Source organism: Narcine bancroftii, chromosome 2 (assembly GCF_036971445.1).
Source record: "Narcine bancroftii isolate sNarBan1 chromosome 2, sNarBan1.hap1, whole genome shotgun sequence".
Lineage (NCBI taxonomy): Eukaryota > Metazoa > Chordata > Chondrichthyes > Torpediniformes > Narcinidae > Narcine > Narcine bancroftii.
The window spans coordinates 50,988,139-51,132,317 of NC_091470.1; the positions used below are offsets into that span (position 1 = coordinate 50,988,139).

Below are 144,179 nucleotides of genomic sequence, written 5' to 3' on the forward strand. Positions count from 1 at the left end.
CACTGACAAAAGACAAAGGAGGAAAAACCCAACACCCAACCCCAACCAACCAATTTTCACTTGCAGCCACTGCAACCGTGCCTGCCTATCCCGCATCGGACTTGTCAGTCACCATTGAGCCTGCAGCAGACGTGGACATACCCCTCCATAAATCTTCATCCGCGAAGCCAAGCCAAAGAAAGAATAATAGTAGATATGTCAAAGTTGAGGTTTGGTACTTTTAATGTTTGAGGATTAAACAGTCCGATTAAGCATAAGTGAGTCTTGGCGTATATTAAGAAAATGAAAATTGATATTGCTTTTTTACAAAAAACACATTTGAATGTGAAGGAAAGCATGAAATTAAAGAGGGACTGGGTTGGGCATGTATATTCTTCTTCATTTAATTCTAGAGCTAAAGGTGTAACAATTTTGATACATAAAAATTTATCTTTTGAATTACAATCAATGGAGGAAAAGGCAGGATGTATTCTTAAATTGAATTGTAAGATTTTTAGTGAATTTTGGACTTTACTTAATATTTATGCCCCAAATGTAGATGATGAAACATTTATTTCCGATGCACTTTTATATCTGGGTCAGGCTAATGATAATGTTTTAGTTGGTGGTGATTTTAATTGTGTTTTGGAACCTTTATTAGATAAGTCCCCGAAGAAAGTTAAGAAATCTAAAATGGCAGTTCAGGTTCAAGCGTTGATGAAAGATCTTAATTTAGTGGATATTTGGAGACGTCTTAATCTGACAGAGAAGGATTTCTCCTTTTATTCAACTTGACATGAATCGTTTTCAAGGATTGACTTTTTTTTTAGTATCGGCACATTTACATGAGAAAATACAATAAGTGGAATATAAAAGTAGGGTGTTTTCGGATCATTCTTTGTTATACTTTACATATGCAACCTCTGAGAAAATTCAAATTGGAGGTTTAATATAATGTTGTTAAAAATATGGAATTTATTGATTTTTTGAAAAAACAAATTAATTTTTTTTGAAAGAAAATTCTAATTCTGTTCAAAGTAAGTTTGTATTATGGGATGCTATGAAAGCCCATTTGAGAGGACAAATAATTAGTTATACTTCTAAAATAAAAAAGAATCGATTAAATTAGAGTCTTGAATTAGAGAAACAGATTGATGAGTTAGAAAAGGAATTTCAGAAAGATGCTACAGAAAATCAGAAAACAGAATTATCTAGGTTGAAATTGGAATATAATACTTCACAATTTTATCAATTTGAATGTGTGATTAATAGGACTAAACAACGGTATTACAAATGGGGAGAGAAAACACAAGGTATTGGCATGGCGATTAAAGAAAGAACAGATTTCGAGGACTATTAATGCTGTTAGATGGAATTCTCTTATTACTTATAAACCTCGTGAGATTAATGATGAATTTTATTCATTTTATAAAAAGTTATATATATCTGAAGGAAAAGAAGAAACTGGATCGATTGATCTTTTTTTATCACTGTTGAATTTACCGATATTAGAGGATGCAGATATACAGGAGTTAGAAGAACCATTTACTGATTCGGAAATTAAAATGGCTATGCTGGAAATGCCGAACGGTAAATCGCCTGGTGATGATGGATTTTCGGTTGAATTTTATAAAATTTTTAATGATGATTTATCTACAGTGTTTGGGAAAGTATTATGTCAAGTTGGAGAACATTATGAATTACCTGAGTCTTGTTCTAGTGCTTTAATTACAGTAATTCCTAAAAAAGATAGAGATCCTTTGAAAGTATCTTCATATCAACCAATTTCATTGTTAAATGTAGATTATAAAATAATAGCTAAAATATTAGCAAAGAGATTGGCTAAATTTTTACCCAAGTTGATTCATATTGATCAAACAGGTTTTATAAAGAATAGATATGCTTCAGATAACATTTTGCGCATGATTAGTTTGATTAATAGATTTCGACAATCTTCAAATCACCCGATGGTGATATCCTTCGATGCAGAAAAAGCATTTGATAGAGTTGAATGGATTTTTTTGTTTAAAGTTTTGGAGAAATTTACGTTTGTCCTTTTTTTATTGGTTGGATTAGGGCTATATATAGTAAACCAATAGCTAGAGAATTGACAAATGGTTTGATTTCGGAATCCTTTAAGTTAACTCGATCAACTCATCAAAGTTGTCCTTTATCACCAGCTTTGTTTGCGTTAGTGATTGAACCTTTAGCACAGCTGATAAGACAAAATACACAGATACAAGGTATGAAAATTTTAGATGAGAAGTATAAAATTAATTTATTTGCTGATGATGTATTGGTGTATTTAATAAACCCAGCTCAGTCACTTTTGCACTTGAAAGAATGTTTAATACAATATGGATGTCTTTCTGGATATAAAGTTAATTGGGAAAAAAGTGAAATATTACCGGTAAGTGAAGGAGATTATTCAGTTTATAAGAATATTATTAATTTGAAGTGGACTGATTGAATTAAATATCTGGTTCATAATATTAATTATGAATCTTTATATAATTAAATTATGCTCTGTTAATGAAAAAAATTAAAACTGATTTGATTAAATGGAAAGATTTACCTATTAATTTAATGGGTAGGATAAATACAATTAAGATGAATATCTTTCCACGTATACGATATTTGTTTCAATCTATTCCGTATTTACTTGATAAATTTTTTTTCGAGATTTGAATAAAATGGTTAGGGAGTTTTTATGGAGGGGTAAATTTTCAAGAGTAGCTTTGAATAAATTAACTTGGAAATACTACCACATTTTCAAAATTATTATGAAGCAGCCCAACTTAAATTTATTAGTTAATTGATGGATTTTGTACGGCCTCCTAGTTGGGCTAAAATTGAGATGGCAAGTATTTCTGAATTTGAAATACATCAATTTTTGTTTAGATGGAATATAAATTTGTTACAACAATATAATGTGCCTATATTAAAACATTTAATGAAGTTATGGATAAAGAAAAATAAAATGACAGGCTCTAGGGGTAAATTATTGGCTTTGACTCCGTTGTATAATAATCAACTTATTTCTTTTTCAATACATAATCAAAGTTTATTGCATTGGAGATTTAAAGGTGTGAAAAATTTGGGAGATTGTTTTAAAGAGGGTAAGTTTTTATCTTTTAATCAGATGAGGGAAGGTTTTGGTATTGATAAGAACTCTTTATTTCTTTATTATCAAATTCGATCTTTGGTAAAATGTATGTATGGTAGAGATATGATTTTACCTAAAATGACTAAATTTGAGACTTTTCTTATGAAGGTACCAGAGAAGGGTTATATTTCATCTATGTATCAAATATTACAGGATGGTATGGATAAAAAGGGTTGGGATAGATCTAAAATTAAATGACAAGTGGATATTGGTTTTATTTTTTCTGAAGATGATTGGTTAGATATCTGTTATGATATCAATCTAGTGTAACTAGATTGATAAATGCACGTTATGCAATGATTAATTACAATTTTTTACATCAATTATATTTGACACCTGAAAAATTTAAAAAATATGGTTTTCTTGAATCAGATTTGTGTTTTAGATGTGGTGATATGGTTGGAACTTTTTTTCATGCTGTTTGGTTATGTATACATATACAATCTTTTTGGAAGAAAATTCAATCTTTTTTAGAATACCTGTATAAGATTAAAATAGTTTTAGATTCAACAGTATTTTTATTGGGTAGTTTGCAACCTCTGAAAGGTTTGGGATTAGATAAGTTTCAGCTTGCTTTTGTATATTTAGCTTTATCCGTAGCGAAAAAATGTATTGCTAGTATGTGGAAAGATACAAATATGATTGATATTAATAGATGGCATAATGAGATGAAATATTGTTTAATAATGGAAAAAATTACGTATGTTTCATGTGATAATTATAATTTTTTTATTAATAAGTGGTTGTTATACTCAGAATATTTACATTTCAATTTATATTGATTAGATTTTAATATGCATATTTAACTTTTTTGTTAATATTCTTTCTTTTTTCTTTCTTTATGGCTCTCCTTGGAGTTTATGTTTAATTGCTGCATGTGTCATATATTATTTGTTTTTTGAACGAATAAATAAAGTTTAAAAAAAAAACAATGCTGTGACCCAGGGTTTCTGGAAAAGGGGTGTGGTGTTGGGGTCTTTATACAGGGTCAAGAGGGAGGAGCCATGGGTGCAGCCATAGGATGGGACAAAGCCAGATTAAAGCATGTACAGCAGTTCACCACATAAGTATAATATTTTTAGACCAGTTTTTGCATGTACTGCATCTCTGTCATCCCTCCAGCTAATATTTTGTCTCGTCACCTGCCTGTCATCCTTGCTGCACACTACCTTCACTCTACTGCTGATCCCCCTTCTTCAGCCCAAGCACTCCAGTTCCCACCCCCCTGCCAAATTAGTTTAAGCCCTCCCAAACTTCTGTATGAAACCTGCCCAACAGGTTATTGGTCCCCTTTGGGTTCAGGTGTAACCCATCCTTTTGGTATAAGGCACACCTTCCTTAAAAGAGATCCCAATAATCCAAGAATTTGAAGACCTGCCACCCGCACCATTTTCTCAGCCACACATTTATCAGCTTGATCTTGCTATTTTTGCCCACACTAGCATGAGACACAGGCAGTAATCCTGAGATTACCACCCTGGAGGTCCCGCTTCTTAGCTTCTTCCCCAATTCCCTGCATTCGTTTTTCAGGATCTCTTGAATTATCTTACCTATGCCATTGGTACCAATGTGTTCCAAGACTTCTGGTGGTTTGCCCTCTTCCCTCAGAATGTTTTGGACCTGATTTGAGACATTCTGTACCCTGGCACCAGGAAGGCAATCTAGGTGTCTTTATTGGGCTCACAGAATCTCTTGCCTGTTCTCCTCACAATGGAATCTCCTATCACTTCGCCCTCTCCGGTACAGACCTGGCCCCTATGGACATTCGCTGTCAGATCATCCTCCCCAATACTATCCAGAATGATAAACCAGTTGCTGAGAGGGATGGCCATTCTCTATGTATTCCCTGTGGCTCCAATCTATCACTTCCTCACTCTCCATAATGACCCCGTAGGTCATCAAGCTGCAGCTCTAGTTCATTAACTCGGTCACTTAGGAGTTGCACCTGGCACAGATATGGGCATCGGGAAGGCTTGGAGTTTCCCACGGACCCCACATCTGATATTCGATTCAAAGCACTAACCCAAGAGTCAAAATATCTAATCTATTAATACTATTATGTTGACAAATATACTCACCCACTATAACCCTCACCTCTTTCTCATTCTCGACAAAACCTGCTGAGCCAAAGTCTTACCACTCTGACTCAGACCACTCCGCTAAATGATTCCTCACTTTTATGAGGTTTATAAAGGGTCACCTGCTCACTCCTCCACCAATCACTGTGAAGGTGAACTGCAGAGCAGTCTCAAAAGGATGAATGGCCTACCTCTGCTCCTAATTTCAATATTTCTGTGTTGTCCCCCAGAGATGAAGCAAGACAAGGCAGACCCATGAGGGGGCTGAGAAGCAAAGGCTGAATTTGGGCAAGCAAAAGGGGAACAAGGCCAAATCCCATGGGGATGAATTAAAGGCAAATTTAACTGTTGAGAAATTTGAAAGTAATTTCAGGATTGAAGAGGAAGATGATTTGGAAATCAGGGCCATTGTCTGTAATTTCAAAGTTTATCAACTAAGTTTCATGACTGGGACATGGCATTTTGTTGCGGTGCCATCTGGCGTGCATACAGCAGCATCCTATGAAAGATGAGCACATAAATTTGAATCCTGTTCATGTCATTACTGCAGAAAAAAATGTTTCTGCATAGTACATTAGAATTGGTCAGCGATGTTTGTTAGATTGCAGTCTTTCAATCCCATTTCAAAAAGAATAGATGATAATATCTACGTACTTAAAAGTGTGCAAAACAGTTGTTAATGGAAATTCCTTTTGAAAACATTGTAATTTCTGGCTCTGCCCTAAAGTGCATTTCTTTCTCCTCTATACAGAGAAGATCAAAAGCAGATTGCATTACCAGTTTCAGAACATCTCTGTAAAAGCTTCAATTGCAATGTTGAGCTTCCAAATTATTCACTATTTCTCAACCTTAGTATTGCATTTCTCTGCTCTTTGACTCCTGCATTGTCCCAATGACTCTTGTCTCTTAGCTAGGCACTTAACAGAAACTGTCCATTTTGGACCATAAACCAGGAGCAGAATTAGGCCATTCAGCCCATCATTTATTCCACCATTTAATCATGGCTGAGGTTAATGGTGGGCAGTGAATCATTGGAATTTTCAACCTTGAGGGTTCTGGAGGCTGGACCATTAAGGATATTTTAAGTGTAAGTGAATACATTTGTGGGCTGAAATCAAGGAGGGATACAAACTCAAGGTTGAAAATATATAAACTGGCTTTGCTGGTTGGAAACCCAGTAAACATTGGAAACACTGGGGTGACAAAGCAAACCAGTTTGGAAATGCAGAGCAGAGTTTTGAATGAGTTGAAGTTTATTAAGTGTGTGTGGCAGCTCACCACAAGGCAGGCAAACCGGCCCCGCTTGTAAGCCACGAGGCAGGGCAGCCGGCCAAAATGGCGCTGTCAGGGGTTTCCCTTCCTTCCAGCTCGGGGCTCAGAAACCTGCGCTTGGGGACCACGTGATGCCCAGGTGACATCAGCGCCCTCCAGCACGGTTCTCAGCCAGGTCCGGGCTGGGAGTATAAGGGCAGCCCAGCAGCCTGCAATAAACTAGTCTGCTCACTGAGCTCAATAGACAATAGACAATAGACAATAGGAGCTGGAGTAGGCCATTTGGCCCATCGGGCCAGCACCGCCATTTTAGATCATGGCTGATCATTACCATCAGTACCCCTTTCTAGCCTTATCCCCATAACCCTTAACTCCGTTACCCACAAGAGTCTTATCTAACTCTCTTTTGAACATAGTCAGCGAATCCGCCTCTACCACCCTCTGTGGCAGAGCATTCCACAGATTCACACTTCTCTGGGTAAAAAAATGCTTTCTCATCTCCGTCCTAAAGGGCCTACCCTGTATTCTTAAACTATGCCCTCTAGTCCTCATCTCCCCCATCATTGGGAATAAGTAATCAGACTTCACCTTGTCTATCCCCCTGATGATTTTGTATACCTCAATCATGTCCCCCCTCATCCTTCTAAACTCCAATGGATACAAGTCCAGTTTTTCTAGCCTTGCTGCATATGACAACCCTGCCATCCCTGGAACTAACCTTGTAAATCTGCGCTGCACACCCTCTATAGCTAGTATGTCCTTCCTCAAGTTTGGAGACCAGAACTGGACGCAATACTCCAGGTGGGGTCTCACCAGGGCCCTGTATAACTGCAGAAGGGCGTCTCTGTTCCTATACTCCAATCCCCTCTTTATGAAAGCCAACATTCCATTTGCCTTCTTCACAGCTTTCTGAACCTGCATGCTAGTGACCGGTGAACAAGTACACCCAGATCCATTTGCACTTCCCCACTCCCTAGCTTGTCTCCATTTAAATAATACTCAGCTTTCCTATTTCTTCCCCCAAAATGAATAACCTCACATTTGTTCACATTGAAATTCATCTTCCATTTAGCCGCCCACTCCTCCAGCCTGTCCAAATCCCTCTGCATTTTCCTTACATCCTCCTCACACCCCACACCGCCACCCAGTTTAGTGTCATCTGCAAATTTGCTCATGTTATTTATAATCCCCTCATCCAAATCATTAACATAAATTACAAACAACTGAGGACCCAACACCGATCCCTGAGGCACTCCACTCGTCACATCCTGCCATTCTGAAAAAGACCCATTTACTCCAACCCTTTGTTTCCTATCTCTTAACCAATTTCCTATCCATGTCAGCACCTTACCTCCAATACCATGCTCCCTGATCTTGCCCACTAGACTCCCGTGCGGTACCTTATCAAAGGCCTTCTGGAAGTCCAAATACACCACATCCACTGGCTCTCCCGAGTCCACCCTCTTTGTCACATCCTCAAAAAATTCCAGAAGGTTAGTCAAGCATGACTTACCCTTAAGGAATCCATGCTGACTAGCCCTTATACTATTATTACTGACTAAGTGTTCTGCTATTTCTCCTTTTATGATGGACTCCAATATCTTCCCCACCACTGAAGTCAGGCTAACCGGTCTATAATTTCCCGTTTTCTCCCTCCCTCCTTTCTTAAAAAGCGGCACCACATCAGCCACTCTCCAATCCTCAGGGACCTCCCCGGAATCTATGGAACTTTGGAAAATGTCGACCAGTGCCTCCACAATTTCCATAGCCACCTCTTTAAGCACCCTAGGATGCAGCCCATCAGGCCCTGGGGATTTATCAGCCCTCAGTCCCAACAATTTACTCATAACCTCCTGCTTCTGGATCCGGATATCCATTAGATCCCCTACCTCCCCAGTAAAGTTCCCCAAGTCTCTTGGTACCGCATGACCACTACCCCCTAACTGACTATAACCTATATCCACCTTGGTGAAGACAGTTGCAAAGTATTTGTTAAATTCCTCTGCCATCTCCTTGTTTCCGGTAATAATTTCACCCTTGCCCATTTTCAAAGGGCCAATTTTAGACCGAACCAATTTCTTCCTCTTCACATACTTAAAAAAGCTTTTGCTATCCTCCGCAATATTATCTGCTAATTTCCTCTCATACTTCATTTTCCCGTCTCTTATGGCTTTCTTAGTTACCCTCTGATGCTCTTTGAAGGTTTCCCAATCCTCTAACTTCCCACTCCGCTTCGCTATCTTATAATTACTCCCTTTGGACTTGATAATGCACTTGATTTCCTTAGTTAGCCAGGGCTGCCATTTGCATCTCTTAGAGCCTTTCCTCCACTTTGGAATAAATTTGTCCTGAATCCTGTGAAAAATGTCCATAAAAACCCATCTGGTTGCTTGTGTTATTGCAGTAGCAGTGTAGCCGCTGCTACAATTGGTGATCCCGACATTCGGCACAAGGTGGGGAAGGACAATGTGGTTGCCGATGCACTCTCGCGATGGGCCATCTGTGCGCTGACACCTGGCCTCGACTTTGACCAGCTCGCCTGGGACCAGGAAGCTGATGAGGAGACGAGGGCCTTTAAGACCGCCATCACTGGCTTGCGGTTCCGAGACCTCCTGACTCCGAGCGGCGAAGGCACCATCCTGTGCGATATCTCCTTGAGCACCCCGCAGCCAGTGGTTCCGCAGCAGTGGCGCAGGCAAGTCTTCCGTCACATCCACGACCTTTCACATCCGTCCATCACGTCCACGGTCCAGATGGTGGCAGAACGGTTCGTATGGCATGGGCTGCAGAAGCAGATCGCGGGCTGGGCCAGAATATGCACCCATTGCCAGATGTCCAAGATGCACAGGCACACCAGGGCACCTGTACAGGAGTTCGAGCACATCCGGGAATGGTTCAGCCAAATTTATGTGGACATCGTCAGGCCCTTACCCATTTCCTGGGGCAACCGTTACCTGTTTACGGTGGTGGACCGCACCACACGCATGCCCGAGGCGATTCCGATCCCAGACGCCTCCACCGACTCCTGCTCCTGAGCCCTGTTGCATGGTTGGGTCGCCCGGTTCGGCGTCCCGGCTCACCTCACCAGTGATCGGGGTGCCCAGTTCACATCTGCACTCTGGGCATAGCTTGCCAATGGGTTGGGGATCGACTACACCACACCATGGCCTACCACCCGCAGACCCATGGACTGGTCGATCGTCTGCACCACCACCTTAAGTCGGCACTCATGGCCCGCCTCACCGGTCCCGAGTGGAAGGACGAACTGCCTTGGGTGCTCCTGGGCATCTGCTCCACTCCCAAGGAAGATCTGCAGGTGTCATCAGCTGAGCTGGTCTACGGTGCGCTGCTGGCCCTACCTGGTGAGTTTGTCAACGCACCTCACAATCCCCAGCAGTCGCCGCATGAATTACTTCCTCACCTCAAGGCACGCTTGGTCTCCTTCAAACCTCCACCACCGCCCAGGCATGGCACCTGCCCAACTCACGTTCCTGGCGAGCTGCTTTCCGCGGAGTTTGTTTTCGTTCGGCGGGGCCTGACTGCGGCACCTCCACAGTGATCGTATGAGGGGCCGTACAGGGTTATACACAGTTCTGGCTCGACGTTCACATTGGACTTGGGCGGCAGGCATGAACAGTTTACCATGGACAGACTGAAGCTAGTGCACCTCGATCCCACTGAGCTCGTGGTCGTTGCCCAGCCCAAGATGCGAGGCTGCCCGACAAAAAAGGACATTGGCACCGGTTCTGGGGGCGGCTGTGTGGTGGCTCATCACAAGGCAGGCAAACTGGCCCTGCTTGTAAGCCACACGGTGGGGCAGCTGGCCAAAATAGCGCTGTCGGGGGTTTCCCTTCCTTCCAGCTCGGGGCTCAGAAACCCGTGCTTGGGGACCACGTGACACCCGGGTGACGTCGACGCCCTCCAGCATGGTTCTCAGCCAGGTCTGGGCTGGGAGTATAAGTGCAGCCCAGCAACCTGCAATAAACTAGTCTGTTCACTGTGCTCAACCCATCTGGTTGCATGTGTTATTGCAGGAGCAGTGTAGCTGCCGCTACATTTGCATGATGAAAACCATTGGAGAGGTTACCAGCCAGAACTTGGAGAGTATCAACAGTATGTGATTTGAGGCAATACTCCAATCCAGATAAGTGTGGTAATGGAGGGTATGGTGATGATGTTCATCTCTGGGTTTAACTAGATGCCAGGTTTCATCATAGAACCATAGAACACTACAACACAGAAAACAGGCCATTTGGCCCTTCTCATCTGTGCTGAAACATTCTTCTAATCCCACTGACCTGCACTCATTCCATAACCCTCCAGACATCTCCCATCCACATATCTATCTAATTTACTTTTAAAACCTAAAAGTGAGCCTGCATTTACCATGTCAGATGGCAGCTCGTTCCACACTCCCACCATCCTCAGAGTGAAGAAGTTCCCCCACATGTTCCCTATAAACCTTTCCCTTTCACCCGAAAGCCATGTCCTCTTGTATTTATCTCTCCTAATCTAAGTGGAAAGAGCCTACTCATGTTTACTCAGTCTATACCTCTCATAATTTTGTAAACTTCTATCAAATCTCCCCTCATTCTTCTATGTTCCAAGAAATAAAGTCCAAACTTGTTTAATCTTTCCCTGTAACTCAACTCCTGAAGACCCGGCAACATCCTAGTAAATCTTCTCTACACTCTTTCAATCTTACTGATATCCTTCCTGTAGTTTGACGACCAGAACTGCACACCATACTCCAAATTTGGCCTCACCAATGCCTCATACAACCTCACTATAACATCCCAATTCCTGAACTCATTACTTTGATTTATGATGGCCAAGGTACCAAAAGCTTTCTTCACAACCTTTCTATCTGTGACGCCACTTTCAGGGAATTGTGTATCTGTATTTCCTGATCCCTTAGTTCCTCTGTGCCCTATCATTTACTGTGTATGTCCTACCTTGATTTGTCCTTCCAAAATGCAACACCTCATTAAATTCTCATCTGCCATTTTCAGTTCCACTTTTTCAGTTGGTCCAGATCCTACTGCTCCATTCTCTGACAATAAAGCAGAAAAATGTAGTCAAGGTCTCAGGAACAGAGTTTGTGTCTGGAATCAAAAACCATGGTCTTCCTAACATTTCAGTCCTCATATTTCTGCTCATTTAATGCTAGATATTGGTGAAGTAGCATGGTAACATGGTGACAGTGAAAGGGATGAGAGAGATGATGGTCAATTGGAACTGGGCATTAATATCGTGTATGTGGAGCCCAATCTCGGTAATCCATTTTGGCTTTTTCTGACCTCCATGAAAATGGATGCAGCCAGTCTAGCAGAAACTACACAGTGTCACTCCAAACAATGGAATAAAAAATAACATATAATACTGACAGGCATGTGCTTATGGCATGAGGAAGGCTGGTGCTACAAATATAGGTCATATTTTCTTCTTTCATTTTTTCCATGTTGTTTTCATGGCAGTTCATTGCACTGTGACAGTGAATTATCTTAATTTTGTGTTACATTGCCTACTGTGCCACAGCAGAGGACAATTGAAAGTCAAACACATTGGTCTGAGACTGGAGTCGCATCAAACCAGACCAAGTGAGGATACAAAATTTCCTTCCCTAAAGTACATAATTGAAACAGCTGAGTTTTTGAATGATTTGGCAGCTTTGTGTCAGCTTTTGCTGAAGCTAACTTTCTATTTCTATGAGTTTATTTCTAGATGTTCTGGAGCAGAGGCACCTAGGTGTGTTTGAACCTATGTTGAGGGAAAGATTAGCCAGGCTAATGGGATCCTTGACTTTACAAATGGAGGTTTAAACTACGGGAGTAAAGAGTTTATGGGAAAACTCACTAGTTCGATCATTTCTGGAGCACAAATCCAAATCTGCTCACTGTATTTTCGGAAGAATGTGGCTGGAATCAAGGAAAAGGATAAAGAAAGAGTGTTCAAAAAACATCTTCTAAAGTAGTTCCAGAGATGGAAGACTTCAGCTTTGAGATTAACTTGGAGAAGCTGGGCTTGTTCTTTATTAAGGAAGCAGGTGAGTGGAGATTTGGAAGTGATTATAAGATCATGGCTGGATAGAGATAGCAAAAAGAGAAAAGATACAGAATTAAAGTGATGAGCAAAAGATACAAGATAAATGTGAAGAAAACCTGAAGAAAAGTAGTTCTGACCTGGAATCTTTCTTTTCTTGAGGAGAGAAAATAAATTGCAGGGCTCCAGGGAATGACCTGGAGAATGGGGTTGAATGGATTGCTTTACAAAGAGCCTATGTGGACCAGAAGGGGTGAATTTTTTCCCTCTCTATTGCAATGATTGTATCACTTTGATGCAGTTAAAATGTAACTCATAGTTCAAAATGGTCTAAAAGACAAATCAAATATTGTAGTCCCTCAATAAGCCAGCAATATTCCTTTTGTATTTATTCATGAATGGTTTTCTGATTCTAATTGAGATTTAAAAGCCAGCTGGAGAATAGATGAAGGATTTATAAAGACAATTAACTATCATTTTGATTTAGCATTATTGCAATAGCTGTAACATAAACAGTCTATAAAAAAAACAAGGTACTAAATGAAACAGTTTAACTACAATTAGCTCATTCTTCTCTTCCAAATGCTACTTGTCAGGCAGCTTCTAAAGAATAGTTCCTGAATGGCAGGTTTATTTTGAGTCTACGCTACATAGTTTAACTTTAAATAATGTGGAATTATGAATTAAAACATTTAATGGATCTGAAATTTTGTGGAGTGGAAATGTAACTAAATAATCCACATTTGTTCAAGATACCCAAGGGAATTTTAAAAATTTTCCACTAGGTCAGATGTTTACTGATTTCTCCACAGATGACAGAGATTCTTGGCTGAGTTTTAGATATGCATTAAGCTTTTGTAATCCTGCTTCAGGCAGTAGCAGTAAAGTTAAACAATCACTGATTGACTTTTATTAGCTCTGATTTTTCAGCCAGATAGGCTCAGGCATGCAGCTTGACAGACAGGCTTTTGTCACATGTCCAAGTTGCAGTCTTTGTAAAGGCAAACATGGCAAGGAATATAGTGATCCTGTTGGGCGTTTTCTTGTATTTTCATATTTGTTGTCTTTTAATGGCAACCAGCTAACTTGAAAGATCCTGACTGGATAAAAGATGTCCATTTGCATGAGTGTTTAAATTTATATTGGACTTTTTTTCAAAAATTGAAGAAATGATTTGGACGTGCAACATTACAAATAGAACATTCAAAGCAAATCCAACCATCAGAGTCATTCAAGGAACATATTTAAGTATGTCCTTTGTAACTTTTCTACAGTTTTGGTGTTGTTCATGCTGCATAAGGATTGAAAATAATTGTTGATAGACCAAATTCAAACACCATTATTCCTTCAGTGCTGGTCAAGAAGCTACAAACTCTAGGACTCTGTACCCGCCTCTGCAACTGGATCCTTGACTTTCTCATCGGGAGACCACAGTTAGTGTGAATTGGAAACAAAGTCTCCTCCTTTCTGATTATTAGCACAGGTGCACTCCAAGGATGCGTGCTTAGCCCACTGCTCGACTCAAGACTGTGTGGCCAAGCATAATTGCAATGCTATCTACCAGTTTGCCGATGACACTACAGTTGTCAGCAGAATAATAAATGGCAATGAGAAAGCATACAGTAGAGAGATAGATCAGCTCATTGAATGGTGTAACAACAACCTTGTGCTCAATGTTAACAAAACCAAGGAGATGATAGTGGAATTCAGAAGGAAGTCAGGGGAACATGACCCAGTGTTCATCAAGGACTCAGTAGTGGAGAGGGTCAAGAACTTCAAATCCCTGGGAGTTAATATCTCTGAGGATCTGTCCTGGAGCTTCCCTGTTGAAGGCTCACCAGTGGCTATGCTTTGTAAGGTGTCTGAGGAGGTTCGGTATGTCACTGAAGACTGTCGTAAACTTCTACAGGAGTACCATGGAGTGCATTCTAGCTGGTTGCATCACTGCTGCCAATTCTCAGGACAAGAATAAACTCCCAACAGGTTGTTAACTCGGCCTGCAACATCACAGGCACAAGACTTCACTCCATGGAGGACATCTACATGAGGTGGTGTCCCGCTGCCATCAGATTCCTGAATAATCAAAGAACCAAAGACACGGCCTTACTTTTTCTGCACTACTATTTTTAATTTTTTTATTTATAGTAATGTGGTAAGATGGTATAATATGAATGTTTGCTCTGTGATGCTGCCAAAAAACACCGAAATTCATGACTTGTTCACGACAATAAATTCTGGATCAGAAATTTGGCTGATTCTGGAAAAACTTCACTGTTAACTCGTATCCCCAATGTATGTAGTAACTGAAATTGGCATAAATTGTTGCTGGACATCAATACCGTTTGCCATAAACTGGCTTACGGAATGTCTACATATATATTTAAATGCTTTTGTGACTTAATCATGAAATTGTGAATTTTATGCAAGAATTGTTGAATGTAAAATTTGACTGTGCCTGGTGGCAAATTATTTCAGATATGCAACGTGTGATGTTCTTATGGTCTGATTCCATTTTGTTGAGGCAGGTCACCCTTATTCTGCAAGGTAGATAGGAAAATTAATGACATTGTTAGCAATGACTGGTGTGATGTATTCATTTAACTGTGTGCATTGCTAACGGGGGCTTAGGCAGTGAGGAGCCAAAGAGGTTAGAAGTCTTCCAAACATCTTTAGATTCAAGGGTGGTCGCCTAGGTTTGGAAAATTGCAAATCATACATCTTGCTGAAAAAGGGTGTAGCTATAAATTAAATTGCTGTAAACTAATCAGTTTATGCTTGATAGTAGAGCAAGTTCAAGAAAAAAAATCTTGGACAGAATAGGCAGTCATGATCAAGTGTTAAAAGCAGAAAGACAGCATGAATTTGTTGATAAAGTATTATGGAGAGTTGATGAGGGAAATGCAGTTAATATATGGATTCTCAAACATCTTTTGATAGAATAAGAGATTCTCGCAGCATGGAAAGAAAATTGAATAGAAAACAGTTGTAGTGAAAGGTTCTTTTTCAGTCTGGAATGAAGTATACAGTGGAGGTAATCAAACAGTTGGATATATTAACCATTGATTTTGTTGAGGTAAATGATTTGGTCTTGGGTGTACAGGAAAGAATTTGATGTGTAAACAGGCTGATATGTGGGAGTTGAAATTTAATGCTGAAAAATGCAAGTTATTAAATGTTGGTAGGGAACAATGAAAAGAGGTAGCATATCTTTTTCTTTGGCTTGGCTTCGCAGATGAAGATTTATGGAGGGGTAATGTCCACGTCAGCTGCAGGCTCGTTTGTGGCTGACAAGTCCGATGCGGGACAGGCAGACACGGTTGCAGCGGTTGCAAAGGAAAATTGGTTGGTTGGGGTTGGGTGTTGGGTTTTTCCTCCTTTGTCTTTTGTCAGTGAGGTGGGCTCTGCGGTCTTCTTCAAAGGAGGTTGCTGCCCGCCGAACTGTGAAGCGCCAAGATGCACGGTTTGAGGTGATATCAGCCCACTGGCGGTGGTCAATGTGGCAGGCACCAAGAGATTTCTTTAGACAGTCCTTGTACCTCTTCTTTGGTGCACCTCTGTCTCGGTGGCCAGTGGAGAGCTCGCCATATAATACGATCTTGGAAAGGCGATATACACTCATGTAAAAGTAAGGTTTTTTTGACCACATTTTAACATTAAATTTATGGAGTTGACTATTACATGGATACTACTTTTGGATGCGACATGTACCTACATCATTCAAGGCATTGGGAATTCTGATGGATGGGTGGCTGGGGCCTAGCTGAGAGTCTGTGGTGGAGGCTTCGGGAGGCCTGATGAGCAAGCAGCCGGTGCCTTGGTGAGATTCTGCAGTCAAGATAGGAGTTCTGATGGGCAGCAGGATGGGGCCAAAAATAGGGGGGTTGACTTTTACACAACATCAACTTTTACATGTGTATGTATATATGTTACAAGTTAGAGGCACAATTTTAAAATTGGCATCAGAACAGAGAAATCACATGACTTTCAACAATGATTCACTGAAAGCAGCAGAATTAGTGGTTATAAAGAACAATGGTGAGCAGAAAGTGGTTAGTAACTTTATGAAAATTATGGGACTGAATTCAAGAGCAAGGAAGTCATGATGAACTTCCATACAACTCTGGTTTGGCCAGAACTGAAATATGGTAAATGATTGAATTTGTGTCATTATATATTTTACAATGTACATATGTACCAAAATTCTTGCTGCAGCTGAACAGGTACTGTGTGAAAAGAAAACACAACAAAATCAACTATAATTATACCTATTTGAATGAGAAAGAAATGATGAATATTTAAAAAAAAACAACAAAAATACATTAGGCCAAAATACTGGCAAACATTCTTTTGAAAAGATGTAAATACTTTGGAGAGGGAGCAGAAGACAGTTATGAAAACAATTCCAGGGATAAAGGATATGTTTTAAGTGGATAAATTGGAGAAGCTATGGTTGTTCTTTTTCGAACAGAAGAGATTACAAGGGATGCTGATTGGGGTATGTAAAATCGCAGAGTACAGACAGAGTTGACAGGGAGCTGGCGGGGAGGGGTCAAAAACCAAGTTAAATCGAATGAAATTGATTGGTGGGTGTAACTTATAATACCTTCTGGGATATGCCATTTTACAGGGAATGAAAGTAAAATTTGAGAGTTTGTTAGAACATAATGTTTTATAAGAATTGTTTTCAGTGTGGGGTTTAAGTGCACATCAGCAGCTTGGTGTTGAAAGGTTTGGGTTTCAGCCAGAGACAGGAAAATGATCCAAAAATGGATGAAACACACAAGAAGCAGGGGAGAAAGCAGGAAATGGACATCATTTAGGCTGATTATTCCAAAAATAAGGTGACATTTCAAATGAAAACTACTACGTTGTGTTTGTGAAGTGGAAGATGCAGGACAGGAGATCTTCCTGTGGATTTGCTCCTTGACATCACAACTGGAATTTATCAATTAGGCCTTAATGGCTGGGTCTATTCTGTTGACCAAGAGCTGGCTATATTCACAGGCATATTTTAAATTAGGGGTGCCAGAAGTGTCGGAGGAGATTTTGATGCCAGATATTTTTATTTTGTTTCACTTTGATCTTTTTTATATTGATTGCAACATAATTTGCAGTTTTTTATTTGCATCCCTTTTCATAAAAATGAAGAACTTTTGTTAAAGACGTGGCATCAATGTGAGACACAAGTAAGAACTGTAAAGGATGGCAAGTCAGCCCCAATGCAAAGCTGTGATAGCCATTAAAGAGATAAACACTAAAGCTGGAATGAGGCATTAATTCTTGCAGGTTGTGTAAATGTGTATGCTTTACCCCAGGTTAAAACATTAAACCATATTTTGAAATATTCAAGTGAGAAACATAAAATACACACATAAAATTTAACTTTCTGGGCTGAATAGTTTGCCAGGTTGAAAACAAACATTGGTATGTTGTTGCATGCACCATTTTTGGAAACCTTCCAGGATCTGAGAGTTGAAGCCGAGGCCAAGTGTATTGCTTATCCTGACTTGCCCTTGTGAGGGTGGTGGTGAGCTGCTGTCTCACACTGCTGCAGTCATTTGGCGGAGGTACTCCTTCAATGCTGTTAGAATCCACCATTTAGATCCCAAGAAGATGAAGGGATAATGACATCCAAGTCAGAATGATGTGCTTGGTTGGGTGGGGGGGTGGGGGGGAGAAAGAGGGAGCCTGCACCTGCTACCCTTGTCCTTCTTGTGTAGTTAGCTCCTTTCTAGATTAGAAAATCATCTGTTATTCCTCTGTATTCCCTCCTCATCTCAGATGTGAGAGGTGAAGTTGGGCGGCACAGATAGCATTGTAGTGCAACGCTGTTACAGCGCCAGCGACCCAGGTTTGTATCCCGTGCTGTCAGTAAGGAGTTTGTGCATTCTCCCCATGCCTGCATGGATTTCCTCTGGAAGCTCCGGTTTCCTCCCACCATTTGAAATGTACCAGGGGTTGTAGGTTAACTGGGCTGCATGGCCTCATGGGCTGAAATGGCCTGTTACTGTGCTGCATGTCTATATTAAAAATCAAAATTTTAAAAATTGTGAATTTGAGACAAATTCCTGTTTTTCAGAAATTCTTCAGAGGTACCATCTATTTCCAGGCATTGCTGATTTTTCAAATGACCATTATAGCTTCATATTGCTCAGGGGAGGTGAGGCTAGATTGTGCTGCGTTGTGGAGTCAAGGACAGGCATGTCAAGAACACAGCTTACAGAAGAAGACAGCCACAAACTGGGTCACTAATCTTTTGGCTGACTTAGATAATTTACAAGCAGAAACAAGAAATGATTAATTGAAATGGCGCAGAAATTTCAAGCCAATGCCACACCCACTAAGAAAGGAAAATGTCAGCAATGATTTGAGCAATGCTCATCCTTGTGCTGAGATCAACTTGGATTGAGAAATGACCTGACCTTTCTTGGCCAAGGATCAGGAATGAAATGCCATAAAGAATTAAAAATGATCATTGAATTATATACCGTATATATTTTTTAGACATACAGCATGGTTACAGGCCCTTTCTGCCCATGAGCCCTTGCCACCCAATTACACCTAATTGACCTATAACTCCAGTATGTTTTGAAGGGTGGGAGGAAACCAGAGCACCCAAAGGAAGCCCACACAGACATGGGAGAAGGTGCAAACAGTGCCAGATTCAAACCCTGGCTGTCGCTATAACAGCATTGCGCAAAACACTACACTAACTGAGCTGCCCCAATTTTTGCATGTTGATTGGGATATTCTGGGTGTTGAAAGTATTCCTTGATTACATGTCATCTGTTTGTTTTCCCATATTTATCTGAAATCCCTCAGCTTTTATGATGTTGAATCAGTACTTCATAATTAAAGATTCCGGCAGAAAAATCAGGTGTTGATAATGTTAAAACAAATATCAATTGCCTTATGATATAAAGTGTTATCTACACGTGAAATCTCATGATCATTACATTTGTGGAAGTGGCAGTAATTGTAAAGTGTGTGTTTGACTTGTATTCCAGTATTGTCTTTGATAGGTTAAATGACCCATTTTTAAGTTTGAGACAGTATGTCCTGATGGTGATGACAGAGTAAGTCTGGTGATGCAGATATAAGTTGGTACATAATTTGATATCCAGACAAAGGGTTTGAATCGATTCTGGAATGTAGGAGAGGGTCTTACAAACAAATCAATACACGTATCAATCAAATTCACAGTTGGTGCAACTTCTGATAGGGTTCATAAAGCTGGTGTAAGTGACCTTGACTGTGGGTTATATTTGACTTTTAGATGCAGAACCCCATGGAATCATAGAACATTAAAGCACAGAAAAAAGGCTTTTGCCTCTTCTAGTCTGCGCCAAACTATTATTCCGCCTCGTCCTCACTGACCTGAACTCATTCTATATCCCTCCATACATGTACCTGTCCAAATTTTTCTTAAATGTTAAAATTGAGCCTGCATTTGAAGTATCTGTACATTGTAATTATGCATGTAATAATAAACCCTCATGCTCATATAGTCAGCCCCTATGGTACTGGAGAAGCCAAGATATTAGATCCTCATTGCTATCCAGCTACCACTGCTGAAATCTTGTGCAAGACCATGCAGATATGTCAATGGCATTTCCTGACAAAGCTTGAACAAGAATTTTGTTTTATTTATTCACATTGAAGCTGTAGCAAGGCCAATGTTTGTTGCCCAACCATTGACTTTGATAGATCTGAATGTGCAGAGGTGAGTATAAACAGACTTTTATTCTCGGATATATTTATCACCAAGGAATAAAGAAGAACTTCTCTTCCTGTGGGAAATAAGTTGCTTTTCCCATCATCCCACAATACAAATGAGGCAATAAGTTTCAAAGCCTACCAGGGTTCATCCTTTGATTCACTTCACCTAAGTTCCCCCGCAAAATTTCCTCTCTGATAGCTGCCTCCACAATGCACTCAGTATTATTTTTTTGTTTTAGCTGGGTAACCTGGCCTTTTCAAGGCCTGCACCACATCACAGTTGACAGCAGGATTCTATTAGTCCGCACTTGCACTATTTTATTAATGATAGGTCCTGCTATTCACTGCTGAAGGTCTTTCCCATAGACTTAGAATCAAAACTGTCAATTGTCTTTAATATTTTATCTTCTCCCATTCCAGCTACATGGTGTGCCCATTTGATGTGTCTACTACACACTGTAGTTGAAAATGGGATTCTTTTGTCCCACTCGTGCACCATCTCGTTAGTAATGCAGTCCTGCTATTTGCCACTCAAGATCCTTCACGGGTCCTTATTATCAAAGCTGTCAATCTTTAATATTTCAGTCAGAGTCCAATTCCCACGAATAGTGGCACCGTCATGGAAAAATCACAATATGTTGCCTTCAGTAATACAGAATAAACAACCATTGTTCAATCCAATTTGAGTGTCAAGTAATAACATCTCCCATCTGCACAAAGGGACAAATAAAAAAAATTAATTATAAAAAAAACCCTGCCTTTTCCTTTTTAAGAATTTTGTTCCCTCAGTAAGGTTTTGTTTGTAATTGTTGCTGTGCAGTTTATGTCATTTACATACTCCAATTCTTTCAGTTTCATGTCTGGGCTCAGTTTAAAGTTTAACATATAAAGTTTAACATGCCAGCAAATTTGGAGCTTGCCAAACATCAAGGGTTTGGAATGATGCTGCACAGTTTCTCGATTTTTAAAAAATCCAGACTATGGCTCAAGTGGCCAAACCAGTGCAAAAGGTCAAGGTAATCTGCATGTGCATGAAACACAAAGCCACATACCTACAGGTTTTTTTCCTACATGAATATAACACATTGCTGTTAATTGTTGGTTCACGTAGAAACTTAATTTTTAAAGCATCTAGTAAATTTGATTTTTTTTCCCCATGCTTCAGAAACTATTGAATGATTTTTGCCATTTAGTGGTTTAAATTGAGTTGTTCACAAACAAAGGATATATATATAGTAAATTACCAGGTTACCACTAATAAATGAGAAGGAAAAATAATCAGTATCATTCAAATTTACAACCAGATGAAGTTAATTGAAGATTTTAAAGTAGTGTTTTGAAAAATTGAATTTCTTATTTGTTAAGATTTTGGGTGCACTTTTGAACATTATTTTCAGATCAACCCTTTATTCAAAAATTTTGAACTATAAATGAGTATTTTTGCTCAATCAGTTCCAACAGTGTAAAGAAATTATTATATAGAAGTTGGATTCCAGTTCTTCCATCAAATAATGATCAAGTTTCTGAGTTGTAATTCTGCTTATATCTTTTTATATAAAGGAATTTGATGCCATATTATATGGTGTTCTGCAACTCAGAGGCCACAGTGTTCATGGACCACAGCAAGTAGTGTTCGGATCAATGTCTTATGCATTTATGACTGTCCAAAGTCATGTGGCTTTTGACCTGTTCCTTTGCGTGGAAGAATCTTGACCTTCAGTTTCCAAAGAGGAGTCCAAGATCAAGAACTTGCTGTCAGGGAATTGCAAACATATAGCCAATCTATGTTGATAAAACAGCTACAGAGAAGGGAATCTGGGGAGTAACAAAAATTGAAACAATATGTAGCCCTTAGCTAGAGTTCAAAGGTAGAATAGTGACAGATTATAAAGCACAAATAAGGATTGTAGATGGACAATTGAAATGCTAACATTTCCCCTACTGACAGATGTGAGAAACATTCAAAAATTCAACTTTTTATGACATAATAACCACAGAAAATGTCCTCGATTTCAATATGAAATATGAACATTTAGGAATTCAAGAAAAGTTGAACCATGCATGTTCAAATAAATGTGTAAAGTTGCCTCGTTCATGTGTCTGTATTTGTTTGTCAATTGGGAGAGGGGTTTGAGGAGAGAGAGGTTTCCCAATAATGTCACTGTATAAGTTGTATGTTTTGTAAGATTAATTATTAATTAACATATTCAATTTAAATTTAGTGTACAACATGTTAACAGGGCCTTCCAGCCCACGTCCATATTGCCCAAGTATACCAATTAACCTCCAAAACTCGTACATTTTTGAAGGGTGGAAGGGAATTGGAGCATCCAGAGGAACCCATGCAGACGCTGGGAGAACATACAAACTTCTTATAGAGAGTGACAAATTTGAATCCAGATTGTTGGCAATGTAATTGTGTTGCCCACAAACTTCTACTTTTTGAGCTATTGTAATCATTTTAAAGTCACAGTCCTCTCCATTTTAAAGTGCAAAATGCATATATTTCTCTTCTCTGCAACATTTGTTTCCAGCAAGCAATGTTTGCTCATCAGTTAATTCATGATCACTAGCTACCTCTGTTATGGCAATTTGATATCTGAGGCACAGGGTAATTAATGCATGCTGTGGCCACTGAGTGCAGGAAATGCTTCTCTGCATAAATGTGAGCTTTTAGATCTTTCTGATTGGATTATTTTTGAAATGAATATGTGTAGTAATAACAAATCAACGACATAGTTGTTATTTTCTAGAAAAATAAAGAAATAGGATTTGAAGATTCTTGTCTCTTTCAAGGCCTTGCCATGATACTAGCTCAGATATGAAAGAATGTATGAAATAAGGATACTGCTTAACATCAAAATGATCCTACTGTGTAACATCTACTTGTTCAGTTCAGTGCAGTACAAATACAATTTGTTCAAAACTTCAGCATGAGAAAGTAAAAAAAAATCACACTTGGATCAAGGACACATTTCAATACAGCTGACTCCGCTCTCATTTGAACACCTGTTATTACCAAAGGAAACTGGGGATACTATTTAAAAATGAACTTCTTTGTAATACGCATAACTCATTTGTAAGTTTAATTTTGGTTACAGATTTGTCACGCACATAAAGGCGAATTTAAATGCAACTGACTCTCCCCATATAAACACCTGTTTTTTAAAAAAAACAGCAAAATGTTATTTTAAAGTAATAGTTATTGAAATAAACATATTTCCATGTTCAATTCATGGTAAGAGTTTATGCTGCGGTTCTTACACAACAATAGCAAATATACATCAATTATCTGGTATTACATTGAAGTACCATGATTTAGCAAAGGCAGAAATTGACGGAACATGATAATTTGTCCAGTGATACTTGACCATTTTTTTCTGAAAATATTTATTTCATCAAATAGTTTATCTGCTTGTCTTTCAGCTCAAAAGCTTCAACCCTGATTTACCTTTCCTCAGGCATCTGTTGGAAGGAGTCAATGTCTGGAATTTCAGTGTGCATATTTTTACATCTGGGTTAGCTGACTAGTGAGAAATCAACATGTGACTCTGTAACTGCACTGCAGAATGAAACCCAAATTAACTTCAGCACCTTGGGGAGATATCAGAGGGTCTTCAGCATTACATGCTGTACTGACAAGTACCACTTAAGCCAGCCTATGCTTCCCAAACAAGTATTTAATCTCCTCATTAAAGATATATGATGCTAGAAATCGATGTCTGCATCAACCATTCTATTGCTGGTTAGAAGTTTTATTCTGGTTTAACTATTGCACCTTCTCAAATACTAGAGATTTTATTTGGGATGGGGATCTGTGGCATATCTGGAATGTAGTTTAAACTTGGAGAAATCACTCAAAAGATGTTTTCATTGATATAAGGTCTCTTGAAATAGTATCTTTATAAATGTTAATGTTTGTATTTTTAAAAATTATTGCTGGAGTTGTCATTAGAACATAAATTTCATGTAAATATTTTCATGTCTTATAAATGGAAGATAATACAAGATGATTTTAATATTAATGTGGGCAGATCATCAATATTCTTCATTGGCTTTTCATATAACTTCACATTTTGTGATTTTATTTCGTATTATTTTGAATTAAGTTAACTGCATATTTTCTTGAGCAATATTTTGTCACAGTGTTTTTTTCTAAATTCTTTTTAATCACTATGGAGACACCTCATTCCTGGGACATTATTTTCCATCTTGAGTCCCTGTACTGTCTTGATGAATTTACACAGTACATCACCTTTGGTTATTGCCCCAGGCATGAAACAACTTCTAAATTAGTACAGGGCCACGTTTACCTTATGGACATCTTGTAGAATGGGAAATTCTGAAAACTGAACAGCCCTGACTTTAGTACCGAGTCCCACCAGTTGGAGCTTGTTAAGATTTGCAGGAAGAGATGGTTTGCTGAACTGCAATATTATCTTTCTTCGGAAATGTGATTGGCATTGAGGGGTCGAGGGAAATTCTGAGCACTATAAATGAAGACTTCTCCTGGAACATAATGTACAAGTGGTCATTAGGAAAGGATGTATGAATTTCCATAAGGGAATTGAAAGTGCCAATGAGCAAGAATAACTTTACTTTTGAGGTGCCCTTTGCCCTTTCAAAAGTAGCGTGTATTTGCTGAGCATACTTTGTTTTCCGTCCTCGAACTTGATGGTAACTTGAATTATATTCCCTGAATAATATTCTCATGGGATGTATACTAAATATGGAGATGTATTGCAGGTTCCTAAACAGCTGTTGCTCTTGAATATCTTGGGTACTGTTCATGTGAGTCCGTCAGCAGATCCCCATCTGGAGAATACCACAACAAGGTCTGATCTGGTCCTTGTCTGCTTCCACAAGTCTGCATTTTCAAGCACTGGGGAGTGATTTGAATCCTTGGGCAATCTCCTTTAGCCAAGAGAGCCATACCACATGTAGAACCCCCACAAACACCAATAAAATGGAAGGCAGCAAACTTTGGGTGTCAGAAATTAAACCCAAAGGCCTAATGGATTCAAGTTGCTCAACAAAATAAAGTGCTGCATTGTCTAAACAAATTAGTTTGAGGCATTACTGATTTTCTTGAGTGCAATTTTTATAGCTGGAGAATTGCTTTTTTGATATTTAGCTTGCATGAATCATTTTGTATCCCTGAACAGGATACATAAAAGGAGTCGTAAAATGTTCAGAGCGTTCTCTCACCTACAGTTTCTATTTATTGTCACTTGCCAGTTGATCAGATATCCAGTAGTTAGAATAAAATACTTGAGGTTGTTTCAAGACTTCTATTGAAATTAAGATTATTAGAAAAAGAAATGCAACAAAATGATTTGATGGTCCAAAACTACTTCAATTTTCAAGCTGGGAGTTTCTCAATATTGACTATTTCCTTTGACTGAAATGATAGGTTTTACCATGTGTGTTCCCTGCTCAAATCAGACTGGAAGCTGACAGTAAAATAACATCTATAAAAACTCATGATGTTATTATGCTTTTTTTTTACATCAACCATTGTTACTCTGGAGATGCATGTTGCCCATCTCTTTCTCTCTTGCCACCCCCCCCCCCCCCCCAACAACTGTTCATGTTCATCTAAGACTCAATGCTTTATCTCTCTATTCTAAAGATATCCTTATGCTGTCAAGACCTCCTCACTGATGATCATTGTCTGATGTAAGTTGATGAGGTTGAAGTCTTGCCATAAGCACCATCATACTCTGTCCAGTGCTCTGAGCAGGTCCACATATTGGAGCACAATGTAACTTTTGGAGGAAGCCCTTGGAACTTTTGGAGGAAGCCCTTGGGTAAGAATTTTAAAAAAAAGCTTGAGAAGAGAACTTACCAGATTTTGCAATGGAAAATTTTCAATTGAAGCTTTGCAATTCAATATTGTATTCAATGTGAAGCAAAAGCAGTAGGAGACCACATTTAGTTTTCTGCTTTTAATTGCATGTGTTTTTACGTCAATTAAAATATGGTCAATGACATCAAGTCAAATGCATTTTGACAATCATTAGAATTAAAACCCCTGGCTTTTGTCTTGTAGTGGATGCGACTACCCCACTTGCTCTCAGGTTTGTATCCAGTTGCCTTGACGATTGTGGAACCCTCATCAATATGCATTTACAAAGTGCCCAGGTGTTTTGTAGGAGTATTTGCTACTGGCTAGAATGTGGATGTCCAGCAGAAAGTATACAATAAGGCCATACTCCATTTGAAAAATATTCTTGTCCTATATGCAGCTGTTATTAGGCAAGTCAACAATTGATGTGGACCAGGTAATTAAAGTTCAGAACCATCATATTCCAAGAAGGAGGAATAATGGGGATGACAAGTTAAGAGAGCTTTGGATGACAAGAGAGGTCATGAATCTAAAAGTAAAAACACAATGCTGGAGAAACTCAGCTGGTCAAACATATAGCAAAGATAAAGATATATAATCAATGTTATGGGCCTGAACACTTCAGCAAGGCGTGGAAAAATATCAGCAGGTGTCTAAACCAAAAGGTATCATGAATCTAGTTAAAATGAAGCATAGCTTAAGATTAATAAGTTAATATTGGACAGACCTTGGATGAATACAAGGAGTGTAGGAAAGAGTTCATTGGGAAGGTAAAAAAGGAATAAATGGTGTTGGATCTTTTGAAGACCATTAAGATGAATCAGTTCCCAGGGCCTGATGGGATATATTATGGGTTTTCGAAAGAGGCAAGTGAAGAAATTGCTGAGACATTGACAGAGATCTTTGTATCCTCATTAGCAAACATCAAGGTCCCAGAGGACTGGAGAGTATACCTTCTTTCAAAAAGGAAAGCAGGACAATCCAGGAAATTATAGACTAGAGAGCATCTCTTAAGGATACCATTGGACAGAATATTTAGGGATAGAATTTACGTACATTATATATGGCTGGTCATATTAGGGAGAAAGCAGGGCTTTATGCGAAGCAGGCTATGTCTTACAAATATGATCTTTTTTTTAAGATGTTTGACCAAGGGCAGATTAGTGGATGTTACCAGGAAAATATGGACATAAACACAACTTGGTGCAATGAGAGTTATTCATTATTTATACCTACCTCTTCCTGTCAGATAAAGTAAGGAAGGTGAGCAAGAGACAGCAGGTTAAACATACTCTGATATTGTGGCTGGCCCTGTACTTCCAGTCCATTATCCCAATTACCTCCATATGTTCTTATTCCATTGGATGCCTGAAAATGTATGCATCTCTGCCCTGAATGTGTTCATCAGCCTTCTAGGTGGAGAATTCTAAAAGTTTGCAACCCTTGGTTTCAAGAAGTTTCTCTACATCTCCATCGTTTCTATCAGATTAGTAACATGACAAAGTGCCCCTTGTAGAAAAAAAAGTTTCCTTTAGCTGCTGATAGCTACAAGTTGTACAGCTTTCTATTGCAATTTTCCATCTCATTCTTACACTGTCCTGGCTGTCTGTACATCCTGCATGCTTATGAAGTCCAATACAATCTTAAGGAAGAACACTTTATCTTCCCATCTTGGTACGCTGCAGCCTTCAACAGTTAAGATAGAATTCTTCAACTTTTATTTAGTGCCTCTTTCTTTCTCTATGAGAACTATTTAGTTCTGTGTGTTATCTTTTTGGCTCATACATTTTTTTTCTATTTGATACGCACTGTTGATGACTCCAAAGACTGAGTGAGGAATGCACATTAGATTTCAGCTGGCCCAACTCCATGTGCTCGAAGGAATGAAAGGGGGCAGGGAGGTCGACCTTTATGGCCAGGTCACAGAGGCAGGGGTTACAGGCGGTTGAGTCATCTGTGGGCAGGCCAGCCCCTTATACACAGACCATCAACAGTATAGACATATGACCACACTATTTCTGATGGGCTGGTCATGTCCACAGCTGTACCGCAAGTAACAGGTACCACAGACAAAGACACTCAATCTGATTTTACCTGCTAGCTATCTGCCATATAAAGTCTTCTTGCAATCACCTTACCAGAAATTATTGTTTTGCTCTAACCCTCCTTCCCCCATGTCGTCTGCTTCCTAAAGCAATTTTTTTCTGTCTTTTTCTTTCACAGCCCTGACTCTGAATCTTAAAATATTTCACAGTTCAGGTGCAGTCTGAACTGTTGAGTGTTCCCAGCAATTTATGTTTTATTTCAGATTTCTAGCATGTACAGTTTTTTTAAAATCCTGCTTATGGTGCCTAACTGAAAGCCAGCTATCTCCTAATGGAGCTGTGGGAACTGAATGCAGACTTTGTTACATTCCTGCCATGATTTCCTTCGGGCCAGTAACGAGATGAACAGGCAGCGTTAAAATTGAGTTTTCTTTGTTGGTTGAGAAATAAGAGGAATAGTGAAAGTGGTGAAAGGCCCTCAGTTGGAGGTTATGATTCACGGTAAAAAATCAAGCAACTGGAACAATATATTCAGAGTTTCATGGCATTATAGAGTTTAATATACCTAATCTACACTCCTCTTCAAACTCTAGATATAACTGACTGGTACATTTGCTCTCATGTCAATTGATTTATTGAACATGCAAGTGTGTGCTAGGGTAACACAGCAGTGGGACACCAGCAATAGCTTTGGTTAACTTTCCAATGAAATTTTCTTTAGCAACACTGTTCCAGCACCAGTGACCATGGTTCGAATCTGGCACTTTCTGTAAGGAGTTTGTATGTTTTCCCCGTGTCTGAATGGGTTTCATTCGGGTGCTCTGGTTTCCTCCCACCTTTCAAAATGTACCAGGGGCTATAGATCATTTGGATATAATTAGGTGACAAGGGCTAAAAGGGACTGCTACCATGCTGTATGTCTAAATTTAAATTTAAATGTGGTTCTGCAAGTTTTCTGCCTGATCATTATTTTCTGTGACTGCCAGTATACTTGACTGGGTCTGGAGAATAAACCATGGTAGAGATTAAATATATATATATTTTTTTAAACTTTATTTATTCGTTCAAAATACAGATAATAAGTAACATATATAACAATAAACAAAGCATGAACGTTATATTTTATATATATAAAAAAAGAAAGGAAAAAAAAGAAAAAAAAGAAACCCCTTCCCCCCTTTCAGCCAACTCTCCTAAGGAGAGCCATAAAGAGAAGAGAAAAAATAAGAAAGAAAAGTAAAGCATATATATTAAAATCTAGTCAATGTAAATCAAAATGTAAATATTCTGAATATAACAACCACTTATTAATAAAAAAACTATAGTTAACACGTGAAACATATGTAATTTTTTCCATTATTAAGCAATATTTCATCTCATTATGCCATCTATTAATATCAATCATATTTGTATCTTTCCACGTACTAGCAATACATTTTTTCGCTACAGATAGTGCTAAATATACAAAAGCAAATTGAAATTTATCTAGTCCCAGACCTTTCAGAGGTTGCAAGCTACCCAATAAAAATACTGTCGGATCTAAAGATATATTAATCTTATACAGGTATTCCAGAAACAATTGTATTTTCTTCCAAAGAGATTGTATATATATACATGACCAAACTGCATGAAAAAAAATTCCAACAGCATTACCACATCTAAAACACAAATCTGATTCCTAAAGACCATATTTTTTCAATTTTTCAAGTGTTAAATATAATTGATGTAAAAAATTATAATTAATCATCGCATAACGTGCATTTATCAGTCTAGTTACACTATCATAACAAATATCTGACCAATCAGACTTGGAAAAAATAAAACCAATATCGACTTCCCATTTACTTTTAAATTTATCCCAACCCTTTAAATCCATACCATCCTGTAATATTTGATACATAACTAAAATATAACCCTTCTCTAGTACCCTTATAAGAAAATTCTCAAATTTAGTCATTTCAGGTAAAATCATATCTCTACCGAACACGTTTTACCAAAGATAGAACTTGATAAAAATACGCTTACAGTTCATCGAACTGTTTAAACCCCGAATATTAAAAGTAGCAAACTTCAACTTTGACATATCCACTAATATTACTAAAAACTAATAATATCAATATAGACTCAGATCAACGTAAATAGGCCCTCCAATAGGAGAAAAATAAACCACAAATTAAAGTCTAAATAAAATGAAAATAAAAAAAAGATAAAAGGAAAAAGAATCCCCCCCCCCAAAAAAACTACCAAAAGGTAGTAATCCCTAAACAAAAACTGGGCGTGGATCACCCACCAGTGGCTAATGACTAGTTGAACATAGAGCAAATCTCTCCCTCCCCAGCCAAACAAAGAATAACAACAAGATATCATAATGACATAAAAAGAAAGTAAAAATAAAAAAGTTCTTCTATTCATCCAAGAGATTCCAGACTCGGCGACCCCATTTCAAGGGAACTTAGTCTTTTTCCATTCCCATTTTTCCCATTTCTGCCATTTCTTCCATTTCCAGAACAACCAGATTTTTCTTTAGGAGACAATGGTGGGCTACGTCTTTGTCCTCTTGCATCTGGCAACGAATCAGCAAAACTCATTGCTTCACACTCATTCTCAAAAAACCGAGATTGAAAGTCTCCACAAAACACCTTCAACACTGCCGGATAGCGAAAAGTAGACTTATAACCTTTATGCCACAAAACTTCTTTAACTGGATTAAATCGACGTTGACGCTGAATAACCTCTTGACTTAAATCAGGATAGAAAAAAACTCTACTATTCGTTGTCTCGCATTTTGCACTGCTAGACGAAGTATAGTTTCTCTGTCCAAATAATTCAAACATCGAATTATCACGGGTCTCGGTGGTTGACCAGACAGAGATCTTCTTCTTAAGGCTCTATGAGCTCTTTCCAATACCAGACCTCCAGAGAAAAATTCCTGCCCCAGTATTTGTGGAATCCATTCGGTAAAAAAACGAAGAGGATCTTGTTCTTCCAAACCTTCTGGCAAACCAACAATCTTCACATTATTCCTTCTACTTTGATTCTCCAAATAATCTACTTTCCTCTTTAACTCCCTCTCACGTTTTCGCAATTCTTTAATGGATTTTTCCACCTCCAACATTTTTTCTGTATTAGAAGCCATTTGTTGTTTTTTCACAAGATGCTTCCACACGTATTTTAACTGTATTGAGGTCTAAACTGAGCCTTTGAATAATTTCATTTAGCAGAAGCTGAATGATAAGGCTTAGCTATTTACATTGTAATTCAGAAAAGCTCAGTCCTGCTTTCTCTTGCGTAGTGGCAGAACCAGGTAACTGCATCTCAACAACAGGCAGTTTAACAGTTTTACTGTGGGTCTGGACTCCCAGCAATGGCACCCCGACTTTCTCAGGGGGCCGACACTGTTCTCCCCCCGCAACCCGTTTTTGTTTCAAAATCTCACAGAAAAGATCAAAATATTCAGATTGGAGTATTTCCTGGGGCATTTCAAGCAATGAAGTTGTCTTCTTGTGTGCCCCCTCCGTTAAAGTCGGCAGGCTGCCAGGATTGGGATCCACATCGGGGGCACACGCACCTTCCTCCTGAGAATGGGTAATTCCAGCGATGTCCTTCTCCTGATGAGTAGTAATCATTTTTTCAGCTCCCACAGGCAATCTCTGTGTTTTAGGCTTAAAAGAAGGCAAACCTGAAGTTGTCGCAGGCTGTTTAGGCCCTAAATCTTCAACACTCTAAAAATGTAGTTTCTTCTGTACTTGAGGTTTAATCTTTTTACCATTAATGGCCATAACAATTCTTTGATATTTTAAACTAAGTTTTAAAAAAATTTAAACCTGAAAACAAAGAGTTAAAAATGGGTTCTTAAAAGTCTGGTCAGAGAGGTCGAGATTACACGTCTAGACTCTACGCCATCTTGCCACGCCCCCATTAAAAAAATTTTTATGATGCATATTCTCATGGTCTGGAATTTGAAGCTTGATGGGCTGATGGAGTAAGTTTATTGTTTCTGCTAATGGGGAATGGCAAGTATAGGACCATTAGAACACTAGAGCACAGAGATAGGCCCTGTGTCCTGTCCAGTCCATGTCAAACTATTTTACAACTGGCCCCTTCAACCTGCACTCAGACCATAGCCCACTATTTCCCTTACCATCCATGTACCATGTACCTATCCAAATTTCTCTTAAATGTTGAAATCACTTCTGCTGGCAGTCCATTCCATACTCTCACAATGCTCGGAGTGAAAATCCCCCTAATGTCCCCCTCAAATATTTCACCTTCCACCCTTAACCCATGTCCTCTCATTCTTGTATCATCTACCCTCAGTGGAAAAGGTTTGCTTGCATTTACCCTGTCTATACTCCTCACCATTTTATATACCTCTATCAAATCTCTTCTCATTCTCCGCTGCTCCAGGAATTAAAGTCCTACCCTGTTTAACCTTTCGCTGTAACTCAGTTTCTCAAATCCCATCCTTTTCTGCACTCTTTCAATCATTGATCTTTCCTATGAGTAAATGCCCAAATGGCACACAATACTCCAGATATGGCCTCACTAATGTCTCATACAACATTAACATAGCATCCCAGTATTCATTAATTTGATTTATGAAGGCCAATGTGCTAAAAGTTCTCTTTATAGCCCTATCTTCTACTGCACTTTACATGTCCTAGCATTTACCATGCAAGTCTAACCATTGTCCTTTAAAAGTGCAACACCTCGCACTTGTCTGCATTAACTTCCACCTTCCATTTTGCAACCACTTTTTCAGCTGGTACAGATCCCACTGCAAGCTTTGAAAGTCTTTCTTACAGTCCATTACCAATGTTATATTTCTGTCATCAATAAGTCTGATGATCCAGTTTACCATATAATCATCCGGATTGTTGACAAACAACAATGGAGGTTGAGGTATACTTGAGGTTCAGAACATTTTTGGGTCACGGGGAAGAGTCAGGAAATGGGACTAATTGAGGATTCTTTCAAAGAGCTTTTGCAGTCATAATTGATGGAATTACTGCCTCCTGTGCCATGCAATTCTATTATTCGTTCCAAGGTGGGTATTTAGTGCCTCTTTGTACCTGAGGTATGTGTGACAGCTTCAGGACCTGCAAATTAAAAGTAATAAGAAACATAAAGAAAGAATGGAAAACCAAAGACCACCCAGGGTAAATGGCCTCCATTGCAAAATTGTAGATTCCAGGAATAGACAATAAATCTGTTTTATGTCCTGTCTCTCAAATAAGCAAAGATCTGAGATAAAAAGTAATTTAAATGAGCATGTTAAAACTCCAAATTGTAAAGGAGAAAGAAAAATCAGCCAGGAAAAGAGGTTCAGTGAACAAATGAGCATGGAACACTGCAGGTAGAGTGAAAAGTAAAATCTAATGGAGTGCATTCAATATTAGCCATTCAATGTCAGAACTTGTGCAGTTGACTGGACATGTTTAATTTCATGCAAATATGTTTTTGTTTCTGGTGTACATTTAGCATAATTGTGGAAAATCTGGACTCCATACAATTGATATACTGGACTTGCTTGGATAAATATTTCAGATCTGATTTCAGAGTTACAAAATAAGTTGAGATAATTAATTGCAACTTATAATTTCTGTGTTGGGGCTGGGAAGGAGTGTGGCTTATTTTAAAGTTTTACAATTACTGTAAGCGGATTACTATCGAACTATAATGGAATTGCTTTAATTATCAGTCTGAAGTACAAGTGATAAAATTACATTTTTTGAGAAAATGGAGATTAAAATATTCTGTTAACCAAAATTATGAAATATTAAGCTATTCATCACCCCGCTTAATAACTTCTGTTGCATATCGATCATTTTGTGAGTGCAATGTACGTACAGCAGAGCACACTTTGTTCAAATTGTTATTTTCTCGATAATTTGACAAAAAAAACAATTGATTATCTCAAAAAGTGCACTGTGCTGAAAAATATGATGTTTTAATTACTTAATCTTCTGCAGTAAAACCACTGTCCGTCATAATGGAAATAATCTCTTGATAGATGATAGAAAGAGCAAGATTTGTGTGGCAGAAGCAGATTAAAATTCTTCCTAACAATTGGATATTGTTGAAGTGTAGCTGGGTAGATAAACATAGCAGGCAACAGGATGTCTCAAACAACAATAACTACTCAATGAAACTGCTCTTGGTTGCGGAAGGAGAACTGGCCAAGAAATCTAGAATACTTTTCTACTTCTGTTACTGTGAGATGGGGTTTATCGTGCCACAGAATCACTGGGATAGGGAAGCATCTCAGTCAGTGGATACTTCCTTTGTATGGTAGCACTCACAATTAAGGGCAGATTGAGGCTTTAATTTTCATGAATAAATTATTCATTCAGTTTAAAATTCAAAAAATATTTTGGCTAAAAATTGTACAAATGCGCATCCAACCTGGCTCCTCGATTGTACACAAAACTGATTGAGCAGGTGTCTGAGGTACATATTCACTTACTGAGACAACTGAGAATATGAGTGCCATGTGAGATTGATCTAGAATATTAACAGAGATGCAAAAATTGCTCTCTGTGCTCCCAATGCTAAGAGTGAACCAGTAAGGGTTACCATTTCAGATTTTGCAACCATGTGCTTTCTGAAAATGTGAAACCAATGGTATGCAGAGAGAAAATTATGCCTAGCTGTGATGCTTCCATTGGTGAAATTGGTTGCCAAGGCTCCTGTGTAACTTCATCATAGTACAGACCTGTTGTGGGAGAAATTGATTGGAAAAATGATGTAAATATCTGAGCTAGTAAAGTTAGACTTCCCTGCTTATCCTTACTAAGTGTGTGAATATGCTCAGTAATTCTCTTCCAACTATCAAATACATTTTCTCCATTCTTTTTCTTTGTGAGTCTATTGAACACTTTACTATCATGCTGTGCAACTAGATCTCCATGAACAATGATCTTCATTGGAATATAAGAAGTTCAGACCAGCTATTCTTTGTAAGTTATTCTCTTGTGCCTCTCCCTACAAAGGGTTCTTGGGTGTCTCTGATAACATGGCAGAACTTTCATAAAGTTGCATGTCAATTTTTATTGCTTATTTGTTTTTCATTTACTGTGAAGTTTGACACTTCCTCCCATCACCAACTATATTTTTGTGAACAGAAGTGAAAATTTAATAGCATATTAGCTTACTATACAAACTTTGAATCTGAATAGCAAATTGAAATAATTTTGAGGAATTGATTAAGTATTTCTAAGCTCAACAATTTTTCCATTTACATTTTTTGTGTATAATTCATGAGCACTAAATATATTTTATTTTTGCACTTTTAAAAAATATTGCATTTAAAGAGAAGGAATCATGTATGCTGTAACATCTTGTTAATATCAATTTAAAAATTATACCTCATTTTGTATCAAGAATACTCACACCAAAATGTAATTGTGTGGATTATAGGGCTCCGTTTATGAGTATATTGTGTCCCTACTGCATTATCGGATGCACTGGTACAATTTTACATCCTATACTCACTTGAATCCCTTTGTACATTCAGCAAATCTAAGTGAATTTAATGTCATGGGGGAATTGTGAAGGTTATATTACCCGGATCAACTGAAAATAAATGCACTAGTGAGACCTGATCAGCAAGTTTTAAAATTTATATTAGAAAAATATAGATGACAAAATGCAATTTGTGTAACATGAGTGTTTAATTCAATCCTGAATCTAGAAGTACTTCTGCAGTTGTGAACTACGTGTACTTAAATGGCACTTAAATATTATGCGTTTATGTTTTAATTCTCTTTACTGAAGTTAGGGAAGAAAATGTTTCTGCGCATAGGACTGATATGATTTTGATGAATCACTTTGACACTGAATAAAATTAAAATCTGAATTTAACCATAACTGAAATATGACCTTTTTAAATGAATTAGGCTGTTATTAGGATAATTTGACTTTCTCCACTTAAATAAGTCTTGGTTGCTGAGTGTTCAACAGTGTTTCAACAATAATTACACCGCAAAGAGTGCTTGACTATTGAATAGAAAGCTCTCAGATTTTAAATTGCCAATCAAGATGAGCTTCTTATAAGATTCTGCTATTGAATATAAGATAATAATATTATTATTGAATATTTTACTTTAAAAGGTTGAAATAATGAGATTAAGCTCAGTTGTGAATATGAAAGGATATTATTTCATTGCTGTTGAAATATCTCAATTGCCATCTAGACCTAGTTACTCTCTGTACTCCAATGGAGACTTATGGGTAAAATATGGCATATTTCAAGTGGAGATGAAAGGAGAATTACTAACCACCTTTGACAAAAGAGACGATTCATCCCATTAGATTCATGCAGATTCCCTGTAAAGAATTTCATCAATTACAATTCCTATTTTAGTTCCTTGCAACATATTCTCCTATCAATTCCTCCCTGTTTCTCTTTCCATCTACCCACTCATGATAATTAACAGTCACCAATTAACCTACCAAGATGCCCTTGAGATGGAGGAGAAGATCAGAGTCACTGCAGGAAATCGCAATGTCACATGCAAACTCCTCACAGATGAAACTTAGATCTCCAGGTCAAATTTGGTTCATAAAGCTATGAGGCAATAGCATACTGAAACTGTAAGTGAATATTATGATTGTTAAGCCTTCTGTGTTGGGAATTTTCTGGCGAATAGCTGATCATTTTGTAGATGACTCTAAATTCTTTTTTCAAAACTTTATTTAAAAGATAGAAAAAACATAACATACAGTTTAATAATAATCAAAAAATGATTTTACAAAGATATATACAAAAAAACAAAAAAAAAAAATTAAAAAAATCCAAAAAACCCCACCCCACCCTCCCACCCCTTCAGCCAGCTCCCTTAAGGGGAGCAAAAAATATAGATTATATATATAAAAAAAGAATATTATAAATGTTAATAACATTTCAAAGTATATCTAAATGCATATATTTCAAATACAGAGACCACTTACTAACAAAAGAAGAATAATTATCATGTAAATTATAGGTAATTTTCTCCATGACAATACGTACTTTCAATTCATTGTGCCAGCGTAATATATAATCTTTCCAGTATTAGCAACATATTTACGCGCTACTGATAACACCAAACGTACAAAAGCAATTTGAATTTTATCCAACCCCATTCCCCTTAATGAATACAAATTACCCAACAAAATAATTGTTGGATCTAATGGTAATATAAAATTATATAATTTTTCCAAACCTACTTTAATTCCTTTAGAAGTCCAAACGGCATGTAAAAAAGTTTCAATACATGAGCCACATCTAAAACAAGAATCCGAATTACTAAACCCATATTTTTTTAGCTTTTCCGGGGTCAAATATTAATTGATGTAAAAAATTATAATTAACCATTCCTTATCTTACATTAGTCAATTTAATTATATTATCCTGACACATAGTTGCCCAATCATCTTCAGGAAAAGTAAATACTAAATCACTCTCCCATTTAAGTTTAGATTTCTCCCAATCCAATTTACAGGTATATCAAATCTTTCTCTCAATTGATTAAAAGAAAGAAATTGCCCTTCTTCATAACATAACATAACATAACAATTACAGCACGGAAACAGGCCATTAGGCCCTTCTAGTCTGCACCGAACCAAACACCCCTTTCTAGTCCCACCTCCCTGCACAATGCCCATAACCCTCCATCTTCTTCTCATCCATATACCTGTCCAACCTTTTCTTAAATAATACAATTGACTCTGCCGCCACTATTTCTCCCGGAAGCTCATTCCACACGGCTACCACTCTCTGAGTAAAGAAGTTCCCCCTCATGTTACCTCTAAACCTCTGCCCCTTAATTCTTAACTCATGTCCTCTTGTTTTAATCTTTCTTCCTCTTAACGGAAATAGTCTATCCACATCCACTCTGTCTATCCCTTTCATAATCTTAAATACTTCTATCAAATCCCCTCTCAACCTTCTATGCTCCAAAGAATAAAGACCTAATCTGTCCAATCTCTCCCTATACTCTAGATGCTTAAACCCAGGTAACATTCTGGTAAACCTTCTCTGCACTCTCTCCACTCTGTTTATATCCTTCCTATAATTAGGCGACCAGAACAGCACACAGAACTCCAAATTAGGCCGCACCAACGTCTTATACAATCTCAACATCACCTCCCAACTCCTATATTCCATGCAATGATTGATAAAGGCCAGCATACTAAAAGCCTTCTTCACCACCCTATTCACGTGAGTTTCTACCTTCAGGGAACGATGTACCATTACTCCTAAATCTTTCTGCTCTTCTGTATTCCTCAATGCTCTCCCATTTACCACGTATGTCCTATTCTGATTCTTCTTACCAAAATGAAGCACCTCACTCTTATCAGCATTAAATTCCATCTGCCATTTTTCAGCCCACTTTTCTAAGCAGCCCAAATCCCTCTGCAATCCTTGAAAACCTTCTTCATTATCCACTATTCCACCTATCTTAGTATCGTCTGCATATTTACTAATCCAATTCACCACCCCATCATCTAGATCATTAATGTATATAGCGAACAACAATGGGCCCAATACAGATCCTTGAGGCACACCACTGGTCACCGGGCTCCAACCTGACAGACAATTATCCACTACCACTCTCTGGCCTCTCCCTTTCCGCCAATGTTCAATCCATTTGACTATCTTAAAATTTATACCTAAAGACTGCACCTTCCTAACTAACCTTCTATGTGGTACCTTATCGAAGACCTTACTGAAGTCCATATAGACAACATCCACTGCGCTACCCTCATCCACATTCCTAGTCACCTCTTCAAAAAATTCAATCAGATTGGTCAAACATGACCTTCCTCCCACAAATCCATGTTGAGTGCTCCTGATCAGATCCTGTCTATCCAGATGTTTATGTACTATCTCTAAGAATTTTCTCCATTAATTTACCTACCACAGACGTCAAACTTACAGGCCGATAGTTGCCAGGCTTCCTCCTTGAACCCTGCAGTGTCTTTATACCTTTAGAGTCCCAAATCTTTAAATGATTATTAAACATTGAGAAAGGAGTAAGCTGATTATTATACAATGGAGTTAGAATTGATAGTTTATCTTTTGACTCTAACACCCTATTTTTTTTAATCCAAATCTTTAATAAATGTTTCAAGATTGGCATATCATATTCCTGTAATAAAATCAAATTCCAATGAAATATAAATTCATGTATCTCAACCCTAGAAATACATGCCATCTCCACTTTAGCCCAGCTAGGAGGGTGATCTAGATCCATCAATCTACTAACAAACTTCAACTGGCCGCTTCATAATAATTTTGAAAATTTGTTAACTGTAGTCCACCCAATGCATACTTCCATGTAAGTCTATGCAACTCCACTTGAGCTAATTTACCTTTCCATAAAAACTCTCACACTGCTTTATTCAAATCTTGAAAAAAACCGTTTGGAAGTAAACAAGGTATTGACTGAAATAAATATTGAATTTGAGGAAAAATATTCATTTTAATACAATTAACCCAACCAATCAAAGTTACTGGAAGATCTTTCCACTTAATCAAATCTGCTTTAATCCATCTTAATATAGGCACATAATTTAATTGATATTAAATTGATATCAGCTGTTAATTCCTGGATGGTCTGCTCATTGACAGCATGTTGGGGGTCTGCCAACTGAACTGAGACCGTTGGGGCAGGGGCTGGGATAGGGTGACATGGTATGTGGTGGATGATTGTGGGGAGTGGATGTACTGGTTGGTTGGCTGGAGTCTCACACACGTGCCAGGTCCCGGATAAACACAGTGTCCTTGTGCCCATCCAGGTATGCCACATTGGCATATTGGGGGTTGGTGTGGAGAAGGTGGATCCTCTCAACCAGTAGTTCGGACATATAGCTTCTCGCATGCTTCTAGAGCAGAACTGGCCCTGGGGACTTCAACCAGGATGGCAGTGTGGCCCCTAATGCGGGCTTCCTGGGGAAGGGAAACAACATTTCATGTGGAGTGGCATTGGTGGCAGTGAACAGGAGGGTTCTGATTGTGTGGAATGGTTTGGGGAGGACCTCTTGCCAGTGGGAGACAGGCAGGCCTTTTGCCCTCAGGGCTAGGAGGACAGCCTTCTGGACAATGGCATTCTCCCTTTCCACCTGGCCATTCGCTCGAGGGTTGTAGCTGGTGTGGTCCTGCTTGTAGTGATACCTCTGGCCAGCAGATATTGGTGCAACTCATTGCTCATGATGGACAACCCCCAGTCACTATGAATATAGCATGGGTATTCGAACAGGATGAAGAGATTGTGCAAGGCTTTAATGATGGTGGCAGTGGTCATGTTCGGGCAGGGAATGGTAAATGGGAAATGTGAGTACTCATCAATGATGTTGAGGAAGTACATGTTGTGGTTCAAAGAGGGCAGGGGCCCCTTAAAATCCATGCTCAGACACTTAAAAGTGCTACCTGTCTGGCTGGTAAAAGTGTGGCTTGCACTCTGCACAGACCTGGCAGTTTCTGGTCATTGTCCTGATGTCCTCAACTGAATAAGGGAGGTTGTAGGCTTTAATGAAATGGAAGAACCTGGTGACCCCAGGGCCCTTAGGCTGCGGGTAAATGGGAGTTCCAACAGGAGGTGAATGTGATTGGGATCAGGGCTAATGACTCCATTCTCCATGATGTAGCCAAGTATAGCCAGGCATGATATGTGGAATACATATTTATTTTTGTTGTAGGTGAGGTTAAGGCTTTGGCTGTCTAGAGGAATTTCCAGAGGTTGGTATCATGGTCCTGTAGATCGTGGCCGCAGATGGTGACATTGTTGAGATGGGGAATGAGGCCAGCAGCCCATGCTCATCCACCATTCCGTCCATCTTCCTCTGGAAAATGGAGACTCCCAAAGGCAATCCCCGGAAAGTGGTAGAGGCGGCCATCCGTCTTGAAGATGGTGTACTGGTGGTCCACCAGATGGATAGGGAGCTGTTGGTATGCCAACCTTAAGTCAATTGTGGAAAATACCTAATATTGGGCAATTTAGTTTACCTTGTCGACTATGCTGGGGAGGGGCTATGTGTCCAGTTGTTTGAACCTGTTAATAGTCTGGCTGTAGTCAATGTTTTTTCCACCCTTAACCACCACTACTTGAGCTCTACAGGGGCTGGTACTGGGTTTGATGATCCCCTTGGTCAGGAGGCCTCTCACCTCGAACTTGATAAAGGCCCTATTCCCAGCCTGCTCTTGGTGGCAACAGGTTTACAATCAGGGATGAGGTTGGCGAACAGAGATGGGGGGGGGATCCGGAAGGTGGATAGCACACAGGTTGCGCGTGGTGGGTGGGTTGCTGGTTCGACACATTCGAAGAAAAGGTTCAAAGATTTTGATTGAAAGAGCACATAGGGCTCTTCAACCAAAACCTAGACTGAATTAGGGATCTGGGTCTATATTGATTAGATTTCTCAACTATCAAGATAGAGAGAAGATACTTGGACTGGCAATGCAAAGAGCTAGAGAACATGGACCTTTGAACTATGAGGGTGACAAGATCTTCTTTTATCCAGATATGAGTCAAGCTCTTTTGAAGATAAGGAAAGAGTTTAACCCAGTTAAGAAGACTTTATATAATAAAGGTTATAGATTTGTGCTTTGTTATCCAGCTACTTTGAAAGTATTCATTCTAGATTAACAGAGTCTTTTCTTCACCAGTTATATCCAAGATAAAGATTATGTTAAAGCTCTACATTTAAAGCACGGCAATCAGAGGACTTGTTGAAATGACTTGTCAATGAATGGGGAGAGGAATCTCTTTTTTTGCTGGTCTTGGTGTTTTGATGAAAATAATTTTTTTCCCATAAGTTGGGGGTTGGATGTGTCATCTACGTGTGTTTTTGTGTATATTACAGGGTGGTAATACTGACCTATCTGGCATTTAGGAGGTGAGGGATTTATTTTTAATTTTTTTGTTATCTTAGTTTTAAATAAAATTACCGTTATAAGATTGCAGATAACACCAGACCCTAATTTGACTTATGGGAATTCTTCCTGGACAGGAATAAGAGATACTTATTTATTGGAATGTATAGATTAAATTGATGGGTAAAACAGTTAAGACATTAAGTTTTAATATTAATGAGATTAATGGCCCCATAAAAAGGAAGAAGGTTTTATCATATATTAAGAAATTAGGAGTGGATATTGCCTTTTTACAAGAGACCCATTTGATGAACAGTGAACATTTAAAATTCAAAAGAGACTGGGTAGGTCAAGTAGTCTTTTCCACATTTAATTCTAAAGCTAGGGGAGTGGCAATTTTAATTTAAAACATCTACCAGTTAAAATTCATGACATAATCACAGACCCAACAGGAAGATACCTTATAGTCAATTGTCAAATATTTTCTGAAGAATGAACCTTATTGAATATCTATGCACCAAATTTGGATGAGAAGAAATTTATTCAAGATACTTCTCTAAATTTAGTGAATGTGCATGGTCATATTCTGGTAGGTAGTGATTTTAATTTTTATTTAGAACCTGTATTGGATAAATCTTCAAAAAATATAATGAAGTCAAAGGCAGCTAAAACATTGTTGTCTCTGATGAAAGATTTTAATTTAATTGATATATGGTGAACAGGGATTATTCTTTTTACTCTAGTAGGTTTGACACATATATTCTAGAATTGAATTTTTTTTCTGCTTTCGACCCTTAATCAATTAAGAGTGATTGGTGTGGTCTATAAATCTAGATTAATATCTGACCATTCTCCTCTTTTGATTGAGTTAGAGTTCATAGAAAGACAACCCTTAGTTTACAGATAGAGGTTGAATTATTTATTATTAAAAAGGCCAGATTTTTTGTTTAAATGACAACAAATTCAATTGTTTTGTGATATTAATTTACATTCAACTGAAGATATGTTTGTTATATGGGTTGCATTGAAAGCTTATTTAAGGGGACAAATTATCAGTTATTCCTCAAAACTTAAAAAAGAATACGAGGTATTTGATGCAATCAATCTCAAAAACCACACCAATCTCAAAAAGCTCTCTCAGCTAATGTGTGTGAGAGACACTGAAAGCAGCTGAACAGTGCAAGCCAGGAAATGCTGGTTGGAAACAGAAAGTTTCAGAGCAGTGGATGGCTGGAAGTGCTATCTGTCTGATGTTTCTCTTGGAATACGTAGAACAGAAAGGAACTATGTGATAGCCTGAAAGAAAGAGGTTACCATCTGGGGAACCTTGATGGGGTAAGTTTCGTCAGTGAGACATTGAGATGGCTAAGGGTGGTAGCTCAGTTGTGGAAATCCTGGAACAACAAATCTCTCTCTGCAAACCCTACAAGAACCTTCCTGAGTTGTAAACATTTATCTTTCGAGCACCAAAACCTGGTGAACTTTATACATGTTAAATTCTGTGCTCTAAGAATTGTGTGCATCCAGAGAACTTGGAAGAAGAAGTGAGATTGAACTGTGAACCAAAGAACTTTTCTTAAATTTACACACACATTACATACATATGTGCTTAGATTTAGAAGGGGGTTAATTTGGGTTAGTTAAGTGGAGAGATAAATTAAAGTTTGATTCTATTTTCATGTTTAAAGTTGATTTAAATTGCTGCTGGGTTCTGGTGTCCTTTGGGCTCATAACAATATCACCATAGAACAAGATGAATGGCAAAATTTGTGTAAAAGTTTTGACAAATACTATTAATGTACAAAATAAATTACTCCACTATAATTTTTTTACATCAATTGTATATTACTCCTCAGAAATTAAATAGATGGAAACTGAATTTATTAGATCAATGTTTTAGATATGGAACAGAAATTGGAACTTGCTAAAATTCTATGTAGTCTTGTACAAAGGTTAATGCTTTTTGGGTTTCTATTCACAAACTTTTGCAACAGATAATGAGGGTGTATTTTCCTCTAAATCCTGAATTATTCTTGTTAGGTAATTTTGAAAGTGTCACCCCTGAATTGTCATTGTCAGATTCTGAATTGAAATTTGTTAAATTCGGTTTAGTAATAGCAAGGAAATGTGTTGTTGTAATATGGAAATCTGATATCTCACTAACTTTAGAGGGGTGGCATGCTGAGATTCAAAGTTGTATTTCATTAGAGAAATTTAATTTGAGGAACAAATATTCTTTATTTTTCAAAATTTGGGATGTGCAAAGAGTCTTTGAATGAGTCTCTGATTATATTTGTGGTTTAGGAGTCTGACACAAATGACTGTGCAGCTTGGCACAATTCAAATACTATCTACAAATTTGCCAATAACACCCAAGGTTGTTGGCAGACTCACAGAAATCAATGAAGTGTACAGGAGGGAGATAGATCAGCTAGTTGAATGTCACAGCAACAACCTGGCATTCAACATTAGCAAAACAATGGAGATGATTGTAGACTTTAGGAGGAAATCAGGAGAACACAAACCAGTCTTAATCGAGGGGTCTGCAGCGGATAGCTTCAAGAACTTCAAATTCCCAGGTGTCAACATCTCCAAGGATCTGTCCTGGAGCCTCCATGTTGATGCAATCATGAAGGCTATACTTTGTGAGGAGTTTGAGGAGATTTGGTATGTCACAAAGACTCAAAAATCTCTACTAGTCTACTGTGGAGAGCATTCTGTCTGTTGCATCAGTTACAGAGGTGCTAACACTCAGGACAAGAAAAATCTCTAGAGGGTTTTTAAATTTGCCTGCAAAATCATGGCACTACTCCATTGAGGACACCTTCAAATATTTGGAGGTACAGGGATTGATAGGGAGTAATCCGCATGGTTTTGTCAGGGGTAGATCATGCTTGACAAACCTGATTGAGTTTTTCGAGGGGGTTACAAAAAAGGTTGATGAAGGGAAAGCTGTGGATGTTGTCTATTTAGACTTTAGTAAAGCTTTTGACAAAGTTCCCCACAGGAGGTTAGGAAAAAAGGTGGAGGCATTAGGTATAAATAAGGAGGTAGTGAAATGGATTCAGCAATGGTTGAATGGGAGGTGTCAGAGAGTAGTAGTAGAAAATTGTTTGTCCAATTGGAGGCCGGTGACTAGTGGAGTTCCTCAGGGATCGGTCCTGGGTCCACTATTGTTTGTTGTATATATTAACGATCTGGAAGTAGGGGTGGAGAATTGGATAAGCAAGTTTGCGGATGGTACAAAGATTGGTGGTGTTGTGGACAGTGAGGAAGATTACCGTAGATTAAAAGGTGATTTAGGAAGGCTGGAGGTGTGGGCTGAGAAATGGTTGATGGAATTTAATACAGATAAGTGTGAGGTGTTACATTTTGGAAAGGCAAATCTAAATAGGTCATATGCATTAAATGGTAGGCTATTGAGATGTGCAGAACAACAAAGGGATTTAGGAGTGATGGTAAATAGTACCCTCAAGGCTGATACTCAGGTAGATGGTGTGGTGAAGAAGGCATTTGGAATGTTGGCCTTCATAAATCGGAGTATTGAATTCATGAGTAGGGAGGTTATGATGAAATTGTACAAGGCATTGGTGAGGCCAAATTTGGAGTACTGTGTACAGTTTTGATCACCAAATTATAGGAAAGATATAAACAAAATAGAGAGAGTGCAGAGAAGGTTCACGAGAATGTTGACAGGATTTCAAGGTTTGAGTTACAGGGAAAGGTTGTGCAGACTAGGGCTTTTTTCTCTGGAATATAGAAGATTGAGGGGGGACTTGATAGAGGTGTTTAAGATTTTAAAAGGGACAGACAGAGTAAATGTGGATAGGCTTTTTCAATTAAGAGTGGGGGAGATTCAAACTAGAGGGCATGGTTTAAGATTGAAGGGGAAAAATTATAAGGGGAACATGAGGGGAAATTTTTTTATGCAAAGGATGGTAGGGATGTGGAATGAGCTTCTGACAGATATGGTCGAGGCAGAATCATTGGTTACATTTAAAGAAAGACTGGATAGTTACATGGAGAGGAGAGGACTGGAGGGCTATGGACTGGGTGCTGGTCAGTGGGACTAGGAGGGTGGGGATTTGTTACGGCATGGACTAGTAGGGCCGAACTGGCCTGTTCTGTGCTGTAAGTGGTTATATGGTTATATGGTTAATAGGTAGTGTCTTAAGAAAGCAGTCTTGATTCTCAAAGATCCTCATCACTCAGGCAATGCCCTCATCCCCCTGCTACCTTAAGAGCCTGAAGACGAGCACTTGGCAGCACAAGGACAGCTTGATTCCCTCTGCCATCAGATTCCTTAATAAATAATGAACCAAAGACACTGCCTTACTTTTTCTTTTTCTTACACCATTTTTATTTATTTTGTAAGGTGGCTTATAAAGAGAAAAGTTAAAGAATTTCATGTATGTTCCATTCTAAATAATGGAACATTCACTTTTACCTTTACCTTTAAATGTTTACACTGTGATGCTGCCACAAAATAACAAATTTTGTGACTTGCATAACAATAAATTCTGAATCTGATTTTGATGGTATAGGGTAGCAGTCCTAAACATCAAAGTCAATTAGAGATTAAGGACTCTAACTTTTCACACTCTGAAACATCAAATTGATCCCGTGATGCAGACAAAAACATCAAGAATAACTGGTGATGTGTACATGCACACTCACTGCTGAATGGGCAGAGTGGACAGTTTTAGAAAAGTGAACAAGAAGCATCCATTCTGGACAGAATACCTGACGAGTATTGCTGGAAAGTGTATTCATGGATATCTTCAACATCTCACCCTAATAGGACATGGTATACACCTGTTTAAAGCAGCTTCATTTGGACCAGTGCCAAAGAAGAGTATGGTAACCTGCCTAAATGACTATTGTAAGGTAAAACATCATGAGATGGGAATGTGTAGGGAGTTACCCTGTACAGGGCAGTAACAAGAAGGGGAGGTGTCCTTGTACTCCTGTTAGGTAAAACATCATGAGGTGGGAATGTACAGGGCTGTAACAAGATGTAAATGCATCCTTGTACTTACAAGATAAGAGAGACATTGATGGATTGAGAGGCAGGAAGCTAGCAGGGAAAGGATAGCAACAGTTTTAGTCATTGGACAAGTAATGATATGATGATGTTCTAAGCATGTATCCAAGGGTATAAAAAATCACCATTTTGCTGATAACGGCAGAATGCATTCTCCGACTAACTTTGTTAGTCGCAAGTGTTACAATCCGGTAATAAAGAACAAAAAACCCTGATTTCGACTCAGCCTGGTGTTTGTCTCACTCATTCATGAACAAAGCAGACCTAACACTATCGATCAATGGCATTCACATCTGCAGTGATGAAGTGTTTTGAGAAACTGGTGTTGAAGCCTATTAGCTCCTGTCTGAGCAGTGACATGGATTCATTTCAATTTGTCCACTTCAGGAGCAGGTCTACAGAAGATGCCATCTCACTGGCTCTACAGAAAACCCTAGAACACCTGGGCAGCAAAGATGCATTCATCAGGAGGATCTTTATTGACTGTATCTGGCATTCAACACCATTAACCCCTCAAACCTTATCACCAAGCACCAAGACCTAGGCCTCAATACTCATTGTGCAATTGGATTCTGGATTTCCTCACCTCCAGTCACCCAATCAGTGCAGATAAGTAAGAACATCTCCTCCATAATTTCCATCAGCATTGGAGCACCACAGGGTTGCATACTTTGCCCTCTGTTCTACTTGTTCTACACCTATGACTGTGTGGCTTGTTACAACACAACTTATACAATTTGCTGAATGTACCATTGTGGTAAATTTATAATTTTTTTTACTTGTATGGTACAGTATCAGGCCCTTTCAGCCTACGAGCCCGTGCTACCCAATTGACCTACAATCCCAGTACATTTTGAATGGTGGGAGGAAAGCAGAACAACTAGAAGAAACCCATGCAAACATGAAGAGAGTGTACAAATTCCTCTCAGCATGGGATTAGAATCCTAGTTGTTGGCCCTGTAACAGCATTGTGATAACTGCTACGCTAACCAAATCACCCTGTAGACTGTATATAAAGGGGTGATGAGTCAGTATACAAGAGGGAGATAGGCTGAATGGTGAAGTAACATCAATCTCTCACTCAGTATCACCAGGACCAATAAGCTGATGGTAAACATTTGGAAAGAAAAGCCAGAGTTATGCAATCCAGTGATCATTAAGGGATCAGAGGTGGAGAGGGTGAGCAAATTCAAATTCCTGGAACTCATTATCCCATCATAAAAATGCCATTGTGAGAGCAAGAAGGGCACCTAAAGGGCTTCCTGATTGTATCAAAGCTTTGAAACTGGAGCTCGGGTTGCCAAAGGATTGAGGCTGCAGAGGCTGTGGGAGCACTGGAGGTAAATCCACAGACACTTAATGTTTCTGAAGGGACTCTTTTTTACTTTTCTTTCTTTTACTAATGGGGGCGCTGGTTAATGCTAATGGTGACTCTTTGTTTGCCATTACGGCAGGAAAAAGTTGATGTTTATTGTATATATCATATTTTTTGTAATGTCATTAGAGGATCTTTACAACTTGAATGTTGAGATGCCAATTTTTAAAAAGTTTAAAAATGTTTGATTTTTAGAACATAAGCAATTGGAGCAGGAGTAGGCCATCCGGCCCATCGAGCCTGCTCCGCCATTCAATAAGGTCATGGCTGATCTGATCATTGACTCAACTCCACCTACCTGCCTTTTCCCCAGATCCCTTAATCTCTTAATTATGTAAAAATCTATCTAACTGAACCTTAAATATGTTTAATGAAGGAGTCTCAACCACTTCCCTGGGCAGAGACTTCCACAGATTCACTACTCTTCAGGAAAAAACAGTTTTATATTAAGATCAATACATGTTTTTTTATTGTTTTCTCTCCCCTCCCACTGCTCCCTCCCACACAGAAAAACCCCAAAGAAAAGAAATGAAAGAGGGGAAAAAAAAGCAAAATGAAGAAAAAGAATAGATTAATTTTTAAACAATACTGGATATTACCTTATTAATAAATTGTGACCTCATTATTCTAATATTACCATTATATCTTTTAAATATGAGATATATAGTAAAATAAAACACTACTATACAATATATAACACTTAATTCAAACACTAAGTGTCCATGAACTATACTTTGCAGACGATGCCGCTTTAGTTGCCCATTCAGAGCCAGCCCTCCAGCGCATGACGTCCTGTTTTGTGGAAACTGCCAAAATGTTTGACCTGGAAGTCAGCCTGAAGAAAACTGAGGTCCTCCATCAGCCAGCTCCCCACCATGACTACCAGCCCCCCCCCACCCCCCACATATCCATCGGGCACACAGAACTCAAAATGGTCAACCAGTTTACCTACCTCGGCTGCACCATTTCATCTGATGCAAGGATCGACAAAGAGATAGACAACAGGCTCACCAAGGCAAATAGCGCCTTTGGAAGACTACACAAAAGAGTCTGGAAAAACAACCACCTGAAGAAACAAACAAAGATCAGCATGTACAGAGCCATTGTCATACCCACGGTCCTGTTCGGCTCTGAATCATGGGTCCTCTACTGGCATCACCTACAGTTCCTAGAACGCTTCCATCAGCGCTGTCTCCGCTCCATCCTCAACAAATTCATTGGAATGACTTCATCACCAACATCGAAGTACTTGAGCTGGCAGAGTCCACAAGAATTGAATCCATGCTGCTGAAGACCCAACTGCGCTGGGTGGGTCACATCTCCAGAATGGAAGACCATCGCCTTCCCAAGATCGTGTTATATGGCGAGCTCTCCACTGGCCACCGAGGCAGAGGTGCACCAAAGAAGAGGTACAAGGACTGCTTAAAGAAATCTCTTGGTGCCTGCCACATTGACCACCGCCAGTGGGCTGATCTCACCTCCAATCGTTAATCTTGGCACCTCACAGTTCGGCAGGCAGCAACCTCCTTTGAAGAAGACCGCAGAGCCCACCTCACTGTCAAAAGGCAAAGGAGGAAAAACCCAACACCCAACCCCAACCAACCAATTTTTCCTTGCAACCGTGTCTGCCTGTCCCGCATCGGACTTGTCAGTCACCAACGAGCCTGCAGCAGACGTGGATATACCCCTCCATAAATCTTCGTCCGCGAAGCCAAGCCAAAGAAAGAAAGATATATGCATATATATATATATATATATATAAACCACACAAACAACTTCTAATAAAGTAAAATAAAATCAAATGTATTAAGGTGAGGCTGGATAGTGACAAAGTTCAGACCAAATTCTACCAATTGACATATTTTAATTACTTATAAAGTTATAACAGCAATATTTTGCATAAATGGAAACCAAAATTTCCAAAAATTATTATATTTGTTCTTTTTTTTATAATATTTTATTTATCATGTTAAATATATTTAACAACCAACAATCATACCAAATTCAAAACATAAAGAGAACCTCTCCCGCCACCCCCTCCCCTTAATGTCCTATTAAACAGAGAAAGAACAAAGAAAAAAACCCCACAAAATAAACATTCAGAATGTACAGTAAAACTTATGGAGACAAGATAATAACACAGTGTTAAAATATTTACAGATGTCTACTGACCAGCCAGTAGTGATCGTAACCCTATATTGGGACCAGTGAGGAACCTATATGCTTTAAATATGGCTGCTAGATTTTTAGAAAGGTGTTGTATCCCTTCCTGAGATTGTATGTAACCTTTTCAAGTGAGATGCAGCTATTCATCTCTGAAGACCACCTATCAATGAGTAGATGGGAGTCAGACTTCCAAGTTACTGCTGTGCACTTCCTGGATACACATAAGGCAATTTCATTGAATTTAATTTTAGAATTAGTTAGTGATCCACCAACCGTGGTTGGTGCTCTTTCTTGATCATTGTTTCTATGTGCCTGTCCCAGGTGTGGTCATTGGAGGTATTTATTCCTGGGTGTAACATCACTTGTAGTAATTGATGTTCTCCCCCCCCCATCCCCAATGATGTTAGTAAAGTAAACTCTATGGGTCAAGCAGCATTAGTGGGTACAAAATAAAGGTCAGCATTTCCTGACAAAACTCGATAAAGGGTTTTGACATGAAACGTTGACAATTAAGTTTTTCCCACTGATGCTTGACAACCTGCTGAGTTCTTCCAGCAGATTGTGTTTAGCTTCAGATTCCAGCATATGCAGTCTCCTGGTTAGTTTTTGATTTGGAATAGTTTGTCTTGAATATATATTGAATATACAGTACATGTATCCATGGCCCAGTTAGTAATTTTATTGAATTAATTTTGGCCATTCTGAGCTTTGAATCATGCTTTCATTGCATTGAATGGAAAAGCCATTCAATGAAATAAAAGTAATTAAACACTGTAATAACCCAGCAAGTATTTCTGTGACTTTTCCATAGACTTTTTCTTCTGCCCAGTCCTGGATCTTCCCTTTTGTTCATCTCTCAATCACTATGGCCCCTGAACCCAGTTTCTCTGCAAGTTAAAACTTGTTTAGATTTTGTACCAGGTCTGACTAAAGATCATTCTCCTGACAAATTATCTTTGTTCCTTGCTTTATAGATGTTTCCTGACCTACTGTGTATCACCAGCATTTTCTAAAGAAAATTCAGTCACTTCATATTAAAATGAAAGCAATGAGGAATAGATCTTCTTGTCACCTAGTGTGAGGATTAGTTATTTACAGGTTAGGCATAATATCACCAGATCACTCATGTAGTTCCATTGTTTAAAAAAGGCTCCAAAGTAAACCTAGAAATTTCAGGTTTGTGAGCCTGACATCAGTAGTAGGTAAATTATTGGAGGGTATTCTGAGAGATCAGGTGTACAAGAATTTGGACAGCCAAGATCTGATTAAGGATAGGCAGCATGGTTTTGTGAATGGTAGGTCTTGTTTAATGAACCTTACAGAGTTTTTCAAGGAGGTTACCAAGAAAGTAGATGAAGGAAAGGCTGTAGATGTTGTCTACATGGACTTTAGTAAGGCCTTTGACAAGGTCCAACACAGGAGGCTAGTTCAGAAGATTCAGACACTAGGTATCCATGGAGAAGCTGTAAACTGGATTTGAAATTGGCTGAATGGAAGAAGACAGAGAGTGGTAGTGGATGATTGCTTCTCAGACTGGAGGCCTGTTATTAGTGGTGTGCCTCAGAGATTGGTGCTGGGACCATTGTTGTTTGTTGTCCATATCAATGAACTGGATGATAATGTGGTAAATTGGATCAGCAAGTTTGCAGATGATGGTAAGAGTGGAGGCGATTGTGGACAGTGAGGAAGGTTTTCAAAGCTTGCCCAAAGGCATTTTGATCAACTGGAAAAATGAGCCAGAAAATGGCAGATGAAATTTAATGCAGAAAAATGTGACGTGTTGTATTTTGGAAGGACAAACCAAGGTTGGTAGAGCACTGAGGATTGTGGAGGAACAAAGGAATGTGGGGATTCAGATACCTAATTCCCTGAAAATGGCAATACAGGAAGACAGTAGTGAAGAAAGCTTTTGGCATCTTGGACTTCATAAATCAAAGTATTGAGTAAAGGAGTTGGGATGTCATGGTGAGACATTGGTGAGGCCACATTTGGAATATTGTGTACAGTTCTGGTCACCAAACTGCAGGAAGATTTAAAAATTGCAGAGAAAATTTACTAGGATGTTGTTGGGTCTTCAGGAATTGAGTTACAGAGAAAGATTAAACAGGTTAGGACTTTATTCTTTGAGCAAAGAAGAATGAGAGGAGATTTGATAGATGTTTGCATAAACAGATCTTCATGTAGACGAGGAGAGATAAATGATAAATACAAGAGAACATAGCTTTAGGGAGAAAGGGGAAAGGTTTAGGAGGAAATTTCAAGGAACCCTTTTCAGTCAGAGAATGGTGGGAGTGTGGACTGAGTTATCCTCTAACATAGTAAATATGGGCTCACTCGAAAGTTTTAAAAATAAACTGGATAGAATGGATGGGAGAGGTCTGGAGGGTTATGGGTGCAGGGCAGTGGGACTATTGGTATGATATTTCGGCATGGACTAGAAGGACCAAGTGGCCTGTTTCTGTGCTATAGTGTTCTATGGTAAGGAAGGCTTCTTATTTTAGGACTCAACAATATCCCTTAACAACCTAACTCTGATAATCCTGTTGATTGTCTGAAAATGTGCAAAATAAAGCACAAGTATATCAAGCCAGAAGATGACAATTGTCAACTTGCCTTCACTATTTTTGCCACTTTAGGCCTCCTACCTCAAGACTCAATTTTTCCACAGAGTTGTGAGTCAAGTTGATGTTCTTCCTCCCTGTTCCCTGCACTGCCACCTTATTAAAAAATACTTACTGATCGGCTGATGCCAAAATCAGGTTAAAACCATCCACTTTGAGGTATTGAAACAGAATATTTCATCCTTGTTTAGTGATGCCTCCTTTAAATATTTTATTTGAAAAATGTTGGAATTGAAATTAATTTGTGCTGCTTCTGTAGTATCAATGATGTGGCAATATCCATGATGTGGTTTCAAAAAGCATTGAAGAAAAAGCAAATTTCATTTTGTCAAGTTCCAAATACAGAACAACTCTGATTATCTGAATTCAGATGATCCAAAATTCTCAGTTATCTGAAAACCTATTGGACCTGGAAGTACATTTTTTTGGCTCTGAATTTTTTTTTTTGGATAATTAAGGAATATAGGAACATAGGAAGTAGGAACAGGAGTAAGCCAAAAATGGCCCATCGAGCCTGCTCCTGCCATTCAATAAGATCATGGCTGATCTAATTTATGACCTAACTCCACCTACCTGCCTTCACCCCATATCCCCTAATTCCTCTATCATGTAAAAATTTATCTAACTGAATTTTAAATATGTTTAATGAAGCAGCCTCAACCACTTCCCTGGATAGAGAATTCCAAACATTCACTACTCTCTGGGAAAAACTATTTTTCCTCATCTCTGTCCTAAATCTACTCCCCCGAATCTTGAGACTGTATCCTCTTGTTTTAGTTTCCCGGCCAGTTTTCCCCGGTTTTCAGAAAGATCAGAAATCCTCACATATCCAAAATATTTCGAAGCTGAAATGACATCATTTTTTGTCTCCGAAAAATTTTGGATAGGTGAGGTTATCTGAAACAATCAGAAATACTCAGTTATCTGAAATTTTCTCAGAGCAAAACTGACATCAGAGATTGAAAAAATTGTGGAACTCTGAGTTTTTGGTTTTGGATTTATTTTATTTTGTTCAGGTTGTTTTTTTGGTGAGAAACATTATTTCATGCTGAAAAAGCCTTCCCATGTTGTTTTTTTAAAAACATTGTTACAAGTGATTTGATGTTGCTACTGAGCGTTTTTTTTTAAATTGACCAGTTATCCAAAAATATTGTTTATCTGAAGTAGACCCGATCCCGACCATTTCTGATAATTGGAGTTGTACTGTAATATGAATGGTTCACTTGAGTAATGTTGCTCTTTCGGGAATCATAAGGACCAAGTGTCAAATTCAATCCTTTAGCCTTCTTGCATCTTGCATTTCTGGCCTTCAAGTCACATCACAAATATAGTCAACTTTCTTACAGCTGCTGGGAAGTGTTAGCAAGGAAGGAGTGTGATGCATGATCAATTAACCAAAAGACAAGCTCTTGAACTGAAGTCTTTTATTAGCTAGAGATGGACAGCATCTCTTGAGTTGCTGGCTTACACTGACCCAGACTTGAACTGGGGACAGGGTTGTGGCATGACAGCCTTTATGAGGAATAAAGGGGAGGAGTTATGAGCCAGCCAGTGAGAGCAGGGTTGAACATATAAGGTAAAGGTATCTACATGCACAAGTGGTTTCACCACATTCACCCCCTCTTTTTAAAGAAAAAGTCCTGGTGAGGGTGTGGTGCAGTCAGGCACCCTCATAAGTTCAGGCTCTTTTGGCGTTGTGACCGACATACCTCTGGTAGTTTGGTGGCTCCCATTGGTTGTGGCTGCTGCATCTCAATTGGTCCGCTGGGTGCTTGGCTGAGCCGGGGGGGAGAGGGAAGGGGGGTTGACCGAGGAGGTGGCAGAAGGGATCTGAGGCCCTCGAGGGCTTAGGGGGGCTCGCGACAATTGGCTCAAGGGAGGGAGGTCCAGATGCTCCTGTGGGTGCTAGGTCCCGGATGGATACTGCGTCCTCGCATTCATCCGGGAATGCCACTGTGAGTTGGTGTGGAGCAGCTGGACCCTCTCGACTAGTGGGCCAGTCTTATGGTTCCTTGCGTGTTTCCACAGTAGGCTTAGGGGACATCAGCCAGGTAGGTAGGGTCATTCCTGACTCCGATCTCCTGGGGAATGTAAAGAATCTCTCATGAGGTGTCTCAATGGTGGCTGTACTTAGGAGGGACTGGATAGTGTGGGGGGCCTCTTGGAGGACTTCTTGCCAGTGGGGCTGGGGAGGTCCTTGGACTTTAAGGCCAGTAGTACTGCCTTCCAGACCATGCCATTCTCCTGCTCCAGCTGGCCATTCCCTTTGGGGTTATAGCTGATAGTACAGCTAGAGGCCATGCCCTTGGACAGCATAAATTGGTGCAGCTCGTCGCTCATGAAGGATGAATCCCTGTCACTGTGGACATAGCAGCAGTATCCGAAAATGGTGAACAGGTTGTTCAGAGCCTTTATGACGGTGGCTGCAGTCATGTCCAGACAGGAGATGGTGAAAGGGAACCGCAAATACTCATTGATGATGGTGAAGTACACATTACGGTTCGTGGAGGGTAGGGGTCCTTTGAAGTCCATACTTCGGTGTTCAAAGGGATGAATGGCCTTGATGAGGTGTGACCTGTTGGGCTGGTAGAAGTGTGGCTTGCACTTCATGCAGTCCCGGCAATTTTTGGTCAGTGTCCTGATGTCGTCAATAGAAAAGGAGAGGTTATGAGTCTTGATGAAATGAAAAAAATGGGCGATCCCAGGGTGGCAGAGGTTGTCATGCAGCGACTGCAGTTGGTCTACCTGTGCACTGGCACATTTCCCCCAAGACAGGGCATCAGGAGGCTTGTTGAGGTTACCGGGCCAATACTGTGTCATAATTGAAGGTGGAGAGCTCAATTCTCCACCTCAGGATTTTATCATTTTTGATTTTACCCCGCTGCTGATTGTTAAACATGAAAGTTACTGTCCGTTGGTCAGTCAGCAGGGTAAAGTGCTTATTGGTGGGGAAATGCTTCCAGTGCCGTACCGCTTCAACGATGGTCTGAGCCTCTTTCTCGATGGAGGAGTGCCAGACCCCGGGGCCCTGGAAGGTGCGTGAAAAAAACGCTATGGGCCTGCCCACCTGGTTAAGCGTAGTGGCCAGGGCAAAGTCAGATGAATTGCTCTCCACCTGAAACAGGGTGGATTTGTGTGCATTGTGGCCTTTCCAATTTTGGCTTTGATTCGGTTGAACACCTTGTGGGCTTCTGCTGACATGGGAAAAATGGTGGCCTTGATGAGGCGTGGGGCATCTCTGCATAGCTGGGGACCCATTGACATAGTAAGAGGATAACCCAACCCAGCTTTTTAGGGCCTTGAGGCAGTGTGGGAGGGTAAGTTCTAACAGTAGGGTCATGTGGTCAGGGTTGGGGCTGATGACTCCATTCTCCACCACGCAGCCTAGTATAGCCAGGCGACATGTGCTGAAGACACACCTCCTTGTATTATACGTCAGGTTAAGGCGCTTTGCGGTGAGGAGGGATTTCTGGAAGTTTCTGTCATGGTCCTACTGGTCATGGCCGCAGATAGTAAAGTTGAGAAGGTATGGGAAGGTGGCCTGCAAGCTGTGTTCATCCACCATTTGATCCATCTCCCTTTGGAAGACAGAAACTCCATTCGTGACCCCAAAAGGGACTCTAAGAAACTGGGAGAGTCAGCTATTTGCTTAGAAGGCAGTGTACTGGCTGTCCTCCGTGTGAATGGGAGCTGGTGATATGTCGATTTAAGATTAATGGTTGATAATACCCTGTATTGTGCGATCTATTTCACCATGTTGGCGATGCAAGGTAAGGGGTAGGCGTCTAGCTGGGTGAATCTGTTGATGGTCTGGGAGTAATCTATGACCTCCAGTGTTTCTTCCTGCTCTTTACTACTACAATCTGGGCTCTCCATGGGCTCGTATTTTGTTCTATCATCCCCTCAGTGAGGAGGCGCCTCACTTCTGACTTAATGAACATCCTGTCCTAGGCGCTGTATTGCCAACTTTTAGTGGTGACAGGCTTACAGTAAGGGGTGAGATTAGCAAACAGGGATGGGAGGGGATCCAAAGCATGGAGAGGCCACATGTTGGGTGTGGTGAACTGACGTGGGGCTGCTGATCGACCATGTGGGAAGGGGGCAGCGGGCAGTTCACAAATTGCTTGTTATAGACAGTGGGGATGGAGCTGTCATACTCCATAGAGATGCTCTTTAAGTTGCATTGAAAGTCCAACCCCAAGATGATGGATGCACAGATCTGCAGCAATACAAGGAACATAAAGACAGTGCCTTAGACCATCAGGGTTACTATGCAGCTCCTGTGCACTTTTGCCTGTTTGGTTTTTGAGGCTAAGGATACACTAAATTTTGCAGGCTGCATTTCCAGGGAGTATTGCTGTACAGTGTTAGGATGAATGAAGCTCTCAGTTCTTCCACTGTCAAATAGGGATAAGGTGGGGTGGCCATTTACCTAGATGCTCATAGTGACCCTGGGGAGTTGATGTGGTTGGAGTTGATCAGGGTTACCGATGCCACTGTCAGCTCGTCATCCGAGGGGTTCAGTTGTCTTCTGGTCATCTGACAAGATGGCAGTCATGATGGTGGCCCCTATGGCTCTCACGCAGCCCTGTCATCACTCACCAGAAGAGAAGAAGGAGAAAGTGGAGGTGACTTCATTGCTGGAAGAGCTGAGGGATAAGACAGAAGTGATGTCATAGTAGTCGGTGTTCTCCGTAGCCTGTGTGTGAGGGTGTCCCGTTCCCCAAAAGTGGTGGTCCCTGTTCGCACTTGCAGACCTTTGCAAAGTGTCCCTTTTTCCGGCATTTGGTGCAGGTGGCATCCTTGGCAGGGCAATGTTTCCTCGGATGCTTGCCCTGCCTGCAAAATAACATGTCGGGAGGACGCTGATGGCAGTGGAAGTTTGGGGTTTTTTGATTCTGCCTCCCAAGATGGGAGCACCTGTGTTCCCCACAAGGTTGCCGTGTACTCACTGGAGAATGATTCGGCATTGTAGATGGCCACTTCTAGGGTATTCACCAGCTAAATGGTTTGAAGTAGGTCAATCGTTTCCATTCAAGTAGCCTTTGCCTCACCTTGTTGGAGTGGGCACCTCACAGGTGTCTCTCATCAGTAGCTAGGTATGCTGTTCTGCACTCACAGCTTGGCAATTACATTCCCTTACAAGCTCTTGCAGGGCCCTGAATGTTTCCCCAGGTCGCTGCCTCTGTGAGTAGAGTATGCGTCACACATTCACCTGTACCTTCTACTGATCTTTTAGGATGTCCATGGCATCTCCGTAAGTTTGGCAGTCCTGGACCGTCTGGTAGACCTGGTGCCCAATGTATGAGAACAGTTGATGGAGCTTGTCTTTGTCATCCTGGATCATGTCTGCAGAGGCTGTGAGGAATCTTTCGAAGCAACGATGCCAGAGAGTGAATTTGCCGGCTGCTTCGGGTTCCCTTGGATCGATTTCGAATTTCAGATACTTGTCCATGTTCTGAGGAAGCAAAAATCTAGCTAATAAAATTGATGCACCATCAATTAACCCAAAGACTGAAGTACAGGAACCAAAGGTTTTTATTAGCTAGAAATGGACAGCATCTCTTGAGTTGGTGGCTCACACTGACCCAGACTCGAACTGGGGCAGGGTTGTGGCAGAGTACCCTTTATGGGGAATAAATGGGAGGAGTCACAAACTGGCCAATGAGAGCAGGGTCAAATATATGTCAAGGTACTTGCATGCACAAGTGGTTTCACCACAGAGGGCAATAATGGGAAGGGAGTAGGAGAGACTGTACAAACAAATCTGTACAAACTGATGAAGGAAAGTGAGCACAGGAGCAGCTTGTGGCAGGATGTGCCCATTATAAATGCCAACACATTTGAGATCCAAACGTTCCTTCCACGTGTAAAAGCAATGGCAGAAAGCTCTCCACTTCATCAGGAAACCATTTCCAGACTTTGGCAACACAGCAGGAAAATGTCAGATTTGACATATCTCAGCAGAAAGACCCCAAGGGATCATGAAGATAAGATGGTCACTTTAATTTGGACTTTTAGAGCATGCAGTTCATTTATTGCTTCAGATTTAGCAAGTAAATTCAAAGCTTTGCGCAAAGTCAGGGCCACCCTCTTTTTGCTGTCTTCATTATTTTTAAATGCTTCTTATTTGATGAATATTGAACCAATTCCTGTTGCTACAGGATTTCTTCTGGCATTTCTGGCTCCTGAACATTTGAAGGGAAATCTGCTGAAACCACATTTGGTGGGTGTAATGACCGGGGATATGGATGGAGTGGTACAGAAACCTTATGGTATGCTGAATTTCATTGGGCATTTAAAAGAAAGGAAGTCATATTGCGTCTATATCAAGGTTTGGTTAGGCAGCATTTGGGACATTATGTGCAATTCTAATCACCTCATTGCAGGAAGGATAAGAAGGTTTTTGGAAAGGGTACAGATGAGATTTATCAGGATTTTGCCTGGTTTAGAGGGATTGAGTTATAGGGAGAGAATGGACAAACTTGAGTTACTTTCTTTGGAGCATAGGAGTCTGAGGTGTGATCTGATAGAGGTTCATAAAAACACAAAAGATAGAATGGACAGTCAGAATCTTGCCCCGAGGATAAAAGCATCAGGACATGTTTTGAAAGTGAGGAGGAAAATGTTTAAGGAAGATGTGAAGAAGAAATATTTTGCATAGAAAGAGTTAGTTGTCTCGAATGGGCTACCAGGAGTTGTGGTGGAAGAGGCTTCTAGTTAGCCACCTAAATATGAAGGGGATGGAGGAATACCTATCAAGTGCAAGTAGCAGAGTTTTAGTATGATTTAGACATCATGTTCAGGACAGACACATGGGTAAAAGGCCTGTTCCTGTGCTGCACTGTTCTGTGTTCTGTTTTCTTGAGGCACAACACTTGGGCTTGAAACATTCACACCATACCCCCTTGTAATCTATTTATTCCACGTCAATGATCATCAGCCCCCCACCCCACCAGTTTAATCCATCATTGCACCAACTAGGCAATAGGATCCCGTGGAGGAGCACTGGAAGTTGCTCCCCACTCCTCCTCTGTCGGCAGCAGTATTGCTTTGACTGTAGCTGAGATAGTGCTGCCATTCATCCACTTCTCTCCCGATCAAGAGCTTCCCAATCATCGGTAGATCACATTCCTCCTTACCCCAGGACTTCCTGCAGCCACCATCTGTTCTGCACCATTGGGATTTTGGCTGAGCCAAAATTCTATGCCACTATTCCTTCAATCCTCCCATGACATGGAGAGCTGCTGATTTTGTTATGAGGCTGCATTATCCATCAACGCCTTTGCAGTTTTTCATGACCCTAAAATTACTGCTGATGCTGGAATCTTGAGCAAACAGAGAAGCTGGAGGTCTTGGCAGAAAAGGCAGCATCCATGGAGAGAAATGAACAATCAAAGTTTCAGGTCAGGACTTGAAAAGGGAGTTTTAAAACCTTGAATCAATTGTCTGCATGGGAGCTTCTCCACATCCTTGGGAGCCCACCTGCCCATGTAACAAAACTGATTTCCTTTCTCATACACTCTTTCAGTAATAGCCAGCTTTTAAACAAAGAATCAAATTACAAAAGTCTGGGGAACTCAATGAAGTCTCAAAGACACTGTAAGTTGGGGACCCTGGTTTGAAATGGAAACTGTATTCTCTTACTTTCATTGCTTTGATGTTTCTGTTACAACCTTGCTTTCACTGGCAGTTTTCAAAGCAGTCCTGTTTGCCATTAAAATGTTTTGAGGATATAGGATTTAACTGTTGCCTCTGTTATCAGATCATTCAGTTTCATAAAATGGAAGTGTTAGACATATTTCAAATAGTGTTGCCATGGTTCTGTCATCCTTTTAAAGGATTAAAATGGCAAAGATCACTAATATCCATCAGCTAAGAAACACATTGGAAAAATTCACTGAAAAGTGCCACATTTTTTCCACACATCTGCATGCCATTGACTGGGTGGGTCAACAACCATCCATTTCAGGAAAGGTTAACACATGGCAATTATCAGTAAATAACTGATAGTGCAGCAATAATGTTTATATTGGAAAACTTAAAAAGAATTCGAGTGGACAAAATATGGAGCCGTGATTCATTTCCATGCTTTCTCTGGAACATGAAGCACACTGGATTTCTTTGCGCCAAATGATTATCTTTTTCTTTGCAGCCTTCAGAGACAGCAAGCTATTCTTTGGGCATGATGATTCCATAGAGAAAGTCTTAGAACTCAGGACCAAAATACTTCAAAGCAAAACAGCGTGTGAATTATTAAGACAAAATTGCTCCAAGCAGTCAGTGGATTACTTGAGTTACATATGCACAATATTTTACAGCGTTGAAGTGTGCTCACTCAAAGGACAGGACAGAAGTAACTGTCAATCAGTCAGCTCAAACAACATTTCTAACCACAAAAAAACTTCTCATGTTTGGTAACTAGAAAACATTTTGCAGATATAGTAGCAGCAAAATGTACTTTGTTATGCTTTAGAGTTGAGCATTTCTACATGCTGATATATTTGCATTGGTAATATTCATTTGCCAACAGAGCAAGTTTGCCTGTATCAATAATTGCTCCATATTGAATCATTTAAAAACAAACTGGTTAAAGTGAAGTGCATGTTTCACTTTTAAGGTTTTATTTGATGATATAGATTGAAAATTTAATGGGTTGGCATTGGAAAAACAAAGCAAAGCTGCAATTGAAATAGCAATTGTGTACATGCTTTCAATTCACTTCAAGTGTTTGAGAAAAAGTTAATGTGTCACATAAAGTTCATGCCTTCTGAAGTACAATTAAACAGTACATCAGCCACGAGAAGTAGTAGTGAAGTTAAACAAAAAGTAGAAGTAAAGCTGTTTTAATGATCTAATTCCAATTAATATTAGCGTTGTTAAAAGTAACACTGTCAAATTCTGCAGTTGTTTGCCAAAGTCTTCAGAGAGTGAGGACCCCAGCCCTTGCTCCATCCACAGTCTGTTACTGCACTAAATGTACTGTTATTTACTGCTGCCTTTGAAGTCAGCAAATGGATTTATGAAAATGGGCCACAAAATTTCTATTGAAATGATAAATTAGAGAATGTTGACCTCTTGCACATTTCTGGGGGAACTTGCATTTTGGCTGAGTTTTTTGATGGTCCACATTTATTGCTGGTGTGCACAGCCTTTCAGCTAATTTGTAGGTGGAATTATAGTATCACAGAATATTAAGTTACAACTCCCTTTATCAAACACATTATCAATTGTTGTATTAATAACAAAGATATCAATTGATATTCAATACAAATTGACATTTGAATTAGTGGGACAAAAAACTGAGATTTAGGCCTCAATGTCTTTGTGTCAAAAAATGCACTTCCAGTTTACATTACTGCTAAAGCAGTGGCTTTGCAAATATACATGCAACTGCAAATGCTGCATAGGGTGCATTTATATAAAACATCTATTATTACCATCAAAAAAGCATTTCAGAGGTGAAAATAGAATAGAGGTCAGAGCAAAGGAGAGGTGACTAAAGGGTGTTAAAGGAGAAGAGACTGATTGAGTGGAGGTGAATGGACTTCAGAACAAGAGATCCAGGTGACCACAAAGCTGAAGTGAAGGGATGGAATGCACAAGGTGTTGGAGCTACAGAAAGCACTTGTTTTCATGGTTCAGAGGAAAATTATCTGTGCATGCAGAAAATTAGAAATGTTCAAGGAATAAGAACCGAGTTGGATTTGATAATGTGAAAATGAGGAGTAGTCATAAATGGCTTGAAGTTTATGGAAAGTGGAGGATAGAAGGTTTTGTAACAGACATGTTTTGATTTAAAAGGCAACGATGAGGTTTTTAGCAGGAGATGGACTGAAGCTAACAAAGAAGGTTTCCAATGTGAGGATGGAAAAAGTGAATGGATCTTATGGTGTCTTTTGGTGAGGTTCTCAGACGATGTGGAAATTTGAAAGGATCACCCTGTAGTATAAATGCCACCAAGCTATAAAACGAAAAATTGCCTTTAAAGGAGAAAGCTATGGCCATTGACAAAGTATGTTACTTGTGACTTTGCTGAGTAGCATGGGACTCTGTCGCAGGAACAGAAAACTCATCTAAGGGATCCAGACAAGAAGCTATGAGAGAGGTTGGTGTGTCTCTTGGTGGAATAAATAATTTGCCATATTTGAATGTTGCGATTTGTCTAAATCAAGCTAGTTTAAAAAAAATAGGATTTTTCTGTTGTGTTCTGTAATTGATCTATAAGTAGATGTTGTTAGTAGTTTTTTCAATGTTGTTTCCAAGTTTATATTTTTAGCTGGAGGCCCAGAGTAACCAGAACCAAGTTTAGACCATGACAGAATCATAAAGCACAGAAGGGGGGCACTAGGCATCAGCTCTTTGAAGAACTATCCAATTAGCCCTTCCCAGTCGCTATCCACATTGCCCTGCAATTTTATCAGTTCATTCAATTTACTTCATCTCTCACACACTTCCTCTCAAAATCTCCACACAGAGAACACATTTGAGATACTGCAAAAAAAACTTTTGATTCACTGATATATTTTTTTAATGAAACCTCAACTTATTCTGTAGAAGTGTAATTCTATCTGTAGCAGACAGCTGAGACTTAAACTTGTTGTCAGTGGGGAGTCACTCACTGTTGCCTGCTGAACAATGTGGTCATTAATTTATGTAGATCTGCTGCCAAGTGTTAGCCTTGTGCTAAGTGGAGAGGCCTTGCTCTTGTGTTTGGTGGAGGCATGATCCTCACCTACAAAACAGCTGAAAAATCTTTGACAGTTGATTTGCCTTTGTCTTCTCATTTAGCCATTTGTCAAACCTGTCATGACTTTCAATGTTTCCAAATAATCTTGACATTAATGCATTACAATAAAAAATATAAAAACAAGGAGAAAACATTACTCCTTCAAAAAACTTTCTTTAAAAATTCTTTGAAATCAAATTTAATTAAAACGAATACTTGCCCTCTACTTAAGCTATTCCTCCAAATTCAAAAGAAGGCACTCTTCATTCTTGCCCATGGCAGCATCCTAACTGCCAGGGAGTTGCAGTAAATCCATGGGCGAGTGTAATGTCTGAATGTGGTGGGCAACATTCCAATAGGATACAGCCAATAGGTTTAGATCAGTGTTTTCTCATTTGCATGGATATTCTGAACTTGTATTTGCATGGAGAAGTGCGACTGGTTTGCTGCAGAACTGCCCCTCAAGCTCTTGCCCATTGCATTTGAAAGGGCTTTTTTTCATATTCATTGATGATGGAATGCTCTTTTGCATCACCCCAACCTTCTGCCCCAATCATATTATTCTGCGCTTGATTTTCATGTCTATTATGTTAAAATGATTATTGCTACAGGTTTCACATTCAAACTATGTACCAAAGTGATTCCAAAATGATGAATTACATTGGATGTGATTACAAGGCTGTTGTTTGAAATGCAAATGCAATGGTTAATGTGCACTGATCAAGGTTCTGCAAGGAGCAATGAGATCAATGTTAAACCAATCTGTTCTCACATGTTTGTTGAAGGAGGAATGTTGATTTGCATGTGGCAAGATGCCCAAAATTATTTTTGCATTCACTTAAACTGACCAGGAGGCCCTAGACACCACATTGATATTTTAGAATTAGTTACTGAGAACAAATATTGAGAAAACCAAATGGGTGTGGGACAAGTGAATCTGCCTGCTCTTCTTTGCAGGCAGCAATTCCATACATTGAATGAGAGTTGTAGCCATGGTGAATCTCTTGCACTTGATGCTGAAGATGTATGGATTAAATTTGGCAGATTTGCAAAGACAACTTTCTGGTAAACACTGATGCTATCCTAAATGGTGAGGTCTTATGTGATGGGTCACAACAAAATGCTTAACTGCCAATCCTGGGTTGCTTCTGAATGTCCCTGATGCACAGAGATCTTCAACAAATATGAAAATGCAATGAAGCAATTAAAACATTTTAATGGTGGGATTGTGTAGAATGTAGCAGAGTGCCAATGAGTGCTAGTCCCACTCCTCAGATTAGTTCACATTGGATGGTGAACTACATTAATTTGCTCTCTCATATTTTCTATTGCTTGCTGCACAAGTTTCAAATATAAACAAAAGGCAGGGGTTATCCACCACCTCCAATGATCCTGTGGTGGCTTCCTTTACATTAGAGATACGACACAGACTGAGAAATTGTTTCGTTGAGCACCTTTGCTCTGTCTGCTGCATTATCGGGAACCTCCATTTTAATTTTACATGCCTTTCCCACATCAATATGTCTATTCATGGCCTCATCCACTGCCAAACTGAGGCTACTGCAAATTGGAGGAACAACATCTAATATTCTATCTGTGCACTATCCAACCTGATGGCATTAACATGGACCTCCAGTTTCGGTTAGGCCCCTCCCCTGTCTGTCTGTCTGTCTCTCTCCCCCTCCCTCTGTCTCCTTTCCTTCAGCTCCCCACCCCTTCCCTTCCCTCTCCATTCAAAGAGCTACCCCCTCCACCTATTTTTTTTTCATCTATTTTCTCCTATCCTCCCACCCATGACCTCTAACCTGTTAACTTGTAATCCCCCACCCCCCGCCTCCTTCTCTCCTCTTCTTTTCTCTTCAAAAACCTGTCTGGTTTTTGCTCAAACCTTGACAAAGGACTCAGGCCTGAAATGTAGGTTGCCCTTTACTTCCCGAGAATGTTGCATGATCTCCTGAGTTTCTCCAGCACTTTTGTGTATTTTTAAACAAAAGGCATGTTTTTGGCTGATTCCCCTGGCAGACGTTACAGTTGTCTGCCTCAAAATGAAAGCATTGGAACTGCTGCCAGTACACTAGACATTGATCTCCATGATGTGCTACTTATGGTCCTCGTCAGTCATTGAATGAGAGGAATTGATTCTTTATATCTTTCGACTTCACATGTGAATGTCAAACATCTTTGCCCAACTATGTTCTCCTTGTATCACACAGCAATTCTCAGCCACCTGTAGAACGAAAATAAATTCTGTCAACTCTGAAATTAAGTGCTAATAATCCATTTTGTTTTTCAGTTACGGGTGCTCTACTCACGATACACCTATATCTGATGATACCACGGTAGTGAGTTGTATAAAAAGGGCCAATGAGTTAGCATACATGAGGGAGTTTGAAAATTTGGCTGAATGGCGCACCCACAACAAAACCAAGGATCTGATTGATGACTTCAGGAAGGGAAAACCAGATGTGTATGATCCAGTGATCATTGGGGGAATCAGATATGGAGAGGGTGAATAAATTTAAGCTCTTGGGAGTCACTATCTTGGACAATTTTCGTGGACCCAACATATTAATGGTATAAAAATAACATGTCAGCACCTCTACTTTCTCAGGTATGACATTGGAAACCATTGCAAATTTCTACAGATGTGTGGTAAAAAGTGTGCTGACTGGATACATCATGGTCTGGTATGAGAACACCAATACTCCTGAACTTAAAGCCCTGCAAACAGTAGTGGACACAGCCCAGGTCATCACAGGCAAAACCCTACCGACCATCGAGAACGTTTACAGGGAACTCTGCCGTCAGCAGCAGCAATCATCAAGGATCCACAATGCCCAGCAAATGCTCAGCTCTCACTGCTGCCATTGGGAAAGGGGTATAGATGCCACAAGTACCACCAGGTTCAGGAACAGCTGTATCTCCTCCACCATCAGTCTCCTCAACAACAAACTCAATCAGAGACTCAGTTAAGGACTCTTTTTCACTTTATTGATTGTATTTTTTCTCTCTGTATTGCACAGTTTATTTACCTTTATTTATTTACATGTGTACATTGAGTACATTTTTTTTGCACTACTAATAAGTGTTAATTCTGCCTCGCCCATGGGAAAAAGAATCTCAGGGTTGTATGTGATGTCATGTATGTATTTGACAATAAATCTGAAGTTGAAAATAGTGAGGTGTGTGGATGTCAGGTCCACCCTCTATCTGTGCTAACATTTTGAGGTATCTGACCATGGCACCCATGAGAGTTTGTGATAAGTGAAGCCTCAGCCTGCTGTGTCATTGGAACAGGTGGTAAACTTCAGTAGAGGCATCCTTATTGAAGTGCAGACCCATCGTAAATTGTTCCCCACTGAGGAAGGGGTAGTGTAACCACATTGTGAATTCTCTGAATTAATAGAGCCTTTGTTGAGAGCCCTTCTGCATCTCCCTTCCCACCAATCCATTTTGCTCTCCATTCCCTGTGCTCATTGTCCATTGCAAGAGAAGTGCCCTATAACCATATAACTATATAACCGTTTACAGCACGGAAACAGGCCATGTCGGCCCTTCAAGTCCGTACCGGTTCACTTGAACAACTCCACTAACAAGACCAATTACTGGTGACACCCAAGTTCAGGAGAAAATTGACATCAAGACAAAATTATTTGCTGATCCCTATAAACCAAGGAGACTGATAAATTGTGCTGTAGATTCAAATTCATGATCCATTTACTGTCATGAACACAAAATTTGATTCCCTTTGACCTATAAAAGTGCTACTCTTCCAATGCCACTATCAAGATGAGAAAGAGAAGCAAAAAAAGAGTTACTTCAGAGACATCGATTGTCTGTAGATCCCGCCACCTTCTTCATTCCCATGACCTCTGTAGCCACACTGTCCATTCCTGTCTCCTATGGCTCTTGTCCATTCCAGCCGTGAGTGCAAGGCATATAAATCACTCTCTTCTGCCCCCAGTTCTGACTTCCTGTGGCTAACCAGTTTCAGCTTACAAGAGAACATGAACCAGAGCACAGGATTCCTGTATGAGCTTGGTGGCATCAAATTAGGTTTGCATGAAAATTGACATCATAATCTGTTTGTATCCCATGGACATTCCTACTACATGCAGTATGGTTTGACTCATAGCTTGTGCTCATGTACTGTTTTGGAACAAACCTGTCATCTATGGTAACCAGACCATGGGATGTGTTGCTGAGGTTTGTGGCCATAGTGTTCTAACTCATAGCCTACTGATAATCGTTGATCCTCTTATGTGGAAGAAAGATTATTATTTAATGAATCATGGTGAGGAAGGCTTCAATAATAAATAGTTTCCTGCGTTTGATGTTCTTCAAGACTCGTTACGAAACAAACGAGAATTTTTTCATTGTTTTGAATTTTGTACTTAAGCTCAAATCTATCTCACTCCTTGTGCTACTATAGTCTTTAAAAACATTGCCATCACTTCCAAATACACCTCCTGTCTTACTACTTTCAAACTTCACCATGCCTACCTTGTATGTGTTTATAATACTTTTGAAATATGTTATTAAACAATTATTAATGAAGAAATCAGGCAGGTGAAGGAACCATAACTATGTTATCACCGCCTGGTTTGGAAACTGTACCACCTCAGGCTGTAAGACCCTGCAGAGGATAGTGAAGTCAGCAGAAAAGATCTTTGGGGGCTCTCTACTATGATGGACATCTACAACATATTATGCATGCAGAAAGCAATAAACATTATGGAGGACTTCGCACACCCCTCATATAAACATCCTTCTGCCATCTGGTAGGAGGTACCCTAACACTCGGGCCCTTATGTCCAGATTGGGCAACAGTTTTTTCCCCCAAGTCAGCAGTCTCCTGAATTCCCAGAACATATGTGGATAGTGTACCATGGACTTTATTGTACAGGTATATGTCCTAATATTTTAACTTTTATTGATGTAAATCTGCTCTGTGATCCTGGAGAAATGCTATCTCGTCTTTACTGTCCAATGCCTGGTATGACAACAAATAAAGGTGACTTGACTTGATTTGAGCTTCATACGAAACTGTAGAATAAAACTGAAAGGGAACTGAGATTTTGTTGAGTGAATTGCATGGAGTTGGACAAAGATCATTCTCATTCCTGCACACTAAATTTCCCGATCCCTAACATTCACTTCAGAAATTGTATGAATCAGTGCACCATTTCAACATTACAGCTGTTAACTTCATTTTGAGCGTATCATTTTCTTTCAGCATATTATAGAATTTATTTTTTTTGCTATTCTGTAAAGAACATTTAAATGCATCTTCCTTTCTTACCTGCTGCAAGATAAGTTAATCACCATCTGATGATAATACCTGGTAAATTCATCATTTCCAGATGAATTCTCTGACATAATTTTTTATCACAAAAGTTGTGTGAATGTCGTACAGTATGTCAGCCTGAGAAAGTCAATTGAATATGCAGAGCTGTCGAATTAAAGTGATTCAAAGTGTCAGACTTCTGACCTGTAAGACTCTTTGCCGGTAGCAAATCTGCAGCCCTTTCTTTTCACTCCAAATAGAAGAGTGGCTTAAGTATGCCACTGATACACTCTGACGCTTCACACTCCAAGTAGGACAGGAACAGAGAGATATTATGAAATAAAAGAAAGAGGATTATAAATGTGAGCCTCTGGCACTGAATAATAAACCACTGTGCTTCACCCACACAATAGTTAAGATGTTTTTTTGTCGGCTACTTCATAATTATGTGACCAGACAAAACTATCTTAATGGTGGCACCATTCTTCCCAAAATATCTCTGCAGTTTTTTTTTGGATTAGAGCTAATATATGTGTATAATCACGCTGATAAGAGTGGTGACAGAAAAATAACTGACAGCTGTGGACTTCAGAAATAGATTGGATAAAAGAATCTCTTTTTTTTGCCCCTCTGCCACATCAGACACCGGAGTGCATGTCTGTTCTCTGCATGCCAGATTCTACTCTTACAGAGTCAGGCAGAAGCTGGTTATTCATCTTCTAGAAAAGGCCCATCAAAGATCCCTAGACACTAGCAGATTGTTTCTTTGCATAAAGAATCAGAGCCAAAAATCTTTGGGAATATCAGAACTTGTAGTAAAGCTAGAAGTAATGGAATCTCTCTCCTTTAATGTTCATGATGTCGAAGACAGAAGACATAATCATCAACTATTTTTTTCCTTTAAAGACTATTTTCCACTGCTCATCGTGGTAATTATCTATGTCGTTTAAAGCTGGATCGACTATCTGTTAGCTACTATAAGCAGAGCTTGTTTAAACCCTTCAACGTTTAAAGCAACAGAGGTTATTCAGAAAGGAACACATTTCAAATATTGCAGTGTAACTAGAAGAATCCTATAAATAACATAATCTGTATTTTATTAAATAAAGGAAAATGTTTTAAAGTACCCTAAGAAAATAAATATCTAAAAATCCTCATATTACCATGGATTGGTATGATTGAGAGAAACATAAATCAGAACTTCAAATATTCATTTTGTGAGTCTTGAGGATTAACATAAAATAAAATAAATCTATATATTACTGATTTTTTTTAGCATTAATGCCAAACCAGTATCTTGATTTTTTTTCTCAAACCTAACATGTATCCCGATAATAAATTTGAGCTTTGAACATTGAAGCATATACTTGCTGAACCTTAATTGTTGTAATGATGTTGTCACTTCAAGTTCAAAGGTTATTTACATTTTATAGCTGTAATTTATTGGCTTGGCTTCAAACTCGGCAAGTTCACGGAAATCACCTACTGATTATGAATGTCAACAGCTTTAAAGGAGCTAAGAATGGCTGATTTGAAATTACTATAAATGCATGATAATAAAACAGTTGAAGCATTAATAATGTAAGTCAAAAAGAAGTGGGTTCCCAGTCAGTATTACGTGACTATCTGAATGCAATGGCAGTGCTGCTGGCCCTGTGGTAACAGCTTCGCTACCGCTGATATGGACCCAGGAGAGTGGGAAGCAGAGACACAGTACTGCTCTGCAAGGTCCAACTGCCCGGTCCAAATGCTGGTGGCAATTACAGGTTTTAAATGGCCTGTTAAAGGAGGTGACGGTGTTTTGAATTCCAATCCTGGAACTACAGGGTGTGTGCCCAAGATGGTGGTACCTATACTCAGTAGCAGCCACGAGGTGTTGCAGACTCTGTTGGTGCAGCGGATCAGCACAGGACACCAGTCGTGGGAGAACACTCTCCATTGAGAAGTAGAAACCTGGGAGACGATCACGGCAGCGGACCAGCAAGGAGCTCTGCAGCTGATGGACCCTGTAGGACAGTGAACTAAGGAGACTAAGGAGGGGCTCAGTGGCTGAAGGAACCATACAGGCTGCAGGTAGTCAGTGACAAGCGGTTGAGGGACTCAGGCGCTGAAGGTTTCCTGATTAGCATCTGTAGATATATATAGAGATAGATGTGTGTGTGTATATACATATATGGATGTGTTTATGTATGTATGTATTTTCACAACTACAGTAATATACATTAAATTACCTCAATATGAAAATAGATAATAACTATAAAACAAAGATACATGCAAAATGTGGAAAACATTTGTGAATTTCCAAAGGCGAATTGTTAAAAGATTGGGCATTGTCCCAAATCCTTATATTGTCACAACCTCTTCTGACAATCAGATCTTGCTTCTCTTTTATCTTGAAACCCACATATATTTGTATGCAGCAGAACCTGACACGTAAAATACATTTCATACTGGAAAGCAAGGGATAATATAATACATAGAGAAAGTACTCTTTCCATGTAACCTACATATGAAGTGTTTAAAGATTGATATTGTTTTGTGAAATAAAAGATGAAAAAATACATGTTGTATGTCATAATCTATTTGTTGATTAAAGCTGCAGTTTTCATCTTTTCATTTTTCTGTCAGTTTAATCACAAAAGACAAAGATTTCACAACATGGAGACTTCAGTTTAATGTTTGTGATGCATGTTCAGTAATTGAAGGTTTAATCATTTGCAGAAGCAATGATGGTGAGCTGAATTATTTCTTGATAATCATTGTTGATTGAGCTCTTCCAGTCCCAAGCATGCTCTAATTTTACAGTTCATCCACAGTATTTTAATCCAGATCTAAGCCTGAATTCAAGATACAAAAGATTTTTTTGATACTGTCATATTCCAAAGAAAAGTTGAATTTTTGAGCCTTGAACTTCATTTTCTCAGGATCTGTTACAGTATTAACTAAGAGTCTCCTTTTCAGAAGCTGGATGATTTCCAGTTTGTAAACTTAATGTTTGGAGTGTGATGAATTATCCAAGGTGCCTGCTTGTCAGTGTCACTTAGTTATGTAAAAAGCATGCATAAACTTCATTAATTCCCAGTTTGTGCAATCTTCCGCTGTAAAAATTGTAATATGCAGTAGTCTAATCTCCAATAATATTATGTTAAGATTATTTTTTAGCCAACTTCTGACATTCTGTCTTCAAGCTTTTTGCCAAAATAAATGAGATTCCACAGTAAAAGAAGGTTTACAATGTCTGCAAGAATTTTGTAGTTTTTGATCAATATGCCTTCATCCCTATTGAAGATCCAGAGCAACTATCAGTGGGATGAGCCATGATGTTAGTTAAGCTGTTCCAGTATGGTTTCATACCTGACGTCCATCCACAACTGGAAAAATGCCCACAAAAAAAAACACAATTCTCTTATCTCAAATATCAATAAGGTGCAGGTGTTGTTGGTAGAGCTGTCGAGCAGCACTTGCTACACAATGATTGGCTTCAGAATCAGAATTAGGATTTAAGTCATGAAATTCAGTGTTTTATGACTGCATCATAGTGGAAACATAACAATCTTACAACATTGCTGTTAAAAAATATCTTCTTTCTTCTTTGGCTTGGCTTCGCGGACGAAGATTATTGGAGGGGTCCACGTCAGCTACAGGCTTGTTTGTGGCTGACAAGTCCGATGCGGGACAGGCAGACACGTTGCAGCGGTTGCAAGGGAAAATTGGTGGGTTGGGGTTGGGTGTTGGGTTTTTCCTCCTTTGTCTTTTGTCAGTGAGGTGGGCTCTGCGGTCTTCTTCAAAGGAGGTTGCTGCCCGCCGAACTGTGAGGCGCCAAGATGCACGGTTTGAGGCGATATCAGCCCACTGGCGGTGGTCAATGGGGCAGGCACCAAGAGATTTCTTTAGGCAGTCCTTGTACCTCTTCTTTGGTGCACCTCTGTCTCGGTGGCCAGTGGAGAGCTCGCCATATAACACAATCTTGGGAAGGTGATGGTCCTCCATTCTGGAGATGTGACCTACCCAGCGCAGTTGGATCTTCAGCAGCGTGGATTCGATGCTGTCGGCCACTGCCATCTCGAGTACTTCGATGTTGGTGATGAAGTCGCTCCAATGAATGTTGAGGATGGAGCGGAGACAACGCTGGTGGAAGCGTTCTAGGAGCTGTAGGTGATGCCGGTAGAGGACCCATGATTCGGAGCCGAACAGGAGTGTGGGTATGACTACGGCTCTGTATACGCTAATCTTTGTGAGGTTTTTCAGTTGGTTGTTTTTCCAGACTCTGTGTAGTCTTCCAAAGGCGCTATTTGCCTTGGAGAGTCTGTTGTCTATCTCGTTGTCGATCCTTGCATCCGATGAAATGGTTCAGCTGAGATAGGTAAACTGGTTGACTGTTTTGGTTCTGTGTGCCCAATGGATATGTGGGGTGGGGGGGGGGCTGGTAGTCATGGTGGGGAGCTGGCTGATGGAGGACCTCAGTTTTCTTCAGGCTGACTTCCAGGCCAAACATTTTGGCAGTTTCCGCAAAACAGGACGTCATGCGCTGAAGAGCTGGCTCTGAATGGGCAACTAAAGCGGCATCGTCTGCAAAGAATAGTTCACGGACAAGTTGCTCTTGTGTCTTGATGTGATCTTGCAGGGGCCTCAGATTGAAGAGACTGCCATCCGTGCGTTACCGGATGTAAACAGCGTCTTCATTGTTGAGGTCTTTCATGGCTTGTTTCAGCATCATGCTGAAGAAGATTGAAAAGAGGGTTGGTACGAGAACGCAGCCTTGCTTCACGCCATTGTTAATGGAGAAGGGTTCAGAGAGCTCATTGCTCTATCTGACCCGACCTTGTTGGTTTTCGTGCAGTTGGATAATCATGTTGAGGACCTTTGGGGGGCATCTGAGGTGCTCTAGTATTTGCCAAAGCCCTTTCCTACTCACGGTGTCGAAGGCTTTGGTGAGGTCAACAAAGGTGATGTAGAGTCCTTTGTTTTGTTCTCTGCACTTTTCTTGGAGCTGTCTGAGGGAAAAGACCATGTCAGTAGTTCCTCTGTTTGCGCGAAAGCCGCACTGTGATTCTGGGAGAACATTTTCGGCGACACTAGGTATTAGTCTATTAAGGAGAATCCTACCGAAGATTTTGCCTGCAATGGAGAGCAGTGTGATTCCCCTGTAGCTTGAGGGGCCTGATTTCTCGCCTTTGTTTTTGTACAGGGTGATGATGATGGCATCACGAAGGACCTGAGGCAACTTTCCTTGGTCCCAGCAGAGCTTGAAAAACTCATGCAGTTTGGCATGCAGAGTTTTGCCGCCAGCCTTCCAGACCTCTGGGGGGGATTCCATCCATACCTGCTGCTTTGCTACTTTTCAGTTGTTCAGTTGCCTTATATGTCTCTTCCCGGGTGAGGACCTCATCCAGCTCTAGCCTTAAGGGCTGTTGAGGGAGCTGGAGCAGGGTGGATTCTTGGACTGAGCGGTTGGCACTGAAAAGACATTGGAAATTTTCTGACCATCGGTTGAGGATGGGGATCTTGTCGCTGAGGACGACTTTGCCATCTGAGCTGCGCAGCGGGCTTTAGACTTGGGGTGAGGGGCCATACACAGCCTTTAGAGCCTCGTAAAAACCCCTAAAGTTGCCAATGTCTGCACTGAGCTGGGTTCGTTTGGTGAGGCTAGTCCACCACTCATTTTTGGATCTCCGGGAGTTTGCGCTGAAGATGGCTGCATGCACGACGGAAGGCTCGTTTCTTCTCTGGCCAGGACGGCTTTGCAAGGTGAGCCTGGTGGGCAGTTCGCTTCTTTGCCAGCAGCTCCTGGATTTCCTGGTTGTTTTCATCGAACCAGTCCTTGCTTTTCCTGGAGGAGAAGCCCAGTACCTCTTCAGTGGATTGCAGTATGGCAGTCTTCAGCTGATCCCAGAGGGTTTCAGGGGACAAGTCCATGAGGCGGATTGCATCCTCGAGCTCTGCTTTGAGGTTTGCCTGGAAGTTTCCTCTCACTTCGTCTGACTGCAAGTTTCCAACTGTTTTACTGTTCCTGGACTTTGGCTTGAAGTGAAGGTTGAGCTTGCAGCGAACAAGCCGGTGGTCAGTGTGGCATTCCGCGCTGGGCATGACCCTGGTGTGGAGCACATCTCGTTTGTCTCTTTCTCGCACCAGGACGTAGTCCAGGAGGTGTCATTACAAACACCCTAAAAAATATAATAACAATATTAATGCACAAAAGTAAGGCAGTGTCTTTGGTTCATTGATTATTCAAGAATCTGATGACAGCAGGGAAGAAGCTATCCTTGTGCCACTGAGTGCTTGCCTTTAGGCCCCTGTACCTTTTCCCCAATGGTAGTAAAGAGGGTGTGGTTGGGTGGTAGGGGTCTTTAAGGATAGAGGCTGCTTTTTTAAGACACTGGCTCATGTAGATGTCCTTGATGGAGTGAATTCTGATGCCTGTAAAGACACCAGCAGAGTTAACGACCCTCTGCATTGTACTCTTTTTTACAAAACTTTATTTATTCATTACAGATAATACAGATAATAAGTAACATATATAACAATAAACTAAACATGAACGTTATATTTTATATATATATATAAAAGAAAAGAAAGAAAAAAAGGAAATAAAAGAAATAAAAGAGAAAAAAAAGGAACCCCCCCCCCTTTCAGCCAACTCTCCTAAGGAGAGCCATAAAGAGAAAAAAAATTAAAGAAAAATTAAGCATACATATTAAGATTTAATCAATGTAAACCAAAATGTAAATATTCTGAATATAACACCCATTTATTAATAAAGAAACTATAGTTATCACGCGAAACATATGTAATTTTTTCCATTATTAAACAGTATTTCATCTCATTATGCCATCTATTAATATCAATCATATTCATATCTTTCCACATACTAGCAATAATTTTTTTGCTACAGATAAAGCTAAATATACAAAAGCAAGTTGAAATTTATCTAACCCCAAACCTTTCTGAGGTTGCAAACTACCCAATAAAAATACTGTCGGATCTAAAGGTATTTTAATCTTATACAAGTATTCCAAAGATTGTGTATATACATGACCAAACCGCATGAAAAAAAGTTCCAACAGCTTTACCACATCTAAAACACAAACTTGATTCATGAAAACCATACTTTTTTAGTTTTTCAGGTGTTAAGTATAATTGATGTAAAAAATTATAATTAATCATTGCATAACGTGGATTTATCAGTCTAGTTACTCTATCGTAACAAATATCTGACCAATCATCCTTGAAAAAAATAAAACCGATCTCCACTTCCCATTTACCTTTGGATTTATCCCAACCCTTTTTATCCATACCATCCTGTAGTATTTCATACATAAATGAAATATAACCCTTCTCTGGTACCTTCATAAGAAAAGTCTCAAATTTATTCATTTCAGGTAAAATCATATCTCTACCAAACACATGTTTTACCAAAGATCGAATTTGATAATAAAGAAACAAAGAGTTCTTATCAATACCATAACTGTCCCTCATCTGATCAAAAAATAAAAATTTACCTTCTTTAAAATAATCTCCCAAATTTTCCACACCTTCAAATCTCCAATGTATACATACATCTATTATGTATTGAGAAAGAAATAAGTTGATTATTATACAACAGAGTCAAGGCCGATAATTCACCCCTAGAACCTATCATTTTCTCTTTCTTTGACCATAACTTCATTAAATGTTTTAATATAGGCACATTATGTTGCTGTAACAAATTTACATTCCATCTAAACAAAAATTGATGTACTTCAAATTCAGAGATATTTGCCATCTCAATTTTGGCCCAACTAGGGGGCCGATCCAAAACCATCAATGAACTAATAAATTTAAGTTGGGCTGCTTCATAATAGTTTTGAAAATGTGGTAAACGTAGTCTCCCTAATTCATATTTCTAAGTTAATTGATTCAAGGCTACTCTTGAAAATTTACCTCTCCATAAAAACTCGCTAACTATTTTATTCAAATTTTGAAAAAAAAATATTATCAAATAAATATGGAATAGATTGAAATAAATATTGCATATGTGGAAAAATATTCATCTTAATTGTATTTATTCTGCCCAATAAATTAATAGGTAAATCTTTCCATTTAATCAAATCAGTTTTAATTTTTTTATTAACAGAACATAATTTAATTTATATAAAGATTGATAATTAACATCCAAAATTATACCCAAATACTTAATTCGATCCGTCCATTTCAAATGAAGAATATTCTTATAAGCTGAATAATCTCCTTCACTCACCGGTAATATTTCACTTTTTTCCCAATTAACTTTATATCCAGAAAGACATCCATATTGCATCAGACACTCCTTCAAATGTAAAAATGATTGAGCTGGATTTGTTAGATACACCAATACATCATCGGCAAATAAATTAATTTTATATTCCTCATCTAAAACTTTCATACCTTGTATCTTTATATTTTGTCTTATCAACTGTGCCAGAGGTTTGATCAATAACACAAACAATGCAGGTGATAAAGGACAACCTTGATGAGTAGATCGGGTCAATTTAAACGGTTCCGAAATCAAACCATTTGTCAGTACTCTAGCTACCCGTTTACTATATAACGCTTTAATCCAACCAAAAAAAAGGACCAAACTTAAATTTCTCCAGAACTTTGAACAGAAAATTCCACTGAACTCTATCAAACACTTTTTCAGCATCTAAAGATATCACCATCGGATGGTCTGAAGATTGTCGGAATCTATTAATCAAACTAATCACACGTAAAATATTATCTAAGGCATATCTATTCTTTATGAAACCTGTCTGATCCATATGAATCAGCTTAGGTAAAAATTTAGCCAATCTATTCACTAAAATTTTAGCTATAATTTTATAATCTACATTTAACAACGAGATTGGTCTATTTGAAGATACTTTCAAAGGATCTCTATCCTTCTTTGGAATTACTGTAATTAAAGCACTAGAACAAGACTCAGGCAATTCATAATGTTCTCCAACCTGGCATAATACATCTCCAAACACTGTAGAGAAGTCATCATAAAATTTTTTATAAAATTCGACCGAAAGTCCATCATCACCAGGCGATTTACCGTTCGGCATTTCCATCATAGCCATTTTAATTTCCGAGTCAGTAAATGATGTTTCCAACTCCTGTATACTTACATCCTCTAATGTCGGTAAATTCAATTGTGATAAAAAAAATCAATCGACCCATTTTCTTGTTTTCCATCAGATGTATATAACTTTTTATAAAATGAACAAAATTCATTATTAATCTCACGAAGTTTATAAGAGATAAGCGAATTCTGTCTAACAGCGTTAATAGTCCTCAAAACCTGTTCTTTCTTTAATTGCCATGCCAATATCTTATGTGCTTTCTCTTCCCATTCATAATATCGTTGTTTAGTCCTATTAATCACACATTCAAATTGATAAGATTGTAGAGTATTGTATTCCAGTTTCAACCTAAACAATTCTATTTTCTGATCTTCAGTAGCATCTTTCTGAAATTCCTTTTCTAACTCACCAATCCATTGCTCTAATTCAAGACCCTGATTTAATCTATTCTTTTTTATTTTAGAAGTATAACTAATTTTTTGTCCTCTCAAATAAGCTTTCATAGCATCCCATAATACAAACTTACTTTGAACAGAATTAGAATTTTCTTTCAAAAAGAAATTAATTTGTTTTTTCAAAAAATCAATAAATTCCATATTTTTTAACAACATTATATTAAACCTCTAACTTGAATTTTCTCAGAGGTTGCATATGTAAAGTATAACAAAGAATGATCCGAAATCACCCTACTTTTATATTCCACTTGTATTTTCTCGTGTAAATGTGCCGATACTAAAAAAAAAAGTCAATCCTTGAAAACGATTCATGTCTAGTTGAATAAAAGGAGAAATCCTTCTCTGTCGGATTAAGACGTCTCCAAATATCTACTAAATTAAGATCTTTCATCAACGCTTAAACCTGAACTGCCATTTTAGATTTCTTAACTTTCTTCGGGGACTTATCTAATAAAGGTTCCAAAACACAATTAAAATCACCACCAACTAAAACATTATCATTAGCATCGGAAATAAATGTTTCATCATCTACATTTGGGGCATAAATATTAAGTAAAGTCCAAAATTCACTAAAAATCTTACAATTTAATTTAAGAATACATCCTGCCTTTTCCTCCATTGATTGTAATTCAAAAGATAAATTCTTATGTATCAAAAATTGCTACAGCTTTAGTCCTGGAATTAAATGAAGAAGAATATACATGCCCTACCCAGTCCCTCTTCAATTTCATACTTTCTTTGACATTCAGATGTGTTTCTTGTAAAAAAAAACATCAATTTTCATTTTCTTAATATACGCCAAAATGCGCTTTCGCTTAATCGGACTGTTCAAACCTCGAACATTAAAAGTAGAAAACCTCAACTTTGACATATCTACTAATATTACTAAGAACTAATAATATCAATATATAAAAACTCAAATCAACATAAATAGGCCCTCCAATAGAAGAAAATAAACCCCACAAATTAAAGACTAAATATAATGAAAATAAGTGAAAAAAAAGAAAAATTAATTAACCAAAACAAAAAAGAAAAAGTTAAAAAAAAACCCAAAAAAACTACCAAAAGGTAATAATCCCTAAACCAAACTTGGGTGTGGATCACCCACCAGTGGCTGATGACTAATAGAACATAGAGCAAATCTCTCCCTCCCCAGCCGAACAAAGAAAAACAACAAGATATCATAATGACATAAAATAAAGTAAGAATAAGAAAGTTCTTCTATTCATCCAAGAGATTCCAAACTTGGAGACCCATTTCAAGAGAAATTGGACTCTTTCCATTCCCATTTCTCCGATTTCTGGAACAACTAGATTTTTCTTTAGGAGACAGTGGTGGACTACGTCTTTGTCCTCTTGCATCTGGCAACGAATCAGCAAAAATCATTGCTTCACGATCATTCTCAAAAAACCGAGATTGAAAGTCTCCATAAAACACCTTCAACACTGCCAGATAGCGAAAAGTAGACTTATAGCCTTTACGCCACAAAACTTCTTTAACTGGATTAAATTGACGCCGATGCTGAATAACCTCTTGACTCAAATCTGGATTTAAAAAACTCTACTATTCTGAATCATTAACGGAGCTTGTCGTTGTCTTGCATTTTGCACTGCTAGTCGAAGTATTGCTTCTCTGTCCAAATAATTCAAACATTAGGTGATCTTCTTAAGGCTCTATGAGATCTTTCCAATATCAAGCCTCCAGAGAAAAATTCTTGCTCCAATACTTGTGGGATCCATTCTTTAAAGAAACGAAGAGGATCTTGTTCTTCCATACCTTCTGGCAGACCAACAATCTTCACATAATTCCTTCTATTTTGATTCTCCAAATTGTTTACTTTCCTCTCTAACTCCTTCTCACGTTCTCGCAATTTTTTAACAGATTTTTCCACCTCCAACACTTTTTTCTGTATTAGAAGCCACTTGTTGTTGACATTCCAAAAAAGCAGACTGAAATTTTAAAAAATCTTCACAAGATGCTTCCACACATATTTTAACTGTATTCAGTTCTAAACTTATCCTTTGAGTCATTTCATTTAGCATAGGCTGGATGATAGCATTTAACTGTTTACATTGTAATTCAGAAAAGCTCAGCCCTGCTTTCTCTAACGTAGTGGCCGAACCAGGTAACTGCAGCTCCTGCTGCATCTCAACAACAGGCAGTTTAACAGTTTTACTGCAGGTCTGGGCTCCCAACGACGGCACCTCGACTTCTTCAGGGGGTCGATGGTGGTCTCCCCCTGCAACTCGCTGTTGTTTCAAAAACTCACAAGATATTCAGGTTGGAATACTTCCTGAGGCATTTCAAGCAATGGAGTCGTCTTCTTGTCTGCTCCCTCCGTTAAAGTCAGCAGGCTGCCAAAATCAGGATCCACTTCATGGGCACATGCACCTTCCTCCTGAGAATGGGTAATTCCAGCGATGTCCTTCTCTTGGTGAGTAGTAGTCATTTTTTTTCAGCTCCCACAGGCAATCTCTGTGGTTTAGGCACGGAAGAAATTAAACCTGAGGCTGTAGCAGGCTGTTTAGGCCCTAAATCTTCAACACTCCAAAAATGTAATTTCTTCTGCACTTGAGGTTTGATCTTTTTACCATTAATGGCCATAACAGTTCCTTAATACTTTAGACTAAAATTTAAAAAGTTTAAACTTGAAAACAAAGGGTTAAAAATGGGTTCTTAAAAGTCCGGCCAGAGAGGTCGAGATTGCACGTCGAGACTCTACGCCATCTTCCCACGCATGTATTCTTGATCTGAGAGTTGGCGCCTCCATACTAGGCAGTGATGCAACCAGCCAAATGCTCTCCAGAATAAACCTGTAGAAGTTTACAAGAGTCTTCAGTGACATACCAAATCTTCTCAGACACCTCACAAAGTATAGCTGCTGGCGAGCCTTCTTTGTAATTGCATCAACATGGAGGCTCTAGCACAGATCCTTGGAAATGTTGACACCCAGGAATTTGATGTTCTTGACCATCTCCACTACTGAGCCCTCGATGAGGAATGAGTCGTGTTCCCCTGACTTCCTCCTGAAGACCACAATCATCTCCTTGGTTTTGCTAACATTGAGTGGAAGGTTGTTGTTGTTACACCATTCAACGAGCTGATCTATCTCCCTCCTGTACGCTTGAGCTTTTCTTAGTCCACCCAGCTGGTTTTATTTTATGTAATTTATCTGGCGTGATATATAATTGATGCATTAAATTATATTGTACTAATCTTCTTTGGCTTGGCTTCGCGGACGAAGATTTATGGAGGGGGTAAAAGTCCACGTCAGCTGCAGGCTCGTTTGTGGCTGACAAGTCCAATGCGGGACAGGCAGACACGGTTGCAGCGGCTGCAGGGGAAAATTGGTTGGTTGGGGTTGGGTGTTAGGTTTTTCCTCCTTTGCCTTTTGTCAGTGAGGTATATTGTACATTGATTGCATTAGTCTTACAATCTCCACACAATCCATCTGTGTGTGTTCATCTATTATAATATTCAAATCCTGTTCCCATTTTTGTTTAGATTTAAAAAGCCTGGGTTTAGAAGTTGCTCTTTGCAACAAAAGATACATTGCAGAAGTAAATCTCCATACAGTTGCTTCACTACAAAGGGGCAATAATCTCTCTAATCCTAGTTTATCTCTTAAAAAATCTTTTATTTGAAAAAAAATGTTTTTCTAGATATTCCATATTTATCCCTCAAGACATTAACCGTCCTTGTTCATAACAATCTTCAATGACTCTAATTTCTTTATCAAACCATAATTTCGAAAACCGTTTGTCTCTCGAGAAAGGTATCAAACTATTCTGGAACAAAGGGGTTTTAAGTGATATACCTCCTTTTGTTCCAATTTCCCCATCTATCTTACTCCAAATATCTATTAAATGCTTTGATGAAAATGTATCTTTAATTCCTGTCATATATTTATAGATAAAAGCAGCAGCTGATTTTTCTCCAATTTTTCCTAATTCTATGTTCACCCATGCTGGTGTGGTCTCTCCCTCGAAAAAGGATGCAATAAATCGCATTTGAGCTGCCGTATAATAATTGTTAAAGTTTGGAAGTTGTGATCCCCCATTTTATATCTCCACATTGATTTCTGCATAGATATTTGAGACATTTTATCTTTCCTTAAAAATTTCCTCACCCATTTATTAAATTATTTTAAAAAAATTCTGAGGTATTAAAATAGGTAATGTCTGAAAAAGATATTGAATTCTTGGAAAAATATTCATCTTTATTCAGTTGACTCTTCCTATTAAAGTAATAGGTAATGTCGTCCATTTTTTTTCAAATATTCCTCGACTTTATGAAGCAAAATTAAAAAATTCAATTCATATAAATTCTTCAAATTATCATCTGTCCTAACTCCCAGGTACTTAATCCTATTTGTCATCCATTTAAATTGTGTATTTGTTTGACATTGTATATAGTCTCCTTTGATAAAGGGCATATCTTCACTTTTATCTCAATTTATTTTATATCCTGAAACTTGTCTATATTCTTTCAGCCTAAGATGTAATTGCCTTAAGGATGATTCAGCTCAGTTAAATAAATAAATATGTCATCTGCAAACAAACTAATTTTATGTTGTTTATGACAAAATCTGAACCCCTTAATGGAAACATCTCGCCTAATTATCTCTGCAAGAGGTTCAATTGCTAACACAAATAATGCTGGAGACAAAGGACATCCTTTTCTACTAGTGAAACGGAGCAGAAATTTACCCATTGGTTACTACTTTAGCCTTTGGGCTAGTGTACAATGCCTTAATCCAGTTAATAATAGATTGTCCAAGTCCAAATTCTTCTAGCACCTTAAATAAAAAGACCTATTCCAATCTGTCAAGTGCCTTTTCTGCACCTAATGGTACAGCCACAGTTAAATCTCCCTTTTTTTTTGCGCTAAATGGATAATACTCAACAAACTCACCACATTATCTGCAGCTAATCTCTTTTTAACAAAACCTATTTAATTGGCATTTATTAACTTTGATAATAATTTATTTATTCTATTAGCCAAGACTTTTGTGACAATTTCGTAGTCTGCATTCAATAAAGATATTGGTCGGTATGAAGCAGGCTTTATAGGACCTTTTTTTTGTATTACCATAATCACTGCAATTGAAAAAGATTCAGGTAAAGTATGTGTTACCGATGCTTATTGGATCATATCCATAAATAAGGGAAGCAATAGGTCTTTAAATTCCTTATAGAATTCAGCAGGAAAGCCATCTTTCCCCATGGCCTTATTACTTTGCAATGTTCTCATCGCTTCTTTAATTTCTAACTTGTCAATGGGGGAATTTAGCTCTATTCATCCAAAGATAATTTATTTGAGATAAGTATCTGTCAATTTTATTTTTGTCTTTTAAAGATTCTGAACTATACAACTTTAAATAAAAGCTTTTAAATGATTCGTTTATATCCTGAGGTTTATAACTGATAATCTTGGAATCCTTCTGAATGGGATTTATAGTTCTGGACATTTGTTCTGTCTTCAATGGCCATGCTAATACGTTGTGTGACCTTTCACCTAATTCATAATATCTTTGTTTAGTTCGTGTATCACCATCTATCCTCCAACCTTCTTATTTGCAAATCTTTTTCCATATCTGTTATTTCTTGTTCTAATCGATCCATTTCTCTCATATATTCTTTATTTTAGAAATACAACTTATTATTTGTCCTCTTAAATAAGTGTTCAATCCATCCCAAATCACAAACATATCATTTACTGAGTTTAAGTTCAGGTCACAGAATAATTGAATTTGCTCTCTTACAAAAGCACAGAAGTCTGACCTTTTTAGAAGCATACTATTTAACCTCCATCTATAAATCAATTTCTCAGTAGGCAGATTTGTAATGGTCCATTGTCAAATATTCTCTGAACTATGGACTTTTAAAAATATATATGCTCCCCATGTAGATTATGTAATGTTTATTCAGGAAACTTTTCTGAACTTTGCAAATTCTCATGAAAATGTATTGGTAGGAGGGGATTTCAATTTTTGTCTAGACCCATTACCAGACAAGTCTACAAGAGGAGTAACTAGAAGCAGAGCAGCTAAGACAACTTTGACTTTAATGTAAGATCTAAACTTAATAGATATATGGCGAAGGGTACATCCTACAGACATGGATTATTCCTTTTATCCAAATAGACATGATTCATAATCTAGATTTTCAGCACAGCTTTAAGGCAGAGTACTTCAGGTGGAATATAAAGCTAGATTTTTGTGTGATCATTCACCATTGCTAATGCAAATTGACATGCCTGATAAAGAGAAATTGATTTAAATTTAAATATAATTTTAAATGTAAATAACTTTTTTTTAGAAAAAAGGATGTAACCCGAAGTTGCCATCTGCCTCCTGTGTCAAACATCTCAAATTCAATCTGAAGCATTTATTATGTTCTTTCCCACCTGAATTTTGCAATGTTGTCTCGAACTTAATCTTGTCTACTGGCTTAAAATCAATCAATTATCGGAATCTCATTCAGAAAGTACAAATGCATGGGATACATGGTGAGTTGGTGTTTGGATACAAAATTAGCTGGTCACAGAAGACAGAGGGGAATGATGCAAGGGTGTTACTCAGATGGAGGCTTGTGACCAGTGGTATTTCACAAGGTTCAGCATTGGGACTCCTGTTGTGGGTCATATACTGTATGGAAATTACTTGAAGAAAAAGTAGAAGGCTGAGTGAATCAGTTTGCAGATGATACAAAGATTGGTTAAGTTGTGGACTATCAAAGAACACAACAGGATATAAATAATCTACAAATATGGAGGTTAATCTGGACAAGTGTGAGGCCAAATATAAGGGTAATGTGTACAGTTAATGGTTGGACTCTTAAACACATTGATGTACAGAAGGATATTGAGGTCACACCATTAGGGTGGTCAAGAAGGCATATGGAATGTTTGATTTCATTGGACAGGGCATTCAGTATAAAAGTGAGGAAGTTGTGTGTAGCAATAAAACAAAATCATGGTTAAGCTGCACTTGGAATATGGTGTGCAATTCTGGTAGCCTCATTGTAGGAAGGATGTGGAGGATTTGTAAAAGGCACAGAAGAGATTTACCAAGTTATTGCCTGGATAAGAGGGATGAGTTATGGGGAGAGATTGGACAAACCTGAGATGTTTTCTTTGGCATAGAGCAGGCCGAGGGGAGACCTGATGGAGAATTATAAACTCATGAAAGGCATTGGCTATCAGAATCTTTTCACTCTAAAGGGCAGGGGAGCGGGAGGAAGTTATAAGTGGTTTGTATGGATCAAATATTTTACTCAGTGCATGGTCGGTGCTGGAAAGGGCTGCCAGGAGGAGTGGTGGAAGCAAATTTAGCAGTGATAATTAAAAGGTTTCTAGATAGACACGTCAATATGAAGGGGATGGAGGCATATCTATCCAGTGCAAGCAGCAGAGTTTTTGTTAGATTTGGACATCATGTTTGGCATCGACACATAGGCTAAAGGGCCTGTTCAGTGCTGTTCTATGTTCATGTCCACCAAATACAGAAGAACAGAGGTTTCAACTCAAGTTCATTGCTGCCACATTTTATACTTGGATAATTTTGAAAATTAATTTCTATTGGAATTGCATTCTGCCAGTATATTTAGAGATGCACTTGGAACGCGATGGAAAATCTGTCTACTGAATAATCAATTTAATTTTTAATTCTTATTGTTTTTTTCCATTGTGCTTCCTGTCCCATCCATCATGACACTTTTCCTTTTCTGGAATATGTTTTTAGCAGCTTTGATCACTTCTCGAGAAATCAATCAAGAATCTATTTTTTCATCTGTCGACTTTGACGGTGAATGGCTATTTGCTTGAAGACCCAAAAGTTGATAAAGGGCTCAAACTCAAAATGTTGGTTATGTATTTTTACTTTTTCTATATAAAGGACACTGTTTGACCTGCTGAGTTTCTCCAGCATTTTGTGTTTTTAACGTCAACCATGGTGTCTACAGATTTTTGTGTTTTACTTCAAAACTTAGATTTTTTGACATAATACATTTTTTTGCTACGGCTAGGGCTATCTTAACAAATCTTTTTTGTGCATCCTCCAAATCAATTCCAAATTCTTTGTTTGTTATGTTACTTAGGAGAAAGATCTCTGGATTCTTTGGTATATTGTTTTCTGTTATTTTATTTAATATCTGATTGAGATCATCCCAAAATTTTTCTACTCTCTCACATGTCCAGATTGCATGAATTGTTGTTCCCATTTCTTTTTTACATCGAAAACATCTATCAGATAATTTGAAAATACAACTATGGTATATAGAAATGAATAAATGTATTCCATTAGAAAAAATAACATATAGTTTAAGAAATGATATTGAAATATTCGAACAAGTATGGGAGCCTTACATTAAATACAATAGCGAAAACCTACCGGGGACAAACATTACCTAAGTTGATGGAAGGAGAAGGAAAGAAAAGAATGGACTCTAGAATTTCTGGTGTATTTTTGTTGAATGACAACATTGTCTGACTGGCTTAATGCAACCTAGATTGTATACCTAAAATGGATGGGGGGGGGGGTGGGGGGGTGGCTTGGGAGGAGGGAGGGGGGGGAGAAAAAGTCACTGTATATGTGTGAAAAAGAAAAAGTGTATATCATGGCTAATGTGATTTATGGTGTGAAAAATAAAAAATTAAAAAAAAACTTAGATTTTTTTCCAATATTTGGGGACAGCCCTCCTGAGGTTTTCACTGCATAGTGGCTCTCGACATCCAGGATGGGAGCATTCGATGATGAGAAATTTTAACACTTAGAAATTATTGCTTTTCCTTTGGAAGATAATTTTTGCAAATCAGAATGCTCATGTCGTCTTCTCAGCTATGACCATCAAGGGTTTAACCTCAGTCTCTCCAGGAATCTTATTAGCTATTCATTGAGCCATTTGTTACTTGTTATATTTAGCATGTGTGAATTTGAACTTTGACAGAGAATTAAACCTAAACACACATTACAAACATTAAAACAAAGTTTACAGAGAAAACTCCATCAGTCTATTCACTCTGCCCAGTGCAATTTATCATCTGATAACCATGTAATAAACCAGACTAATTAGTTTTCTGGATTTTCGTTCAGAATGCAAGAATGTAATAGAGGAATTAGAAAGGGGAAGAGAAGGATTGATCCCCTGAATATGTTTTGCCATTCCTGACAAACATGGCTAATATTTTGACTTTGTACCATAAGACATAGGAGCAGAAACAGGGCTATTCAGCCCATCGAGTCTGCCCTGCCATTTAATCATGAGCTGATCCATTTCCCCACTCAGCCCCACTGCCCAGCCTTCTCCCATGACCTTTGATACCTTGGCTATCAAGAACCTAAGGATCTCTGTCTTAAATACACCCAATGACCTGGCCTCCACAACCACCTAGCTAAAGAATTTTTAATGCATTTCTGTTCTGAGAGAACGCCCTTCAATCCTGAAGTGTCCTCTTGTCCTACATTCTCCCACCATGGGAAACAACCTTTCTACATCTACTCTGACCATGCCTTTCAACATTCAAAATGTTCAATGAAATTCCCCCCTCATTCTCCTAAATTCCAACAAATACAGGGCCAGAGCTCTTTTGATACTCCTTTAATACCTGAAATCATCCTAGTGAAACTCCTTTGAACCCACTCCAAATTCAGCACATCTTTTTTTAACTGAGAAGCCCAAAACTGCTCACAATACTCTGTTAGGTTTCACCAGTGCCTTATAAACCTTAACATCTCAACCCTGCTCTTATATTCCATTCCTCTCGAAATGAATGTCAGCGTGGAATTTGCTTTCTTCACCACCTCCTCAACATGCAAGTTTACCTTCAGGATATCCGGCACATGAACTCCCAGATCCCTTTGCATCTGGATATTTTCAATTTTCTCCCCTTTTAAAACACTTCCTGACATCGTATTTTATTTGGCACTTCTCTACCCATTCTACTATTCTGTCTGTTTCCTTTACTCTACCTGCTCCCACCTACCTTTATATCATCATCTGCAAACTTGACCACAAAGCCATTCATTCCATAATCCAAATCATTAACATACAACATAGAAACTGTTCCGCAGACAATGCTATAGCCTAATCCCTTCATTCCATCCTGACCCATCTGGAGAAAAACACCTTATGTGCCAAGTTGCTGTTCATCGACTTCAGCTCAGTGTTTAATGCGATCGTTCCCCAAAGCTGGTGGAGAAGCTGTCATCGCTGGGACTCAACACCCCTCTCTGTAACTGGATTCTGGACTTTCTAACAGAAACACCACAGTCTGTCTGGTTCGATAGCAGAAGGTCGAGCACCATCCCACTGAGCACTGCTGCACCTCAGGGCTCTGTGCTCAGCCCACTACTGTTCTCACTACTGACCCACAACTACATCGCCAGATCCAGCTCCAACAGTGCCAAGTTTTCAGATGACACAACAATTGTTGGCCTCATCAGTAACATCAATGCGTTACACTACAGAGAAGAGGTGGAAAATCTCCTGATATGGTGCAAGAGTAACAACTAAGTCTCAACATGGACAAGATGAAGGTGATGATTGTGAACTTCAGGAGGACCAGGAATGACCACCTCCACTACATATCAACAATTCTGTCATGGAGAGAATGGAGAGCACCAAGTTCCTTGGAGTTCACTTAACCAGTGACCTACTGTGGATACACAACATCTCCTCACTTGTTACAAAGGCACAACAGGGACTGCAATTCATGAGAAGAGTAAAGCAGTCAAGGCAACTGGCCACCATTCTGTCAACCTTCTTTAGGAGCTCTATCGACAGTGTCTTGGCCGGTTGCTTCATAGTGTGGTACGGTTTCTGCAGAGAAACAGATCGGAGATCAATCTACAAGTCCATAGGAGTGGTAGAGAGTATCACTGAAGTCTCCCACCCTCACATTGAGGTGACCTATTGTGATTGTTGTCTCTTAGAGGGCACACAAAATCAATGAGGCCCCTTTCCACCCAGTGGACAACATTTTTCAGCTGGTCTTGTCGGGAAAGAGATACAGGAGGATCAGAGCCAGCATCACCAGGCAGAGTAACAGCTTCTTTGGTCGCTGAGCGACCAGAGGAATTGCTCACACTAACATCAGAGACTCCCATATTCAGAAAACAATATTTATTGATTTATTTGTAGATATGAATACTTGTCCTGCATATGTATTGTATGTGTGTTATGTCTGGTTGTGTGTCTGCATGTTTTGCACTGAGGGCTGGAGAACACTGTTTCATCAAGTTGTACTTGTTCAATCAGATGACAATAAATTTAACTTGATGTGATACACTGAAACATATCTTATATTAAAAGTAAGATGATATGATGGAGAAAACTCCACTTTTTTCCGTGGAGTACCATGCAGGGAGTGCCTTTTTAGATTCCTAATGCGTTCGGGGAAAAAAATACAGAATTTTACAAGGGTGGCTATTGATACAATTCTGATACTTTGTATTAAGTAGAAGTATCAAACAATCCAAGAGCTAAAATATTTCTTTATGGTCCAATCAACATTATGAAATTGCTGTAATTTATAGTCAACTAAAGTTTATTTTGTTGCGGTGCATATTGTTACAATTACGCAGTACAGAATATTTTTTTAGTTCCAGTATAAATTGCAGAATTACAGTCAAGAACTAATAGAGATTATGAAGGATGATTTTACTGTAAGCTGTTTTCAAAATGGTCATTTCTACTCCCTTGATGAATTATAAAGGGGAAAAGCTGTTTCAGAAAGATTGCAACTGAGCCATCAAATCCTCATCTCAATAAATAAAGCAATATAGAAAGTACTAACATGGTAAATATTCAGTACTTCCTCTTTCCACAAGGTGTAGAACATATGCCCACAAATACTCAAACACAAAATTACTTTTCAGTTCTCATCATATACAAGTGTTATACTTGTATATTGCAATTGAGAAAATTCCATAAATAATCTATATTCTTCTTACATTGCTTTGTACATTATGAAGCAGTGACATTGAATTTTGAATGTATCTTCCCTCAGGAGGTATTTTTGCATTATATCTGGAGGAAAGATGATCCCTAGCCCAGAGCAGTTACACTGTAATGTTACAACACTGGTCTGACATTATTTAACCATTCTGCTGACACTATCCTTTTATTTAGCTCTGAACAAAGTCTCCAAGATGGAATAAACCTTTTTTTTTATGGCAAATCAGCTGGCATTCCTTTTACCATCTCCTTACTTTTGTGCCTGTTGTAACATTTTGGTTTAGTCTGGCATTGTGGTATTTGTAAAAAGAACATTGCTGCAAATGCATTTTGAGTTAGAGACAATAAATTGAATTAGCGACAGAATGAAGCTCTTCATGAAAATGTAAAAGCAGTGCTTTGGTTTATTGCAGAATGTGGAAAGCGTACTGGAGGAGAAAAGAGTCCTTTGTTCTGCAGACTTTTATCTTGTACACATTTAAATGCATAACTGCTCACTCCAGACGCACCAGTGCTTAAGTCATAAAGTATTAAACAGGTTTACCAGAATCATTAAAGCCACCCAGACAGAGAGTATGAGTTGTGGTCCATCCTCTGTTAATTTTTTTTTTAATAACAGAGTTTCAAACTGCTGTATTTTTCATGCATGCTCCATTAATAAAAACTCCAGTGCACTTGAAAAAAGTTACTTTGCTTTAATGAAAAGGCTTAAAGGATGCTCCTTTATTAAGACTGAGGTCCAAATCAAATGGCTTCATGATATTTTAAAAATATTTAATCTTTATTTCCTCATCATGTTATTGCCGCTGGTCCCAGTGCTTGGAGAATGTTGAGAGATCCTGTCTTGGGTATTGGAACCTTGCTGCTCCGTGTAAATCTGGAGTATGAAACCACAATCTGCTTTGTCAGCTTCCTTTCACAAAATCTATTGCATGTTGCAGATACATCCTGCTTTTGCCTTTGTAGCAGGATTTAGACCACAATAACCATCATCAGTTAAAGCAACCAGATCCATTACATTTCCTCTATTTCTACAGATCCACATTAGGCTAATATTATCTATTCCCAAAGTGAAAAACCTTCCAGCTGCCATCAATTATTAATACCTTGCTTGCAGCTAATGTTTTGTTTGAATTATTTAAATGTATCTTCATTTATCAATAAACATAAAATGTTAAACAAAGAATACTAATGAAGGGCATAAATTAGATCATAAAATTTATGGTATTATTTATTGTACACTCTTTGATTTATTAATGCCATAATTCAAATAATTAAGTTGCTGTTTGATTAACATTTATTTATTTGAATTAAGATCATTGTGTAGTTTCCAGTGTTTTGTCTCCAAAAACTCTCTAAACTCTAGCATTTTCTTCTTTAAAATAACTTGTTTTATGCAAAAGATGCCGTAGCACTTAGGCATGTGGAATACCTGATATTTCACCTGACAACTTCAAATCTCTTCCAGGCCTGACATATAGATGACTCCTCCAGAACAAACTTGTGGCATCATGGGCAAGAATCAAGTTGGGAACTCTGGGAAAAGAAATATCATCAATGATCTCCAGCTAAGCTAACCCACCAACTTAGAAACACAGATAATCAGGAAATTAATATAATTTTGACCACTTTTGGAGAGATAAATTTAACAGGCATCCTGGTACCCAAGTAGTAGTAGTCATTTATTTATATAGCACATTTAACACAACACACTTTGATCCAAAGTGCTGAACGTACAATTGGGAATAAATTGGTTACTGTGTAAATGATGACAGGCAGCCAAAATACATTGGTGCAGCCATCTTTTTACATAGACTATCCAACTTAGAACATTAATTATTTAAACCCTAACCCATTCCTGCTGATTGCAGCAATGAACAACTTCCCAATTTTAAAAGAACAACAGTGCTTCAAACATCAGACTTCACTACAGCCCAGCAGCACTAACCTCTGCTGCAATGAAATGTTTCAAGAGGCTGGTCATGGCCAGAATTAACATGTACCTAAACAAAGATCTGTCCCCACCGCAATTCGCCTATTGTCTCAATCGCTCTACACTGGCTCTCCACTCAGCACTGGATCACCTCAAACACAGCAATTCATAGATTCAGCTGCTCTTCATAGATTACAGCTCGGCCTTCAATACCATTATTCCCTCAGTGCTAGTCAAGAAGCTACAAACTCTAGGCCTCTGTAATTGCCTCTGCAACTGGATCCTTGACTTTCTCATTGGAAGACCACAGTCAGTACGAATTGGAAACAATGGCTCCTCCTCACTGATTATCAACATAGGCGCACCCCAAGGACGTATGCTTAGTCCACTGCTCTACTCATTATACACCCGTGGCTATGTGGTTAGGTACAATTCCAATGCTATCTAAAAGTTCACCAATGACACCACAGTTGTTGACAGAATCACAAATGGCAATGAGAAAGTGTACAGGAGGGAGAGAGATCAGCTCATTGAATGGTGTAATGACAATAACCTTGTGCTCAATGTCATCAAAACCAAGGAGATGATTATGGACTTCAGGAGAAAGTCAGGGGAACACGACTCAGTCCTCATCGAGGCCTCGGTAGTGGAGAGGGTCAAGAACATCAAATTCCTGGGTGTCAGCATCTCCGAGGATCTGTCCTGGAGCCTCCATGTTGATGCAATCACAAAGAAGGCTTGCCAGTGGCTATACTGTGTGAGGTGTGTGAGTAGATTCAGTACGTCACTAAAGACTCTCGTACCATGGAGAGCATTCTGGCAGGTTGGTATAGAGGCACCAACTCTCAGAGCAAGAATAATCTCCAGAGATATCATAGGCACCAAAGTTCGCTCCATCAATGAGGCGGTGTCTTAAAAAAGCAGCCTCATCTTCAAAGACCCACCACCACACAGGCTACACCCTCTTCACTCTGCTACCATTAGGAAAAAGGTTCGGGAGCCTAAAGATGAGCGCTCAATGGCACAAGGACAGCTTCTTCCCCGCTGTCATCAGATTCTCAAATAATCAATGAAGCAAAGACACTGCCTTACTTTTCATGCATTATTATTTTTATTTTTTTATAGTCATGTTGGAAGATGGTTCTAATATGTACGTTTGCACTGTGACGCTGCCACAAAACACTGAATTTCATGACTTGTTCATGACATTAAATCCTGATTCTGATTCACTACAGACATGTCCTTGAAGTAATTCTTTCCCATCTTGCCCCCATGTACACTGCTAGCCACAAAAGTATGAAATATTGTCAGTGTCCAACTGATCGGAATGTGGAGGGGTGGAGGAAGGTGGAAATTTACTCACCTTACTATTTTAAAGCTTACCTAATGTAATTTCCCTCACTCTTTAGAGGATGTTACAATATCAATGTATAAGGCATTAATCTGACATCTGGGCTTGACTCACCCAAGGGACAATACATCCTGTGGCTGCTGTTGTCAGGCTTCACAAAAAAAATTATTGTAGTATTCAGAAAACAGGTGTTGCCAACTTAAGATTTATCCCTTCATTGGTTCAATTTGTGATAAGACAGAAGGATTCATTGAAAGGTTAGATAGAATTTGTCTAGACAATGAATTTAACTGAAATGAAAAAAATAAATAAATATACTTTGAATATAAATAAGAGGAATTAAAACATTAGCTCTGCGAGCACTAAAAAATCGCACTGATTGGTATTCAGAGCAAAATCATAAACTTGTATCGAGTTCTAGCTCTAAGTTTCATTCAGAACATTGGAATCTTCCACAATTGTGTTTTCTCTCTTAATTTAAAGCCAGAATTGTTGTTGAGACTGCCATTGTAGAGATCTTTGGAAAAACCTTTTTATGGTAAAGTGTTCAGAAAGCATTTTTTTTTTAAAGTTGCTGATTTAGTATTTATTGGCGCACCTCACATTGACCCGGGTTCATTTTGACACGAACAGGGTTAAACTAAGTTTACAGCTTCCTATTATCCATAGAAGCACTGTTCAGAAAGGAAAACGCACATTAACCACACCAATGACAGCTGGACAAGGCTTGCCAAGGTTGGTTTTCAGCTGGAGGTTCAAGACACAGGAGAGCAGCTGTCACCTTGTGCATTTGACAATTGTGATGGTGAATGCTGTTTTTTTTGTGAGTGAATCTACAAGGACAATTCTTATTCTAACTTTTGCATATTATGTATGCCAGTAAGCAAGGGGCCTCTGATGGAACTTAATTGAAACAATTCATCTCAGTCACAATATGAGTAATTTCCTCCGTTTTAAATTTTAACTGATGCTTCATTCGCTGGCATATAATGAATGCAATATTTGACTCAGGGGCCTCTATTTTTTAAAGCCATACAAAGGTAATTCACTTACACCCTGAGATATTGAACAAATCCCACTTGTGTCATTTAACATTTTGGAATTATGTTTGATCCCCAGATCCGAACCAGAATCATGGATTGATAGAGTTTCAGCTCAAAACATTGGCCATTCTTTTTCTTCCATTGAGGCTGCTTGACTGCTGAGTTCCTCTAGTGACCTAAGATGTTTTATTGCCCCCCAGTTATTTCTTTTTACCTATCTGGTGCCATTTTTTAGACAACAATTATATCCCATCCCATTTGCTCATAAGAAAGTGGCATTTAATTGCTACCTTGAACCTTTACAATCCCCCTAGTTATGGCCTTCCTACAGTCTTGTTGTGGAAGGCTTTCCAAGACTTGGACCCAGCAATACCCTTCCAACTTGAAATTCTGGGAACCTACGGTTGATGGTGTTCGCATGCATTTCTTGAGAGTGGAGCTTTTAGGTTTGGGAGGTGCTGTCAGAATCACTAAGGAGAGTAATTGCAGAATATTTTGTTGATTGTTTACACCACAGTCACTGCATTGATGGGGGAGGGAATAAATGTAATAAATGTTTAGGATAGGCACCGATCAAGCAGACAGCTCTGCAGTGGCTGGTCTGAAGCCTCTTGGCAATTTGTTGACGCTGAATTCAACCAGGCAACGGAGTATTTCATCACATCCTGGACTTATGCCTTGTGTCGAGGATTTGGGCTTTTGGAGGTGGGTCGTTTATAGGGTAAGGTCCCTGACTGCTCCATAGCCACAACTTTTGCAATTGCATCAGTACTGCTTGAGTTGAACTTGCTTCTCAACAAATGGTGTTGATGTAGAATCTATTTCTAAACACACTTGATGCTCATCATATTATATATGTGTGGACACTTCGAAATCTGTACGACTTGTATTATTAAGTGTTCAAATTCTCATGCTTCCTCATTTTGTTCTTGGGTTTCTTGTACTAAGGCGAACTGTCTCAAATGAAGCATTTTAAATCTTTCACCAGCACTTGTGAGGTAAATTTTGGAAGTACTGTATACAACTCCAGAGTTTCTCCTGCTCTGATTTACCATCCTCAGCTGCCTGGGGTCTCATCATCAATCTGAAATTTGTTGTTTTACAGCAAGTGACACAATATTTACTTGGTCCTTTTGACTGGACCAACCAAGGACACACTCCAACACATCTGTGCACGAGCACTTCTGCAATGTAAAGGTGTGCAAAGTTGGTTTATAGTCAGCAGAAAATCTTTACAACAGAAAATCTACAACACAGAAACAGCCCCTTTATCCCACCTTGTATCCCACAACCATGATGTCAATCTAGCTAATCCCATCTGGACATGATCCATATGCCTTTAGTCCCAGCCTGTTCATGTATCTATCTGATTGCTTCTCAAATATCACAGTTATGTATTTACTTCTACTATCTCACCTTACAGCATTTAAGGCCCCTACTATTGTGTAAACAAAAAACACCCTGCCTCAAATCTTTTTCAATGCTTCCTATCTCATCCTAGACTGATGCCTTGTAATTTTTTTTATCTTTTTACCCTGATGAAGATGAAAAAGACTTTTGACTATCTATTCCATCGATCCACTCCACCAAAAACAATCCAAGTTTGTCCAACCTCTCCTTTTATATTTAACACGCTCCAATCAGGCACTGTTCTGGTAAGAGTGAAACATGAGAGTCTGCAGATGCTGTGATTGTAGTAAAAACACACAGAAATGCTGGAGGAACTCAGCTGGTCTCGCAGCGTCCATAGGAAGTCAAAATATATTACTGGCATTTCAGGCCTGAGCCCTCCTTCAAGGAATAAGAAAGAACAGGAAAGTGTAAGAATAAAGACTGAGGACTAGCCAGGGGAGTAGTCCAGACCAACAAAAGATGTTAATTGTATATGATAAAAGGAGAGGTGAGAATTGATTTTGGCTCTGTGAAAGGAGACCAAGGGAAAAGGGGAAAGAGCGAGAGAGACAGAGCCGGGTGAAAGGTGATGGGGGAAAGGTGACAGGGAGAATAAGGAGTGGGAGAGGGAGTTTAACAGAAACTGGAGAGGTCAATGTTAATGCCATCTGATTTGGAGGGTGCGCAGACAGAAGATGAGATGTTGTTCCTCCAGTATGGGTGGTCTCAGTTTGGTAGTGTATGAGACCATGGACAGACATTTCAGAAAGGGAATGGGATGGGGAATTGAAATGAGTGGCCACTGGGAGATCCATGCTATTGTGGCAGACAGAGCCAAGGTGCTCAACAAAGTAATTTCCTAGTCTGCACTCAGTCTCTTTGACGTAGAGGAGACCACAACAGAAGCACCAGATGGAGTTGATGTCCTCTGCAGATTCACAAGTGAAATGTTACTTCACATGGAAGGTGCCCCAAATTGAGGTGAGGGAAGACATTGTGGGCATAAGTGGAGCATCTCCTGCAGTAACAGGAGTTAATGTCAAGGGGATGATTAGGAACTTTATTCTATATTCTTGCCAAAGCTCCACATCCTTCTGTGTGTGTGGCAGCCAAAATTAAACACAATATTCTAAATGTGGCCTAACTAAAGTTTTAAACAGCTACAACATGACTTCCCAATGTTTATACTCAATGCTGTGTCCATTGAAGGCAAGCATGCCTTATTTACCACATAATTTTTGTGTTGCTACTTTCAGGAGCTATGGATTTGTATCTCTCAAGATCCCTCAGTATATCAGTGTGCCTAAGGATCCTTCCATTTATGCAATACTTTAATCTTGCATTTAATCCCACCAAAATGTAACACTTCAAGCTTTTCTAGATTAAACTCCATCTACCATTTCTCTGATCACATTATTGTAAATCTAAGCAGAAAATATATATATTTCCTATTTAAATATTGCTCCTCGGGCAATGCCCCATATTTAATGTTATTCTAGCTTGTTATGGCATTCCGTGTTGTTTTCTCAATCTGAGTGCCTACCTATGTCTCAAAGAATTTAAAGTTAGGGCTAAGATCAAAATCAACATGAGCCAATCAGAGTTCTTAAGAAAATATTGATTCTAAAGTTCTAAAGAAGACCGAAATTCTGTAGTGTCCAGGACCAGAGCCAAATTGTTAAGTGGCTTAATTATGACTTTTCAATTTTTTTTTGATTAGTGAAGTATTATTTTTTAGACTGTAAATAGTGTATTATTTATCCTATTTGGTGACAGACTGAGGCAAGGGATGAAGAGCCAAGTCAACCAACTTTTCTTGAAATATTACAAACCTATAATTAAGGGCAAAATGCCTGAAAATTTTGACAACTTGAGGCTGATGAGCAGAGAAAGTCGGTGTGGTTTTGTATAGGTTAAGGTATGCTTGATGTTTTTTTAAAGTTTTTGTTTGCCTTGGCTTCGCGGACGAAGATTTATGGAGGGGTAATGTCCACGTCAGCTGCAGGCTCGTTTGTGGCTGACAAGTCCGATGCGGGACAGGCAGACACGGTTGCAGCGGTTGCAAGGGAAAATTGGTGGGTTGGGGTTGAGTGTTGGGTTTTTCCTCCTTTGTCTTTTGTCAGTGAGGTGGGCTCTGCGGTCTTCTTCAAAGGAGGTTGCTGCCCACCGAACTGTGAGGCGCCAAGATGCACGGTTTGAGGCGATATCAGCCCACTGGCGGTGGTCAATGGGGCAAGCACCAAGAGATTTCTTTAGGCAGTCCTTGTACCTCTTCTTTGGTGCACCTCTGTCTCGGTGGCCAGTGGAGAGCTCACCATAGAACACGATCTTGGGAAGGCGATGGTCCTCCATTCTGGAGACGTGACCTACCCAGCTCAGTTGGATCTTCAGCAGCGTGGATTCGATGCTGTCGGCCTCTGCCATCTCGAGTACTTCGATGTTAGGGATGAAGTCGCTCCAATGAATGTTGAGGATGGAGCGGAGACAACGCTGGTGGAAGCGTTCTAGGAGCCGTAGGTGATGCCAGTAGAGGACCCATGATTCGGAGCCGAACAGGAGTGTGGGTATGACAAAGGCTCTGTATACGCTAATCTTTGTGAGGTTTTTCAGTTGGTTGTTTTTCCAGACTCTTTTGTGTAGTCTTCCAAAGGTGCTATTTGCCTTGGCGAGTCTGTTGTCTATCTCGTTGTCGATCCTTGCATCCGATGAAATGGTGCAGCCGAGATAGGTAAACTGGTTGACTGTTTTGAGTTTTGTGTGCCCGATGGAGATGTGGGGGGGCTGGTAGTCATGGTGGGGAGCTGGCTGATGGAGGACCTCAGTTTTCTTCAGGCTGACTTCCAGGCCAAACATTTTGGCAGTTTCCGCAAAACAGGACGTCAAGCGCTGAAGAGCTGGCTGAAAGTAATGGACAGAAAAATGTCAAGAAGTTATTTATTAAGATAACTGAAGGCACTTAATGAGATCTTTCCTGAAATGGTGTCAGTAAAAGTTGAACTTATGAAACTGAAGACAAATTATTGACCTGGCTAGGAACTTGACTGAGTGGCAAGAGATGGGGTGTTGGAATGTGACCAGTGAATCTGAAAGGATCTATGTTGGGGGCTGCATCCATGCTTAGCAAATGACTGAGAAAGAGAAAATAGCTTATTTAAGTTTGCTGGTGATTAAAAAAAAGGTGCTGGAAGCAGAATAAATAGAAGCATAACATTAGAAAAAGAAATACAAAGAGACTAGAGTCAATGATAAGACAGTGATTCACTTCAGATCCATAGAAGAGTGATTTCTAAATGAAAAATTAGAAGCAGTGGAGATCTTCTGTGGTGTGTATGTGTGTGGGGGTGGGGGGTGGGGTTCAGGGAAATATCAAAAACAGATATTATATTTGGAATATAAGGGTGTCAAAGATATTCCAGGATCCACAGAGAACTTGTATGATCACAGCTTCAGCATGTTAAGTGCATTTATATCTCAGGAAGAGTAGATGAGTCTTGAAGCAATGCACAAAAGATAAAATAGAATAATTTCTGATCAAAAATTTAATAGTTACATTTCAAAGAGACACTACACTAAATAGAGTTCTACTTAGGTTAAAGGATGATTTGATCAGTGTTTGATTTGTGCATGGGAAGAGGGAGGAAGTTGATTTGTCAGATATAGAATATCTATTTCCACTGGCTGACAAGTGCTGGGTGTCACTAACTAAAAATTAAAACCAAGCCTTTGAGAACATTTCAACATCTAGAGATGGAATTCCTCCATAGAAAGCATTTGTGTTGGATTAATTTTAGATCTGAGTTTGGTATTTTTTTGATAAGAGATTGAGGGTAAAGATGGGAAACCACGATCTAAATCCAACATGGAGCAAGCTTATAGAGTGAAATTGCCTTTCCCTGTGTGCTGTTTTAACATGATGTGAAATGCAAGCTCTCTGGCCAGTTTTTCAATGACTCACTGTTTCCATGTTAGTCATCTGCTGGAGCTCTATCACAGGTAAGGTGACTGCTGCACCATGCTTGCCATTATTGCAGACCACTTGTCCAATGTCTCTCAACAGGAGCAGATCCTGCTATCTCTCAAATTTCATGTGATGTCAGCATTGTGAGCTTGTACCTTGTAGTTGTCATGTGTTCCATATAATGCTACAGCACAGAAATCAGGCTATTCGGCCATTCTAATCTGTGCTCCCTAGTCCCACTCTCCTGCTCCCATTCCATAATCAGGCCTCTCCCATCCATGTACCTATCCAATTTATTCTTAAAACACACTACTGAGCACGCATTTACCACATCAGATGGTTTTATCTATGATCATAATAAATCTTGAACAAAGTAAATTTCCCAGTGGTTTCACAAAATCATTAGAAAGGAACTCTGGTTAAGTGAAAAATTGTAACCTTAGAGGGAAATTAAGAAAATCGTGGTGAGTGTTGAAGTATTTATGATCTCATTTTGCTCAAATTATGGAAAATTTCTGCCTTTAGATCCTGAACTCGTGCTTTATTTCAACTATATTGCAATTCGCAATCAGTTATCCATTGACCAACTGTACATTTGATGCAAAAAGAGCCCTCAGTAGAATTGAATGGATTTAGTAAGTGAAATATTGGCATAAATTTATACTGGCAAATTGATAGCTGCCATACAGAGTCATTCAGTAGCAGCAGCAAATGATTATGTGTCATAATCCGAGGGAAATACTGCTGCATGCAAGGAGGATGCTGTCTGTCACCATCAGTGTTTTTCCACTCCCTGTAAACTCTGGCAGAGAACATTAGAGTCGAAAAAAACATCCAGGAAATGACAATTGGCGACTGGCCACTTCTCGAAAGAATTGACGAGATCGGTTACAAGAAGGATTGGAATATTTTCTGAGCTATATAAAGTATTTGGATCAACATTCCTGGGGCATCCTGGTTCAGTTGTCTTGGGAGCTTGTGTCCTACGAATGCTACTTAATACCATTTTTGAGTGTTTTCTCAGAATCTAGACAAGATCAAAGTGAATTGTGGCGGAAGGGCATGGGCTTGTTTTCCTCTCTGTCTTTGGACACGTGAAGGGTGCATATGTTTCATTGGTAACCTCTGCTGTCAACGTCCCTTTATTGTTGCTGTGCTTCTCTGTCAGCTCGTAGACCACATGTATGAAGGTCATATCTTTTTCATTGATGGGACCCTCAAGATCCATTAGATGGTCACATATAGGTAGCATGCAACTTTTGGATTTCCATCATTACTTCAATCACTTCTGTAAAGTTGTCACTAGATTTGGTCTGCTAGCCTGTACAGCCATTCTATCTGTGACAGAGCCATGTGTCATGATGTGTCTCTGTGGTTCTATCTTCTGTTTATGTATTCACCTCTAATGCAACTGTTTCCCCATCCCAGCAGCAGGCATTGGGTATCATTTGTAAATCACGAAAATCTGTATATACTGTGGTTGAAGTCAAAACATAAAATGCTGGAGAAGTTCAGCAGGTCAAATCGTGTCCTTTATATAGCAAATGTAAAAATACATAACTGAAGTTTCGGGCTTGAGCCCTTCATCAAGGTATGAGAAAATGCTGGCAGATGTCCGAACAAAAGGGTGGCAAAGGCAGGAGATGATAGGTGGAGAAAGGGGGAGGGGACAGCAGCAATGAGGGGGAGGAGGTATAGCTGGGTGGGTAAGCGGGAAGGAAGGGGAGAACTGGAAAGACAGAAAGGGGGAAAGAAAAGGCGAGCGGGTTTAGCAGAAAGCAGAGAAGTCAATGTTAATGCCACCTGGCTATAGAGTGCCCAGACAGAAAATAAGGTGTTCTTCCTCCAGTCTGCAGGTGGTCAGGATGGAATAGTGCATAAGGCCATGGAACAAACATGCAAGTCTGGGAGTGTGACTCAGAATTGGAATGGTTGGCTACTGGGAGGTCGTGTTGTTGCAGACGGAGAGGAAGTGCTCAGCAAAGTGATCTCCCAATCTGTGGCCGGTCTCTCTGATGCAGAGAATGTAGTTGTTCTCAGGTTTTCTGCACAGAGGGAGTTTGAAGATTGTTTGTCTAATTGTAGTTATTATGACTTGAATTTTAGTGACCTCACAAAACACTTTTTAAGAAAGCAGCAGAAAAATTGAATTCAAAGACAGATGATTCACTTTTGAAGATGCAAACAATAAATAATTCTCATGTTAGATACCCTAGTTTCGTAGGTTTTTTTTTCTGCAGTCTGCCATCAAAATCAATAAGTGAGATTCTTGGCAAGATTTTTCGGTCTCCACCAAGTCAATCTAGATGGGTGATGCATTTTTGTCTCAGGTTAAATGGTCATAGTTCATTTTATATATCTAGCGTTACCTTCTGATGCCCCAAAGACTTTCCACCATCCACAAGGCATGGGCATTCTGATGGAGTACTCTGGATAAGTTATGCTCATAAGCACTCAAGAGACTCGATACCATTCTAGATATTAATTCCCTCCTTAACCAATGTATCATGGCTGTACCGTATTTGCTTTCTGACAGCACATCCCAAACCACAACCTGTTCCATCAAGAAGATAATAAGTTGCCAGAGTATAATAACATCATCACTTGCACTCCCCCCTTTAAGATGTATGTTATCCTGTCTTGGAAATGTATTTGCCAGTCCTTCATTATTGCTGGATCCAAATCTTCAACACCTCTATGAGAGTATCTTGAACAGAAGAACTGTAGTGATCTCCTATTAACCTCTTCAATGGCAAGGAAGGGCAATAAATACTGGCAAGGCCATTGTGACTAAATGTGACTAAAAAATCCAGAAGCAAAATACTGTTGAACTAAGAAGCAGCTAAAGTTTCAGCTAAATGACCATTCCTCAGAATCTGATCTATTAAACAGATTCTCATGAAAAGTCATTGACCTAAAGCATTTACTGTTTCTATTTCAACAGGTGATGCCTGACCTGCTGAGTAGTTCTGGTATTTAAGTAATATTAACTTCAAACATACACAGTGGGAAAATAAGCAGTTCATGTTTAATTTGTGCTGAGATTCTCTTTGTGACAATTCTGAATAATTTATTAGCAAAGCCAGGCCAAAGTAATATGAATAGAGTTGGTTTGGTCCTTCAAGGTCACTTTGTGTCTGACATGCAGATGACAAGGTTTGGTGAGAATGCAATGGAAAGACTCAGCTAACAGTATGTGTAATCAGACTGATCATGGCTGGTATATCCTCCTGGTCATGTCCACCTCCTGTTCTTCCACCATTCTTACATTCCTCTTTTCCTCTTTCCTTTGAGTTCTTGTTCACAGCAGTTGGGAAATATGCAACACTCATTTTAAAACCAAATTCCACCTTTTTAGCAGCATGTTCTCCAGTTTCAATGAAGGGTCCTGACCTGAAACATTGACTGGGCTGTTGAGTTCTTCCACAGTTTGTTGTTTCCTCTTGATTCCAGCATCTGTAGTTTTGTTTCTCTGGTGCCCTCCAATTTATCCCATTACTTTCAGGATGTCATTATTTTAATGTGGCATGAATTTTATTGCATCAGGGTTAAGCTTTACTCATGGCGTGGTCTGGTGGGGAGGGGAATTCTTTAGTCTCTCAAGACTTGTATATCTAGCGTTACTTTGATTTTAAACACTGTGAAATGCAATTATTATGGATATCTCGAGAAGCAGTAGTTGAGAAGGTACAGAACCAGTGGCCATGAACAGAAAATTGAAGCCGAGCTACCTTTCATTCACACAGATCATTTCATCTAGGAACGACTTTTCATCTAGAAAAACACAAACCTCCAAATTCAAGGACAGTTTCTTTCTTGCTATAATCAGACTCGTATATGGATGACAAAAGTTGATGCCCTTTCAATTTTTCCAACTCTACTTTTCTCCATAACCTGCACGATGTACTTCTAACTCTGTTTGACTTTGCAACACTATTCCTTACACCATTATTTCATTTGTTTATTCTCCCACCCCTGCTGTATGAGTTGACTTGCCTGGAGAGCATGCAAAACAAGTTTTCTTTTTACTTTCTCTCTCTTCACGTGGATGTACAGGGGGAAAAAAAAGCTATTCAATAGAAAGCTCTCAGTTGAATGGAATTGTCTGGTACCATCAAAGTTTTGCTGCTGTCCAGTGCCAGAGCAAAATAAAATCAGTGGGGCATTGTGTTTAAATGGGGAGTGATTGCAGACCCCTGCCATGCCGATGGACCTGGATGCACTAGTGAATGATTCGCAAAAGGCTGGTGTGCATGAATTGCAAGTAATTAGGAAAGCTAACAGAATTGCTTTGCTGATTGCTGGGGCTGTTAAGTACAAAAGTGGAGAAGTTGTACTTCAGGTATATCAGGACTGGGAATGTGGAGGGACAAGATGAGGGCAGATAGGTGAATGGAACCAGGTAGAGGAGGGTGATGAGGCTTGGTAATGGCAAGGGTGATCATGGGCAGAGGAGATTAAAAAGGTGAACCAATGGAAAGAGAATCTGGGTGGACTGGTGGGAAATGGAAAGGGGCACAATTGTATGGGTTACTTGAAGTTGGAAAATCAAACATTCATGCTCCCTGAGCAGAATATGAGGAGTTGTTGTGGTTTGGATTTTGTGCTTTGCCAAATGAATGCCTTGGGTTTTGCCAGTGGAGAGGAGACCACATTCCGAGCAAAAGCGAGGCAATGATTTTGAGAGAGTATGTGCTTTGTTTGCAACAGCCACCTTACCTTTCCATAGAACTATAGAATTTTACATCACAGAAAGAGGCCTCTTTGGCCCTTCTAGTCTGTGCCAAACCATTTTGGATGTCATTTCTACTCCCCATTCTCCAACCAATCTGTCTATCTACTCCCAAAGTGTGGACAAACACAATATGGAGGAATGGCTTCCCCTCTTTCCCTCTCCCCTCCCCCATCTGGCTCCATCTGCCCATCTTCCCATCCCTATGACTCCTATGCTGCCATCTTCCTCTACGCCAGGATCTTGATCCAAAACATCACCTATCCCTTTGGCTCCATGGATGTTGCTGACCCATGGAGTTCCTCCATTAATTTGTTTTAGTTTACTCCAGATTCAAGTATCTGCAATCTTTTTTTGACTCCAGTGTCTGTGGCATTGGTCTCCTTGTTGAAGAAGACTGTGAATGCACTGAAAACAAAATATATACTTTAACTGGAATGGATGGGATAACTTCTGAGGAAAGATGTTTCCATTGAAATTTAGAAGGGCAAAGGTTACCTTGGTTGAAATGCAGCAGATCCTAAGTTCTTGACAGGTGGAAGTGGAGAGCTACTCCTTGTGGAAGAATCTACATGTTTCAGTGTAAAGGGTTGTGCATTTGAGACACAATGCTATGTGCAAGATTGGGGAATTGAGGGCTTGGAGGAAAAGGTACAGAAGAGCAGATGAAGTCCATAGAAGAACAGGCAAGATCAATTGAATTGTGGGTATGGGTTACGGGGGCACAGGTTTTCTCCTGCACCTATTTTCTTGTGTTATCCAACTGCACGAAAACCAACAAGGTCGGGTCAGATACAGCAATGAGCTCTCTGAACCCTTCTCCATTAACAATGGCGTGAAGCAAGGCTGTGTTCTCGCACCAACCCTCTTTTCAATCTTCTTCAGCATGATGCTGAACCAAGCCATGAAAGACCCCAACAATGAAGACGCTGTTTACATCCGGTACCGCACGGATGGCAGTCTCTTCAATCTGAGGCGCCTGCAAGCTCACACCAAGACACAAGAGCAACTTGTCCGTGAACTACTCTTTGCAGACGATGCCGCTTTAGTTGCCCATTCAGAGCCAGCTCTTCAGCGCTTGACGTCCTGCTTTGCGGAAACTGCCAAAATGTTTGGCCTGGAAGTCAGCCTGAAGAAAACTGAGGTCCTCCATCAGCCAGCTCCCCACCATGACTACCAGCCCCCCCACATCTCCATCGGGCACACAAAACTCAAAACAGTCAACCAGTTTACCTATCTCGGCTGCACCATTTCATCAGATGCAAGGATCGACAATGAGATAGACAACAGACTCGCCAAGGCAAATAGCACCTTTGGAAGACTACACAAAAGAGTCTGGAAAAACAACCAACTGAAAAACCTCACAAAGATAAGCGTATACAGAGCCGTTGTCATACCCACACTCCTGTTCGGCTTCGAATCATGGGTCCTCTACCGGCACCACCTACGGCTCCTAGAACGCTTCCACCAGCGTTGTCTCCGCTCCATCCTCAACATCCATTGGAGCGCTTTCATCCCTAACGTCGAAGTACTCGAGATGGCAGAGGTCGACAGCATCGAGTCCATGCTGCTGAAGATCCAGCTGCGCTGGATGGGTCACGTCTCCAGAATGGAGGACATCGCCTTCCCAAGATCATGTTATATGGCGAGCTCTCCACTGGCCACCGTGACAGAGGTGCACCAAAGAAAAGGTACAAGGACTGCCTAAAGAAATCTCTTGGTGCCTGCCACATTGACCACCGCCAGTGGGCTGATAACGCCTCAAACCGTGCATCTTGGCGCCTCACAGTTTGGCGGGCAGCAACCTCCTTTGAAGAAGACCGCAGAGCCCACCTCACTGACAAAAGGCAAAGGAGGAAAAACCCAACACCCAACCCCAACCAACCAATTTTCCCCTGCAACCGCTGCAACCGTGTCTGCCTGTCCCGCATCGGACTTGTCAGCCACAAACGAGCCTACAGCTGACGTGGACTTTTACCCCCTCCATAAATCTTCATCCGTGAAGCCAAGCCAAAGAAAATTTTCTTGTGTTATTTTATTTTGAGAGAGTGGCAAATATAAGCCTATTATTGAAGAAAAAAGAGAGAAAGCAGAATTTTCAGACTGATTAGCCTAACATCAGTAGAGGGGACAATGTTAGAATGCTTTATATTAAAAAAATCAGATGACAGGAGACATGGGAAATGTCAACATGATTAGACCAAGTCAACACTGATTTCTGAAAGGGAAATCGTATTTGACAAACCAACTGGATACTTTTTGAGAATCTGTCTGGTAAAATAGAAACTGAAATAAATCAATGCGGAGAACTTGGATTTCAGAAAGCCTTTGATAGATTTAATTTCATATTTCACATTTGTCAGAGTACATACATGACATCACATACAACCTTGAGATTCCTTTTTTCCTGCGGGAGTGGCAGAATTACCACTAATTGATTGCAAAAGATAAACATAAACAAACAAAGAACTGTAAACAGATACCGAATGTAAACAAACTGATTGTGCAATATCAAGAAAACAAAATGAAAATCAATCAAGTGCACAAGTATGAGTACTTAAATGAGTCTTTGAGTTTGTTGTTGAGGAGTCTGATGATGGGGAGGAGGGGGGGTGTGGGGTAGCAGCTGTTCCTAAACCTGCTGGTGCACGTCTTGTGGCACCTATACCTCTTTCCTGATAGCAGCAGTGAGAACAGACCATGTGCTGGTTGGTGAGGGTCTTTGATTGCTGTTGCTCTCTGATGGCAGCATTCTCTGCATATGTACTCATTAGTGGGAAGGGCTTTGCCTGTGATGTCCTGGGCTGTGCCCACTACCTTGTGAAGGGCTTTATTGGTCTTCCCATGCCAGACCATGATTCAGCCAATCAGCACACTTTCCACCACACCTCTGTAAAAATTTGCCATGTTTTATCATGTCATACCAAATCTCTGCAAACTCCTGAGGAAGTAGAAGTGCTGATGTACTTTCTTCATGATGCCATTGATGTTCCTCTGAGATAGTGACTCCCAAGAGCTTAAATGTGCTCATCCTCTCCACCTTTGATACCCCAATGCTCATTGTGTACACCTCTGGCTTTCCTTTCTTGAAATCAACAATCAGCTCCTTTGTTTTGGAGACATTGAGAACAAGGTTGTTGTTGGTGCACCATTAAGCCAGGTTTTCATTCTCCATTCTGTAGGCTGACTCATCCCCTTCCTTTATACAACCCACTTCTGTGGTATCATCAACAAATTTGTAGATGGTGTTATTGTCGTATTGAGGCACAAAGTCATAGGCTAAGAACACAGCCTCGTGGTGCTTTGGTGCTAATAGTGATTGTGGAGGAGATGTTTTTACCAATTCTCACTGACTGAGTCTGGAGGTGAGGAAATCCAGGATCCAATTACACAGTGGGGTGTTAACTCCCAGGGCTTGGAGTTTGCTGATCAGTTTTGAGGGGATGATGGTGGTAAATGTCAATGTATCTATCTTTGCTGTCCAGGTGTTTCAGGGCTTTGTGTAGAGCCAGTGAGAGGGTATCCACAATAGACCTGTTACTACGATAGATGAACTAGAATGTATCCATGTCACTGTTCAGACAGGAGCTGATCTGCTTCATCACCAGCCTTTCAAAACACTTCATCACTGTTGGTGTAAGTGCTACTGGTCGATAGAGAGCCACATCAAAAATATTAGCATGTGCAATTAAAGCACAAGGAATTGGAGTGGTAGGGATTGAAAGGGTGGTAAATAGATAGAATAAAAGTGTAGGAATATGAGTCCATTTTGTGTTGACAGGTAATAACTAGTAGGGGACCAAAGTGACCAGCATTTAGGTTGCATAATATCTATCTACAATATCCTGCCACCTAGCCAAAGAATTTTATGTGCACCAGGAGAGCCAGAATTACAAATCACCCCCTTTTTATAAAATCTTTTGTTCTTAACATATCTGTGGAAGCCCTTAGATTTTACTTCACCTTGTCTGTCATATCTTCTTTTAGCCCTCTTTATTTCCCTCTAAAGTTTTCCCCTGCATTTGTTATACTCCTTAAGTACTGCATTTGCACGGTTTTGCGTATACCTGCTATGCATTTCTCTTTTCTCCTCAACCAGATCCCAATATCCCTCAAAAATTAAAGTTCCTTAAGCCTTTTAACTTTGTCTTTAATCTTTGCAAACTCTGTACTCTCACACTTTCACCTTTGAAGGCCTTCCACATCCTTGTCAGGAAACAACTTGCCCCAATCCACACTTTTCAGATCCTTTCTCCAATTTTGAATCTTATCTTGAGGACCAGACTTATTCTCATCCATAATTAACTTGAAACTAATGGCATTATGATCAGTAGACTCAAAATAGTCCCCTACACATATTTCTACTACCTGCCTTGTCTCTTTTCCAAATAGGAGATCCAGTATTGCACTCTCCCTATTTGGTTCTCAAATATATTGATTTAGAATTTTTTTTTCCTGAACACATTTGACAAACTCTAAGCCCTTTTACAGTATGGGAGTCCCAGTCAATATGTGGAAAGTTAAAATCACCTCCTATCACTACTTTGTTTCTAGGACATGTGTGCTATCTCCTTACAGATTTGCTCCTCCCATTCTCACTAACTATTGGGTGGTCTATAGTTCAACTCTATTAAAATGGTGATCCCTTTCCCATTCCTCAGCACCTCAGTAGATGAGCCCTCTAGTCTCTCCTGTCAGAGCACAGCTGTGTCATATTTTGTCTGATGAGCAATGCCACGCCTCCTCCTTTCATCTTTCCTACTCTGTTGCATCTGAAACAATGGAACCCCGGAACATTGAGTTGCTAGTCCTGCTGTTACTCCAATTAAGTTTCACTAATGGCCAAAATACCATAATTCCATGTGCGAATCCATGCTCTAAACTCATCTGTCTTTCCTTGAAATATTTTCTAGCTTGTCACATTTTTTTAAAAGAAATATTCTAGTTTTCCTGTCAAAGTAAGTAGTGGATTAGTTCAATTCCTTATGTTCCATCTGCTATTACTTGACTACTATCTTAACCAGTTGATATCTCTTTTTTTCTTCTCAATATTCACATTTGCCCTTTGTGTGCATCAAATTCAATCCCTTCAACATTGTGTTTCCTGATTAAATGCACATATCCTTTGTTTTCTTGTACTTGCTAGATGCACCCTACTAACTCAAAAATGATCCATTTACTCATTTTTTTGTGTTCTTTCCATTAACCAGTCCTCAAACTAAGCATAAGTTACTCCACATTATATTCGATGTAATAATGTTTCTGTGGCAATTTAACAAATGCATTATGGAAATCTAAATATATTGCATTACCTGTTCCCTAATTCAGCCTGCTAGTTTCAAGTTCTAACAGATTTGTCAAAAACTGCTTTCTTGTATAAATCTGTGTGGAGATATCCCGAATCATATTATGATCTTTTGAGTCTCATTACTATGGCCTGTAGTAGATTCCAACGTTTTCCTTTCTACTGATATCTAGTACTGAGTAGTTTTTACTTGGGTCTGTTCAAACTAAGGCAACACCTGAACCAAAATCAATTTTCTCAGGCAGAGAAAAGAAGTCCCCTCAGTAGTATTTCTTGAGTGCAATGTCTGTGTTCTTACCAGCTCTTTTTCTCCCTCTGATATTGTCTGTCATGTGTGTCTGCCAAACTAGTCATCCTTTAGGTAACACACATACAAAACAAACCAGGATATATTATTTCTCAAATTTCCGCAGCCCTGGTGTTTTTCTTATGACAATATTTCCTGAAACCAATTTTTTTTGTCTTTTAGGTTTAAATCTGTTTTTCTTTAATCTGTGAAATCCATCATGCCTTAAATGGGAAGCAATTGTCTCAGCTTTTTTCAGATTCTGTTTCCATAAATGAAAGGTGCTTTAAAACATGAAATAAGCCTCCAGCTTCAATAAATGCCTGGCAGCTCTGTTTGAATATGTCTACATTAATGTCACATGCGATATCAGATATTTTCTACTATTTCACACAAAGGTAAGGACCAGCAATGCGTTCTGACTTGGCTTTAAATGAGCCATAACTGCCTTGGTCCTTATGATTCCTGAAATAAGATCTGATGATTTATTCCTTTTCATACAGCGCCACCAGCCTACAATCAATGGCTTTGTTTTATGCAGCCTTTTGAACTTCAAAGTTCAGTTATACCGTACAAATGAGTGGACTGAATTCCTTCCACTCTGCAATACAATAAGCAGAATCTGCTATCCATCTCTTGGTCAGGAAGCAAAGAAATCTTGCATCTCTTACAACAGAATAAGGGTAGTTCATTAATTGAACACTAAAAGCTTCCATGTATTTAAATCATGTATGAAGTGTAAATTTTCATGTGTTTTTATTTATCCATGCATACGTGTGCTTCTGCACATGTAAAATAGCAAAGCAAGCTATTTAATTATCAGTTATTCTGTTATGCACTTTAACATTTTGCCTCTAATACAGAATGTTAAGTAATGCTGTCCAGCACTTTGGAAATCATCCAATTTTTTAGTTAAACTTTGAGAAAAGAACTACTCTGAAATTGGAAGTCTTTGCATCTTGTGTTATTTAAAGCCAGTTTCTATCTGTGTTCTATGGAAATATTTAGAAATAAGTAACACTCCCATCCACTTTGCTGTTATGACTTCTTTTGTTTTGCATTGTTTAGAAAATTCTGATTTATTGAATGGTTCCAAAATAATCAAATGATTCTTTAAAATGTTTTTTTAAGCACTCTGACTTATCAGTGAAAATCAAACATATTTATTACTATGTATTCACTTTGTGCATAATTCAACATGCTGCCATTTTGTGAGTCTTTCTTCTAGCATCCGTTTCCCTTCCCCCATCCCTCCCTCCAAACCAGAAATGACATGGTGGATGAAACATGATATTCAGTGAAAAATCTATGCCAGCAGCATGTTGAATGTCATGATGTAATTTCACTGCTTTTGCATTCTTATCCCCATTCTGTCATTCTCAGACTGGTGAATCTATAAACGTGATCTGTTGAAATCCATTTTTACCTGTGCAGTGATTGGTAAAAGTATAAATAACACTCGCAAATGATATTTGACATTTCCTTTGAAGTTACAGTAATTTAAGTGTCTTGAAATCCTTGAAGAGCTGCTTCTCTAAGGTGGGAAATAAAAATAGATACTTTCTGAAAATATGGCAGAAATAATCATTTAGGGACATCAGCTTTTCTTTCAACATTAGAGATTGAACTTATTAACAGATTTGCATGATGCCAGCTCCTGAGTTATACATTCAGGAAAATGAGCATCTAATCAGCTAAATGGTTTTCAAAACATCACAGCACATTTTAGTTCCTCCATATTGATTTATGGGGTCTTACATTCTGCTGCTCTTGTCAAAACTCTACCCACACATTCTTGGCAGTGATCTGAAATAAGTTTTGTCCTTTTGAGTGCCAGTACTTTCTGTTCTTAAATGGCCCAAACTCTTCTGTCGATATTATTGATATCATCCACAGGCCTTGTGAGCAATCTTGCTGTCAGAGTCGCTAATGACGGTGAACAGGGTGATTGCATTGGCCTGATGTGAGATGAGTAGAAATGAGTGGAGGAGTCATTGATAATGTGTCAGGATCTTCAGAGGTTTGATTAGCTCTCTGCCTAATGCCATGCTAAGCAGAAACATTACTCTACCCTGAGAGAAGAAAAATATCCTTCTGGGAAATTAACTGATACCAGCAAAACAGTGTACCAAGGAAATTCTTGGATAAATTAACAACGCAATTACATTACATGACACATTGTAAGATGGATGAGAAAAACTTTGCCAGTATTATGTTCTGTTTTCAAATTGCAATTTATTTGAGGGCTTTAATGGTCGTCTTATTAAAACATCACCACACTGGTCAGGTTTCATCATATGTCAATAAGTGTGTGATTGATGATGCCGTCCAAGTTGTTCCCTGCAGCTTAAAGTAAATTTAACAGAAGGCAATAGAAGCAGCACTGAAACTATACAGAGCAATGCCTTTTAATTTGTGGTTATTTGTTGCAGAGATTTTCAACATAATGAAATATTATTAAAACATGTTTCAAAATTCCTTCATCAGATATGTGTAAATGCCTGCATTTCATGATTTAATGAAGTGATAAAACCATTTGTGCATTATTGTAAGTTTTTAAAGCCTTAAACGTTTATAATTTAATTTTCTGAAGACTCAGTGCATGCAATCTGCATGACATTTTGATATAAATGGTTTATAGAAATAATAGTGTTCCAAATCCAATAAACACAGAGGTGAAGAACTAAATGGTATACAATCTACAAATAAATAGCTTATCTTCCAATAAAAGAGAATCCAAGACTAAATGAGTGCTTTATGAAGAAGCTTGCAAGTTGGTGGGGGGGGGGGGGGGAGCGGGGGAGCCATCAGCCTTGCCTTGCATCCTTTAGGTAAAACATACAGGCTGACTGTACTTAATGTCTTACACATTTCAATTGCCACGTTGTTTCAATGAGGAATATTAAAAGCAGATAGACTTGTTTAAAACTTATCACTATGAGCCAGCTCTTGTGCCCATAGAAATATAAATGTACTGGATGTAAAAATCTTTCCTTTTCCTAGGAAATGGATTTCAATAATCAGCCTTATCTAAATTCTGTCCAGGGACTAATGTTATAATGTGTAATCCTATTTGTCTTGAAACAACACAGAACAAATCCATAGTCTTCAAATTTCCTTCCTAGCTAACAGCAGTAAATAATCCAAAAGGGAAAAAAAAAATACATTCCTGGATTTATCAAATAAATGCAGACAATATTTGATTTGAACCATTTGTTAGCCTTGGCTGTGATGTACTGTTGCTGGAAGTTTTATCTGTAGGGAACCTATAGTTGGGAACATCAGAGACAACAGATAATTATGTCCAATACTATTTTTTACCTTGTACAGAAATGCCTATTGACATTGAAAAAACTGGAGAAGAAATTTTAAAAATTGTATTTGAAAATAAAATAATGCTTTCTGGATGCTGACTGCCATTAATTTTAATGAGTCAAAGCATTTTAGGTTTTTATTCAATTATTAAAATTATTATATCAGCACATTGCTTGATCAGGTTTTTTTAAAAAATATGATAAAATTGTCATTTCTGATGGGGACTTACTCTAACAGGCTGTAAATTGCAACCTGAAATGTTACCTCCTTAAGGTGACTATTAGTTTTAATAACTGGAACTGAACCAACATTCATGTTCAAATTGACAGGTCAATTTAGTTTCTCAACAGCATGGCTACTTTAGTAGCCTTGCTTGTCCCTCTGCCAGCAGCCACCTTCGCCCACTTTCCCAGTGAAACTTTTTAATCATCAAACTGAAGAACTTTGTGGGCTGAACAATCATGCCCACTAATACATGTGTTAAATATCTGCATCTGAATTGTTTAAATAATATGAAAAGCAAGGTGACAGTGCCAATTCCACTCTGGGAATTAAACAGGAAACTCAGTTTCTCCAACACTTTCGTGTATTGCTCCTCTCCTGGAATTCTCTTTTATGTAAAGTATGGATTGGTCTTCAACCCATCATGTTGAAATAGACCCAGCAGAGAAAAAAATTGAAATGGTTGCTGGGAAAAATGAATCACAGGTTCTAGACAAAATTCCATAGCCACAAAACTCGCACATCCAGTTTCAGGAAGAGCTGCTACCCTTCGACCATCAGACTCCTCAACGACAAATTCAATCAGAGTCTAATTTCAGGACTCTTGATTTTATTTTTGCTCTCTCCGTATTACACAATCAGTTTGTTTACATTTGTTATCCGTTTACAGTTCTTTGTTTGCTTACATGTTTTCGCTGTGTATTTTTTTCTCGTAGTACCAATTAGTGATAATTCTTCCACACCTGCAGAAGAAATGAATCAGAGGGTTGTGTGTCATGCCATGTATGTACTCTAACAATAAATCTGAATCTGAAATCTGAAAGGGTTGGATTTCAGCTGCTAGACTGAACAATACCTCGAGGTACTTATTGAAGCATATCCAGAACATCCAAACTAGAGGCCAACAAATATTGACTGAATGGCAGAAAGCCTGCTTTTTTTTTATAGCGAGTGTGTAAATCCATTGAACCATATGGCAAAGAAAATCACAGAGCTTTTTTTTAAAATCATGTACAGGAATAAATACAGATATTAGTCATCCATAGGTGTAGATTGCAACCCCTGTTTTCTGGAGGTCGTAAAATATCAATGAAGTTCTCCTCATGAGTTACCTCTAAAGCAATTATATTGTATGTAAATCTTTGTGGTAAAATCTCAGGATTGTATGTAGGGTGGCCATCCCAAGTAGGACATGGTCAGTGATTACCAATATATTACCACATATGGTAGTCCTTGAGTTCCAACCTACGTGAGTTATGTCCACTCGCACATACAACTAAATTTTAAAAAATTCTTTATTAAAACTACTGTACAAGTACATATTTTGTATTAAAAGTACTGTATACAGTGGTGCCTGCTCCCAGCAGCAGGCCCAAGTCCCCGTTCCCTACAGCAGCCCAAGGTCCCCGTTCCCTGACTTACGACCAAACCCGAGCTATAACAAATTCTTCAGTTCCTATTATGGTCATAAATCGTGGACTATATATATATTATTATATTATTATTATATGTTATTTTTGCAATATCATTTAAATTCAACAGTATTGCAAAAACAACAAATGAAAATTCTCTCTCTCTCTCTCCAGTAGCCTATGACCATGTCTTTCTTTGGAATGGCCACCCTAGTTGTATGTGATGTCATATATGTACTCTGACAATATATCTGAAAACATTTTATGAACTGACTATCTTATAACAGTAAAACCCCTTGTATCCAGCACCTAAGATTGGTAGATTCCAGATATGCAAATTTTCTGTATGCTTGAGACTTACTTTTACAAGGCCTAATAGGCCAAGATTAAGAATAAACAATTAAAACAAAACCAAAATATAGTGCAAAATGTAAAGTAATTTGAAAAAAAATCAGTATTGTAGTCCTTAATTAGGTAAAGTTCACTTTAATCAGGTCATTCCCTTAACCTACAATATTTGAATTTAAATTCGAACCCCAGTCGCTGGTGCTCTAACAGAGTTCCACTAACCACTGTGCTAACCATGATGCCATTATAATTAACCTCCCCCCACTACCAAGTTTACAGATAAAGCCTTACTAAAACAGTATACTTAATAATGTACTCATAAAGATAAAGACTCTTACTAAGCAGGGATAAGGAGACACATTAAGAGAGTCATCCCAACGGTGAACAGCATCAACCTACTCTTCTTCCTGAGCGACACCATTCTGTTTCGCACAACTTTATTCAAACAGCTGCTATGAGCAAAGCTTGAGTAAAACACTCTGCTGGCTGAATATTTGCTCCCATCTTCACCAAAGATTTATATCTTTGTGTTACATCAGAGAACATATATTTTTACAATTTAAAAATGTTATTTATTTTATCTATTCTGATTTATTTCTATTTTTATTCATTTATTTTCTTCATTATCTTTGACAATTACTTGAGGTTGTTGGTTGCTGGAATTTTAGATAACAGGGTTTTTAACCATCAAAATCTTACACTAATGGGCAATGACAACCCAAGTTACGAGCCCAAAGGACCCCAAAACCCAACAGCAATAAACATTCACCAAGACAAGTAGTTAATTAAAAGTTGTTTTTAATTATCTTTAAACATGAAAACAGAATCAAACTTTAACTTATCACTATTGACTTAACTAACCTAACTTAACCCCCTTCTAATTCTAAGCGCACATGTATGTAATGTGTGTGTAAGTACAGAAAAGTTCTTTGGTTCACAGTCCAATCTCACTTCTCATTCCTCCAAGTTCACTGGATGTAGGCAATTCTTATACTGTGCACAGAATTTAACATTTATAAAGTTCACCAGGCTTTGGCGCTTGAAAGGTAAATGGTTACCGTTCAGGAAGGTTCTTGTCAGTTTTCAGAGAGAAATTTGAAAACCAACAACCCACAACTGATACCTTTTTAAAATCAGCCACTTCAGTGCCTTGCTGAAGAAACTTGTCCCTTCAGGGTTCTCCAGATGATAACCTCTATCTTTCAGATCACCACAGAGTATCTTTTTGTTTCTATTATTCCAAGTAAGACATTAGACAGCCAGTCCTCTCCTCTTGGATAAACCACAAGGGCTTTGACCAGACTGAACTAACCCATCTTCCAAATAGGGTTTTCCACAAGCTTGACAGGTTGTCCTGTTCCAGTTCCAGTTGCTGCTACTGACTGTAAAACTCTAGAACTGATCTCTGTGTCTCGCTCTCTCTCTCTCTCTCTCTCTCTCTCTCTCACACACACACACACACACACACACACACACACACACACACACGCACACACACACACACACACACACACACAAAAACACACAGAAAAAGCCTATTTTACTCTCTCTGCTTGAAAAACCACATGATCCTCATAGAACAGCAGGTTCCACTCCAGACAGATTGTGGCTCTGACAAGCTCTTTTATCTGTTGCCTTTTTGTAAACAACAATCCATCAGTGAAGTCTCTTGGGCACTCTCCAAAGCTTTTGGAAAGACTGTTGGCCCAACATGTCCAGCATTAGCAGAGATCCAGTATTTTAAATAAGATCTGTTTTAAAGTGTTTGTATGTGACCTACACTAAAAATCCTGCCCCAATTTATCTCTCAAAGACATATTTATATTCTGTCACAGTGTACTAGTTGTGGAATCACTGTACACATTGTTGAGTTGATATACACACTGTGGAGTCTAGTCAAGATTGACGCCTCCAGGCTTGCATGCTGGGCTTATATACATCACTTCTTTGGTCACATAGACAGGAAGTGACATCATTTTGTGTTTGTTTTGTGTCTAAGTTTTTACTGTGGGCTGGTTGGAAATATAACTTAGACTTTAATTACATATGTTATATTTAGGCTGGGGAATTTATTAGTTTTACAGTTATAGAAATTTGCATAGTAACCAGTGGGCATTGTTATAAAAGAGGGGATTTTGAATTAAAGTTTGAAAGTGAATTTTTGTTAATAAAGTAATTGTTCATCTTTACCCCTGTGTGATATGCTTTCTTTGTGATTGCTGGTTTGATCTTGGGGCGCTCATCTGGGATCAAACCAATTTGGAAGCTTTAGGGCCGATTGTCTTGTGCTTAGTTATCAGTCGTCTGAGTTTGACTCAACCTACGGCTTGAAATTAAAAATAAAGTGAGTATATAAATCACCAGCAGAAAAATGAATATTGACCAGTTCATAGCTAACCCTTCAGTGGGTAATTTAAAAATGGCTAAAAAGTCAGAACTGATGGTTATAGTTGGCAAGTTAAAACTTCTTAAATGAACTGGAATGAAAAAAAAAGAAGTTGCCCGAAGGATTGTTAAGCACTATGTAGGAAATGGGGTATTTGAAGAAGCTGCATTAGAACAGTTTCCAAAGGAGAAAACTTCAGAGAAAGTAAAGTTGGCTTTGAGAAAACTAGAGTTAGAGGAAAAAAGAGAGGCAGAAAGGAAAGTTGAATGGGAAGCAGTAAGGCAGGCAGAAGCATGAGCTAGAACTAACTAAATTAAAGCTGACCCTCACCCAAGGAGAGGGAGAACCCCAAAACCCATGTGCTAGTCAGGAGGAGAGGTTTCTGGTCAGTAGAGAAGTGAGATTAGTTCCTCCATTTGAGGAAGGTGAAATAGACCAATATTTTCTGCATTTTGAGAAAGTAGCTGTAAATTTAAAATTGCCACCAGACCAGTGGTCACTCCTGCTACAAAGTGTTCTTAAAGGGAAAGCCCAACAGGTGTACTCATGTCTCACTGTACAACAAGCAGCTGATTATGAATTTGTAAAGCAGGCTATACTCCAATCTTATGAACTAGTTCCAGAGGCTTAGAGACAAAGTTCAGGAGTTTAAAAAAAGCAGCAACCCAATCTTACCTGGATTTTGCTTATAGGAAGGTTGTGTGTTTTGATCGGTGGTGTGCCACATTGAAAGTAGAAAATAACTTAGATTTATTGAGAGAAATCATTCTGATTGAGGAGATTAAAAATTGTGTTCCTGATGATATTCAAATGTACTTAGCAGAGAAAAATATAAAAAACTTGGCAAGAATTGGCTAAATTCACAGAGGAATATGCTTTAACCCACAAGCTTAAGTGAACACCAGGGAAAACCTTTCAAAGGAATACTGCTGATAATCCAAGTAGAGTAGAAAGAAAATCTGGAAGTGAGGTTAAAGGAAGACAGGAAGAGAAATGGGTGAAGGAAATTGTTTTGAGTGTTATTTGTCACTATTGTAAGAAGCCAGGGCACATAATAGCAAATTGTCCTGTACTGAAAAGGAAGAAAGAGAAAGGGTTGAAGAAAGTTAGGAATATTTGACTGAAGGTTTCATTTCGATAAAAGAAGGATCCAATCAACCAGTTAAAATGATGTGGGATTCTGGAGCAGCCCAATCACTTGTGTAAAGCAATGTTTTGAATTTTGGTGATGTGACGTTAATTAAAGGCATTGGTGGTGAAGCAGAGCCTATACCTTTGCATAGAATAGTGATGAAATCAGACTTAGTTAATGGCCCAGTTATGATAGGGATAAGATCAAGTCTGCCAGTGGATGGAGTTTCTCTTTTGTTAGGAAATGATTTAGCAGAGGGTAAAGTCATACCTGCGGTAAAACTCATAAGTAAGCCATTGGTTTATGAGTCCAAAAAAGATTGGAAAATCTACCCTGAGTGTGCCATTACTAAAGCCATGTCTAGAAAAAAGATAGAGGTAGAGAAATCTGTGATGGTCCTGTAGTGGAGGCAAGCATTGAGGACAAACCTAAGGATCCAATTTTGCTGTTGTCAAGAGAAGAATTAATAGCTAGACAAAAGCATGATCCTGATCTTGCTGGGATAAGAGATAAGATTCTGTCTAACCAGGAAATTGAAACTGTGCCAGTAGGTTACTTTGTTCAAGATGGAATATTGATGAGAAAGTGGAGACCACAAGTGATACCTGCCAGTGAAAACTGGGTGGTAGTAAGGCAAGTTGTAATTCCCAAAAATTAAAGAAATGAAATATTAAAGTTGGCTCATAGTACACCTTTAGGAGGTCATCTTGGAGTGAAGAAGACGGTAGAAAAGATAAGGAAACAGTTTTATTGGCTGAAATTAAGAAAGGATGTTGTGAACTTTTGTAGAAACTGTCACACTTGTTAACTGGTAGGCAAGCCTAATCAAAGACCACCAGTGGTACCTTTACAACCTATCCCTGCTTTCAGGGAGCCCTTCTCAAAAGTGATAGTGGATTGTGTTGGCCCATTGCCAAAAACTAAAGCAGGAAATGAATATTTGTTAACACTCATGTGCACAGCTTCCAGGTTTCCATAGGCTATCCCCCTGAGAAACATTAAAGCAAAGACAATTGTGAAGGCTATGCTAAAATTTTTCACACTGTTTGGCCTACCAAGGGAAATTCAATTGGACCAAGGGAGTAATTTTATGTCTGGAATACTTCAACAGGTGGTGTATGAATTGGGAGCCCATCAAATTGTGTTGTCTGCCTATCATCCTGAAAGCCAAGGGGCCTTGGAAAGGTTCCATTTAACTGTGAAAAATATGATGAGGGCTTATTGCGTGGAAAATAATAAGGATTGGGATGAAGGAATCCATTTGATATTGTTTGCTGTTAGAGAGGCAACTCAGGAGTCTCTTGAGTTTTAGTCCATTTGAGTTGGTGTTTGGTATTGAAGTAGGGGTCCATTACTATTGTTAAAGGAACGGTGGATACATAATGATATACAATCAAATCTGTTGGATTATGTTTTCAAATTTAAAAACAGGTTACATCAGGCTTGCGAGATGGCAAGGAAAAATTTAAAAACTGCTCAGGGAAAATGAAAATTCGGTATGATCAAAAAGCAAAAATTAGGGACATTAAACCTGGTGACAAAGTATTGGTTTTGTTTCCAATGCAGTCAAACCCTTTGAGAGCTCACTTTTCAGGACCATATAAGGTGAATCAAAAATTAACCAGGTCACCTATCTCATTGAGATGCCTGATCGTCGAAGAGAGACACAGGTCTGTCATGTGAATATGCTTAAACCTTACTTTGAAAAAATGACTGAGGAGGAGACTAGGATTAACAAACACGTTTCTAGATATAGAGGAATATAAGGAGGAGATAAATTTTGTGGAAGGTCATGGAGCCAAGAAAGTGATAAGCCTCAGGCTGGAAAATTCTATAGTTTTGCAAAACTTAGACACCAAGTTAATGCATTTGACTAAATCAGAAAGGGAAGGAATGAAGACATTACTTATGAAATTTAAGGATATATTCCCAGATGTTCCAAGAAGAACTACTGTGGCTTGTCATGATGTGGAGGTCAGTGATGCTAAGCCTATTAAGCAGCATCCTTACCAAGTTAATCAAGAAAAAAGCAGATTTTTGGATCAAAAGGTGGATTATATGCTTAAAAATGACATCATCTGAAAATCAAGTTCAAATTGGAGTTCTCCCTGTGTTCTGGTGCCTAAGCCAGATGGCTCAATTAGGTTTTGTACAGATTATCGAAAAATAAACTTGGTAACAAAGACTGATGTGTTCCCTATTCCCAGAATAGATGATTGTATAGATAAGGTGGGGAAGGCTAAGTTTCTTACAAAGATTAATCTCGTAAAAGGATACTGGTGTGTTCCTTTGACAGAGAAAGGCAGGGAGATTTCTGCATTTGTTATACCTTCAGGATTGTATGAGTATAATGTAATGCCTTTTGGGATGAAAAATGCACCTGGCACATTTCAGAGAATGATTAATACAGTAATTCAGGGTTTAGAGCACACAGGAGCCTATATCGATGATTTAGTAATTAGTACAGATACATGGGAAGAACACATGCTTGAATTAGAGCAGTCATTTCAGAGACTGGTGAAAGCACACCTCACAGTGAATTTGCACGAGAGTGAGTTTGGACATGCCACTGTAATTTATCTGGGTTACGTGGTAGGACAGGGACAGGTGGCACTGGTTGGAGCGAAAGTATTGGCTATCACTGTGTTTCCTATCCACGGTAATAAGAAAGCTCTTCAGAGATTTCTAGATATGATTGGCTACTATCGTAGATTTTGTAAAAACCTTGCAGAAATTGCCCTCCCATTAACAAAACTACTTGGAAAGAAAGAAAAAATTATCTGGTCAGATGCATGCCAGGAAGCGTTTCTGAAGTTAAAGGCCATTTTAAGCCATCAGCCTGTACTTCTGTCCCCTAACTTTGAAAAGCCATTCTCTTTAGCCGTGGATACCAGTGATGAAGTGGTTGGTTCTGTACTGTTATAGAAGAAGGATGGTGATGGAGTAGAACATCCTATTTCGTACTTCTCAAAAAAGTTTAACAACCATCAACGAAATTATTCAACCATTGAGAAGGAGTTATTGGCTCTTGTTTTAGCATTGCAACATTTTGATGTGTATATTTGTACTGCTCAATAACAGTTAATAATATATACTGATCATAATCCATTAGTTTTTCTGTCTAAAATGAAAAATAAGAACAGACGGTTATTGAATTGGAGCCTACTCATAAGAGTATGATTTAATTACTACACACATAAAGGGGATGGATAATGTAATAGCAGATTGTTTGTCAAAATGTTAATCTGGGGGGAGTCACGTGATGGAGTAGTGACCGGTAAGAAAATACCAGCCCTCTCCAGAAAAGTTAAAAAAAAGTAAAGAAAAAGCAAAGCCACAAACACAGAAACCATAACAAATTAAAAATAAAAATGTGGAGAAAATGGCAGCAAAGAAATAAAAACCAAAAACAACAGGAAGAAAAGAAGAAGGAAAGATGTCGGAAGAGAAAGATGAAGGCCTTACCTGTACGAGGAGGCCCGTCGAGGAGAGAGAAGCCTGCTCCCTGAGGTTAGTGGAAACCCCGAACTCAGGACTACAAAAATGGCTCACAGAGCCAAACAAAAGTGCGCAACCGCGCATGTGCGAATCCTCACGCTTGCGCGATGCACAGACAAAAACAACACCAAAGGGAGGGGGGACCAGCTGAGGAGTAAATCTCCACAGCTGAAACAGACAAGTATAACATGACAGCAAGACTCCCAACAGGAAAACATAGAAAATAACGGGAATAAGAAGGAAGAGAGTAAAAAAAGGAAATCAGAGAAACAACAGATGACCAACCCAGAGGAAGAAGACTAACACCAAGACACCTTTAATAAAAATAATAAAAACAAAAATACCCAACAAAATAAAATAAACAACCCAACAAGAAAATCAGAAGAGACAGAGGTGAAGGACACAGATCCTGGAGTTGGACTCAGAAGAAAAGGAGGGAGAACATTAAACTCTACACAGAGAAATGGAAGATGAAGGGAAGGGACAGTACATGGATAAAAATAATTTTAAAGAATATATGGAAACATTAAAAGAATGGCTGACACAAGAATTCAGTGAAATAAAAAGAAGAATAAAAGGTACAGAAGAAAACGTGAATAGATTAGAGATGTTCATGACAAAAATAGGAAAAAGAGAAGACAAGGTGGAAGAACGAGAAACAGCCATAGAAATGGAAGGAGATGACTTAAAAGAGAAATTAGAGGAATCTGATAAAAAAGTTAAAGAAACACAGGAGCTGTTAACTCAGAAGATAGATATAATGGAAAATTATAATAGAAGAAACAATATAAAGATAGTGGGCCTTAAGGAAGATGAAGAAGGCAAAAATATGAAAGAATTTATAAAAGAATGGATCCCCAGGGTCCTAGGAATGCCAGAATTACAGGAAGGAATGGAAATAGAAAGGGCACACAGAACATTAGTCCCTAAACCACAACCACAACAAAAACCAAGATCCATTCTAGTAAAATTCCTAAGATATACAACAAGAGAAAATATATTGGAGAAAGCAATGAAAAAAATAAGAGAAGACAAAAAGCCACTGGAATACAAAGGTCAAAAATTTTTTTTCTATCCAGACATAAGTTTTGAACTCCTGAAGAAGAGGAAGGAGTTTAACGCAGCAAAAACTACCCTATGGAAAAAAGGTTATAAATTTATGTTAAAATATCCAACAATGCTTAAAATAGTTATCCTGGGGCAGCAAAGAAAACTGTTCTTGGATCTGGAAAAAGCACGAAAATTTGCAGAACACCTACAAAACAGACAGAGAGGAAGAGATATAACAAGAACAAAAATGACAACAAACTATATATATGAAGAAGAAGAATAAAGTATAAGTAAGAACTAAGAAGAGAAAGAAAGGGAAGAAAGGAAGTAAGGAGGGAATTAAGAAAGTGAGCTTTGTTATATATGAAGATTAAAATCTTTTCTGGGGGGGCTGGGTGGGGAAAAGTAACAGTCACTGTGAAATCAGTTGACGCTTGCGAGCGGCTTCGCAAATCCAAATGAAGAGGGGAGATGTGGTTGCCCGACAAGGGACAAAGGGCAACTCAGAGAGGTGAGGGACTATTGGGGTTAAAGGAATTTTAGATATGGGAATAGTGAAAATATTTTATGTTTTAGAAATGTTGTCTTACAATGTGTTCAAAAAAAACCAGAAATGGATAAGAAGGGAAGGTGGTGATGAGGAAACAGAAAGGAAAGATAAACAAAGTATGAAATGGCCATGTTGAACTATATGACTTTAAATATTAACAGAATACATAACCAAATCAAAAGGAAGAAGCTGTTAAATTTACTGAAGAAAGAAAAAATTGATATAGCATTCATGCAAGAAACACATTTAACTGAAGTGCAACACAAGAAATTAAAGAAAGATTGGATAGGACATGTAACAACAGCGTCATATAATTCAAAAGCCAGAGGAGTAGCTATATTAATCAATAAAAATGTACCAATCAAAATAGAAGAGGAAATAATAGATCCAGCAGGGAGGTATGTAATGATAAAATGTCAGATATATTCAGAATTTTGGAATTTACTCAATGTATATTCACCTAACGAAGAAGATCAAAAATTTATGCAAGATAACAATAGACAATAGACAATAGACAATAGGAGCTGGAGTAGGCCCTTCCACCCATCGAGCCAGCACCGCCATTTTACAGATCATGGATGATCACTACCATCAGTACCCCTTTTCAGCCTTATCCCCATAACCCTTAACTCCTTTGCCCACAGTTTCTTCACGTTTTGAAGATCGCAGATACGCAAGGGAATATTCTAATAGGAGGGGATTTTAACCTTAATTTGGACTCAAATATGGATAAAACTGGAATAAAGACTAACAGAAAGAACAAAGTAATCAAATTTATAATTAAATCGATGCAGGAAATGCAACTTTTGGATATATGGAGGAAACAACACCCAAAGGAAAAGGAATATTCATATTATTCGAGTAGACATAAAACATACTCAAGGATAGACCTATTCCTGTTATCAGCCCACATTCACGGAAGAGTTAAGAAAACAGAATATAAAGCTAGATTGTTATCGGATCACTCACCCCTGTTATTGGCAATAGAGCTAGAGGACATCCACCCAAAAATATATAGATGGAGATTAAACTCCATGCTATTTAAAAGACAGGATTTTAGAGAATTCATTGAGCGACAAATTAAAATGCACTTTGAAATAAATACGGAATCAGTGAAAAATATATTTATACTATGGGATGCAATGAAAGCATTCATCAGAGGACAGATAATAAGTTATGTAACTAAGATGAAGAAGGACTACAATCGAGAAATAGAACAGTTGGAAAAGGAAATAACAAATACAGAAAAAGAATTAGCAATAAAGGAAGATACAACTGAAAGAAGAGAATTGACAGACAAGAAAATAAAATATGAAACACTACAAACATATAAGGTGGAGAAGAACATAATGGAGACAGAAATAATATGAGCTAGGAGAAAAAAATGCACAAAATACTAGCGTGGCAGCTTAAGACAGAACAAACTAAAAGAACGGTATCGGCATCAAGGAAAAAGGACAAACAAATTACATATAACCCAACGGAGATCAACGAAAACTTCAGGGAATTCTACGAACAACTATATCAAACTGAAAATGAAGGGAAAGAAGACAAAATAGATGAATTTCCAACTAAAATTGAACTATGAAAATTACAAAGAGAGGAGCAAAATAAATTAATAAAACCATTTGAAATAGAAGAAATACAGGAGATATTAAAAAAAAACTACCGAACAATAAAACATCGGGAGAGTATGGACTCCCAATAGAATTCTATAAAACATTCAAAAACTTATTAATTCCTCCTCTCCTGGAAGTAATGAACCAGATTGAAAAAACACAAAACATACCGATTCATGCAAAACAGCAATAATTACAGTAATTCCAAAGACGGGGAAAGATCCACTAACACCAGCATTGTATAGACTATTATCTCTACTTAACACAGATTATAAGATAATAGCTAAACTATTAGCAAACAGATTGGTCGACTGTGTACCAAAAATAGTAAAACTAGACCAAACTGGATTTATTAACAAAAGACGAACAACGGACAATATCTGTAAATTCATTAACTTAATCCATGCAGTAAAAGGAAACAAAACTCCAACAGTAGTGGTTGCTTTAGACGCAGAGAAAGCCTTTGACAGAGTAGAATGGAATTATTTATTCAAAGTACTACAAAAATTCAACCTACCAGAGAAATATATTAATTGGATTAAAGCATTATATAAGGGACCATTGGCGAAAGTGACAGTAAATGGATATATATCAAACCAATTTAAATTAAGCAGATCAACAAGGTAGGGAGGTCCACTATCTCCCTCACTGTTCGCGTTAGCTATAGAACCACTAGCAGAACTGATAAGAACAGAAAATAAAATACGAGGAATAAAAATAAAAGAGAAGATATATAAAATCAGTCTATTTGCAGATGACATTATAATATACTTAACAGGACCAGAAATATCAATAAAAGAATTACATAAGAAATTGAAGGAATATGGAGAAGTATCGGGGTACAAGATCAATGCAAATAAAAGTGAAGCAATGCCAATGAATAATGTGGATTTCACAAAGTTTAAGGAAGAATCACCATTTAGATGGCAAACACAAGCAATTCGATACCTAGGTATACAACTAAATAATAATCTCTGCCATCTATATAAACTAAATTATCAGCCATTAATGAAAAAATTACAAGATGACTTAGAACACTGGAAAGACTTACCACTAACACTGATAGGAAGCATAAACTGTACTAAAATGAACATCTTCCCAAGGATACAATACCTATTTCAATCATTACCAATTCACCTAACAGAGAAATTCTTCAAGGAGCTAAAGAAAATAATAAGGAAATTCTTATGGAAAGGGGGGAAACCGAGAATAGAACTAGATAAATTAACAGAATGGTACAAACAAGGAGGCTTACAACTACCAAACTTTAAGAATTATTATAGAGCAGCGCAATTAAGATACCTATCAGATTTTTATCAAACAAGGGAAAAACCAGATTGGACCAGATTAGAGCTAGATAAAATAGGGGAGAAGATACCTGAGCATATACACTATAAGTGGGATGAAAAATTGGTGCAACGTAGGAATTCACCAGTATTGCACCATCTGCTCAACATTTGGAAGAAGATTCACGTAGAAAGGAATAAAATAAATTATCAACTACCAAAATTAATATTGACACAAAATCAACTAATCCCTTTCACAATAAATAACCTTTCCTTCAGAGAAAAGGGATCAAAAGAATAGAAAATTGTTTTTCAGGGAATAAATTATTATCTTTTGAACAAATGAAGGACAAATATAATATAACTCACGATACAAGGTTCGCATACCACCAACTGAAAACCTTCTTGAAGGACAAATTGGGAAACAGTCTGAGGTTACTAGAAGGAAGCAATTTTGAATATGTGATTACAGACACAATAATTAAAAAATTTATAACAAACATGTACATCAAACTGCAAGAAAAGGAGAACAAGGAAACAAACTGTAAACCTAAACAAAAATGGGAACAAGATCTAAACATAAAGATAAAGAATAAAACATGGGAAAAGCTATGCTCCGGAACTATGAGAAATACAATAAACACAAGGTTATGCATGATACAATATAATTGGTTACACAGGCTATACATCACACCCCAAAAGTTAAATAAATGGGACCCAACAGTATCAGACAGATGTTTTCGCTATAAAAAGGAAACGGGAACAACAATACATGCAATTTGGACATGTGAGGAAGTGGAAAAATTTTGGGAAGATCTAAACCAGATATTAAATAAAATCACAAAAAAAATATACCAAAAAACCCAGAGATCTTCCTCCTAAGTAATAGAAGAAATAAAGAATTTGGACTCGATTTGGATGGAGCACAAAAAAGATTTATTATGATAGCCCTAGCTGTAGCAAAAAAATGTATTATGTCAACCTGGAAATTAGAAGACAACTTGAGAATACAACAATGGTACATAGAAATAAATAAATGTATTCCATTAGAAAAAATAACATATAATTTAAGAAATAACATCACAATATTTGAACAAATATGGGAGCCATACATGAAATACAATAGAGAAATCCTACCATGAACCTCCACCACCTAAAAGGACAGAAGGAGAAGACAACGAAATGAATGACTCAGTATATAAAAGTAAAAGACAAAAATTTCTTGTTTATTTTATTAAGTGATGACATTGTTTAATGGGTTTAATGTATCATATAGATTGAACTTTGAATAAATGGGAAGGAGGGGAGAGGGAGGGAGGGAAGGGAGGGGGGGGGAAGGGGAGAAATGACACTGTATATATTCAAGAGAAAAATGTCTGTATGTATTTTGGTCAATATAGTTTATTGTATGAAAAATAAAAAAAATTTTAAAAAAAGATGTTAATCTGGGTAGATATGAATCTAATCACATACTTATTGTAAAACAAAAAGGAGTGTTCATTTTATTTTATTTATGTAATACTTCCATTAATTGTTCAAAATTTGTTCTTGTGGACCAAATATTTTTTTAGCAGGGGAGGTGTTAGAGAGTTCTGTGTTGTGTATTGGCCTAGGTGTTGTATGGTTTTATGTTAAAAAGTGACAGTTTGCCTTAGTGAGCCAAGGTGAAGGTGGATTGCTGAGAGAGTGGGAGATGGATTGAGCATGTGCAGAAAATGATCTAAAAATTTCTGAACTTGAACGATAAACCACCACTGGGGGTGCTGTAGAGTGGAAGAAGGCCGAGAACATGAGTCATGGTCTGGAGGACAATTTAAAATGTTGGGATTTCAAAAAGGATGAACATTCCAAAGGCAGCCAGAAGGATCATTGTTCCTCTCTCTGCAAGCATCACAAGACAACTTTGAATTTTGTGCTCTCTCTCTCTCTCCCTTTCTCTCTCCCTTTCTCTCTCTCTCTCTCTCTCTCTCTCTCTCTCTCTCTCTCTCTCTCTCTCTCTCTCAAAGATCTTTTGGCTTCAGTTTACCAAACAAACTGAATTTTGCTTTGGTTGAGATCAAAGTTTTGTGTGTTTTGTGCGGTTTGTGTTTGTTTTGTGTCTAAGTTTCTCTGTGGGTTGGTTGGAAATATAACAGACTTTAATTACATATGTTATATTTAGGCTGGGGAATTTATTAGTTTTACACTGTTATAGAAATTTTCATAGTAACCAGTGGGCATTGCTATAAAAGGGGGGATTTTTAATTAAAGTTTGAAGGTGAATTTTTTGTTAATAAGTAATTGTTCATCTTTACCCCTGTGTGATATGTCTTCTTTGTGGTTGCTGGTTTGATCTTGTAACAACTTAACTAACCTAACTTAACCCCCTTCTAATTCTAAGCGCGTGTATGTAATGTGTGTGTAAATTGAAGAAAAGTTATTTGGTTCACAGTTCAATCTCACTTCTCATTTTTCCAAGTTCACTGGTTGCAGATAATTCTTATACTGTGCACAGAATTTAACATGTATAAAGTTCACCAGGCTTTGGTGCTCGAAAGGTAAATGTTTACTGCTCAGGAGGTTCTTTATAGGTTAGCAAAGAGAGATTTGTTGTTCCAGGATTTGCACAACTGAGGTACCACCATTAACCACCTCGATGTCTTGCTGATGAAACTTGCCTCATCAGAGTTCTCCAGATGATAACCTCTTTCTTTCAGGCTACCAGAGAGTTCCTTTCTGTTCCAATTATACCAAGAGAAACATCAGACAGATAGCTCTTCCAGCCATCCACCACTCTGGAGTTTTTGTTTCAGTTCCAAAAGCTTCTCCTGCTTGCTTCTCCTTGTTTCAGCTGTGACTCATCAGTCTCCCCTCCCCACTCTCTCTCTCTCTCTCTCTCTCTTGCAAAAAACTCTCCCTCTCCGGCTAACTATAGGAGTTAGTCTTCTGCTCCCAACCCACAGAGAAACTTAGACACAAAACAAACACAAACCGCACAAAACACACAAAACTTTGATCTCAACCAAAGCAAAGATCATAAACAAAATTCAGTTTGTTTGGTAAACTGAAGCCAAAAGATCTTTGAGAGAGAGAGAGAGAGAGAGAGAGAGAGAGAGAGAAAGGGAGAGAGAGAGAGAGCACAAAATTCAAGAACCCAGGAGTGACCTGTGAGAGAGCATTTTACAGAAAGGTCAGAATCCAGTAAAAATGTTCAACACAGATGACCTGTCTCCAGTCCATTCATATCATGACATCATTTCAATTAGCACCTATTTGTGAAATGTGCATAGCATTCTCCATAGTTTTTGTAAAGTCACTGAATATGAATTCTTCAGTATTTCAAATAAGATCTGTTTTAAAATGTGTGTGTATGTATGTAACCTACTCTAATTTTACCAATTTATCTCCCAAACACATCTACAAATAGATCACACACAATGCCCATTGCTTCATGTCGTCATTGTGAGGATCCACTTCCTTTCAGAGGAGGTCTCTGAGTGTAAAGAGTTTAAATTGATTTGTCACAAAACACCTGGTACCGTGAGAAGTTTATAACATAGGTTTCCACTGGAAAGAGTAGAGAAGATGTGTTATTCCTTATTGACTTTAGGTCCATGTAAAATAGTAAGCTCATTGCCACTAGAAATGAGTGAAAACTATCACCTCACTAAAGGTACACTAAAAATAATAGCTAATTCACTGGGTTAATTTTCTTTCCATCAAACTATTTCAAACCAATGACACTCAAGCAATCCACCAAATTTAGGTGAGTACTTATGCTAAATTACAGGAAGGGATTTTCAAGTCTGCAATGTGTGATGTTCAGAAATGTTTAGAAAGGGTATTTTTACTATTTGACTGCAAAGAGCAAATTGGGAGATGCTCCTGTTTCTGTTGCTTTCAAACTAAATGCGATCATTTATTACAGTCCTACTGCTAATTCTTTGCAGAGGTAAGCAATTGTCAAAACCATGTTTAGTAACCTGAATCATTCAATATTCAGTAGCTGCTTCTAAATTAATCTGATAATTATCACATGATTAGAATAATGGCAATATTCAATATTTTAGACTCAGAGTGTTGACAGAAAAAAGAATTAAGAACATGAGCAATCCCTATTAGTTATCAACAAACACTATGAAAGTAAATGGATGTGTGTAAACAAAAGTATTCAACATCTTTTTCTACAGTTTGAGGACCCAAAAGGACATCTATATACCAGTATCCAAGATCTTCCTCAACTACAATCGGTTGGTGGTGCTTTGCATTTATCAGATCAAAGTGCTTTGAGAGATTGGTTATAGAGCAATCAACACTTCTCTTTGAAAGGACTTGGACCCACTTCAATTCGCCTATTATCACAACTGGTCAACAATGGATGCCATCTCACTGGCCCTCCATTCTACATTAGGTCACTTGGCCAACACCTACATCAGACTGTTGTTCATTGACTACAGCTCATTTTTTAACACAGTCATATCAGAAAATCTAATAATCAAACAGAGATTTAGGATTCTGTTCATCCTACTGAAAATGGATACTTGACTTCATCGGCAGACCCCACTAAGTGAATATTTATTTATCTATCCTTTGATATTTATTGTCTCTTTCTCTGTCTTGCATTAGTGGTCATTTAACTTTTTACTTTCCTAGTTAGTCTATCTTATGCATCTGTTTGGCTACAAGAAGTAAGAATTTCAGTGCATCTGTACATTGTACTTATGCATTTGACAATAAACTCAGATTGGACATTGAATATAAATATTGAATGCATGGCTTTCTGCAAGGCAACTTAGCAGATAATGCTTTTGAAAGCCTACTTAATCAACAAATTTATTTCTCGTCTCAGAAGGCTCTCAGATTATAATTTTTAGTTACCCTTCGAAACCAATGTAACCAGGAGGTGAGCTTGAAATCTTGAGTCTCAGACATTATTCCTCCTGAGCATATAAATTTCACTTTATTTCAAATATCTTATGCTGTCCTTCTACTCTGCTCCCTTGTATCATGTGATTTTAATCTTTGTCAGTAGTAGAATCCAGTGGTAAAAGGCAGATTCAGAAATAGGTTCAGGATGTTTGGTCAATGTGCCAAAGGATTGCACGTTGCATGGATTGCTACTCTTTCACGAAGACGACACCATTTTGATCAGGAAATCACTCCATTTCCTGAATAATTTACGATCTGTGTCTTTAATTTTTGATCAGTTGTATGCCTGAGCCAAAACCATCCTAACCAGATTATTGTCTGGTGGCTATTTTTCCACTCTACCGTACACCAACTGATCATCATACTTGCCCATTTAACAGCACTGATCGCTTTTCAAAACTAAACTTGGGTCGGTAAACATTTGGGATAGAAATTGCAAATGGACTGAAATTATTGCTGAAAATTTTCCTTCATGTTTCCGTGAACCTTCACCATTTATTTTGGCCTTGTTTTACTAATTGCAGAATGCGACATTTATTTTCTCACATCATTGTGGACAGTCCAGAAATGGAAAGAATGTCACTCAGCTCAACAGGGTACAGAAAAGACTTGTATGGATATTACTGAGGCTCGAGTACTTGAGTTATAAGAAAAGACTTGGAAGGCTGGGGTTATTTTGCCTGGTGCATGGGAGGCTGAGGGGGAATCTTTAGAATGATACACAAACTTGTGAAATGAATGGTCACAGTCAGTTACCTTGGGTATAGGAGTTTAAAACTAGATTGAAGGCAAGAGGGGCAAGATTTAAAGGTGATCTGAGGGACAAATTTTTCCACACAGGTTGGTGCAAAAAAGAATGAGTTGCAGATAAACTGGTGGAAGAGGATACAATTACAACATTTAAATAACTTTCGACAGGTTCATGAAGCAGAATAATTCAGAACAGTATTGGCCAAATGCATGCAAATGCGATTAGCTCAGGTAAACTTAATCGTGGATGAGCTGGGACGAAGGACCTGTTTTTGTGTTCTACGATTGTGTTTGACTCCATTGCAGTTAACATTTTCTGACCTGGCTTCCTTGATTGCTAAGTCTAAGTGTTTTGAATAAATGTGAAGAAGGGCAGTAATGCCACTTTCAATCAGTTCTCTCTTTTCATTATTTATTTTATCAAGGTGTGACTCAAACTTATTAACAGTTGATCATTTCAACCTTGACACATATCCCATCACCTCACCCTCTTTTATTTGTCCCGGATTGTTCACTATGTTTCCAGGAAAAATTCCAACCAGCACGATTCATTCAAAGATTCCTTTCATGTCACATTTATGGCAGATATTTGATGCACTGGTTAATGAGTGGCCTGGAAGACTTGCCTGTCTTAAATATCTGATGGAATATGAGAAGGGTACAGACTAAAGTCTCTTTTGAGACTCTGTTCCATTTGGACGGAACTTCCAAATTCTGATGAAGTGGAAAGCCTAGGATATAATCCACCTGTGCTCTTCATCTAATCCCCTCCCCTTCCCATTTGTTCTAATCAAAATGGCTCCACCTGTAAGCAAGTTTTTAGATGGACCATCTGGGTTCCATGAAAAGAGCTGCCTCTGCCTTGATAAGATGCTTCAGTTTTAAGTCCAGTGGTGGTTTCTGATTGTTTCTCATGACTCTTGGCAGCCTGCCCCTCCCACTATGAGTCTGACTTCATTCCCATTTGGGCTAAGATGGGATCTGTTGTGTGTCAATGGGATGAAAGCCCAAGAATCTTCAGCCTTATTTGAACTAGGTGGCACAGTGGCAGAGCTTTGGATCAATCTTAATCACCTGTTCTGTTCACATTCTCCTTGAGAACATGTACAGTTCCTCCAGGTGCTCTAGTTATCTCCAACATCCCAAAGATGTGCAGCCTGGTTGGTTAATTGACCACTGTAAATTACTTCCAGTTTGAGTTCAAGTTGATTATCATCTGACTGTACATATACAAGCAGATGAAGCCACGTTTCTCTGGGCTTTGGTACATTCACACATAATATACAACACGTACAATCTCAAATATATATGGATGGAATGTAAAAGAAGAATATACAAATATGAAAAGTGTATACATTAGTTGTGGGGCTTGGAGGCAGAGAGTTGATAAGCAAGTGGGGATAATTAAAAAGTAAACAAGCAACAGTGCAGGATTAGTATAAATGTGTGGTTAATGGTTGGTGTGGACTCAATGGGTTAAAGGGACGACTTCTGTACAGAGCACTTCTGGTCACCTAAAACATGGTTTATAGAAGCAACAGTGTGTTGTGCTCTGCCTCCAACTCACTTCCACACAATGCATTTCACAGGCAGAACACAATACTTTGAGGATGCAATGTAGGGACTGGTCAGGGACAAACATTCAGGCCTTCCTTTCAGGTCATTTTCCCTCCACATTGAATGTGTGTAATGGTCTAATTCGCTGCTGCATGTTCTATATAATTATTTCAGAATAAGATGAAGTAGGCTGGGGAAAGCCCATGCAGAGTTCTAACACCAGCATGGGTCAAGTCAACCGAACTGTCTGCTTCATGCTGTATATTTGATTTATTCTTTACAACCTGGCATTTTTTGATACATTTTTTCTTGTAATGTATTGCTCCCTCATTGCTATGTGCCTTGTGTTCCTTCTAGTCTCACCAATGCTTCTATAATGCCAATTATATGAATAGCAATATTTAAATAGAGTCTGTGGTGTGTGAAGACAAAAGGAATGAATGTAAGAGGCATGACACGCGCACTATTTAGTTATCGTCGGACAACACAGAATCAAACCCTTCAACTCAGTCTGTGCTGACCATCAAGTCCTCAGTTACGATAACCCTACACTATTCCTGTTTTGTTCCCCTGACATTCCCATCAATTATTTTTAGACATACAGCACAGTAACAGCCATTTCAGTCCCCAGTTGACCTACAACCTCCGGAATGTTTTGAACAGTGGGAGGAAACCCACTCAGACACAGAGAGAATGTACAAACTCCTTCCAGACTGCTCAGGCTGTCAACGACCTAATTCTTCAACTTACTCACACGTACGCTTGCCGACAATTAACTCACCTACTTGCACATCTTTGCGGTATCAGGCAGGGGTGGTGGTGGTGGGGGGCGGGGGGGGTGGGGAAAGAACCTAAGCAGCTGGAGGAAACCTGAGCAATCGCAGGGAGAATGTGCAAACTCAATGCAGACAGCAACCAGCCTCAAGATTGAACCCAGCTGCACCATTTGCCACCTGCTTAATTATGTTTCAGCAATTCTTTGAAACAAATATTGGGCAGATTGGCATCTTTTACTGACTCTAACAGTTACCTGGGCCACACCTCTTCCTGCCAAATCTTTTATAAGGATGCAATTCCCTTTTCTCAGTTCTTCTATCTCTGCCACATCTGTTATCACGATAAGGCTTTTCATTCTGGGAGACATGAGATGTCCACCTTCAGTAAAGGTGGTTTCCATTCCCCTACCATCAATGCAGCCCTCAGCCATGCTGCCTTAATTTTCTGCACATCTACCCTCACCCCAACCCAACGCGTAACAGGGATAGGGTTCCCTTCATCATCACCACCACCTCAACAGCCTCTGCATCCGAGGTATCATTCTCCACAATTTCCATAATTTCCAACAGGATCCCATCACTGCATCTTCTCCCTCCCCTTCACTTTCTGCAGGGATCACTCTGCAACTCTTTCAACCACTCATCCCTACCCACTAATGCATTCTCCCCCCCCAACACTTGTACCTATGACCACACCAAATGCTGCATCTGTACCTACACCTCCTTCCTCATCACCATTCAGAACCCCATACAATCTTGACAAGTGAGGCAATAATTCACTTGCAAATCTGCACATGGAACTTACTATATCCAATACTCGCGATGCAGCCTCCTGTACTTTGGGGAGACAGGATGTAGATTGGGGGATAATTTCATCACTTTTGCTCTGCCAATTGCAACATCCAGGAACTCCAGTGGTCAACCATTTTAATTCTACTTCCCATTCCCACCCTGACATGTCTGTCCATGGCTTACTTTACTGCCATGAAGAGGCCACGTACCAATTGGAACATCACCTACTATTTTGTCTTGGCAGACTCCAACCAGAGAGCATCAACAATAATTTCTCCAATTTCCCCCTTGTTTTCTACAACTCCTTGCTCTCCCTGATCCCTTTGGCCCTATTCCTGCATCACTTTTCCTTCTCCTCCCCTCTCTCACCCTTGTTACCTTGATGTCTTCTTCCTCTTGCCCCCCACCTCATTTCATAATCTACCTTCAGAGTGCATCTTCCTTAGTCCTCTGCCTCCTATCATCTCTAGGTTCTTTCTTTTTTCCCCATTTCTTTCCCTCCTCCCCCACCTACCTTCTTGCTCCTCCCACTTGCATTCAATCTCTCACCTTCCAGCTTGAGCTTCTTTCTCCCCCCCCCCCAATTATTCTGGCTTCTGCCCTCTTTTTTCCCAGTCCTAATGAAGGGATCTGGCCGTATGCTACCTTATCTCCTTCCGTGGATGATGCCTGACCTGCTGAATTCCTTCAGCATTTTACACATTACTCCAATTTTTCTGCATCTGTAGACCGTCTTGTTTACTGAAATGATACATGGCTTGAGGAGGCACGTACTTGGCTGTCTGGATTATTTTACTCAGTTTATTTTCTTGTACTCCTATTAACACAGTGATGATTAGCAAAATGCTAAGAGTATCACTGACATAGTCTCTTCCTGCTTGAATTTTTTATTACAAAATTTGCATTGTAGTATTTCTTGGAACAATATTCCTCGACATGTTTAGATGCAGAGATGACATGGTCTTAATTTTTTTAAAAAACTGGAGTTAATTATTTCAGGAATGAAGTTTAAAATACTCTTCAAAACGTAGAATCATGACAAATTTTGCTTGGAAATTTTTTAATTTAAGATTTAAAGATTTTTTTTAACCAAAGATATTCCAAGGAAAAGATGAGTGTAGGGAGTTGGGTTACAGATCAGTTATGATTTCATTGAATGCTTAGAATAAATGTTCCTACCACAAAGTAAATCACCCCTCTTATTCTGGATTAAAGTTGCACAATTTCTGCATTTAAATTTTGACCTCGCAGATGTATCTAATATCGTGTGGACCATTTTTCTTAAGTAATAATGAAATTTAATTCCAGCATTATAATTGTTGATCCCAGTTTCTGCACTAATCTCCCACAATTTGTCTCAAATGATATGATTTGCAATTCTCTGTAGTCTACAGATGTCAACTGCATTTTCCCATTGTGTCTATTGTGTATAATTAAGGTGCCCTAATTTTTGGAAAATACATTTTAAAATAGCTAACTTTGTTCCAGGCTTTTAGTTAAGATCAACTGAAAGGAAAAATGTTTCCAAACAGCAGGAATTCTCTAGAACTCTATTAGAACATTGGTGTCTGAGGGGTTTGAACTTGTGCAGTGTCAATGCATGCACAAAGTAATTTGGCTTATTTTTCCTTTAACCAAAGTCCCATGATGCATCCTCTTTGACATTCAACTCATTTCAAACAGCATTTCCTTTTCTTCTGGTAGTTTCTGATTACTTTGCAAGTGCATTAGATAAGATAATGGTATGCTGGGGCATATGGGTCAAGAAAAGGTAAAGTCAGAGCAATAAAATGAAGAGACAGGAATGGTGAGGTACACGAGATGATTGCCTTTTGAATTTCAATCTGTAGACTTTGACTGAGGATAATTGACCCCATTTTAAAACCATGCAAAAAGTTTTAAAAATTTTTTTGATTGATGTGTTCATAAATACTACTGTTCTTTAAAACACGTAAAACATTATTCAGTAGCTTTCATTACCCATTAAGTGTTTGTTCTGAGTAACACAGTGTATTTATAACAGGTTCAGCTTCATGGGGGAGGGGGCAGTCGCGGGCCATGTCCCCCCTACTCACTCACAGTATTAGTTTGTCTGAAACGCTGGAGGGAGGAGGAAGTGTGACAGCGTGGTGGATGAGGAGGTCCATGGTAGGTATGGTATCTGCTCTCTTCCTTCCCCCGGGCTGAGTGAGTTCTCGAACCCTCCCCCCTCCCCCCCAAGCAATTATCCTAATGCCCCCTGATTAGATCTTTTCTGACACCAGCTCAAGTTTATAAGCTGGTTGGCTGGCTTGGAAGCTTTCTCAACCATAAGTAGAACAGCCTATCTGTGACAACTGTCCTACTTGTCTTACATGGAACATAGGATATGGGACACGTCATGTTCAAGGCAGAGGATCTGTTCCTGTGCTGATCCCCATTTTATACTAACACTGCTGCTTGCATATTATACACATCCCTCTATACCCTGCATATTCATGTGTCTAACTAGAAGCCACTTGAATGTTCCAATGTATCTGCTTCCACCCTTCCTCCTGGCACCTGTTCCTGTATTTCTCCTACAAACTATCCCCCTCACTTTAAGCTTGTATCCTCTAGTATTTCACATTTTTATCCTAGGAAAAGAAATTCTGACCATATACCCAACAATTGCCTCTTATAATTTTATAAATTTCTATCAGGTGACCCCCTCAGCATCTGATGCTCCAAAGAAAGCAACCCAAGTTTGTCCAACTTCTATAATCATCCCCTCTAATCAAAGCAACATCCTGATAAATCTCTCGTGTGCCCTTTCCAAAGCCTCTGCAACTTTTCTGTAATGGGTCGACTAGCATAACACACAATGTACCAAGTGCAGTCTAATCAAAGTTTTAAATAGATGCAACATGACTTTTAAACTCAATACCGAGCATACCATGTGTTTTCTTTATCACCCTATTTACTTATGAACCTTCCCCCCCACCCCCCCACACCAAGTTCCCAGATTCCCTTTGTCTTGTATAGTCCTTGTCAAACTAATTTTACAACTGGCCCATTGACCTATACAGAGACCATAGCCCACTATTCCTCCCACTCCCACCCCCCCAACAACCACAGTATTCTTAAATGTGAATACCTGGGACTCTACACCCCAATGTATAATTACATCCTGGATTTCCTCTCCTCCAGATCACAATCAGTGAGGATTGGTAAGAACATCTCCTCCACATTTCCATCAGTACCAGAGCGCCATAGGGCTGTATACTTGGCCCCTTCCTCTACTCACTTTACACCTATGACTGTGCGGTTAGATACGAAAGCAACATCATCTACGACTTGTTGATGATACCATGGCAGTGGGTTGTATAAAAAGGGGTGATGAGTCAGCCTACAGGAGGGAGACTGAAAATTTGGCTGAATGGTGTACTAACAACAACCTCACATTCAATGTCACTAAAACCAAGGAGATGCTTATGGACTTTAGAAAGGGAAAACCAGAGGTGTATGATCCAGTAATCAATGGGGGATATGGAGGATCAGAGGCGGAGAAGATGTGCAAATTTAAATTCCTGGGAGTCACTATCTTGGAGGACCCTTCCTGGACCGAACACATTAATGTCATTGTGAAGAAAGCACATCAGTGCCTCCACTTCCATTGAAATTTGTGGAGGTTTGGTATGACATCAGAAACCTTGGCAAACTTCTACAGATGTATACTGGAAAGTATGTTGATTGGCTGTATCATGGCCTGGTATGGGGGCACCAATACTTATGAGCCGAAAGCTCTGCAAAGATAATGGACACACCACAATGCATCACAGGCAAAACCCTCCCCACTATTAAGCAAATCTACATGGAATGCTCCCATTGGAGAGCACCAGTAATCATCAAGGATCTACACCACTCGGGACAGCTTGTTATTGCTGCTGCCATCAGGACAGAGTTATAGGTGCCACAAAACTCGCACCACCAGGCTTAGGAACAGTTGCTAACCTCTACCAATAGATTCCTGAGTGCACTCAATCAGAGACTCATTTAAGGACTCATATTTTGTACATCATTTATTACTGATTTTTTTCTCCTGTATTGCATAGTCAGTTTGTTAACATTTATTTCTTGATTACATTTTCTTTTTTGTATTATGTATTTTTTCTTGAGTACAGTTATTTGCACTACTGATAAGTAGAAATTCTGCCTTGCCCGTAGGAAAAGGAATCATAGGGTTATATGTGAGCATGTAAGCACTCTGACAATAAATCTGAACTTTGAGCTTTTCTGGATCAGCCTACCATGAAGGACCTTGTCAAATGCTTTACTAAAAATGTTAAAAAATCCACTGGCCTACTCTCATCAATTATATCAGTTCCTGAATAAATTCAATCAAGTTTGTTAGACATAACCTACCTGTTAGGAATTAAAGTACCTTTAAAGAAATTGCTCGAGACAAAAATTGAGAACAAAGAACATTTATTACTACAACAATGCAAAGTTGGGTGCTTCCCCTTACCCTGGGAATACACACATATACTGGGGCTCACCCAACTTTTATACAGTCAATTTCAGTATCAGAATGCCCTCCCCCTTACATTCTTCTGCCCCCCTGGATGGGTTTGGCATAGGTAATCCTTCCTGCCTACGTGCAGTTTCAGTACACTTGGAGGACCAGGGGGTATCCTGTGGGTGCCCCATCATGTCATTGTCCTTATTCACACCTTCCTGATTCTCTGGGCTACAGTCTCTTAATATGCAGAGTTGACTCATTCTATCTAGGGTTGGCTAATTTCATATGTATAAATCTGTGTATGGTTAGCTAATTAGAAATGTATGACTTGGTACTTCTGTCCAGGGCTAGGAGACCCTTATCTGATCCAGACTACCTCAACTTCCTACATTCTATTGTACCTTACCATTCCTTATCTTAGTCCTATGGTCTTGTCACAAAGGATAGAAGATTCTTATGTTAATCGTGCTGACTCTGCTTTCCTGCATCCTAAGCCCCAAACTTATCCTGTTTGAACTGGTTTCAGCCATTTTACTGATGAACTTTAGTTTCTTCCATGTTCATAATTTTAGGTCAATTTTCCCATCTCTCACAATCCTCACTTTTCTTTTAGATCAGTAATACTGATCTTTCACCATGATCAGTGTTACTGATCTTTGGTTACTAGTGTCAGTGTGACTGATCCACCCCCCCCCTCTCCTCACTTTTCTTTTAGATCAGTAACACTGATCTTTCAAGTGTAAGGTGTAGTTTTACCCAGCTGGTCAATAACCGAATTGTAATGTCTGTGTAAAGTCTTTAGGTAGGGGAGCACCATGAAGGTCAGGGGAGTGAGTGCAGCTGCTTATTAGGGTTTGGAGTATCAGGCTCCAGTTCTCAGTAAAGAGTCTAGTCCATCCCATACGTTGAAATATTGAAGCAGTGTCTTTGAAGCACACGACCTTTGTAAGTGTTGTCCCGACGAAGTCTGTGAGAAGCGCTGCCTTCAGCAGCGAACAAGTAGCAGTCTATGAGAAGCGCTGCCTTCAGCAGCGAACGAGTCGCAGTCTATGAGAGGCGCTGCCTTCAGCAGCGAACGAGTCGCAGTCTATGAGAAGCGCTGCCTTCAGCAGCGAACGAGTCGCAGTCTATGAGAAGCGCTGCCTTCAGCAGCGAACGAGTCGCAGTCTATGAGAAGTGCTGCCTTCAGCAGCGAACGAGTAGCAGTAGTCAGGCGGTTCCGTTTGATTGTGGCTAGTATCTGATGTCCTCTTCAGCCCCGAACCCTAGGGCCACCGATCTCCGAAGGCTGTTTGGAGCCTGATATTAAAGTGTCAAGCAGCTCACGTTGTTGGAAACTGGTGCTCCCTTTCATGGGGTGATGAAAAGTGACCAAGCAGGGGGGGGATTGTTTCTTGTGATTTAACTGTGTGTTGCAGCTTGTCTGCTAACATTAGCATATATATCATTGAACTTGTGAGTTGCAGCCTGTCTGTGTACATTAGCATATGTATTAACTCTCTCTCTCTCTGTTACATGTACAATGCTGACTACCATTCTGTCTGTCTTTGTCCCACCATGTCCTTTGTGCTATCGCTTCAAAACTCCTGTCTTTAATACCTGTGTAGGCTAAGATACAAATTAAATGTACTCCACTAAAGCTGTTCAGTTCCCCTGGTCCGTATTGGAATACCTTGTTAACCCATATCCCACTATGACTATACATTAAATCTATGCCCTGTCTACATTCTAAAGGAGCACAATTGTAACCTCTGCTGCCCCTATTCCAGGGGGACTTAAAACATTAACGAACAATATTCCAAAAAATGAGTAAAACAACAATGAAAGTAAAACCCATTGAAAGCAGCAATAAAATATAACAATAACTGAATAAACAACAATAAATGTAAAGCTCATTGAAAACAGCAATAAAATACAACAATAGCTGAATAAACCACAATAAATGTAAAGCTCATTGAAAACAGCAATAAAATACAACAATAACTGAATAAACCATTAAAGAAATGAAAAAAATGTAACATTACGGCACTTTGTCATTAATTCTTTGAATGTGGGTCCAGCCTTTCTCTCTTGTTCTTACTGCGGTGTCTGTAATTAAAAGTACACAGAAGGGACCATCCCAGGCAGGTTTTAGTTGATCCTCTTGCCATGCTTTTACATATAACCAATCACTAGATTTTAATAAAATGAATAACAATCTGACTTTCCTTTGTGTTAGTGTAAAAATTGTAAAATGAAACACAAAGCATATTTGCATGGGTTTTGAATATGTTAGACCTTATTAAAATGCAGTTGGAGCTGCTTGTCTGTATGGGGCACAACCCTCCAATTTGTTAGAGTGAGTACATAACAGACATTGCAGCACAAGAGCCCCTGCAAGAGAACTTGAAACATATTCAACCTTTAGTTCTGCCTTAAGTAAAATGCCTTGTGCCACAGCTCACAGGAGCTGGCCTTATTTAAAACAGTCTGTAAAACAGGCACCAAAAAAAAGTTAAAAGATGTTCTTATGAAGATTGCACACACAATAATTTAAGTACAGGCTAGTTTCTATTATATTCCACTTAAAAGTTCTGCTGCATGAATCCTGGAGCTTGTGGAGTCATTATTGAATCAAGAAATATTGGTACCATGCCAATCTCATTCTAACATGCCAATTTCTCCAGTCCTTAAGTCAAGATGTACTGAATAGCATCTGGTACAAGATCTGTGAGTTCTTAATGATATTATTATTCTTATGCACCCAATTGTTCTGAACAATGCCACCAATTTAAATCATATTCCACCTATTGCAGTACTCACACACCACCATAGACCAGTTCGCAGGTTTATTTCTCCATTAAGCTGAATCCAGTTGCGCAGGATTTACCTCCGTGCTTATTTACAATGTAACTTCCGCACTACTGGATTTAAATATAAACCTGATGAATGGGGGAAAGTTATCATGAATTAAATAACAGCGGCAATACAGAGAAATTGTGCTGAGGCATTAATTTCACTCCAGAGGAAAATGCACCAGAGAAATGAATGATTAAACTTATAGGAATCCCCATAGGAATCCCCAGAGGTATCTTTATTCTCCAGAGGTGGGTGATCTTTAAACTCACGGACCTTGACTGCTGAATGTGTAGAAGAAATGTATTAAATGTGTTGATAGGGCTCCATACCTCTAACTGCAAGACAAGAGCCTGAAGCCTCAATTTCAAGTGCCACAGTGCACTTAAAGGGACATGCACACTCCCCCTTCAACTGGCTGATCCAGCCACTTTACACATCAGATCCTTTCTTTATCTCACATACACTTAAAGTTAAGATGTATAGAACTCACCCTATTTGCGCAAACATTTCTCCCTGCAAATGTTATAACATCACTA

The 144,179-nt window shown here is 39.0% G+C and overlaps 1 long non-coding RNA gene across 2 annotated transcripts in view; it reads left to right on the forward strand.

Annotated features, from left to right (window-relative positions):
• The window catches only part of LOC138753529 (uncharacterized), a 92,547-nt gene extending 90,111 nt beyond the window's left edge, over positions 1–2,436 (forward strand). For both annotated transcript variants that reach the window (XR_011351223.1, XR_011351224.1), the window contains one exon: positions 2,160–2,436. This is a non-coding gene — a long non-coding RNA (uncharacterized lncRNA). The remainder of the gene's footprint in view (positions 1–2,159) is intronic.
• The last annotated feature ends 141,743 nt before the right edge of the window (positions 2,437–144,179 follow it).